Raw genomic sequence first — 144,179 nt, forward strand, 5'->3', positions numbered from 1 at the left:
TCTTCTTGTTATTATATCAGTGCCAAAATGAAATATGACGACAACTAGGGTCCTAGGGGAAACTATACATTTATGTATGAAATTTGAGAATTGTTCCTTTATTTCTTTCTTTCTAGCGGTAAACAAACTTCAAGTATCAAAATAGATAAAGACTAGAACAGCTGGCTGTGTTAAGTATATAAGTTCCCCTAGATGTATACGTCAGTTTTGGAACAATCATACAAAAAGGTAGCCAACAGGCAGCCGTTTTGGATTTTTTAGTTGATGTTTGAGTTAAAGGGATCTCTCTAAAATTGATGTGTAGAATCTTCTTGGTCCCTAAATTCTGCCAATTGCATTTTGTGATAGGAAAGATAAGCCACCATCTACCATTATTCTGATTTTCTCATCTTCCTCGTGTTAAACTTTTAGAACTTGGTCACAAATTCTGCATATATCCATTTTGGAAGAAATCCGAGCACAGCATCGCAGACAGTGGCCATATTGAATTAGACAAGTGATGTGTGTTACTGCTCAGCAGACTTAATTTGAAATTTCTCAAAAAATTTCAAAGGAATAGAGAAAGCGGGGAGAAGATCCTTCAAATTGATAGACATCCATCATCCATGGTGGGCGCCAAGGTCCATGTGGGATATCAGGACAGTAAAACCTGATTTATCATACCAACTAATTAAAATTTGTAAAATACCAAATTTGCGTATTTTGAAGGCAATTCAATTTCACAAAAATTTATAACTGCAAAACTACATGTACAATACGCGTTGGTTTACAATTGGTGGTCCAATGTTTAGAATGTTGTTGGACCAATCTCTACTACAATTTACACATTAAAAATGTTTATATCAAATGATTAAAAGGTCTAACTGTAAATCGCTTTTCGCTATATTCCCAGTCATGTTTTACTGTTAATTTCAGCGAACTTTGATACCCACATACTAAATGGAAAGAAAAACCAGTATTTTTAAGATAACCTGTATATTTTATTACTGTTCGAAATTGAAATATGATGAGCAGTTCATCCTATGAATATTATCAAAATAATTGCAAAATATTCTCTCCAGCATCCTCAATACCCCAAGAGTCACTATCACTGTCATTATATCCATTCCTGGACTATGTCATAGCAAATATGTGTGACAATTGATGAACAGCTAATTTGGTTCTTTGATGTTCATCAAAAGAATGCTGTTATCTTCGAAGGAAGTCTCTTATTTTTCCCATCTGAGCTGCCTTTAATTTTACTATGAGATAGTCCAAGGGTGAATATATTTGTAGTAAAAGAAAAGAAAAAGAAAATACCAAATCTGTGATTAAGGAATTTTATTCCAGTATAAAATATTTACATCAAATTTGAAGACAAAGGGGATTAAAAAAATCTTCTCGTGTAAGACTTTAAAACCTTCATTGTCTGTGTATTTGTTATTTCAATCTTGCGTGTATTAAAGATGAACTCACAGATATCACATTTTAAATAATCACTATCTCATCTTATCTGTTGATTTTCTCGTCATGGCTTTCTCCGATTTAGTATGATCTGGAAGTAAACAATACAAACTGGTAAAGATGATGTTAATAAAATAATGTATATAACTTGCTCCTAACAAACTCAAAATATGTTTATATTATGAGCTTAATGCTATCACTAAGATGAGTGAATACATTTTGGTATTTTAACTAGGCTTTTATACAGTGTACACTGTATATAATTGTTAAAATTAGTTTGTTACAAGCAGGTTTCATTGTCAACAAACTAAAAGAAGATTTGCCATAAAGAACTATTTGTTGAAAAACATATATATACTTTTTAAAGGGTTCAATTTTGCTATTTTTATTATAGTGAAAACATCTTCCTTACAAATGCAGAAAACTTGCCAAAAAAAAACCCTAAATATTAAGTTTAAGTGGCTAAATGAAAAAAGATGGAGAAAATGAGCCCACCTTGATCTGGATCTAGACCTTTGTTTGCGACTGGACTTCTTACCGCTGCTTCTCCTAGCCTTATCATCATAATACTTTTCCCTACGAGCCTTCCTGCTACTGGAACGCGATTCTTGTGATCCACTTCTAGAGTATTTTCCCGAGGATTTCTTGTGTTTGCTGCTGTACTTAACATATCCATCACTGTCATCATCAGAATGCTTCCTTTTCTTTGATTTAGACTTGGATTTGCTGCTGTGATGTTCATCATACCTCTCCCGAGACCTACCACGTTCCCTTTCTCGTTTATCCCTACTGGAACTTCTCTCTTTCTGTCTGCGTTTCTCTCTATCCCTATCCCATGACCTTGACCTACTCCTGTATCGTCTATCGTCCCTATCGTATGAGCGTGACCTACTTTTGTGTCGTCGTTGGTCCCTACTATGTCTCCGGTCGGATTCCCTATCACGACTATCGTCCCTGTATTTGTCCCTACTGTCTTCCCTATCGTCCCTGTACCCCTCCCGGCTATGTGATCTCTCCTCCCGTCTATCCCTACCCTCATTCCCTCTAGAAACTTTCCTTGAGTCCTGTCTACTAGACTTATGTTTCCTTGCACTCTCCTCGTCTCTACTCCTCCTCCTCCTTTCCTTGTCCACACTACCTTCATCGTCTCTGCTTACCTTGCCTACACCAGATAATCTATTTTTTTTGGAGGTGGAATCCCTTTTCCGTGAAGTTTTCCTTTCAGACGAACTGGATGTTCCTGAATTAGCTGAGGACACAGAACTACTTGAACTTTCTGAATCTGAATCACTATCACTACCACTTGAAGAACTTGTACTAGAAAATTCCTTTGTTTTCTTGGACTTTCTCTGTTTGTCCTTTTTTGATCGGTCACCCTTCCCCTCCCCTGTTTCCCCAGCCTCCTCATGTTTCACATCCAAACCAGGAATTCCATTGTATTTGTTCTCAAATGGGTAACTTGCTTTCTTTTCAGATATTGCTTCTTTCAGAAATGCTGGTGTCTCTGGTTCTGCAAAAGGAAAACAAAACTTAAAAGTAGGTTTCGCCCAACCAAATAAATATTTTTTTGTAAAATCTGATAAAGGGAATAAAAGATGAAAAAATGTATTAAAAAATACCTCAATTTAATTTCTTTATGTGTATGAGATTGAACAAATGTGTCTTTACAGTGAATAGTCGGGCAAAGAAAACCAGTCTAAATGCGTTCATTGGCCTTCCAAAAGTTCTCACATATTAATACGACGGTCAAGTTCTGCTTAGTTTCCCAGTTCTGACCATTAAAGTAAAGAAAAGTTGAAAGCATCGAAAGCGAGGCTGTATGGAAATGTAACCACGGACATAGTGAGCCGGGATGACGTTTTAGAATTCCCATACTTTAAATTAATTTCTTCGTACGCAGACAGATTTTGATGAGAGATCGACTGTTCACTTTAATACAAAATTGAAGGAAATCCTTGATTTATTACGAATGTCAGCCAGACAGAATAGTATGCAAATGAAGCTGAGATAGATTGTGTTGTCAAAATTTTGCGCATGCGCATTGTTACGCACTAAAAGTAAACAAAATGGCTGAACGAAAGCATGCGAGAAAAAAAATGTATCTGAATCGGCAACAACGACGAGGAACTTACAATGGAATCAGTAGCACCCTATGATATCTCTAGGGAATGAAATTCAGAGATTGCATGTAGCAATAGAAGAAACAGAAGCCATGTCTCAAGCAGAACTTTCCCGGATTCTGTTGCATGTGGTGAGTTAAATTACAACACATATGCCAGCGCACATACGGAGACAGACTTACTAGATATAGGTTTGATGTACTAAGCTAGCGAGCATAATGTAAGTAACAAGAAGTGTTTTAGATGATATGCTATGTATAAACAGTCCATCGCAATTCGATTTGTTATTGTTATTTTTTGAAAGCCATGTCATATACCGTTATTTGATTCTTTTGATGTACATCAAAGGACAAACTACCTGCTTGTCAGTTATAACACACAGTACCTTCAGTTTTGCTATGATATATTCCAGGGGATGATTGTAACAGTAATAGTAATCCCTAGAGTATCATGGATGCAATTAAATATGGATATATCAATTTGTTAGCCAAACAGATTTTGTTATTATTAAAGGGAGGTGCAAAACATCATCGCCTATTTGAATACTCCTGTTATTTGAATATTTTCTTCTGGAAAATACCCTATTCAAATAAGCGGAATCCTCTGTAAAAAAAAAAAAAAAAATATCCAGTTTGTTCTGAATCCAAAGTAATACTTGATAAAATGAACCTAGTTTAAAGTTGCCAATTAAATGTTGGTCAAATACAAACCTTCAAAAACTTAATATGTATATCATTAACCATTGCAGGATGGACATCCCTTTCCTTCAATGTCAGCGTATAAAAGAGTATTTTTTCTCTCTCATCACATTATAGATAAGAACTTCTTAATTGCTGAAAATTAACATTTTTTCTTCTTGGGTTAGTCATTTGAGGATGCTTTTCGACTGACGTTACAATGCAAGAAACGTTATTTAATTATTGTGATGTCACAATAAGGCTATCCTATTCACTATATCTGGTATCTATATCCTGCACAAATTAATTGCTCCAGACAGGTCTATCTGACACAGGAAGATATATGAGAGAAAATTAGCTATGTTGTATTTTTCATGTACAAGTTTACCTATTTCATCCTCCTCATAGATGGGCTGGCTCTTGCGTCTCTCCTCAAAGTCCCTCTTTTTCCGGCGGATGGTCTCCTGCAGCTCAACATCGGAGTCGGCCTCCTCGTCCTGACTGTCCCCCTCCACAGCGTCCGAGTCACTGTCTGTCCCGTACCCACCAAGCCCTGTAACAAGGTTCAAACTGCTGACCAAATGTCTCTTTTAATTGTCAAAAACAGTGCGGACTACTGAGTGAGGCTCTTTTTTCTGGACAAAAATATCTCAGAACATGCTAGGCAGTAGCTATATATAGGAGCCCAGCTAAATACTGGTACACCACACACAGAACACCTGAGATATCCCTGTCCATAGAACAGTCACATCTCCCGTATTTCTTGTGTAAATAACTTGAAAAACTTTTTAATTGTTTCAAATATCATTCATCTACCAAAAATGAATGCTTCAGAAGGTCAGTTTACTTTAGCTTAACAAAAGCAAGTTCAAAGTTTTTTTCTGAGGTTTAATTTTTTTCATACTTAACCACAATAGTTAACCAGATCTTTTTCTAATGTAAGAGTGTATCAAATGTTCATCAACTGAAATGTAGCCAGTAAAATGATATATACTGTATGCCCTAATGCATCTGTCTTTTTCTCTTTAGAATCATTAATCAATTCCAAAGTTACAGATATATTGATAATGTATATGCACAACTTGAACAAGTTGTTGTCTTATACAAGATTATCTCAAATATATCCGTATGTTTATTTCAGTAAGTTAAGGATGAAAATTGAGCTTATACAAGCAATGAGGACCAATGACGATTTCTAAAATATGGCTATTACAGCGCCGTTACAACAAGTGTTCCTGTTAACACTCATTCACTCGATAGACACGTTGGCTGGTAGCTGATGTAGTAGGCTGGTAACTGATGCAGTAGATTATATTTTAGTTGGCATGTAACGAAGGCGCTGATTGGCTGAAGCATCAGAAGCCCGACTAATTGGTGTGGAAACCAAATCAGGTACGGCTGACAATAGGTTACGTCATGTCAAAATATATTCCGATCAAACACGGTTTTAACACATATCTGGGTGTTAGTAGGGGATGTAATTCTAGTTGTAGACGTCGAGTTTGAATGCATCTCCTTAATACTTCTAATTCAATTTGATTCATATTTGCGCGACCCTCACAGGTAATATTCTCGGAGGTTTGCGCATGGACGGTGGCAGTTTACAAAATGTCTGTTGAATTTAGCCGAGAAACACTAGATTCAAATGCATCTATCTGATTGTGACAAAGTTAAAAAAAATCTACGCCTACAGCTGGAATAGCATCCCCTACTAACATCAAGGTATGTGCAAAAGCTGGGTTTTATAGGAATATATTTTGACAAGACACGATGGCCAGTCGTACATTGTACCGGAGTCGGTTTCCCACACCATGCGGTAAAGTTATAATTAGTCAGAAGCAGGCGATATCTTTTCCGTACAACTTCTGTAAGCTTATACTGCCTACTGGTAGGCCTACTGTACACACGTTTCAGATCTTGGTAATTGCCGACAGACGTTTCTGACTGTTTAGCTCTGCAACTACGTTGAAGCGACAGCCAATGAGAGCCGCGCTTCCACAGCTTATTGAATGTTGTTGGAAAACTGACTAGCTACCATGCAAACTGACTAGCTACCAATCAACGGAACCACCCACTAGACTTGCCGTCACACGTACCCTTATTGTAACGGCGCTGTAAATGATGTTATCTTAACTATTTATTTACAAGAAATGGATGTCAGAAATAGTTCGCAAAATGACTGCAAAACTGGTCAGAACTGTGAATGAAATAAGGAGTAAATCTCTCAAATAGTCTACTATGAGATAGAGGTTTTACGATGAAGAATAAATTGATGTTATGGGGAAACATCAAAGTATTTTCTAGACTGTAGCAACAGAAATGGGTGCCAATGCCAGAGACTTTAATCTCTTTTACATTGGTGTAAAGAACAGAGGAATAGTGTGTACCTTCTGGATCAGATGGTTGAATTCAGAAAATATAACATGAACATGCCAAATGGTGTCAGAGGCTAGATGAAATAGACAAGATGGTGACACAAAAAATATCCTGTATCAAAATGGATTAAAATATTTATACGAAGTCATGTGGCCTTGAAAGAAAAAGTGGCATACTTACCGAGACCTGTCAAGGTTGCTAAAGCAGTGGACTTGGACAGCTGCTTTGCTGGAGCTTTTGTATAATTACATAGACATGATTAGTACAGATGTACTCAGCAAAATGAAAGTAAAAGTAGACACTCTCTTGCTTGTCTAGGGGAGACAACTCTCTTTTCCCCATCTGAGAACTCTGCTGTGAATACAATTTTGATTTTAAAGCATGTATGATTGCAACAAAATTCTGGGATGAGGGTTAACTCCTTTACTGTATTAGTTTCCAGAAAAATATTCTCTGATTTCTTCAAATGCTATTTATTTGCACATCATAGTCCAATCAATTTTATCAAGCATGACCATATGTTATTGGTTTTTATCATCTGATTAAATATATTAAGAACTCAAATAATGAATCGACCATGGTTAAGATTCCCTCATCCCAATTCATAGAAATCTAACAGATAACAGAGTGCACATAAAGTCTGGTCTGAATAACTTGATCAGCAGGAAACTGTCCAATAACCTTACAATGCTGCCAGAACAATTGGATTTTTTTGCTTCATCGAACTAAAATGACTGAACAGTACTGGATGAAGTAAAATTAATCTGGTGTGAGAAATTGATTTATTAAGAAATAAAATAACAAACTTAACAAGAATAAATCCACAAACTAAAACATATACCAATAGGGCATCAACTGAAACAACAAGAGTATTATAAAATACAATTATTAGCATCAAAATAATGTTAAAATTGATATGGCACAATGTGTTTCAAAACTCATTTACCTGGTATTTCACCGAAGACAATTTTTTACATCACAAGTCATAAATACAAGTGTTTCACAACAGTTTACCAAAGAATCTGTGTATTGACAGCATTTTGGTTCAAGGAAAAGATTATTGTAATGCTCTTTAACGTAGTCAGCATCTTTTGCACACTGAATATTGCAAAGTAGGTTAACTACATCAATAGATTATTCATCCACCATTACAAAGACTACAAGGCACTGTGACAGTGTGATGCTGTGGTCCAGCCTGAAAATAAAGCCAGCTTTTGAAATATGTGCTACCTTTAGCAGCTCTGTTCTTTTCCTTATAATACACTTCCTTAGCCACTGCCTCCATTTCTGATGTCGTCACCTCCAATAAAATTTCTGTCAACATCTTCCTGGTTTTCATTATCTGAAAAAGGAGCTCTGTGTAGGTGTTTGTAAAGCGAATCCTTGTTCATCTAGAGTCTGAGTAACGGAGTTATAAAAGCTCAAATACTATACAATTTTGTTTACGTATTTGCTTTACAACCTGTTAACAGCCAGTTATTTAATGAACAAGATCTTTGATTAATATAAGAATCAACTGTTGCTCAATAGTTTTTAAACTTACATCTCAGCGTTTTATTGGTATAAATCTATTACAGGATAGAAAGACAAAGTCAATTTATAAATAGTAATAATAATATACTTAAACAACAAAGAAATATGAAATGTTACATGAACTAACCATTTCCAGTTGTTTTTCCTCCTCTGTTTTGAATTCCTCTGGCGACGGACTCCTCTTCTTTGGTTTAATTTCTGGTTTTGGAGACTTAGACTTACTCCTACTACGCTCTGTCTCCTCTTCATTATCAGAATCCTGAAAAATAAATCAACATTACAAATAACAGTTGGTAAGACAATGTTGTTAAATTAAACAGAGAAATAGTATTTTGAGTAGCCATCTTCAAGTTAATTGGCTACATTATAATGCATATTTTCAATTATGTACAAAGAAAAGAATTTCCTACAACACATATAGAAGTGATTGAGTAAAGTTTGGAAGCGAGACCTATTTCTAATTGTTAACTTGAGACATACAAATCTGCTTTTCTTGGGCACACTAGGCTCCCCCTCAGATTCTCCTCCCCTCTCTTTCAGGATCTCTGCAGCTGCTTCCCTTTCTGCTTGCTCCCGAGCCTCTTTTGCTTCCTGAATTTCCTTTTCTCTCTTCTCTTTTTCCATTTTCTTTATTTTCTCCCTTTCCATCTTTTCCAATCCTTCTCGTATCCAAGCAGGCAAATTTTTCCTCTTAGCTGCATCTACAAGTGATGATTATGAAACATACAATTAGATAGCCTCATTCCTTAGGAATTACTCTTTAGTTACCAGTGAAAACAAACAATTTACTCAAATTTATATATATATATATGCTATATAATATACAACTATATGTACAAAAATCAATGTAAAATTTTCAACGTAACGTTAATTAATAAATGTATGTATACTTCTCTGTCTTAAATGATGATTGCTATTTTGATCTGATACCAATCAAATCAATGTAGTTTTCAAATACTTTAAGTAAATACAACTAAAATTATGAAAAATTTGTTTATTTCAGTAAAAAAAATGAAAATTGGCTCATCGATATGTTATAAATGGTAGCTTGCAACAAGGACTGAAATAAATACTTTTAGTATTGAATAGCAATACTTTATCAGAACCAAGCTTTCATCGAGATTATGAACAGTGTATTTGAGTACATACATGTACCTGTATTTGAATATACCTGTACTTGAGCACATATTTGAGTAACTCTTATGGAGTACATACCTGAGTACACACCTGTATACAAGTACACATCTGCAGTTGAGTACACACATGTATTTGAGTACATACCTGTATCTGAGTACATACTTGTATTTGAGTATACACCTGTATTTGAGTATATACCTGTATTTGAGTACATACCTATACCACTGTCATCCCCCTGAGGCAGAAATCTGTTGTGGTCGTGATGACTGTTGAAACCATGGTTACCATGGCTATTCTCTTGGTTATCTGATCCCCAGTATGGTTGGTAGTCACCTTGGTTACCATCCTACAGACAGCAAATAATGTTATTCCAATTGTTATATGATGATCAGAGAAAGTAACATATTAATTTATTCTGATAGTGTTCCAGATAGTGTGTGTACAAACATAATTACACCCAGATAGGTATAAAAACTCAATGTGTGTACAAACATAATTACACCCAGATAGGTATCAAAACTCAATGTGTGTACAAACATAATTACACCCAGATAGGTATAAAAAACTCATGTGTTACAAACATAATTACACCCAGATAGGTATCAAAACTCAATGTGTGTACAAACATAATTACGGCCAGATAGGTATCAAAACTCAATGTGTTACAAACATAATTACACCCAGATAGGTATAAAAACTCAATGTGTTACAAACATAATTACACCCAGATAGGTATCAAAACTCAATGTGTGTACAAACATAATTACACCCAGATAGGTATAAAAACTCAATGTGTTACAAACATAAATACACCCAGATAGGTATAAAAACTCAATGTGTTACAAACATAATTACACCCAGATAGGTATCAAAACTCAATGTGTTACAAACATAATTACACCCAGATAGGTATAAAAACTCAATGTGTTACAAACATAATTACACCCAGATAGGTATAAAAACTCAATGTGTGTACAAACATTATTACACCCAGATAGGTATAAAAAACTCAATGTGTTACAAACATAATTACACCCAGATAGGTATAAAAACTCAATGTGTGTACAAACATAATTACACCCAGATAGGTATAAAAACTCAATGTGTGTACAAACATAATTACACCCAGATAGGTATAAAAACTCAATGTGTTACAAACATAATTACACCCAGATAGGTATAAAAACTCAATGTGTGTACAAACATAATTACACCCAGATAGGTATCAAAACTCAATGTGTTACAAACATAATTACACCTAGTGTACACCTGGTAATCCTATGTATACTTGTATATAGACTCACATTTTGGTAATCATATGTATACTTGTATGTAGACTTACATTTTGGTAATCCTATGTATACTTGTATGTAGACTTACATTTTGGTAATCCTATGTATACTTGTATGTAGACTTACATTTTGGTAATCCTATGTATACTTGTATGTAGACTTACATTTTGGTAATCCTATGTATACTTGTATGTAGACTTACATTTTGGTAATCATAATTTTCCTCTCCGTGATTGTAATCATAAGACTGTTGAAACCCTCCACCGTGGCCATACTCAAATGTCTGGGATTCCTGAATGAAATAAATATAATGATTGCATAATTACTATTTTAATTTCACATATAAAGTCATTCAACCATATAAATATATTTGAACTCTTTGACTGGAACAGGGAATACTTAAAAAGGAAACAGTATGGTCAATGATCTATCACACAGATACAAAGCTGTTTAAGAATGAAAATATTACATTTCATCTGAATTTATGTCTTTACTAAACATATATACAAATACATACTGTTGTTATAGCTTTATAACAGATACATATCAGTCCTTTTAACTATGCATGTTTAGTAGACCGTAAAGGCATCTCAGTATCATAGTGAATATGGTTTTATGAAATAATTATCTTACTATTTTCTCATCCTCCACAGATGGCTGGGGCATGGTCCAGTTAGGTGGAGGCACGCTCCAGTTTTGTTGTAAACCCCATTCCCATCCTTGAGGCTGACTACCTTGAGCAACAAAATCTGAAAATGATCAATAATATACAACAGTTCTAAAACAACATTCATTGTATCTTTTGTTTTCAACAATATTGTAATGTATCACATGTAATTAACAATGACTGCAGGGAATAGGTAATATGTCTTTCAGCATCTTTTTAGAAGAAATTAATAATTGATAAATATGGAAAGACATTATAAAGAGAAACTTAGGACCAACTACTGGCTCACTTAAAGTCCTTCTAATCTTGGATGAGCCCTGGAATTGAACTTACTGTTGAAGTTATTAGCTTTGTTGGGTCCATTTTCATTATCCCCATCATCTAATTCCATGTCCTCTCCACCTCCTCCATTAGAGGGAGCCACAGGCGGTGGTGGTGGGGGTCCGGCATGCATTGCCATCATCATAGGCCCAGGCATTGGTGGTGGTCCACCTGGCTGTACAGGTGGTGGGGGTATAGACATATTGTCCGTGCCCACGGTCTCCTTCTGCTGAATCCATTGTTTAGCTAGTGCTGCCCAGTCAACTGAAAATCAATCACAAACACTATATACTTAGGTCATTGGATTTTTTCCAGGAGAAAATTACTCAAAATGTATGATGTGCTACATGTTTAAACAAAATGCACTTCTAGCTAGATATATATATATGACCGAAATAACAAACATTAAAACAAATCTGCAATCCAGCTTTCCCAGCTACTTCTGCTCTTCAGGGGATGTTTATTTATGATGAAGAGCAGTGGTAGCTGGGAAAGCGCTAGGGATTGCAGATTTGTTTTAATTTTGTCTTTTCGTGTTTTAATTCCATCACAAGAATATTCTTGATTTATTTATTCTATATATAGTCTGAGAAGAAATATGGTAAATTACTCACAATATTACAACAGGCTTTCTCCAAAAACAGTTCTTCTATTTCAATATAATTTGTGGATATGCAACAATGGATTTTCCCTTAAATTTAGTTTATTTTGAAAGTAAGGTTTGCTTATATTAGTTACAGGAGAATTTCCACAAAATATATACAGTCAAACCATGATGTAACAAGAGGCCCAGAGGGCCTGTATCGCTCACAGCTAAAAACAGTTCAAGGGACCGACAGAAAAACTTTGAAACATTAACATTGAGACTTTGAATTATTCATGGTTAGTATTACAGCGATGTTAACTGTGGTAGTTGTGTACATGTCATCGCGGTTGCGTAAACTTTATAATCATTGAATTTACAACAAACAAAATAAAATACAATTAATCACATGTATTGCTATCAATGGCAATATATATATTATAAACATGATTTATGCGTACTAGGCCTAACCCATATACATGTGTACATGTGGTGACTAATATGAATATGAAGCAATATTACGGATTGAACATAAAAATGAAAACATGCTGTAAAAACGAAACTAAAAAGGAAGAACCAAAAGTGCTACAACACCTACAAAAATATTTTGATTTAGAATCAATGATCTACTTGCTCCAGTATTTATGACAAAGTTTGGAATGTAACACTTTATATGAATTACTAATTATGTGACCCGCTATCTACCATTCCGTAAATTGTCTTTTTTATTCGAATAATCAAGTGTTAGTTACCTGTATGATTCTATAACAAATGGCCCATGAAAAAAAGTTTGATACATCAAGAACTTTGATTCATACATGTATTTGCTGGTAATGTTACATAGTGGAGAAATTCGGGACCAAGCAAAAAGTTTGATTCTGAAAGAAATTTGATTCATCGGAGTTTGAATCATCAAGGTTTAACTGTACAGTAACCTTTATATATAGCTCACCTTGTTCATGTGGAATGCCTTGAAATGACTGCTGCAGCATACCAGCTGGCCACGGATTGGCCCACATCTTGACGTTGTTGTGTAAAGTCCTCTGGTCTGTTTTTGCTATAAACCTATTTTTCAGTCTTCTATTGGCAAAGCCCACCTGAAATAGAAATCATACATCAATGTACAACATTGATATTATCTGTGTTATAATTCATTATATACCTCCAAGGTTGATGCTAGTGATGGTCTTGTACAAGTTGGGGATCCCCTGGACACTCCCGTAAATGCAGGTTAGTCCTGTATTTGAGTAACAATCCTGTATTTGAGGGATAAGTTTGTCACACATATGCAGGATTCTTTCCTATATTGTGCTGGTATAACAGTATATTGTATTGCTGCTTGAGCGTGTTTAACAAATGTCGAAATCCAGCGTTTCCAACAACGGAGTATGGTCGCATGTCAACTACGATAAAAACCTCGATTCCCTGTGTAGTTGTCTTGGATTTACAGGCAACTTTAATTAATGTTTTTAGAAAATATCTCAGATACTGTTGCTGGCCTTGTTGTGATTTTTTGGAAGTAGTTGAGAGTTGAGGTCGGAACTTACCCAACTTGGACTTGAGCATGTGTGAGTTTAATACACAGGTTGGGATGTTGTGTTTTCTAACTAAATGTGTGTTCATAGATCATGTTTGATGTACTGTCATGCTTATACGGAACAATGGTACAACAAATATGGCATGAAGCTGCTGTGGCTTCTTTCATTCTAAAACCAAAATGTTTCCATACTGCAGAACGGTACAATGTTGGAGGATCTCTCAATTGTACAAACAATGCCTCCTCCTGTCGAAACATTGATTCTATGTAAGGCTGTTTGTGATTAGGTCACAATGACTGTGCAACCGGCATACAGTGAAAAAGACGCCCAAAGAAAACCCCTCCACTCACAGTGCATGTACCGTACATTGTGTTAACAATACCAATTAACGAACCAGGCACGCAATACTGTGGTTCTACTGTGGTATAATGTTTCACCCCTAATCCACAGTGTGACTGTCAATGGTGTTTTTTTCTCCTATTCTTACAGACTGCATACAAATTCTGCACAATATACCTGATAACATGAGTGTTCGCTTACAATGTGTGTCTCTGTATGTAAATGTTGACAGTGATGAATACACACCAAAATAAATAAGTCTTTAGTGATAAGTGATAAGTTAACCCAATGAAAATATGTAGATTTTTTTGCATAATCAATAGATATGGAGGGGCCAGTATCTTATATTAGCTGTCTATCAACTGTTGTCTCCGAGTTTCAGACTGCGTCTCAGTCTTAAAAGTGTACTTGCTTCTTTTTTCAGCATGAAAAGTGAAGCGCCATGGCACAAATACTTTAAGAAGGATAACTAGAAATTATTATCTGGTGGTCCTGCTGGCAACCAATTAAAGTGAATTTGTATCAACCCTGTTGTTCCTGGTATATTTATAAAGATGTTGAGGAAAATTGCCTTCCTGTTTTATTGTACAAAACATATACAGTAAGCTTACAGAGGGTTCTTCAATAGTTGAAAATGTAATAGCCCAAGGCTGCTAATTAGGGCCACTGGGGTGTTGGTCAGGGGTTCAGGGAGTGGTCACACTTCTTTTGTTTACTTAATTAATGTATTTGTTTCAAGACAAACTAATTTAGCCTCAAAGCAAGGAACAACAAAAAATCAGGATTTTATGTACATATTCGGTCTTTGAATACTTAATGAATCAAATATGTGGTCTAGGCCCAAAACCAGGTTGAATGAAATCTTCAGTTCATAACATTACCCTTCATCTTACTGCAAAAAAAAGAGAGAGGAAAAGGGGCGCTAGCCTGCCTAACAGGTCCTGCCTAACAGGTCCTTTTCAAGTGTTTTAACCCGAAACGCACATATCATTTTATTTGGCCTAAATATTTTCTGTATGATTTTCATAGAAATACCGGGATATCTCTAAGTATTTTTTCTTCAGTAGACTATGTCAGTGGTCAAGAGATTTTTTCAGACCAAATTCCGTGCAAGCGTTGTACGGTTGTTAGCGTTTGGTATGCATGCGACATACACTCAATCACTATCAAACTATTTAAATAAAGTCGCTTTAGTATTACAAAATCACAATGAATGCATACTTCACTCGAGATATCAAAGCATTTTGAACTCTTTTCTGGAGCTATTTCTTTCGAAGAACAGACGAGGACATGCCTTTCTCAGTCGCCATCTTGTATTATTTCTTGCAGGGCAGGCGGAAATAGACGGAAATTGGCGGAAATAAATCAGCGGGTCTCCAAATTCATAAGATTAGAGTCGTGTGATGGTTTCCGGAAAGCGACCAAGGTCGTTTTCGATTCTGGTCGCACCTAGTTGTTCGTCTTTAAAGACGGACCTGGTGATTTTATATTGTTTTCAGACAAGCCTTGACAAAGCACTCACAGGCCTGTATCATACACTGCAGATCCGACAGGATTTGAAAATTTAACCGATGGCCCAAGTTGAGGTTAGTAGCCTACTTCCAACACCAAAAGCAACAAATGTCAGATTTCCTGCGTAATATCAGAAACATATGAGAAAACTTCGAACAACACGTAGAAATAAGCATTAACGCTTTCATGTTTTAGTGTTGTTGATGCACTCAATCCCGAGTTCTTGTTGTATACGTGTATAATTGGGAATAAAACCTTTTTACTTTTAGCGCAGCAAGTGAAAATTTTCCGTTAACACGCAATTTTGAACCCAAATATTTATACTCATTTACTTGTTCAATTTCTTTGCCATTGAAAAGAAAGGGTTTAACTTTAATCTATTTGTTTTTAGTGGTGCTGCCTTCTCGTTCGAAAAACCATCGTTTTCGTTTTTGTTGTATTTATTGACAGCTGCCACTTTGCACAATAACTTTCGAGCTCGGTTATTGATTTCTAATTGTAATCCCTTTGGACTCTCAGATAAAATCACTAAAGCAACTGCAAAAGATAAGCTACCTACTGCTACATCTCCTAGTTTTAGTGGGTCGTACTTCAGAATGCTTGATAAGTCGTTTATATACACATTAAAAAGTGTAGGACTTAAACTGTCTCCTTGTCCTACCCCTCTGATAATATCCGCAAAATTGTCCGTCGTAAACGTTTTGAATTTAATTGAGGATTGTGTTTTTTCATACATGACGCATATTATGTTGAAGATATTTTTACCGATACCTTGTTCGGCAAGTTTATATAGTAAACCTGTTCTCCAAACGCTATCAAAAACTTTGTTAAAGTCAACAAAACTAGCATACATTTAAGAAGAATCTCACAAAAAGGTATCAACGTCCTGATGAAAGAAACATTGGCTGTAAAAAAAATATACATGCAAATGGAACGTATTCTTGTTTTTCCTATGTTTCTAATATCATTTAAGGAGAATAAGATTTCTTATAACTTTGAAAATGCCAATCCTAGTAGGACGTTTAAACGTAATCTGAAACTAAGTCTATTATTCAAGAAATCGATACACGGTACATTCAAAACAATTTTTACAACTAAGATAAATAAGTCAGATAATAGCAGTAAAACTTTTTTGTATAGCAAATTTAAACAAAACTATAAGGAAGAAACATATCTTTCTATTGAGAATTTTGAATTAAGAAAATTGCTCCCAAAACTGCGAATTAGCAACCACAGTTTAGATATCGAGGCGGGTATGGTAAAAAGATTCCCCATTCTCTGCGATTATGCAAATTTTGTAAAGAATTTCAGTTTTTAAAGTTGTTACATTTTTAGCCCACCATCATCAGATGGTGGGCTATTCAAATCGCCCTGCGTCCGTGGTCCGTCGTCCGTCCGTAAACAATGCTTGTTATCACTATTTCTTAAAAACTGCTGCAGGGATTTTGTTCAAACTTCACATGGAGGTTACCCTTGGTCCCTAGTTGTGCCATACAGATTTTGAGGCTGATCGGAAAAACAAGATGGCCGCCAGGCAGCCATCTTTGATTTTGGCAGTTGAAGTTTGTTATCGATATTTCTTGAGAACTACTGAAGGGATTTTGTTCAAACTTCACATGGAGGTTACCCTTGGTCCCTAGTTGTGCCATACAGATTTTGAGGCTGATCGGAAAAACAAGATGGCCGCCAGGCAGCCATCTTTGATTTTGGCAGTTGAAGTTTGTTATCGATATTTCTTGAGAACTACTGAAGGGATTTTGTTCAAACTTCACATGGAGGTTACCCTTGGTCCCTATTTGTGCCATACAGATTTTGAGGCTGAAAGGAAAAACAAGATGGCCGCCAGGCGGCCATCTTGGATTTTGATAGTTAAGGTTTGATATCCCCATTTCTCATAAAGTGCTGAAGGGATCTTTCTCAAATTTAATATGTAGGTTCCCCTAGGGCCCTTGTTGTGCATATTGCATTTTTGGACCAAACGGTGAACAAGATTTTGATAGTTAAAGTTTGTTATGGCTATTTCTCAGATTGTACTGAAGGGATCTGTCTCAAATTTCATATGTAGGTTCCCCTAGGGACCTAGTTGTGTATATTGCATTTTGGGACCGATCGGTTAACAAGATGGCCGCCAGGCAGCCATCTTGGATTTTGTTATTCAAAGTTTGTTATCGCTATTTCTCAGAAAGTACTGAAGGGATCTGTCTCAAAATTCATATGTAGGTTCCCCTAGGGCCCTAGTTGTGCATATTGTGATTTGGGACCGATTGGTCAACAAAATTGCTGCCAGGCAGCCATCTTGGATTTTTATATTCAAAGTTTGTTATCGCTATTTCTCAGAAAGTATTGAATGGATCTTTCCCAAATTTCACATGTAGGTTCCCCTAGGGCCCTAGTTGTGCATATTGTGATTTGGGACCGATTGATCAACAAGATGGCCGCCAAGGAGTCATCTTGGATTTTGAAAGTTGAAGTTTGTTACCGCTATTTCTCAAAAGGTACTGAAGCGATCTGTCTCAAATTTTATATGTAGTATGTTTGAAAAAGTTTAAAAAGTAGAGAAAAGATCCATCTTTCCTTTGTCAGATATAGATCATTCTTTGGTGGGCGCCAAAATCCCTCTGGGATCTCTTGTTAAATGTAATTAACCACCATTTAAAAAAATTTGAAAACTGAGGAAAGCTGGCTTGATAAATGTTTAAGTTGTTGTTTTGATCTACTATGTGTTATGTACATGTATATTTTGCATTCATCCCGTCTGTATGGATGTAAGGAAGCAATAAAATTGAATTGAATTGTATACTGTATATATGTTTCTGCTGCAGACTAGGAATACTTCAGACTTTGTCCATATACTCGTTCTCATACACTGAATACAGTTTCACGTTTCTGGGCCCAGTTTCATGATCATTTCATGTACTTTTTGAGAGAAAAATGTCTCATTTTCCAAATCAAAACTTTTTCGTTAACGTTACCATTTTGCAGTTATGAACAAAGACGGCAATGACGTCATGCAGTTTAAGCGGCGCACAAAAATATTGATATTTTGAAAACATTGCAAAATCATGCAAATAAGAAAAAATATTTGTAAGAGTAGGGAAAAATAAGTAATGACGAAAAGTTTAAGGTTTCCTTTTCCGGATAATTTTTACCAATTGCTGAATTTTATAATCGCCACAGTGCCCGTTCGATGGTTTCGGGGCTTTAGCTTAAAATGTAGGTAAAGAGAAAACCGTCTGCACTTCCGGTAACAATATGGCGAGCAGTGTGCGAGGTTACAATATTTGCAGAGGCTGTTGTTCTATTTTGCGTAAAAGTCTGACACTAACTTCCAGTCAGAAGTAAGAAAAGATTTGTATAAATGGACTATTGTTTTATGCAGTCAACTGTGATATATGGCATGCCAAACGCTATCAGGCTATTCACTTACTCCCATAACATCAGCCAGTTAGCTATGTTACGGTTACGTACATTTATAAGTTAGATGTAGGCCTAGTGGAACTGTACTTTAAACTTTAAAACACCAATAAATGTATTGCTCTGTTCAGAAGTAAGATTAACTGACTCGAATAGTATTATTTTTCTGAAATAAATCGCATAAATGTTTTTGCTTTATGAAAGGTATGGCAAGGTTATTTAGGTAACTATTAGTAAATAATCATTTATAATGTTTGGGGGTACGTAATTTCGCACACTTTTGGCATTGATTTTAATGAATTTCAAATACTTTCATTCCGAACCAAAAAGGCTGAACTTACATCGGCAGATGTACAAGTGCTTCACAACACACGAGTATGTAACCGGATATGCGCAGACGTATCACTGCGCACGGGAGCTGTTATTAACTTGATGTTAACCTGTAGTTGAACGGGTTTGGGGGACGTAATTTCGCACACCCCTCAAACTTTCTTGTTTTTGGAGAAAATAATCATTATCAAACATTTCATGGACCAACAACATTATAAACAAAGATTAAGTACAGTTCCAATCTTGAAATGACATCAAAACACAATTATATTTCTAAATGAAAAAGTGACATTTCGCCGCCATTTTCGATATGAAAAATGACCGCTCCCTATAGTAAACAATGTAAACGAGGTCAAGAAAGTCATAGGGTGTCCGCAGAAAATATCTGTTTTCCGCTTATATTTGATGGATTTTCATACGGGTTTCGATGTATTCTAAAAAAAGGATAGTTTCTCTACATATTTGTACGTGAATCAGTTATTTATCACCCAGAATTATTTTATGTCAAGTGGTTTATTTTCTATAAATTTCTTTACTGAGATGGGCCGTATTGTTCCGATTTCGTTTTTTCAAAACAAACTTATCCTGAAAAAATTAACTAAATATGACAAAATCACAGTGAGAGGCCTCCTTTAGTCACAACATAAACAACAGAGCAAAACTTTCTGACATTTAAAGGAAGATCGCGAAAAATCGTCAGGTGTGCGAAATTACGTACTGTGCGAAATTACGTACCCTCACTCTAATGTTTGATATACAAGAACCGAATCTATTTTCACAAGTACCGAAATGATTTCTGCAAGTACCGAAACGACTTCTGCAAGTACCGAAACGACTTCCACAAGTACCGAAACTACACAGTACCAAAACTACTCAGTACCGAAAGACCTGAATTCATACAGTTTTCCCGTTCAGCTTTCAACTGAAAAAAACAAAAAATGAATAATCGCTGTGATCGGATCGCTGTAAGCTAGTTCTAGCTTGTGAAGATCCATCGTGGTTATTTAATTACTGGTTACAGTTTCAAGTAATTACTGGTTACAGTTTCAAAAATATAATGATGCATTGATATATAATTAAATTGTTATAATTAAATGATATAACGACAAAATAAAAAAAAATCCTCAACTATTATAATAAATATTATATCATTATAAACTCTCTTTTTATGTTCTTTTTAGCACCAAGCCTCTACTGTCCTGTTCACACTTACCCACAGTTTCTGTCACAAAGTTTCGGCATTGTCATAATAGCAGTGCAAAGGAACAGCCATGGAGACCTATAGCACAGACTACCATTGATGAGGAGGAACATGAAAAATTCCAGATGCTTTCTAACCTCTGGTGGAATGAACTGGGAGAATTTCAAGCTCTCCATACTATGAATGAGTTGAGAGTGCCAATGATTAGAGATGCTCTGGTTGGAGAAGTATTCCCATCTACGGCCTTGCCCCTGACTGGTATGCAGATACTGGATGTTGGATGTGGTGGAGGGATATTAACAGAGGTATATGTATTCTGTATATATGCTATATATATTTGTATGTTTCTATTTTCAGTTATGAGTTGCAGCTTAATTTTGAGCTATTTCATGAATAATGGTTTTGCTACCTCATGCAATATTAAAGTATGTAAAAAACATGCAGAAACATATTTGTTTTCCACCACAGCCACACACTCACATATACTTAATAATATTTGGCATATATAGGCATGATGCCTGTGTATCCAGATCGTGATTCAGATTTTTATTTCTGTATATATATATCTATGTATCAGTAGTTTTTTCTCTACAGTTAAGACATATTTAATTTAAAAATGAAGTTATTATAGTCTATATATATGTGTATTAGTAGTTTTTTTTGTACAGTACAAGACATGTTTAATTTAGAAATTAAGTTATTATAATATATATATATATATAAGAAATAAAAACAATAACGACTGACTAGTGAGCGCTTTCGCCCCATTCAAGGGAGCTCTTCAGTCCGAAGAGCTCCCTTGAATGGGGCGAAAGCGCTCACTAGTCAGTCGTTATCATCTTTTTGACTTAAGCCATACTTTGTATGGCTTGAGTCATAGGCACTACTTTCAGTAACCTTTCAACTCAGTAATTTAAATGCCGTTGACCTATGACACGCTAATTTAAATGCTGTTGACCTATGACACGCTAATTTAAATGCCGTTGACCTATACTGTGTACTACATCTCACCCCTCTCCTCTAATTTAAATGCTGTTGATATATACTGTGTACTACATCTCAATCCTCCCCTCCCCCCCTTCCTACTCCCCCTGTGCCTGCATGTGTATAATGGCACCTAATACACAGCTAGGCTAGTACCTTTCCTTCCAGCTGACTGCTGTCCACACACTCTAATCACAATGGTGACTCCCCCATCTAACTTAAACACATAATCTCTGTTATTGATCTTGCTATCTAAGTCTTATAGACCTAAAAGTTATAATTAAAAAAAGTAAATTAATCAAACTTTCTTTCCGTGTACTTTAAATAATGCTTTTGAAAACAGACCTGAGTTAAAAGACAATATAAGGCTGCCATTATGTGTGCATGGTTTTACTTGCATAGATAAGTGAGCAACACAAGAGTGTAGTACAAAGAACTTTTTTTAATGAATATAAGACTTTTGCTTTCTTTATTTTAAAATCCTATTTCTTTTATTTATAAAAATTTTGATAAAGAAAAATGTCAAATAAACATATATATGGTTTTTCTGTGATCAGTTGAATATTGTTGAAATAATGATGTCAAAGTCAGTCACAAGACATTTGACTGCTGATAGATACACAAAGCTTTGAATTAAGCTTAATTTTCATATAACACACAGTATCTGTTTTCTGGGGAATAGAAATCTGCCTAATAGCTTAATGTTTTTATGATGAATTAGTCATATATTTATCATTAGAAAATTATTATTTTTTTACTATAATGATAATTGTAAAAACAGAATGGTGTATCTTACACCTTTGTAATGTCATATAATCAACATAAATTAAAACTAAAAATCATTTTGAATTATATTAGCATTTGTGGCAGTATTGCAAAAAAAATATTACATTTATATCTATGGTTATAAGTGAAACAAGTACATACGTTCAGACCATGAAGTCAAATTATGGTCTACAATTTCATTTCTACTAACATTTATGTAAACTAATGTTCAAAATGAAAATTTGTTGTTAGCATCTCGCTAGCTTAACAAAGATGCAACTTTAGAGGTGTCACTAAAATCATGAAATCCATATATACTTGAGCGGCATGATCATTTCTATGATTAATGTAATGGCCTTGAAATCATCTTTTTTGCTTTTTCCTCAAATACATATGAAAATCATATATTAATAATAAAAAAACCCATAGAAACTGTATTTTCAGTACATCAGAATGAAATCACTGAGTTTAATGAGACACTGTTTCATGTTTGATACCTTATTATTATTCAAATTATGATTGCAGAATTTACTCTTTGTGTTTATTCCCCATAATGCATGCTTCTTAGATTAAAACCACAACCTATTTTCCATAAAACAGACTGAATTCCATCATTATGATAAAAACAGACACAAACAGTGTTGAATTAACATACTTATGTTGAAATAAAATACCTAAAAAAGCTTCTATTACCTAATGATGGCTTTAAAAGTATACATGAAAATTAAAATGTATTTTGATATTTTCAACATTTACAAAATAATTTGAAATATAGGTGGCTTATGATATTGTGTAAAATACAGATAACCGATATTGTGTAAAATACAGATAACCTTGAGTGAGTTCAGGTTGTAAATATTAATATAAGCATTGGCTTTCAGTTGGCATTCATAGTCAATATGAATACCAACTAGAGGGAGGCAAATTTCATGATGCGCTCTAGCTTCTTGGACATTGCTAATGATACAAAAAAGCCTTTCAATCAATATCGATATAATATGCGGGAATGAAAGAAATAATATGCATATGCACGAAGAAGTTATATATAGGATACTATTCAATTGATGTTGTCAGAGTAAACTGAAGATTGCCATAAAGGGATTTAAAGGATATGATAAATGCAAGGTACACATAATAACAAAATCTTGGAGTGACAAATGACATTTTTTGCCATTTTCTCAAAAGAAAGAGAGACGGAAATATTTATAATTAATCATTGACTCATGGTCGACCCTACTTTGTGATTTGCTATTTGTTTATCAATAATGAAATAAATTGTCATCTTATGATAGAGTGCTTGTATTTATAATACAACACTTTTACCTGGAATTTATAGTTGTCCAACTGGGAATTTACGTTATACATGATGTGTATGATATAATGTTCACCAATATCAAATTCATTTATCTAAGGAATTGCAATGATTTTGGATTATTGTATTGCATGCATGTTCTTTGTTTTGAGTAGAAGGAAATGGAAAAGTAACTCTAAAAAAATATTTAAATTTTTTCTTAACCATTGCTGTTTTAGTTTTTTAGTTTTTATTAGTTTAATGTCCTATTAACAGCCAGGGTCATTTAAGGACGTGCCAGGTTTGTTGGTAGAGGAAAGCCGGAGTTCGCGGAGAAAAACCACCGACTAGCGGTCAGTACCTGGCAACTGCCCCACATGGGATTCGAACATAGAGGTGGAGGGCATGTGGTAATATGTGGTACATCTTAACCACTCGGCCACCGCAGCCCCTAAACCATTGCAATTTGACAACAATTGATGGCCATACTGTTGTACATTGAGATTTATCATTTGTGTTATCAATGCAAATCAGAATTCTTGATTTGTAACGTTTTTTTAGGCTTAAGTCTCAGTACTTTCAGTACTTTGATTAACAATAGTTGGTGTTTAATAAAGTATATATATATGTATCATTTAAGCATTGATGTCACTATTTTTTAATTTTATCGGGGTATGAAAAAAAAATTGTTTGCAAACTGTGTGAATCCGCGTAGCGGATTCTCACAAAAGTTTGCAAACAATTTTTCTTTTCATAACCCGATAAATAAAAAATAGTGACATCAATACTTATAATTAATTTTATACTCTATTTGATAAAATGCAGTATGTTTAAATGTAACATTACAGTGGTTTTTCAAGGGACTCTTTTTTCCGAATCAATACGCAACGTCAATGTCTCTATTGTGACGTCACGTTAACGTCGGGGTTTCGCGCCATTCTCGGATTTTTTTTTTTCATAGTGGTATGCAAAAAAAATATTGGCCAATCAGAAAGCCAGATTTGGTATGAAAACAAAGAAAAATTAATTATATATATATATATAGCCATATCGAATGGCTGATATATATATCAGTAGTTTTTCTCTACAGTACAAAACATGTTTAATTTAAAAATCAAATAATTATAGTCTACCACAAGTTGACAGTTTCTGCCTTAATAGTGTACTTTTGATCATTTGAAAACTCATATTATCACAAGTTTTACCATGTTCCTGCAAACTTAGTTAATTAGGTTTTGACTGGAATTTATTGTGTACTTTATTATATTATATGACTCTTGTTTATATGTAGCCTTTGGCCAGACTTGGTGCCCAGATGATAGGAGTGGACATGGTACAGGATAATATAAAGACAGCTCAGGCCCACCTGGTCGATGACCCGTCCATCAGGGCACGTGTTAAGTACATACAGGCCACTGTTGAGGATCTAGTCGGGTCAGAGGAAAGAAAATTTGACGCTGTCGTAGCATCTGAGGTGGTAGAACATGTTGCAGACCTTGAGTCGTTTTTGTCTTCGTCTTGTTTATTACTTAAAGTGAGTTTGAAACCTGAAGTGTCAGGAGAAGCAAAATCCCAAAAATGAGATCCTTTTAAATATAAATTTAATTTCGTTTTGATGTGAGAGAAAATGTCTATACGTAATGCACTAGTGAATTGAAAATAATTCCGGATTCACTTCTTCATAGTGAAAGTTTTTATACATGTAGTGTCCTTAATATCTTTATTTGTTGAAACCTTTCAATTTTTTATGCTACAGCCTGGCGGATCCCTCTTTATAACAACAATCAATAAAACACAGATATCACGGGGTTTGGCTGTATTTGCTGCAGAAAAGCTGCTACGTTTGGTACCAGATGGAACACATGACTGGGAGAAGTTTGTACCACCGGACGATCTACAGTATCTGCTGGAAAACAGTAAGGGGTTACAACAATACAAACATCTAATTTTTAGGTTAACTAATACAGAGTCTCAAGTGACTTATTCCAATCACCTTTGCCTGTCATACGTTGATAAACAAATTACATTTTCTACTTCTTTTCCAAAACCACAGAACCAAAATTGTGAATTATATGGTCCCAAAATTTACAAAATCTTCTGAAATTCTAAAAATGGTAGAATCAAATGCTCCTCATAGATGGAAGATTCTTGAGGTCCTCTAGATAAATTGTGAATGATGCGCATTGTATGACACTGGGTCTCACGTTTCTCATTGGGGAAGGGATCAGATTTACTATAGTTTATATTAGGTAAAATACATTTTTGAGAATTATTTGATCATTTGTTAAAGGAAATCAGTCAAATGTCAGAATTATCATAACTGGTATGAGATGGCGTTTAACCTCATTGACAAAACTCCTGACTGACACACAGGGGTCTGAGGGGCCGGACCAAAAGGGGCCAAATAGGTTTTACATTGTGTAACCGTTTTAACTTCAAAAATCTTTTTAGATTCAACAAATAGCAAAATTAAAGTTTGTTTTCGTCAGTTGGTTGATTCATGTAGTGAAGAAACACTCAGAATGTAAATATATTGCACTAGTGACATCCTTGTGGGCCTGAGGGGTAGGGTCAAAAGAGGTTATTGACTATATTTATTTAGGTAACTTTCTGTAAATACAAGTATGCATGGTATTTATATTTGACTGGTAGCATGCCTATGGGGTTGAAATTTAAAATTGTTCAAATTGTTGGTACAAACCTGGGGGTAGACCAGTAGAGGGGCAGTGCCAAAGTATGCCAAACGTGGTCAGTTTCAGGTTAATTAAGTTCATGTCTCCAAAAATAAGCAATGGATATCACTGGTAGCATCCCCAGGCAATGGGATAAGGGATTCAAATTGTAAGCCTGAGTTTTTGTGATAGGGTACAATGTATTTACTAAATTAACCAGGTAAACGATACAGGCCCTCTGGACCTCATAGTAAGTTTATACATTTGTATGTCATCTGTTTGCTAGCTTTAATTAATTAACTTTCTAATTCCTAGATGGCCTGACTACACGACTAATTCATGGCCTCCTGTACAATCCACTGACCTGCAGATGGAGCTGGGTCAAGGACACCAGTATGAACTATGCCCTGCATGCAGTTAAGGGGAATAACTCCTTCGAGGACCAAGATTTTCAACACGAAGCAAAAGATGAGCCAAAATCTTAGTGAAGTAGAATTAAGTAATTTATAGTTTCCTTTCCTACAAATTGTGATTAGTCACACTTCGGAGGTGCACAATTAGGTGTTGTTAGACATTTAAAACCTTCGACATTCAAATACATGTAGGTCAAAAGTATCTTCTAGATACTTTAATTGTTTTATACCCATTTGCATGGAATAAATATTGAGAGAGAAAATGTTTTTTTGATGTATTATGAAGTTCCTAATGGAAATCTGTGTTTATAAACATCCACAGGAATGATTGTAACCAAATAAAGAATTACAAGCTTAATTAATTCTTATATTGTTTCAATTCATCAAACCATTATCATCAATTTACCTATCTTATATATACACTAACATTGTCGTTGCTGAACTACTGTGACTCCTTGAAGTTAGAGCAAGTTACTAAGAAAATCTACAAACTCAAATGAAATTGTACTGCAGTAGACAGAGACAAAGTTCAAGGATTTCTTGACTGCACAAAACTCAAGTTTGGTATGACTAACTAGACCATGGTTCTTAAGAATACCTTACAGTTAAAGTCAAAAGGCACTGCAATGTTAAAGGTCATAGGGGTTAGATAGGCTAAAACCTTTAAACAACTTCTTGTCAATAACTAAGAAGACTAGAGTTCTGATATTTGGCATATACGTAGCATGCTGGGTTGAAAAGCTACCAAGATAGATTGGTTAAATAAATGACTTTGACATTCTTTAAAGTAAGTTTGTTCAACTGAATGATCTGCTTGGCTTTCATTCAAGGTCACAGGGGTCAAAAGGTCTTACAAGTTAGCATGCTGGGATGCAGTGCAACCAAATTTGTCCAAATTAAAGGCCTTGAACAGGTAACAGATGTAATACAGTGTGACTTGTCTAAACCGTACCCTGTACAAACCAGAAACTTGTCTAAACCATACCCTGTACAAACCAGAAACTTGTCTTAACCGGACCCTGTACAAACCAGAAACTTGTCTAAACTGGACCCTGTACAAACCAGAAACTTGTCCATACCGATCAAATTGTGTGGTTCCGGATATTTATTAATAAATTATAGTATCTAAAACCTGTATAATCCGGAACCTGTCTACTCTGAAAACCATATTTATTTTAATAATGTTACTCTACTTTTCTGTAAGGGGTAATTAATGTAGTGCCAATTTATAGACCTATATTTATATGTACATATTCCTATACTATATTTTGTAAACCGACAATGATGTTTTAACAAGACGGAACAATCAAAACAAGCACTCTTCATTCACGCCTTTGATTCAATGCTATACTGTTCAATCATGAGACGCCTACGGGAGTTTTACCTGTACTAAAGACAGTGACAGCTTTTCACTTGTACATGTTTTTGCCTCCACTGCGTTCCCCGGCAAGGTCTGTCGATGTAGATTTCTGTCACAGTAAAATACTTTAGGTCATTCCTTATAGGTTAACTTGCGAGATTTTCTAATGAGAAGTATCATGGCGGCCAAGTGAGCTGTATCGGAGATGTGAGCCATTGAAATGTGCTTACAAAACAATATACATGGAGATGGGTAAATAATCAGATCATGTTAGAAATGTTGGATATTGCTGAATTAATAAACGCAAATTTACTTGACATCATTTTCACCGCTGGATGTTTAGCAACACTATGGTTGATGGGATGAAATCGTAACTCTTCCATATACCGTCTGTTGTTCAGAACTACGTCATCGAAACTTACCATGAAAAGGTTATATTCTCAACAAATTGGATACCTCTATAAACCGAACAAATGGACTGGTCCCTTTACGGTAACATCACAAGTCATACTGTATAGGCTAAAATCTTTAAAGGACTTGTGAATAACTGAAAAGACTAGAAACCTTCTATTGGGTCTGGGATATCAAGTTTGTTGAAAGGAATGACCTTTATATTCATTCAAGGTCACAGGGGTCAAATATACTAAAATCGTTAAACAACTTCAAAATATTGTCAGATGACTAGCTAGAGGCCTTTTGGGACCCTTGTTATATTTTAGTTGATGGATTCATGCAGGCCAGATAGGCATCTAGCGGAATAATAGGCATCATGATTTATTATCATTTTACACGACATACTTACACCCATATCTGCATATTGAGATTGCCAATAAAGTTTTATCAATATACAACAAAGTCAAAAATACTGGTCAATAAAATAATTTAATATCTCAACTCAGGTTAAAAAATAAAAATATGAATGATAAACGTGTATTGTAAAACAACTACAAAATTATCAAAATTCTATCAAATCATACTTAAACACATCATATTTTTGACTGCCATTTTAATATATCACATTTGATTGTACACATGGTAAAAGATAGGGTGTACCATGGAATCAAGCTACCAATTAACTAATATGCAAAAATATTAAATATGGTATATGAATTTCATTGAAAATTAGAAAGTGCTAGATACTGTATAAGTTAAAGCTATCTCATTATATTTTAAGACCATAATTAATTATGCAGTTATTTACCCTTGTTAGATGCCGTGATTATTTGTTACACCAACCCTCAATACTCCAGGGATTACTATCACTGACATTATATACCTGGACTATTTCATACTAAAACTGGAGGCAGCTCATGAGTAAAAAACCGTCAAAGCACAGGCCTGTAGAGACTTCCTTTGAAGACTACAGAGTGAGAGAGTGATGCCTGACATCAAAGCCACACTGTGTACCGTTATTCAATTCTTTTGATGTACATCAAAGGACCAAATTCAGCTGAAATTACCTGTGTCTTTAGTTTTACTATGACATAGTTTACGAGTGGATATAATGAAAGTGATAGCAACCCCTGGAGTGTTGAGGATGTTCTACAACATACACGTACATATTTGTTTCTGTGAGGAATTTTCAACATTTTCCCTTATATTAAAAGTGGTAAAATAATCAAAGAAAGCTCTCAAGAGTAGATAACTCCTAATTAGACAAAAAAATTGACAATCCTGCTTGCTGTTATTTATTTGGAATGGAATCATAAATGTATGATGTTTTTGTTGGACTTGTCGAGTAAACTCTTCAGAAATGAGACTGAAAGACGACGGAACCAATATATCAAAGACAAACTGTTGCTAGGATTTCATCTTCTCCTTATAACAGCTAGACATCTTATAGTAATTTCTTTATTTACAGTTAACGGTCCAAAAATCTTACTTTGCCCAAATCATCAGAGAATAATAAAATACGCGTATTTAACTGATATAATACCTAAAGGTCCTGTTTGAGTTGTTCTGATGGTCCTGATCAAACTTCTATTTTATAAAATACATGTATATTTGTATATTCAAGTTTACAAACTGGAATATTCTGAATATTTCAAATAAACCATGATTTCACTGATTTAGCTTTTGGGAGGTTGTCTGTACATAACTGGTTCAGGATCAGCAAAAACATGTACAGATGAAAATGAAATACATACCCAACATTGATATGATATATATAGGAATTAAAGCATCTATCATGGAAAGCACCAATTTAGAAAAGAACAGAAGTTCCACCATCTATTTGGACTTCCATTGTAGTATTTAATTATATGACATAAATATATATTTGTGATACTATGTATTGTTTGAATAACTTAACCAACAAGTTAGTGTATATTGATCTATACCTATACATGTATATGTAAACTATTTTTTCACAATATATCATAAAGCTTAACTATTACCAGTTATAAAATGACTATCAAATTACATGTGTATATCACTTAATCTGGTGTCTTTAATAATCTAAAAAAAATTAGCAATAATCTATTTCAAAAACAAAGGGTAAATAGCCACACCATCCACAGTATAAAAAATCTCTCCATCACACACAAATACAGGTGGTCTATTTGGTGAAACTTAATAAAAAATCACCATTAAAGTATATAAATCTAACAATTGAAATATGTAATAATGAAGATATAAAAACTACAAAAACACATTACACTTATTTCTGATTCTGCTTAATAGCAAACAAACTGGTTTTCTCTCTCTCTCTCAGTTTTTTTTTTTTTTTTTTTTTTTTATCATCACATCCCGAAGGAGCCAACAGCAGTATAACAATGGATAGCCTTAGTAAAATGGATTAAAAGTATCTAGTCTTTGCATACAACAGTTATCTGAATTTAGGACAGGGATGGATAGTTACGTCATATGATGTATACAAAAATAATGTTGTTTCCTGTGAAACAGTATTAAGATTTGCTCAAACACACATGACATCGCAATCAATACCCAACCAACAAGGGGAGATAACTATGTAATGTGTAAATTCTTTTTTTCTAACTACAGGACGAAATAGCATTGGCAATATAGCTTTAAAGTTGTAAGAAACAACTTCAATAATTTTCTGAAATTTGTTATATATTAAGAGATTTCATAATTCATCAAGATATGCAGACAATCTCCAGGGACATCATCACTTCCTTGAAGTAAAAACAAATATATCACATCTAAATTTCAACAACAACAGTTAAAATTATCTGGAATGTCAACAACAACAAATCATCTACAAAAATTGGTTCTACAAAATGATAAATTATTACTAATTAACAAAATCAGAAAAAATAGCACGTAAAAACTTCAATTAAAAAAAAATATCAATATGTAAAACTTGACAAAATAACACTCTTTTGGAATACCGGTGTCATACAAAATTTTGTCCCCCATTAAATATTCATCTGCATGAGCATATCATAGTGATCAAAATTGTATAGGACACTGGTACATACATCTTAAACTAACAATGCTGATTATATTTGGGGAAGATATAAAACCTAACTCAGAAAAAAATATGAATATGTATATAAAAAAATGACCCTTGACTTTAATGACAAGACATGTCCTTGACCTTTGGCTTTGTCATGGGTATCAAATTCTTCCCTGACTTTTGGCTTTATAAACAACCACAAGAAATTTCCCTGACCTTGGATCAAGTTTTGACCACCAGCATCTTGATTCTCTGACCATTTACATAATTGTCATTAACTAACAACAAGCCTTGCTTTTCTGTCTTACCATGGACCACAAGAAATTTCCTATATTTCTAATTTATGCCTCAGCTTATCTAATATTGAAAAAAAATGGTTATTTATATTTGACCTATTTATCTTTATAGTACATGTTCTGTAAGTAATTGTGTTCTATATGATGTGTTACATTCAGAAATAAACAGTAATGAATGAAAGTGACCTTGTTTGGCAAGAAATGAACCTTGTTTTTAACCTCATTTTTGAACAAAAGAAATTTTCCAGACCCTTGACCTTGAGGTATAAAAGAAACAAATGTTATACAGCCAATATGACAACAAGTACATGTACTTAAATATTATTCAGTTTCAAACGTGTTATCAATATTCTTTTCAGATAAAACAAATTATTATAGGTAGACACACATTATGTGTGGATTACAAAAGATTTTTAAATTTCAAAATCATGATACAAGTGGCTGTTGGTAATTGTCAGGGTTTCCAAATTAAAGAACCAGCTTCTCTCGGTTAAGCCACTCATAAAAATACAGATCGGAGGAGAGAGATATATAGAAATACCAGCACTAGAATGTGAAACATGCAGAAAAAATACATTTACCTGTCAAGTCAGACTTGTATAATACTTGACATTTCACTTCAATTGAAATTAAATATAACATGTTAGTTTTATAAAAATGTCATTGTATGTTACAGGAGTACTGAAATAAACTTCCATAGTCTGGTTATACATAGCACTTTGTTTATAGCTACTGTTAATATCCACATTTTAGCACGTTTTGTACTAACAGATCTCCTAAAATAGCACTGCTCTATACACCATATTACCACTTCTTACTGACAGCTATCAATCAATCATGACTTTGCAATTTGTATTGTGTATGCTCCGACGTTGGGTCCAATAATAAATGGGTACAAATGCATGTACGAGCGGGTGACTATAGATCAACTGGTCAGTGGTCCTTGGTCAGTTACTTCCTGGGGTACCTATACAAGTCACCATTTTGTTAAACCCGGAGAATTGTTCTAATTTCATTAAAAATGAGTCGCAGAAAAATAACATTGTTGTAGTGTTTGAACTGTATCCGTCCCTTAAATTTCATAATAGGTTGGTCCAGTCTTAGAGTCAGAATAGTTCAAATGTGTCTTCGGGGGGAATGACTATCATAAAAGATTAGTGTATAATATTCAGCAAGAAATACTTGTATTAAATTGTTCTGAACGATCTAAAATGATATTAGTACAAACTGAGGGTTAAAGTATGTATCAGGGTTAGATAATGTGAAGATAATAAATGTGGAATATCTTATAAATAATTTAATTTTTGATTCTTTTGATTTTACGTTAAAATAGAGATTCTTATAGTACATTTTGTATAGGAATATGTACATATAAATATAGGTCTATAAATTGGCACTACATCAAATACTCCTTGGTAATATAAACAAACAAAAATAAATAAATAAACAAACAAAAATGTCAGAACATCTACAATTATATGAAAAAAATAATGAGTTAATACAAACAAAACAAATGTTAATACAAGAAGACTTGATGATCATCATCTGTAAGTTGTTTGGCAATTAAGAATTACTTATTTATGTCTGGAATATTGTACTATCTTTCATGGGTTGAAGATTTTCAAATCAATAATCATTGGGTTAATTATTTCACGGTCAGTTTGGTTAGGAACTGAAAAGAGATTTTTTTCCATGAAAAGAAAAGAACACAAATATTTTGATAATTTTTTAGTTATTTACATACCAATTAGCTATTATTTGAAAAATTGACCCACAGCCACGGTAAGTAACTTGTTTGACTAGATCTGCTGATGATATATATCAAGTAATAAAAGGCAGAACTACAATTGTTAATTGGACTTAAGGGGGACATAACTCTCAAACTATTCATTCCTTGATTCTGATGTTTCTTTCGGTGTCTTCCCACTCAGCCAACATATCCAGCAAAAATAACATGTTGGCTGAGTGGGAATGAACCTTTCTTTTTTGCCTATTTATTGCAGGTGAATGTTTGTTAAAAAGTTAATTGAAGGTAATTACCAGTAATATGAAATTAGCATGCTGTTAATTTTCGATCACTTCTGTCACACATGCGTTTGAAGATGGATGAGCGCCAAGAAATTTTGCTTCCTCTATAAGAGGGAGGAACTAGACCTGCATCCTTTAAGGTAGATTTTATGAGATTTGGAGTTAATCCTGCGTCGTGTTTAGATTTGGTAAAAGCACTGCGAGTAGGAACCAATCCTGCATCCTGAAAAAATAATTTATTTTTTGAAGTAACAATTTACACCTACTTTTTTTCCCCAAAAATAAAGTTTAAAACCTGAAATTGATCATTAATATTTCTACTGTCTACTTAAAGTGAATCTAACAATCATTTCATCATGCATTTATCTGTCCTTGGTAGCTGGTACTGATTGTAACATTGTTCCTTTTTGGAGAAATCTGACATTTTTTCTCAAAATTCTGGTAAGTTTTTTTTTTTTTTTTACCAAACTCATGACGTTACTCTCAATATCCATTAATGTAACATTTAATGATCAGCTCACAATAACAGGTAACTCTGCAATCCACAAAAGATAGGAAAAAGTAAGACAAGCGGACAACACCACTAATATTATATTTGTTAATAAAAGACAACAGTAGGAATTGATAATTTATTAAATAGACCTACATGACTATGTCTACATTAACAGCTTTACCAGAAAAAAGAAAGAGGATAAAATCCAGCACCAAAACCAATTTGATCATGTTCTTTTTGCTGTATGAATTATGTACGGATTGTAAATTTGTAAATATACATTTGCAAAAATAAAAAACAGATACTGTTTTCTTTGTCTCAAATATACCTAAATGGGCAAATTTTAATTTTAAAAATAACAAAATGATAAAAAATATTAAAATTCAAAAGAAAAAAATGTAACAGACTTGAAACAACATTGTGTCAATATTTTGAATGAACAGAAATTCCAGCACATTGGCATTAACAACAAAATAAATCAAATTAAAACAATTATCAAATAAACCCATTTCAAAGTAGTGACATTCTAATGTGGTAATATATGATAAAAATCAATTTCAGATCTTTGGAGATTCTCAAGTCTTTGGCATTTTGAGGGATTTATATCCCTGACATTCTCATTAGTAAAACATTTTGGCACATCAAAATCTTATGATATTGCCAACAGCAAATCTACGAGAAATCACTGGCAATATACACATCGGATTGTGTTAATATACATCAGTCCATGCCATACACAGTCTGTATCGACATTGTACGGATATATCAAAGCATGCAGGACAACTGACTACTTGCAAATAATGCGGAGGGGCCAACAGCTTATCTTCTGGAAGAGAAACAAAAGTCAAGAATTTTATATAAAGAATGAAGCAGAATTGAACGAAGACTATACATTTGAAACTCAAAAAGTGAAAAAAGGTGCAAAGTGATTGAGTGAATTATTAGGATGTGATTCTTTTACTGACATGCAATTGTTCATTTAACTAAATAAAACTAGGCAGTTTACATTTGGGATATTGTTGTGATGAAATAAATCCATTCTTAATCTGTTTACATATGGTGATATGTCATATAACATAGTTAAACAAAGGGTGGTAACTCTGATCAATCAAAATTTACTACCTTTAATTTAGAACATTTATAGTGAGCAGGTATTCCACCTCTTACAGAATGTTTTACCACAGTTTTTGAATCAAAATCCCAAACATTTTATGCCATTTCTAGTAGACCTAAATGAATGAAGTTGAGTAAAGTTGGATATAAACTAAATGAAAATTCAATATTCCACATTCAAACCAAGCAAACAAATGAAAAGCAGCATCACCAAGAGTTACAAAGCAGGACTAGCTTGAGTTTTCTATATAAATTCACCCTATTAAAATGGTCCAAACTTGACTGGTTTTAAACTCCTGTATCACTGTTGTATGAACAGGCAGGTTTGACAGTTTACCTTATCTGAACTCGAACTGTATCCGCTGATGTAGTCCCAGTCCTGATGAAAGATATTTTAAAACAATGCAGAAATTGTTTGAATTCAAATAAAAAATATCCCCCATCATTTTGAAAATGTATAAAAAAAAAACAAATAAAAAAAATGCTTATTTTTTTATTATAAAATCATTTAGAAAATACTATACACTTTCTAAAGGAAACTGTTGCCATTAAGAATGGTGTCAAAGTGTTGGTTAGTATGATAGTCCTGTTGTTTTAAATATTTGTAGGTTTCTTTAAAAATGTCAATTAATACTATTTACATACTGGGTACATTAAGTTTGTCATCAGTTTTTCATCAGTCCAACATCATTGGAAAGCCAAAAAGGCTTGTAGCGATACATGGTAGTATTTACATTAATGGTAAGATTGAACAATTTACATTTTTTTATTGTTATCTATATGTATTTTAAACCTATAGTTTTTACACTAAATGAGCAAATTAATTGAAGTCTTGGACCTTATTACATTCGTATTATATTTTAGTGGCATTAAATAAAGTTAATATTCTATCTCATATATAGGTCAATTAGTCATTAGAGAATTCTTGAATAAAATTGGATTCAATCACAAAAGATTTTTTTTATTTATTATAAAGGGATGTTATATTAGGATTTGAAGTAGCAGATCAATAAAATTTCTAAAAAGCATTTGGGAAGATAGACATGGTTATAGAAATAAAGGGAGATAATTGCAGCTGAAAAGAGGAAGAAATTCCAGGAGAGCAGGGAGGTACTACAGCTTAGGAAGGGAGATAACTACAGTTGATGAAAATAAAAGCACTGGATGACTATGTAACGTAGGAGAGTTAGAGAGAGAATTCTTACCGGTTCTTTACCATCACAAGAACCAACAGCCCTTTTGTACTACAATTACATAACATGACTTGATTATGTACATCATACAAATATTACAGATACCATATCTGAAGTGCAGTCACAAGAAATGTTTTCAGGAATTATGAATTTCTTTCATCACATTGAAATCTAAGGTAAAGAAAATCTAGATATTACTTTATATCACTTCTAGAAAAATCACAATTTAAATACCAGTAGCATTAAATCTAAATATGCAATCAAAAGCAAACTTTGGTTGAATATGGCAAACATATAAAATGGCACTCGTATATATCGTCATTGACTTGCATCATATATCATTATCGCTTCAATTAAAAAGAATTCAAAGATAAGTATCACTTTATATTAACAAAAATATCACTTTGAACATTGAATCATAACTATTTCAACAAAAAATGATTTCCATATTAAATAAAATCACAGTTACTTGTTGTATGCATATATATTACAACTAAAGGCAAATAATTACCCGCACCGTTTTAGTTTTGATAAAGTGAAAGTGTCACTACAGAAAAAAGGAAACAAACCATGTAATATTGTCTATCAACAATTAAAAGAAAAATAAAAATTATTCAAAATGAAAACCTCTCACAAATGAAGCAAAATAAACCAGAGATATAATTAATATCTCTGTATAAACTGACTAGAATATCTTAAACATCATAGAGCCTTTGATATTTATCAGAATTTTGTTACCTAACTTGTTTACCTGAAACACAAGTTTAATCTCTCATGTTTCTAAGATAAGAATAATACATGATTGCATTACAGGGGTAAAAGAGACAACATCTTTATTCCTATTTTAAAAAAAAAGTTGAACATTTCATAGAAATTCAGTTTTTTTCAGCTAATTTCAAGTAAATACATATTTCTTCAATAATTTGACGGTAATTACTTAAAATATGCATCTAATTTTTACGGTTATAAACTTAAAATAAAAATGTTAATGCTTTTATCATTTATGTTATTTTAAGAAAAATTTAACTGATGAATCATTTTTCCGAACTCTTCTCAATGAAAACACTTAATAAAGTTTTACAGCAAAATATGTGTATGTATTTTCTGTAAAAAAAAGTTTGATCTAGCTAGGTATTTACTTGCTTTGCTATCACACGAGCACGCACACTGAGACGATTGGCTGAAGTCTGTGCTCTATGCAGATTAAATGGTGGAAAAGCTCTAGGAACCGAGGCACTTGGAGAATGTGGCATGAAAACCGACAATTGAGGAACATTTACATCTGAATTTGCCATGTCTTTAAAACATCGATTACTTGACTGTGGATAAATAAATTTTTCTGGGCCCCACTCAATAACAGATGGTCCATAGGTATGTTCATCATTAGTAATGTTATTGGTAGGAAATTCAGATGACGATAGCGCAGATGAGCCTTGCCTAGAGTGAATGTGAAGGTTTTGATTGGTTGATTTAGGATAAAAGCCAGACACACCAATATCAGTAAGATAAGAGAAACCAGAGGCATGCCATGGCATAGACACGGGAGGGAGCTTTACCTCGACACATTTTGTGCTTTTTGACATGGATTGCTGGGTTTCCTCCTCCTCCTCCCCATCTTCTACCACAATTGTAGTAGATTTATCTGTGCTGTAGGATGCTGGACTCCACTGATGGGCGAGCTTTGCCATGAGAAAATGCTTATCACTGGGCTCTGATTGAGACCTCTCTAGGTAGTTATTTAGTGCCCTTATGCTGTAGGCTCCAGAATTCTGTCCATTTGAAACATTTTCCATGGAAGGATTGCTAACAGAAATACTTCCATTATTGTTAGTTTCTGATGACCAACTTGTTGGCACAAAGGGTTTGCAATAACCCTCAGCTTTAACAGGACCTAAGACAGTTGCAGAATTGGAAGAACCAAGGTATGGAAGCTCAGGAAGGGCTCGAAGTTGGTGCGTTACAACTTGATTCAACTGGTTTTCAGTAGGTATATATGATGAGATAGGAATGAGGTCAGACTTAGATCTAGTTGTTGATATGGGCTGGAGGTTGGACCCTGGTGTTTGTGTGTTCTGGGACACTGGTGTCAATGTATTCTGGGACCCTGGTGTCTGTGTATTCTGTGATATGGGCTGGAGGTGGGACCCTTGTGTCGATATATTCTGTGATATGGGCTGGAGGTGGGACCCTGGTGTCGATGTATTCTGTGATATGGGCTGGAGGTGGGACCCAGGTGTCGATGTATTCTGGGGCACTGGTGTCGATGTATTATGTGATATGGGCTGGAGAAGGGACCCTAGTGTCTGTGTATTCTTGGACACTGGTGTCAATGTATTCTGTGATATGGGCTGGAGGTGGGACCCTGGTGTCGATGTATTTTGTGATATAGGCTGGAGATGGGACCCTGGTGTCAATGTATTCTGGGACACTGGTGTTGGTGTATTGTGATCAGATTTTGAAGGCTTTAAGTGGATATCTTTGTTTGGTGAGGATTTGATTTGTTGCATATTTGATGAAGAGTGCATAGAACTTTTCACGAGGAAGGGAGTGATGTGTGGCGTTTGTTTGAAGTTTGATTTTGTTGATTGTGATGATTCTACTGTGTAAGGTTTTGTCTCATTTGAAACTGTTGGAGAGGTGTCTGCACTTCTTTCCATGCCTGGAGTAACATTCCGTGAAGTTATTTGCTCTGTTTGACCTGAGCTTGAAGATAAATGTGATGGTATATCTGGCTCATGTAACTCAACATCCTGCCGATGAGCTCCTTTGTCATGTGATTCTGGTTTGAAACTACTTGACATTGACAACATGGAAACCAAAGATCCAGTTTTTGAACCTTCTAACACCTGAATGGGAGTGATAAAATCGGCACAATCATGTATACTGCAGCTATCATCAAAGAACTCCTCCAAGTGATCATCAGCTGATCTTTGAAAAGCTAGAGTATCAAGTGCCTCAGTTCCTGATGAGTGAAACCCTGTGTCACACACACTACCACTGTTGACCCGAGGGTCTGTACTATCCCTGAGTGCATTATTGGCAGCTGGACTTTTGCAGTGTACTGGTGTATTATCAATGTGATTACTACTTTCAATCTCATTCTCAGATGAATCCGATTCATTTGCTGAAGTCAAGAAACCACCTTGATTAAAGACCTTTAATGCCCTTTTGCCCATTTTCCTCACCTTTCCACTACTGCTGGCTGGTCCAATGCGTCTGCCTCTCTTTAGCCTTTGAATGTATGCCGCAGGTGGTGAACTTTTGGGGTGAACTTGATTTAAACCATTCAGATTAGCAATTGTTTGCAGCTGTTTTTTATATTTCTTTTCATTTTTCATGAATGCAGGGACACGAAGACAGTCAAGGCGAGCAACTCGTTTACATCTTGGAATTTCATCTGGACAGATTTTTCCACTCATCATTACACCAAAGTCGATGGAATCTATATTTCTTAGGATTTCAACAGCACCTAGATAATAACAAAAACGTCAGTAACAGATCAGACTTTCTACCAATAAATTCTATTGGACATTATTACCAGTGGACTAAAAAATATTATTTGGCATTGGTCTGTGTGGCAGGGAATTTGATTGCTCAAAACACTGAGTGAAGATTTTTTGTCTTTAACACCTATCTTGATGTAAGGTTATACATGTAATTCCACTGTTTTTGTGATACAAGTACAACAAATTATCTTGATACACCGTGTGGTATGCTTCACATAACCTTAATATAATTAAAGCATTGAGTTAACCTTCAAAGTAGCACTGGTCTTTTCCATATCCTCCAATATCATTTGGATCCACAAGGCCACGCTTCACCCTCATACAGTACTTCCATCGCTGTTCTTTACTTGATATGTATGTTCCTAGGTGGTCAAACAGCTGTTTAAATGACATCCCACTGGCTTTACAGGCTGTATCTGTATAAACATGAAGAAGTTAAGTAAGGACTATACAGGCTGTATCTGTATTAATATTAAGAAGTTAAGTAATGACTATACAGGCTGTATCTGTATTAATATTAAGAAGTTAAGTAATGACTATACAGGCTGTATCTGTATAAATATTAAGAAGTTAAGTAAGGACTATACAGGCTGTATCTGTATAAATATTAAGAAGTTAAGTAATGACTATACAGGCTGTATCTGTATAAATATTAAGAAGTTAAGTAATGACTATACAGGCTGTATCTGTATAAATATTAAGAAGTTAAGTAATGACTATACAGGCTGTATCTGTATAAATATTAAGAAGTTAAGTAATGACTATACAGGCTGTATCTGTATAAATATTAAGAAGTTAAGTAATGACTATACAGGCTGTATCTGTATAAATATTAAGAAGTTAAGTAATGACTATACAGGCTGTATCTGTATAAATATTAAGAAGTTAAGTAATGACTATACAGGCTGTATCTGTATAAATATTAAGAAGTTAAGTAATGACTATACAGGCTGTATCTGTATAAATATTAAGAAGTTAAGTAATGACTATACAGGCCGTATCTGTATAAATATTAAGAAGTTAAGTAATGACTTTACAGGCTGTATCTGTATAAATATGAAGAAGTTAAAGATGCTTCACCGCTGACAAATGGTATTTTTTCACTATTAAAAACAGGAGCAGACGATTTAGTATTTTTCTTCAGTTACAAAAGTTACTTACTTTACACTATTACCACCATTGAAAAGTTTGAGCTTCTAATTTTACTTCAATTTAAAAATATGAAAAATAATTAATTGCATCCCGAAAAAATTCAGAGGCACTATATTCTATATGGAATGAAGTACTGATTGCACATGCACAACAGGCGAAATAAATTATTTTATATTATTTTTTGTGTTAATTAGGCATATTTATACACGATTTAACACCAATTATTGCTCAAATGATGAATATCATTTACACTCTGTCGGCGGTGGAGCATCTTTAAGTAATGACTTTACAGGCTGTATCTGTATAAATATGAAGAAGTTAAATAATGACTTTACAGGCTGTATCTGTATAAATATGAAGAAGTTAAATAATGACTTTACAGGCTGTATCTGTATAAATATGAAGAAGTTAAGTAATGGCTTTACAGGCTGTATCGGTATATACATGTACATAAAGAAGTCAAGTTATGACTTTACAGGCTGTATCTGTATATACATGAAGAAGTTAAGTAATGACTTTACAGGCTGTATTATGAAATATGAAGAAGTTTTAAAAATATATCAAATATTTTAGCATTTGTATTCAATAATTTATATTTCTATTTTTATTCTTCAATTTTTAATTTGTGTTCTAAATATATGTGTCACATTTATATTGTAGAAGTTATTTGTTTTCATTGTAAAAAAGTAATTTGTATTCTATAACATCCATTCATAATGTAGATGGTGTGTCAAATTCATCCATAAAATCTTACAGAAATACATACTTCTTTCTGTCTGTTACATGTAGGTGTTGTTACAATGCTTAACTGTAATTGTAACGGATAGTCCTAGTAACTGTCACATCTAATATGTCACGTAACTTACAATACAACATGGCAGGTCCCCACAGAAAGCGTTCCTTGGCCTCCAGTATAGTATGTATGGCAGCTAGTCCTTCTTCTGCTCGCATATGCTCTAGACTACCCATACCTTTGATACCAAATCTCCGTCGGTCACTATACCAGGGTTGAAGGCCATCATTGAAGGCACGGAACTAATATCATTAAGGAAATAGATAAAAGTTTATTGAAAATTTCCACAATTAATTCTAACTAGTAGAATACTTACACAGAGCTCTCCAGTGAGGATGATTCCTATTCAGACTAGAACGAATACACGTACCCGGCCTACTATACCTTTCAGTCGGGTACGAATTGGTCCCTATGTGTAGTAGTGGAGCACTGCCTCCGAAAAATACTCGGGCACAGTTTTCTATACTTTTTTGTAGGTTTCCAATTATTTTATGCGTAGGTATACATGCATTTACATATTATTTTTGTCCAAAACAAACATAACTACCATTCTTAATATCAACCGTACCGCTCACAAGACGTCAAATTCACAATTTGTGGACTTGTCGTAAAAATTCCTCTCAGAAAGACCTTCATATGTATTACGTAAAAAAATAATGCCTCGATGAGAATTTGATATTTAATGTGGTTCAGTTTTATTGCCTAGTAGGTCAGCGATATCAAACAAGTACGATAAAATGCAAACAAACTTTTATAATGGTTTGAATAATTATTACTTTGCTCCATTAGCAGTAATAGGCACCAATTGCAGCTCTAAAGACGACACCATTTTCTGTCTCAAAGTCTTTTGAGCTACAATATTGCAGCTACATTCAGACATGTACCATATAATAGAAATATCATGTACACTGTAGTTATTTCCAAAATTTGTAGTTGCACTCTGAACACTCTTTTCAAATGTTGTTTTTCCAAAAACCTAAGACCTGATTCACATGTCAACAAAAGCTATGCATAACCATTGATATATTGTCAATAACAAACATTGACATGTAGTTGATAGACCCTTGATCAAATTGCAGTGAAACCCTTTTTCTGAGGCTATGTCATCATTTTTCTTTTGTCTATGAAAGAAAAATAATCAATCATGGATAATTTATCAGGTAGACAGCAATATCTCAACATTTATAGTAAAAGATTTTTGCAGATCAGCATCCTACAAACCTCATTCATATTTAACAAGCAAAGTCTTCCAGGCGGGTACAGAGATATCTACAATTTTACAATTGAACATGCATCTGATACATAATTATTTTCATCTTTATATATATATTTTCATTGTATATTTTATCTTTTAAGCACTTTTACAGTGATTTTTTCAATGTATAACTTTACAAAAATGGCGAGTAAAACTTAAGATTTTCACATGTGAATCACGACGTAATAATGCAAAAACATCGTCAGATTTTGGTTTTCGTCTACGGTGTATAAGTCGCACTCCAAATTTTCAAGGAAAAAATTTGTGACTTATTCTCTGGAAAATACAGTATTCATTTGACCGAACCATGCAAGATTATATCAGCAATTACTCTGGGTAGTGTCCAATGGCACCATGATTGGTTGATCGCCAGACAGTATGTAACCACACCTTGTGCTCTCACACGCACATTTGCACATTCAGATGTGTGTTTCCATTCATTACCGGAGCATAACATACACAATGCAAAGTCGCATGCAGTTTGATTGACAGCTGGCGATCAGACAAATGCACAAACACTTTAACTTCACCTAAAAGACTTAGACCAGGAAATTACTTCTTGAGAGAATGTGAATACCAAAGGCGAATATATAGTCCAAAGTTTTTTTTCAGCTTCTGTTGAAATAATAAAACTTGATTTAACTTCTTTGTAAAAGGATACAAAATGAGTGCCAATCTCGTGGTTGGCAAGACAACGAATCCCATGCTCTGTGATGTATACATTATCAGTGGAGTTTCTTATCCAAAAAGAAAAATTCCTCGCTTCAGGTTTATTGGACCTAACATTGGGACCAACCCACATCATTCGTGCACTGAAATAGAAATTCATGTCATTATTACTTCTATCAGATCAGGTAAAATAATTTGAAATGACTAAAGATAATCTTTTTAGGAAGTACAACAAATGATCCAATAAGCTCTTGTGACCAATCAAATTCTTCCCCACCTTTTTTTTGACTATCTGGTATTGGACTGGGTAGTCAGAATGGTATCAAAATATCTCAAAAAGCTGTCTTCTTATTACGCTATTGTAAGTGTCCTGTACACTATTAACTCATTCAATTTCACCCCTGACATTTCATAATAAACTGATCTAGTCTTTGATTTAGATGAGCCTAAATGTGTATTCAGGGGTGAGTTCATTATAGTTAGCATTTGTAACACCAAAGTGACCACTGTAATCCTTATACTCTGCAACATGTTAAAGTAATTAACAGGATTCATCATGCTATACAGATCACAGACCTAGACAGTTCATCAATCATCTTGTCAATGGTCATTTGAGAAGCTTATGCTTCAATCTTCATTTTTTCTCAATTGGACAAATCTATTTTAAAGTATTAATTAACAGTTGCCCTGTGTATAGAAAATGAGATGTGAGGTGAAAATTCTTAACCTGGCAGCCATATCATTGCACCAAATGATACTCATGGCCCCATCCAGATTGTGCTCTTTGATGTAATCCTGTAGAACTTCTGTGGCTTGTTCTTTAGAAATTCTTTCTCCATACTGCTTCGTAATGTATTTTTCTGCATCACCGTATTTTTCTTTCACTGACTTCAGAATAAACTCTGCTTCACCAAATAAATCAAATCGAATCTGGTTTTTGGCTTTATGGTATAACTGCTCAATTTCATCCTCTGATCCTTTGAGGACAAATTGAGGTAGTTTTCCATGCTTCAGGAAGCGTTCTCTTTGCTCCTCAAGGTTTATAGGACATATTGCACCAGTAAACTTCAAAGGCTGCTGCTCTAAAAATCTTATTTTTGTTTTCTGAGCTTTATCCTTTCGTTTATCTTTCCGGGTCATCCCTTCTGATGCATACAACTGGAGGTTCTTGTTCAGCTTTTCTCCTGTAAATAAAAATGTGAAGCTTTATGAATGTTACAATGAATAATGCCATAACATGCAACAGTAGTGAAATGCTCATTTATTGGCCTTTATGCATTATTCTGAAATGGTCAGGTCATGGCTGTGTTTTTCTTTATCAAATAAACTTGCAGTGAGAAATCCTTTTACCATATCAAATAATGTTATATAGTGTCATCTTATCCCAAAATTTTCTGTGTTTAAATGTTCTCTAGTTTGCAGTTAAACCGCTGCCTTAGCGATGAACTCTGTATAAAAACAACCTGATATATTTTGCTGATTTACCACAGATCAAGCATGTAACAGACAAATACCATATATACAATATTATACACAATCACCTACATGTACCTTATAAGGTCCTCTACTCCCAATAATATTTAATACAGTGTAGTATACACAATATAGGTAAATTAGGCCTAAACAAGCATTAATAAGTGAGAAGGATTTGTCACTCTGGGTTTTGGATGAATACATCGCTAGCGCTTCCGTGTTTGTGCACTGACCATGATATTGGAGATGACTGATTTTCCTTTGATATCTGCCAGCGCAACTTTTGATGTAGCTCAGAATACCAGTCTTAACTGCAGGGTTGGGGTAATTAAACATGTAATTGTAATAAATTGCAATTAATTACATTTTTTCAAGTAATTGAATGGTAATTTGTAATTAAGAAATATTTCAATTACATGTAAGTGTAATTGTAATTAATTACATTCTAAAAATGTGTAATTAACATTTCATTTCAATTACTTTTCAATTACAGATATATATTTACTAATGTCTAATACTAGGAAATGAATTTATGACATTTATTTGGCATATAGAAATTTAAACAGGTAACATATGTGAGGCAGTGATCATGGTATACATGTAACTACATTTGTACCTGTTTTACCTGCAGTTAACCCTTCAGGCAATATACAGGTGTGAGATGTGAACACAATTCAATTCAATTCAATTCTTTTATTACCTTGAGCCTTTCAGCTCATCGGTTTGAAACAAACATATACCGGTATACAAATACAATACACAAAACCACACTCACATCCATGCTCTCGCCATACTTACATACACACTGACACACAAACAACCCTCGTAAGTATACATAAGGCTAGTGTAGAGGGATTATGCTAATATTTAACTTATAAAATATTATTACTTAATTTAATATATTTTGCTAAATTTGACAATTCTTTTTTGTTCTCTGTTTCTAAAAGTTTAATTAATTTGTACATACTCGGTCTAAAGAAATAATATTTCTTAATAAAATGCTTTCTTAAAGCTAAATACCATGAATTCACATTTTAAAATAAAATGAAACTCATCTTCAATGTCCTCACTGTTACAGTATCTGCATGTTCTTTAATTTGTTTCTAAATTGTTATACCTTCCCGTTTCAATGTTTAATTTGTGAGATGATAATGGTTTTTTTGTTATTTCTTTTAAATTTATGACACCAATTTATATTGGTTTTGTTAAATTAGGTTGTAAGGACACAAAGCATGTGATTAGAACTCACAAATGTCTTGCTTATATAACACCTGTTGATCACCTAATAAGCATATCTAATGAAGGCAAAAATATAGATGATAGCTCAAATTAGTCTTCAACTGCCTCCCTGCCAAAAAAATTAAAACAGAGGACTTTTTCAGTTTTCTTCCCACTTTACCCTCACGAGAAAGAGACACAACTCAGGTTTTAAATTCAATGAAGTAGACATCTACAGGTAAATTGGTGAAGATTGCACAGAGAGATGTTGTGACCTATCTAAGTACTAGAACATAATTCATGCAGATTTTCAAAGGAGATGTTGCATATAGCCGCCCACGGTCGATTTTTAATTTTTTGGTGCAAATACATCAATCGGCACATAATACGTATCGGAGCAGTACTTATTCCATAAATAACTTACCTTCCGACTACAGCGCCACCTTTTATAAGTTTTACATCTGATTCCTACTTGTGCGCCTTTAATGTATCATATTAAGGCATACAAAAGCCAAAGATAAATTACTTTAGTGTAATAACATAGCATTTCGTTTTATCTTTTTAATGATATACAATACTTCATTATATCTGTTGGGGTATTCTTGCAATTTCAAGTTTTGCTCTTAATTTTTCATGAAAATTCATTTCATTAGTTTTTAATTAAAGATAACAATTACAAACCCAAGTGCCCTAAAATTTTAGCAATCAAAAATATCTTCATATATCATTTATTGACTCATGAAAATATTGTGTCAATGAATTACTGGATATGCCGACTTTTAGCATTTTTTTACATCTACCCCCTTTATTTCTTACTCAATATCAAAGTACTGAGAGTACTGAGACTTAAAAATGTTAAACGAAAACTGTCCTTATCTCGGCTCTATCATGAATCATACTTGAGAAAAAACGTATCCCATGTAAGCTGGTGTACCAAAGTTCGGTCGAACTGACATATATATTGACCTTTGATCTAATTTTGCATCTAATTTTGCATATATATCATATAGTACTTTTCACAAAATGTTAATTTTAGTGTCATATATTGAACTAGACAATATGTTGTGCCATCAAGCAACATGTACAATGCCAGGTCTCTAGTCCTCTTAGTTATTCACAAGAAGTCGTTTAAAGATTTTAGTCTATTTGACCCATGTAACCATGAATGTAGATCAAGGTCATTCATTTGAACAAACTTGGTAGTCCTTCATGCTAGCATTCTACAGTCCCAATATCAGATTCCAATGCCTCTTAGTTTTTCGCAATAAGTCGTTGAAAGTTTTTAGCCTATTTGACCCTTGTAACCTTAAATGAACTTGGTAGCCTTTCATGCCAGCATACTACAGTCCTTATTATCAGGTATCTAGGCATCTTAGTTATTCACAAGAAATCGTTTAAAGATTTAGCCTTTTAGACTTCTGTGACCTTGAACAAAAGTCAAGGTAATTCATTTCCACAAACTTGGTAGTCCATCATTCCAGCATTCTACATGCCTAATATCAGTTTTTTGGGCCTTTCGGATATTGAGAAGTCATTTGAATGACAAGTTTACGCAGTATGAAATGTGAACAACGCACGACAATGGACGAAGCATGGTGACTATAGGTCATACTGACCCTTCAGGTTAGATGACCTTATGGCATTAAAATGAACTAATGGGTGTTAGAATTGTACCCGCTGTCCTTATTGCATGATCGTAAAAGGCAACCAAATTTAGAATCGTATCTTAGCATCTCTTCTTCCTAACTTACTTTATACTTCCTAACGTCTCAGTTGACACCTCATCACGTTTTGTCTTCGATTGAGAGCTCATCCCTGTGAGGTAGGCTCTGGGCTCTGTCATCTGGCCGAGACACACCCTGCTTAGCGGTCAGCATTAAGCGAGTAGGACGACTGGTTCGCCTGTTGTCAGTATAATGGGACTGGGTGGGATGTGTTGCTTGGTGTCTTCGGCGGCATGTTTCAGTGATATAACACTATGAAAAGGGCAAGAGTTCCACTATAGAAGAAGACACAACATGAATATACTGTAGTCTCCCATATCACATACCAGGCACTTCATACACGCAGGACACTGCATACATAGAATGCCGTCCTTCCATGACCCTGGCTGTTAATAGGACATTGACTTAATCAAACAAACAATAAAAACAATTTTATAGAGTCACGAATGCAGGAATCGGTCTACCGCGAAAGCAAACTGGTTGATTCGCTGATTTTTACTGACGTACTACTACAGCTATAGTCATTTGAGGACGGCATCCCGTGTATGTCATTTTATATATTCTATGGTGTTGCCCCACCAAAGGACAGAACGAAGAGTTTTTTTCAAAGAATTAATTGAGTAACAATAGTATTTTTTTAAATAGTAATATTAACATCGACTGACAAATTATGATTTAAACTAATTGATATACGTATTTCGATCTCATTTTGTTCTAAGAAGTTAGACGAAAATATCTAGCAAAATGAAGCTGCTAGAAAGCAATGACCATTGAAGGATGCACTTTCATGAAGGGTGTTGGATGAGAAAAAGCTAATACTTATGTAATCAGTACCTGGTCAACTTTTTGTTGGTATTATTTCGCAATTCCTATAGGTTACTAAAGGTAAAATTAGACATAGTGTCTCGTCTGATGTCTGATTGACGCCAGCAAAAAAGGTAAAAAAAACGGATAAGTAGAATTTCCGAAAAATATTATAAACATGAGTTTATGATGATAATTTCAAGGTTTGGTCGAAATACGTACCTCATCATTACATTCTACTCTTACAGTAAAGTCAGTAATATTTGACAGTGTACTCTCAGTACTTTGATATTATGGAAAAAAAACCAGGGGTTAGGCAAAATTAATCTTAAAAAACGTGGTATATCCAGTGATTCATCAACTTGAGCGGTTTATGGTGAAACGATGATAATCTGAATATAATTTTAAACATCAAAATTTTAGGGTACTCGAGTAGTACTGCCTTACTTTTCTGTCGCTCAAACAAAAAATGAAAAAAACTTCAAAGGGTCATATTTTCTGTCATATTTGATATTTACGATTGATTTGTGATAAAATGATATTGGATACAGCCAAGTGTGATATGTCGTTAAAAAGGCATATTTATGTGGTATTTTCAATCACAACAAAAACGTGATTTAAGTGTTTTTACTATACTATGACTTATGCCAGGTAAAAGGTCCAAATTGGCTTTAAATTTACCAGTGTTAATGTAGGTACAAATACTTAGCTATACCAGCCACTTCAGCTCCAACAGAGAGATTGTTTAGTGTTGCTGCCAAAGTATTCCAACCAGACAGAAACAGACTGCCTGATGATAATTTTCAGACTCTGATGATGAAAAAATCAAATTAAAAAATATGAATGCCTGGTACTGTACCAGGTATTCATATTTTTGAATTACATTTTATCATCATCAGGGTCTGAAAAGTTTTAAATGTACATGTATTCTTATTAGACCTACATGTAAAACTAATACACCCTACAAGTATTTAATTGTAACTTGCGGTTTATGTGAAGCATGTGTTCTATCAGAATTTACTGAGAGTAACTTATACATGTATAAATGTTTCATTGTATGACTACACAAATATGTATATGTTATCAAAAATAAACATATTAAGAAAATGTAATGTGTATTTGTAATAAATTACTTTTTGAATGTAATTATAATTAATTACTTTTTGAATGTAATTGTAATAAATTACATTTACAAAACTGAGTAATTGTAATTGTAATTTAGTTTTGACCAAGTAATTGTAATTGTAATTAATTACATCGCAATGTAATTGACCCCAACCCTGCTTAACTGTCTTACTTTCTGAAGCGCTTCTTCATTTCATGAGCTGTCGTATTTTTTTAATGTAAATTTAAGACATTTCTTCTATATCTTCTGTCCTTAAACAAGGACTAGACATCGTGGAATTGAGCTTTACATTGACTCGATAAGAGAAGTGTTTGTTTATTCCCTGTACATCGGCATCTCGCGTTGTGTTTAGTAGTGTTAAGAGACAGTGACAAATCCTTCTCACTAAAAAACCACTGGCATAAATAAGCTCATTGACCTTACCGAAGTACTGAATGCATAATCTGGGTTACAAGGTTAATCTATAGTGACCCATATAAAGGCTTTTTATGTACATGTTATACAGTAACAAACATCAATATCAACTTTAGTTTGTTGTGATTGCTAACATTAATTTTGGCTTCGTCCAACACGCATTATCAAAAAGTGCAACCATATTTTGCTTATACCAATCCATTTAAAGAGCTCGATCACCTGGCATGTCATGATGTGTGTCGAGCTCTGAACGACACAGATGTTGTATCTAGTCATTAAACCTTTTATAGATGGAACTTACTTTGACGTTCAACTTGAGTGCTTCCTCCCTGCGGCAGATGCCCGTGTGTCGTCTGATGTCCTGCCGTCTTGATCGCGTCAAAGGCAAGCAATTTGTGACTGACTACACAGGCATCGCCCAGTGTCCGCCATGTCTAAATACACAGGTATCTAAGAAGCTTTTTGTTACGTCACAAGATACGGAAACTATTGTCTTCGGAAATTTAGCATATGACTGTATGGTAAGATTAGAGATGTTCCGAAATATTCTATATCCGGTCAGATCCTAAGGATCGAGTGTTCGCTCCTCGGCTGGGACGAGTGATTGGGGTTTTTTTTTTCAAATTATTTTAGAATTCTTTATACATGATTTTTTTTATTTTCAACAAAATTCTTCGGATCTTTCTATTCACAAATATGAATAAATAAATGATACGAAAAACATACAATATAGCTGGAGATAATAATAAATCTGAGAGGGGGACCTCGATACTCCGCCAGCAGGGTATCCGATCACTTACGAGAGTTCAGAAGCATTTGGTGCCGGAGGTTGGGGATGGGGAAGGGATGGATGGAGGTCACACAATACACAAGCTCTTGAATATATCTGCAAAATCCTGCATTCTGAAGCTTCGGCTCTCATGTTTTTCCAGAAAACAATCAAAAACTTTTCAAGACATAAATTAATTCGCCATGTGATATTCCAGTATGTCATTATTGTTCAGTTTTGCTACTTAGAAAAGAGCTGAGATTTAAACAGTATTAATTAAATCTCTGAAAACAGCAATTGGCCCCTAGAAGCTCTTGAAATAAATTGTGTCCGTGGTCTATGGAAAACCCAGAATTCTGGTCTTGTAAAGCACTGTTCAAAAAAATAATAATTGTGTTATATTGAACAAAGATTAAAGAAGACAACTGTCCGTGGTCTATGGAAGAACATAGGCTGTAGAATCATGGTACCCTCCAGTTTTCTGAGACTAATATCAGAAACATATATACATAGAGATTGGAAACTCCTTCTTTGTCTTTGTCGACAGGCAGCGGGACCTCCGGTTTATAGGCATTTTCCCTTGGCTAACTACTTTTTAGTGTATTTTTTAAAACATGATATTTTTGCATCAACACAAAGTTTAAACATTATATCATGGTTTGGCGTGACCAGTTTTCCCGATTGATATAATTTGATATGATTTTTGAAAGCATGAAAATCAGCAATTTTACCTGGTTTTTCGAAAATCAGACATTCAAAACAGGAAGTGCATTTTGTTTCATTATAATATATAAGTTATAATATTATTTTTCTTTCCAAAATCATACTCAAACCATCTGAAAATTACAAAACTTTTATAACATATCAAAGTTATTCTGTTGTATTGTTTATCTTAGTATAAAATCCCTAGGGACATACAGAGATACATCTGCCAATCGTAAAAGTAGCAGAGTTGCCAATCTCTATGTATATATGTTTCTGGTATAAGCAATATCAAATTTGCTATTGATAGTACATTTGTATTTCATTTTACCGACAAGTATCATTTAAGCTTGCCTAGGTCTAAATCTACGTTTTTTATTATATTTTGTACCCAGTCACTTGTACCTTAATTACATTGATAAGCATTTAATTACAAATTATGGACAAATTTGCTTAGGTTACATATGTAGTGTCCAAAGCATTATTTTAAATACAAGAAGAACGAAGGCCACAGGACAATGTTTGGGTAATGACGTTACAGAAGGAATATAATTCGATTGTTTTAAAAATGGAAACACCGAGTTGATATCCTATATATCGAACCCCATTGAAGGAAAACAGAGTATATAATATTGGACAATATAATACAAAGTGCATGCATATACATTTTGTGTACCTATATACATATATATGTGTGGTATACTGCAATAATAAACGGGTGAGACCACTTTGTTTTACAGCTTACAATGGATGACATTTTGGAAGAGTTGGGATTGGCTCTTCTCAGCGATTTGAATTGAATTCGGTATGTTAACTTATTTTACCAAATGTTACATGTATAAATTAAGTCCAGTATGGATATTGTATAGTTTCATTCTTCATTGATCGGGTATGCATTTTTCGCCTTTCGAAAAATGGGACGTAATCTGTTATGTCGTTGTTAGTCCGTACGGCGCATTACAAAGTTTGCGCCGAGATCTTCTTCAGTTTTCTATGGCAAGCCGTTTGGGTTTTTACCTATTGAAATGAAGATATCTCTATTTAATTATAGATATCTCTATTTAAAATGAACATATCTCTATTTAATTAAAGATATCTCTATTTAAAATGAAAATATCTCTATTTAATTAAAGATATCTGTAATTTAAATAAAAATATCTCTATTTGAATAAAGATTGAATTAAAGATATCCCAATTTAATTAAAAATATCTTTGATTTTGTTTATATCGAGATGTCTTCATTTTAAATACAGATATCTCTATTTCAAATACAGATATCTATTTCAAATTTAATACTACAATATATACCTATATGCAGTATATATATTGAACATGATATTTTGACGCGAGGAGACTGATGATAAAATTAACATTGTATTGTAAGATACTCAGCATGTATTATGTTTCGCCCCGAAAGACAAAAATTAAAGTCTTTTCGCCCAGACGAAAATTAAGGTTTGTTAATTTTCGGTTTTTTTTTCGGGGCGAAAAGACGAGAATTAAGATATTTAATTTTCGTCTTTTCGGAGCGAAAAGACGAAAAACACGAAATGGCATAAATCAGCCACTGTACAACACTTATGATCCAATATTATATGTCAGTTTTATGTGACAACACCGATACCAACACCAATGGAATTTCATTTTGAATATCACAGTTTGGTGTTAGAGGTTGCTGCATCGCAGGATTTCTTTTCTCCTATATTGTAGGCAGCCCTGCTTTTCAATCTTCCTTCTGATGTCTCTTGACATAGTTCTTTGTTAATCAACTAAAAGTTACTTGAAGATTTTCGCATAGTTTATAATTGATTCTTGTGGCCTTGAATGATTCAGATCATGGTTTACACATGTTTCATTTGAATCTAACTTGCATCATTTATAAGGTAACTGGGATTAATGATTATCTAATATACATTTATTAGTTATTTTTAAAACATCACTACTGTTTTCTGATGAGCAAGGTGTTTGGGACTTTGGTTTATTTACTTTGTGGATCCAATCCTACAGTTTATAATGGAAGATTCTCTTTAGCTTTAACACTGGAGATTTGTGTCTAGAACATTCTCTTACTGCCATTTAGTAGTGTGCTTACCTTTTCAGGGTATGATTTGTCTGAAAATTAACTTCCTCTAAAAAAGGGGCTTCCACATGTCTATTTGATGCTTTTGTATACTTGAGTATAATACAATCTAGCTATAGCATACACATGTATTAATGTACATGTTTGATTGTTCAGCTATTCGTGTACATGATAATGTAAATTAAACCGCCTATAATGTTGTGGAAATTGTTAGTATTGTTTGTTTAGTTTTACATAAGGGATGTAGATCAATAGTCTTCTGTAAATTTTGCTATGTGAGTGTGTGGTAGAATTAACTTATATATATTCTGAGACAATAATGAATGAAACTGTATACAGTTGAATGGGTCCAACATAACCTGCAAAGAAATGAGCACAGGTGATGGTAGTTTTAGAATATCATTCCAATTCTGCTGTTTAGTATCAAAATAACACTGATGCCTCAAATTTGTCAGAGTATTTAATGGTATAATGTAATGTAAAACATATACAGTGGTAAAAAGCACTTATTATAAAATTCTAGTTCATAATGTCAATCATATAAAAGTATATATATGTTAATTTAAACATTCAATAAAATATTGGCTCAAAATAAACATCTTAACAAGGCTCTGGTGGTTAAAAACCATCCAGAAATTGAAGAGTTTGACATGAGCAATGCACTTAATCATCTTACCAAATATTCACAAAGCATCACTTTTAAACTATAAATGCAAATATTGTATGATACATCACAGTTATTTTGCCATTTTACCATTCTACAACCAAATCTTTCCTGAACAGATGCTGCAGACTAAATCCATTCATTCTCAAGACTGCCCAAGACCATATCACAGAAGGATTTAAAACAAACAAATTGCAAATTTTCTTCTATTGGCGCCCATCCCCACTAGTGATTCTTTGAGGTATAGAACTACTGTTTCTCCCATCACTATCAGGTCACATGACCTCAAGATTACTTGAAACTTTTGTCTCAGGTGATCTTACATAATGTAAACATAGCTATGTTGATCTAATTTTCTCATTTTCACTTAAAATTGCAAAAAATTTGGTTTAAGGCAACTCTTAAATCATGTAAATTATATAAGGCAAGCAAAATATAGCTTGGATATAATATTTCTGCATGTCTACCAAAACAATTGTGCCACATCCCATAATGATTTGGACATCATACTGTATTCGACCCCATAAGTGCACTTCCACCATTTTTTAATGCTGACTGAAACTATGGAAACCATTTCAGTTTCTTTATTTGATTTCTGTTGCAAATTTGTGGTTTATGGTTCACTATGTGCAATAATGTTATGAAAGGATAATCTAAATTTGGTTTATTAAGCGCCCCATTTTGTTTTCAATCTTAAGCACCCTGGGTGTTTATTGGATCAAATAAAATAATAACCTGTGATGTTACTATGACGTCCCAGTACAGCCAAACAGTCCAGTTATATACAGCAATCTAGACAATTAACATGTATTTGCAGCAGCCAGGTAGACTGACTATCAGTTACATGGAAAGAGAGACAGACAAAAATCTGTCCATCCATTCTTAAATATTGAGTGATGACTCTTATTTTTGACTTTCACAGGGTATAGGACTACCAGGTATGACCTTAAATTCCGATTAAGTCTAATACAGCACAACACACAGGGACCTGGGAATTTGATACATGTATTTGAACCTGTTTCAATTTATGTATAAAATTATCAGGTGATACAAGAGTCAAAAATTCAAACCTCTTTGTCTTTAGATACTGTACAAGTAAAAATTTTTGAAATTTGGCTACAAGGACAGAGGTTTAGTTCTTTTCTGAATTTTAAAGCAAACTCTCAAAAACAAATGTCTATAAAAATGATAAAACATTATTTACATAAACAGTGACATATTGCCAGGTCCCTGTGCTGTAACAAAGGAAGAACTTTGGTTGATGTAATCAATTTGTGAAATGTACTGTTGTCATCACCATTCAGTGTTACAATATTGTACAATAATTTTAGAGCAATGAAAATGTCATAATGTATAAATTGGATGTGTAGACTTTTTATTCACAAATCTGATAGAACTCCATTGAATTTGAAGCAATGGAATGTGCATGGCAGTACATTTTATGCATAACCACTTCTTTCACATATAAGTTTATCAGACGTAATTATTAATAATGAATTAAGGTTTAAAACACTGAACAGAATTATGTTAATTTTTTAACTCAAACCTAATGTAACCTTTCAGATCAAAAAAGACTTTCACCAGCAATATACAAGATTTAAAATTTCTCTGGTGTTTAAATAGCTATGATGATCAAGCTCTCAACGACGACCGATGGTCATCATGGGGAGTGGAGGCAGGATATAATTATTCATTCTAATGTTTAAAATGTGGCGATTTCAGTTAAAATATAAATATAGCATAAAACCTGAAAAATATAATATTATCATTATAAGTACAATACAGTAACTCTGATAGGGGTTCAGTACCAACAACACAAGTATAAATAGCAAGTTTTGTACTTAAATGGTAATCTTAACAAAGCAAAAATTGTACAACCTTTTTATGTATCTGTATTACCATAATTGTCTGCATATTACCTGCACCAGGGCATAGCCTGTGAGAAGCCAAATCAGTCATTTTCTTTCATTTTGTAAAATATATTCCAGATAACCCGCACTGGCAGATTGGTTACCGGTTTTACTTCCAAGTACCGGGTATGTACTAATAATAGCACATAAGTCCATATAGTAACGTGATTTTATTCGGAAAAGGATATATATAGGTAAAGTCAGATACATACATTGCTATCAATATCATATTTGAAATAGCTTACGATGTATAACCCGTGTATTTTCATGTATGGTTTCCAAATAGCTCGCATCTGTAGATTGCTCGTAATAGGCATATTCTGATGTAAAATATCGTAAAGCCCACTTGCAATACCCAGGTAATCACGGTGATGGAAAACAAATATATTAAACAAAATTAATTCTGTACCTCTGTGCATTCTACATAATTCAAATATTGTATAGAAATACAATCTTAAGGATAACACTGTAGTACATCGACTGAACACATTGGTAATGTTTTACATGTATCTTTATCAAGTTTACAAGCAAGATCCAATGTTTTTAACTAAATTTATATCTCATACCTGAGTGTAATACTGGTATATCCCATGCAATACACTCATGTTGGCTGAGGCTATATTACATGGCTACCCATGCAAAACAACCTAGTGATTTCACTGCATCAAAAAATTACTTTTTACTCAGAAAAAGTTTAACTTATTACTGTAAAAATGGATATTTTCGCAGGTACTTACATTCGTGGTTTGCATGCATAAAACATTTGCAGTGTTGTTATTTTGCGATTACATACACTTTCAGACTTTTAATAATAAAGGTCATATACATGTATATACAAAATATTTTACATGGGAGGAATTTTCGAGATTAAGCAACCTTCACCTAATTAGAATAAATTTCCCTCTCGTGTAAATGTCCATGTTAACAGTATCAGAAACCGGACTGGTTTTAGTATAAAGATCACAAACAGTAAGATTTGTGTTAAAGATATCACGCAATTTTCATATATGGAGAATTGAATAGTAGTGGAGGTTTTCTTTAAAAAAAAAAGAAGACTTTTATCAAAATGGCCGGATATCATAATTGTAAAATTGTAATAAAAATGTCAAGGTATGAGAGAAAACACTGTCTCATATGTGGACATGAAGGATAAGGATATTCTACCTTCGCGATCATAAAATATTGTAAAACCTTGGGTAAAAATATCCCTATCCTTCATATCCACATTTTTTTCAGTCTTATATGATATCATAAAACTATGAGAAGGCAAAGTAATATGTAACTTATCTTTAAAAGGCATTACCTTCTTGCTTATACAATAAACAATGCCTACAATATATTCTATTTACAACCTATACCCAATTTTTCTCAGCTTCCCCATCCTGACCTTTAGACATGACAGTGTCATATGATGGAGGAAGGTCACTCCCTGGCTGATGACCTTGCTGACCTTTCTGGGGGATGTTCATCAATGGAGTAGTTGCTTGAACACCAGGATCATAATACATGGCATGACCCTGTGGATAAGGCACAGGTTGACCTTGACCTTGTTGAAAAGGCACAGGTTGACCTTGACCTTGTGGATAAGGTATATGTTGTCCTTGAGCTCCCATTGGATAGCCTGTTGGGTAACCCTGGTTCATCGGCTGTGGTCCAAAATTTTGTGGATGACTTGTTACCTGTATGAGAGTATTGATTGTCTGCTGTAGGACTGTCACCTGTGACTGTAAGTTCATCAGAGCAAGAGGCACACCAACATTTCGCCGCTGAGGGATAGACGCCGCCTCCGTCAACTTTGTCTGTATTTCAGAGATGTATTGCTGCAGTTGCTGCAACTCCTCAATGCCACATGGATTCCTATCTGGGTACTGTGACTGAAGATTAAATATGTGTTGTATAGCTCCAACATCCCACTCGATCTTCTGCAACATCTGCTGCTGATTTATTACACCAAAGGAAGTTTTGTACATGCAATAAACAACAATGGAAGCAATACACATCACTGACAATCCAATTCCAAACAGAAAAATGAAGACTGCAGTGGTCCTGATTTCAGATCGGTAAGAAACACATTGTCTGAAGTCCGTTCTAAACCACGAGTCAGGGTCCGGGGGTGGGCCAGGGTCCTCTCCACAAGTACTATAAGTCATACCGGCAAAAGCTGAGGAAATCACACACTGACTTAATGCAACAAAGCTCAGGATAAAATTACCTACAACCTGAAAGAAAAATGCAATACTCTTAATTGTTTATTTTGAAGCTAGAATATCAAAAGAAGAAGAGTTTAATGTCTTCAGAGGTCATTGATATTCAATTACAAGGAAGTTTGATTATGAAGTCAGCGATTTCAGAATTACAATAGAAAACAACTCTCAGTTCAATAATATTAGACTTAAGAGTCAATTCAGAGGTATAAGGCAGAACTACAGAAAAGGTAAATTCATGGAAATAAGCAATTATTATCTATATACATACAATCATAATTTTTGAAAACAAAAAAAAGATGCCCAGAAGGCCTATATAGCTCACTTGGTTTGTTTTGCCAAGATATGTACTGAATACAGGTGTAGCATTTATTTCCTCAAGGATTTTAAACATTTACCTCTAATTTCCCTATTGGCCCCACCTTGTCTGTTTCAGGGCAGTCAGAACCAAGATTTACACAAATTTTGCCAATGAATATTTCTGGCCAAATTTGGTTAAAATCCAGAACTTACATTGCATTGTAGAACTCTATGACTAGTAGCGATTTCATTCCTGAATTTCAAATTAGTTTCCTCAAATATGTGATAAACAAAAAGACATTTCTGGTTTTTTCCAAACAGTTACTATGTACCGTATTCGACCCAATAAGCATCATGGGTGCTTAAAAATTAAAAACAAATAAGGGGTAGCTTAATGTAACCAAAGAACTAGCCTTTTATAAAAGTATTGTATAAAGTTTACAAAACAGAAATTAAATAAAGAAAATTAAGGTTTTCATATTTTCAGTCTGCATTTAAATTGAAGTCAGTGAAATTGAGAGCTCAATAAGGAGCGAGTATGCTCACAGGGATTAAGGTACTTATTGGGTTAAATACAGTATGCTGCCAAAGCAGTACTGTATTGAGTCCAAACATTGTTGTCATACTTACAAGACCTTTAGAACAACCTGTTGCCTCGGATTCCACCATATTTCTTGAAGCACAAAATTCACACAATCCACCAACTAGACCCTTATGAAAGAAAAACAGATTTGACTAGGAATTAAACTGGATGATGGGGAGTGAGGGGGAGGGGGGTATAAAAACATATGTATTTAGTAAATACATTAATACAAGTATTCATATAGGCAGAGAAGGAATCCCATTTTTTATAATTGTTACAGTCTCACAGGACAGGTAATTATACTGTAATCATAGCTGGCTGAGGATAACCCTATGTAACTATAAGTGGTTGAGGATCCTCCTGCCATTATAGGTGGCTGAGGATAACCCTGTCATTATAGGTGGCTGAGGATAACCCTGTCATTATAAGTGGCTGAGGATAACTCTGTCATTATAGGTGGCTGAGGTTAACCCTGTAAATATAGGTGGCTGAGGATCCTCCTGTTATCATAGGGGGCTGAGGATAACCCTGTAAATATAAGGGGCTGAGGATAACCCTGTAAATATAGGTGGCTGAGGATAACCCTGTAAATATAGGTGGCTGAGGATAACCCTGTAAATATAGGTGGCTGAAGATCCTCCTGTTATTATAGGGGGCTGAGGATAACCCTGTAATTATAGGTGGCTGAGGATAACCCTGTAATTATAGGTGGCTGAGGATAACCCTGTAAATATAGGTGGCTGAGGATCCTCCTGTTATCATAGGGGGCTGAGGATAACCCTGTAAATATAAGGGGCTGAGGATAACCCTGTAAATATAGGTGGCTGAGGATAACCCTGTAAATATAGGTGGCTGAGGATAACCCTGTAAATATAGGTGGCTGAGGATCCTCCTGTTATCATAGGGGGCTGAGGATAACCCTGTAAATATAGGGGGCTGAGGATAACCCTGTAAATATAGGTGGCTGAGGATAACCCTGTAAATATAGGTGGCTGAGGATAACCCTGTAATTATAGGTGGCTGAGGATAACCCTGTAATTATAGGTGGCTGAGGATAACCCTGTAAATATAGGTGGCTGAGGATAACCCTGTAATTATAGGTGGCTGAGGATAACCCTGTAATTATAGGTGGCCGAGTATAACCCGGTATTTATAGGTGGCTGAGGATAACCCTGTCATTATAGGTGGCTGAGGATAACCCTGTCATTATAGGTGGCTGAGGATAACCCTGTAAATATAGGTGGCTGAGTATAACCCTGTAATTATAGGTGGCTGAGGATAACCCTGTAATTATAGGTGGCTGAGGATAACCCTGTAATTATAGGTGGCTGAGGATAACCCTGTAATTATAGGTGGCTGAGGATAACCCTGTAATTATAGGTGGCTGAGGATAACCCTGTAATCATAGGTGGCTGAGGATAACCCTGTAAATACAGGTGGCTGAGGATAACCCTGTAAATATAGGTGGCTGATGGTAACCCTGTAAATATAGGTGGCTGAGGAACGTCAACCTGTAGATTTCACATGTATACTAACCAGGAGATATTCTTCCCACTCTTGAGATGTTTTCTCTCTTAATTAAAAACTTTAATACAATTATATTTAGAATTTAAAACTTTTAAGTAATGGAATTTTGAATGAGATGAAAAGATCAAAAAGCTGTGTCAGTATAATGACAATCAACGCAACATTGATGTTTGTCTTAGCAGCCAAATTTGAAAATCAAAATAGATATTATACCACTTTTCAACTCTCCAACTTGTGATATTAGTGCACTCAGCATGATAAAATACCTTTATAGTGTACCACTCGGCACCAGACATCATTTAAAACTAGATTAAATGGATTTTCAATATTTGGTAAATTAGAAACCAAACTAGGAACCATGATGTTGGTTAGATGTTCTAAAATCAACCCATTATTGAATTTAGCCAATCAAAGTGCTCATATACTGCGACTGGTCATTTAGAACCCAAAATACTAATTATCAATGATTTTTCATGGCGGCCATTTTTTTTATCAGTGACTAAAAAACTCTCATATACTGTCCAAATGCCCTCCCAATCAGTCATTTAGAACCTCACATATCGATTTTTCATGGCTCCTTATTGGAATTCAGTTTTGCTGTGACATATTCCTGGGGTAGATATTGCAACATACCTGGTAGTAACAACTTCAACTATCAAAATCTAAGATGGCGGCCTGTCGGCCATCTTATTCACTGATCGGTCTGAAAATGAAATATGACCAACTAGATCCCTAGGGGAACCTGCACATGAAATTTGAGACAGATCCCTTCAGTACTTTCTGAGAAATAGCAGTAACAAACTTCAATCGTCAAAATCCAAGATGGCCGTCTGTCGGCCATCTTGTTGACCGATCGGTCCAAAAATGCAATATGCACAAACAGGACCCTAGGGGAACCTACATGTGAAATTTGAGAAGGATTCCTTCTGTACTTTCTGAGAAATAGCGGTAACAATTTTCAACTATCAAAATCCTAGATGGCTGCCTGCTGCTTGTTGACCGATTAGTCCCAAAATGCAATATGCACAACAAAGGCCCTAGGGGAATCTACATATGAAATTTGAGAAAGATCCCCAAGCCCTTTCTGAGAAATAGTGGTAATAAGAAATGTTAATGGACGGAAGGACGGCCGGACAGACCACGGACGAAAAGTGATTTGAATAACCAACCATCTGATGATGGCGGGCCAAAATACATTACCGGTATACTTCTCAGTGGATCAATATTGATCTAGTAATGACCAGCGTTCAAAATTAACGCCTGTCCGTCTGCCCGTGACCGGAAATTTTATAGTAGGGCAGACAAATTTTGCCATGTAGTTGGTCCTTTGACCGGCAATTTTTTTGGTCAAGATAGAGTACTAAATATATACAAAACCAAAATAGCAATAATATTGTAGAACAGTTGAAGATCAAATTGTACAAAACAAAATTTTGTAATTATGGTTTTCAGTCAACTTTGTTGAGAGCGCATGATACTGTTATGTATGACACTAAATACATGTAGTTATGAGATAAGGGAGATAACTCCTATAGCTTTTTTTTATCAATACATCCTATGAAGGTCATATCATTGATTTAGGTTATAGAACTTTCTAGAATTTAATCATGTATAAACAAATATGTTTGTAAACATGTTGATTTTAAGTAGAGATCTAGAATGATCTATTTCCAGAAAGTTATGTGTGTTTACTTGTTTACTGTTTTTAGTTAGATATTTCTAGAAGTAGAAGGTTCTCCAATATTCTTGAATTACGGTTTAGCTATATATACTCCAGCTGTCCAAGGCTAATCAGAACTGTAATGAGACCTGTAATAAGACATATCAAGAATTGTACAGCGCCATATAAGATTCTATTGGGAGAGCTATTGTGACTTTATCTGTGGATTATTACAACACTTTGTGTGGATTTTTTCATATTGCCTGGAACTTTACAAATCATCGGTGGACATTCAATTTCCTTGTGGATTTGTGATTATTGTTAATTTGAAACCTGGAAGGATCAAGGATTATACCAGGACATTCGCATACAGATAAGTAACACTTTAAATCATCGTACTAGTCTTGTACCACCACCAATTACTTTAGATATTGTAAACCATCTCTGTATAATATTGTATATATAATTAAATTGTGTTTTGAATTTAGCTGCTGGTTTCTCCTTTCTGTTATTCGTTCATGTAACAGAATTGGGGGCTCGTCCGGGATCGATATTCAATTTGTGAAATCTAACTTTGAAAAATTAATTAAGAAATTTTCAAAATTTGTGTACAAACTTTGAGTTTACATTTGAAACCAACAGCTAGATAAATATGACTACTATGCAGGTAGAACAGTTTGTTAAAGCGCCATCCCTGGATGTTCTTTTGCAAATTAGTAAGAAGGATTTACTGTTATTGGGTAAACATTTAGGCCTTTACTATCAAAACTAATTTGAGGAAAGCTGAAATTAGGAATGTAATTATAAGATATTTTGTTGACAATGACAAATTTGACTCTAGTGCATTAGATAGTATAGAGGAAACAGTCAGCTCAGAAATTCAAATTAGACAAATGGAACTTGAACATGAAATGAAACTAAGACAAATGGAAATAGAAAAAGAGTTAAGAGAAAAAGAAATTGAAAGAGAATTAAAAGAAAAAGAGATTGAGAGAGATCAGATGTTAGAGCTAGAGAAGCAGAAAATTCAAGCTGAAACAGAACTTAGAATGAAAGAATTAGAGCTAGCTTCTCAAGACAGTTCAAGTAATCTAACTTTTAGGGGTTTACAAGGAAACAGAGGTTTTGATGTCAGTAGAAACATTAGGTTAGTTCCTCCTTTTCAAGAGAAAGAAGTTGACAAGTATTTTCTGCATTTTGAGAAAATAGCTGATAGTATGAAATGGCCTGAAGATAAGCTTACAATGCTTCTTCAAAGTGTCTTGATTGGTAAAGCTAGAGACATTTATTCTTCTTTATCTGTAGATGAGATTTCAAATTACCAAGTAGTCAAGAAAGCTATTTTGAAAGCTTATGAGTTAGTTCCTGAGGCTTACCGCCAGAAATTTCGAAACTCGAGAAAGAGAGATGAACAAACTCATGTAGAATTTGCCAGAGAAAAAGAACAATTATTTAATAGGTGGTGTGATTCTAAAGAAATTGATGAGGATTTCGGTAAATTGAGGCAATTATTGTTGATAGAGGAGTTTAAACGTTGTGTCCACACAAACATAAAAACTCATTTAGATGAGAGAAAAGTTGAAACACTTAGTGAAGCAGCTACAATGGCTGATGATTACGCTCTCACCCACAAAGGCTCATTTGTTAAAAACAGTTCTCAAGACAAAAACAGTACTACAGGTACTAGTAAATTTGGTCAGCCTAGGAACCCAACCTTTAGTGGCCCTTCTAACGACAAACCTAAATTAGGTGATAAAACTAAGTCTGCTTCTAAAACAGATGATAGGGTAGGTGTGGGGTCTCCTTCTGGTCCTGTTTGTAATTACTGCAAGAAAGTAGGGCATACTATGTCTGAATGTTATTCTCTCCAGCGTAAGGAGCAAAGGCGTAAACAGTCAGTTCCTTCTGTGTTAGCTATGTCAAAGCCTAGTCAGAAACTTAGTGATATTGTGGAAGATTCTAAAGTGTCTGTTGAGATTAAGAGCTCAGAGTCTGATAGTGTCTTGGAGAAGTACTCTCCCTTCATTTCTGAAGGTTTTGTTTCACTTACTAGTGATATTACCAACTTGAAACCTGTGAAGATTTTGCGAGATACTGGGGCTTCTCATTCTTTGATATTAGATGGCGTAGTGCCTTTGTCTGAGGAGACCTCGTGTGGTAGTAGTGTTTTGCTTCAAGGTGTAGAGTTAGGTTTTGTTAATGTGCCTCTCCATTGTGTTTATTTAAAGTCAGACTTGGTTACTGGGCCTGTCACCATTGGTGTTAGACCGGAACTTCCCATAGAGGGCGTGTCGCTCATTTTAGGCAATGACTTGGCTGGAGAGAAAGTTAGGGTAGATCCCTTAGTGTCCAGTATTCCAGATAAAACAGATGATGCTGAGACTATTCAACAGGAATTTCCTGGTATTTTCCCTTCTTGTGCTGTAACTCGTTCAATGAGTAAGAAGGTTTCTGATGTTGCAGTAGTTGAGGATCATTATAGTCCAGGGTTAGGTGACACTTTCTTGGCTCATGATATAGAGGATGTCGGGAGCAAGTGTGATCTTTTGAGCAATCCTGTAGACTTTGATAGTAATAGAGTTGTTCCTAACAAGGGTACTTCTTTGTCTGACATGATGAGTAAATCATCTTTGTCTAGAGAGGAGCTTATAGTAGAACAGGAGAAAGATCCTGAAATCTCCTTATTGTGTAATCGGGCTTTGAGTGAGGAAGAGGCTGAGAAAGTCCCGGTTTGTTACTTCCGTCAGTCAGGTGTGTTGATGCGCAAGTGGCGCCCCCCTGATGTGTCTCCCGAGGAAGACTGGAAGGTTGTCAATCAAATAGTTGTCCCACCGAGGTATAGGCAAGATATTCTGAGTTTGTCTCATGATGTACCTATGGCAGGGCATCTAGGTGTGACCAAGACTTATAACAGGATCTTAGATCACTTCTTTTGGGCCAAGTTGAAACGGGATGTGGCTGATTTTTGTAGGTCTTGTCATACTTGTCAGGTGGTAGGGAAACCTAATCAGAAAATCCCTGTTGCACCTTTGCACCCCATTCCAGCATTTGAGGAACCATTTAATAGAGTCATTATAGACTGTGTAGGTCCTCTACCCAAAACTAAGTCTGGGAATGAGTATCTTTTAACTATTATGTGTGCTTCTACACGCTTTCCTGAAGCCATTCCACTCAGGAATATTAAAGCCCCTAACATAGTCAAGGCTTTGGTTAAATTCTTTACATTGGTTGGTCTTCCAAAAGCTGTCCAATCGGACCAAGGTTCGAATTTCATGTCTGGTATTTTTCAACAAGTCATGTACCAGCTCCAGATCAAGCAGTATAAGTCTAGTGCTTATCATCCAGAGTCTCAGGGTGCTTTAGAACGTTTTCATCAGACATTGAAGAATATGATGAGATCTTATTGTTTTGAAAACAAAAGAGATTGGGACGAAGGTATACACATGTTGTTGTTTGGCGTTAGAGAATCTGTACAAGAATCTCTTGGCTTCAGTCCCTTTGAACTTTTGTTTGGACATACTGTACGTGGTCCTTTGAAAATTTTGAAAGACAAAATTTTGGACGAAGATTCTAAAGTTAATCTCTTAGATTATGTGTGTAACTTTAAGCAAAGGTTGACAAGGGCATGTGAATTGGCAAAAGAAAATTTGGCCCTTACTCAAACCAAAATGAAAACATGGTATGATAAAGATGCCCGTGCAAGAAGTTTTGATCCAGGTGACAAAATTTTGGCTCTATTACCAATACCGGGTCAGCCTTTGCAAGCTAGATATTTTGGACCTTATGTTGTTGAGAAAAAGGTCGATGATGTTAACTACATTGTACAAACTCCAGGGAGGCGCAAGAAAACTCAATTATGTCATGTTAATATGCTTAAGAAATATGTAGATAGAGAAGAGAGCAAGACCTCTCAACCTATTGCTACTTTGGCCTCTGTACCATCACAAAGTGAAAGTACAGCTGATATTTGTAAATTAGATTTAGATGGTGGTGTACAAGATGTAGGTTTAGACTGTGGTGTTAAGTTACGGAATTCAGATGTGCTTGCGAACTTGGACAAGAAACTGTGTCATCTATCAGAAAAGGAACGCAATGAACTGAAAGATTTGATACTTGAGTATAAACATTTGTTTCCGGATACACCAGGCAAAACAGATGCTATCTATCACGACATGGATGTAGGCGATGCGCCACCTGTCAAGCAACATCCTTACCGTGTCAATCCTTTGAAAGAAGAACACTTAAAGAAAGAAATTCAATACATGTTGGACAATGATATTATTGAACCAAGCAAAAGTGAATGGAGCTCTCCATGTGTTCTGGTGCCAAAGCCAGACAAGACGTACCGGTTCTGTACTGACTTCAGAAAAGTAAACTCTGTCAGTAAAACAGACTCTTATCCAATTCCAAGGATTGACTCATGTATTGACAAAGTTGGCAAAGCCAAGTACGTAAGCAAGTTTGACCTGTTGAAAGGATATTGGCAGGTGCCATTAACAGAAAGAGCTAAAGAAGTGTCGGCATTTGTAACCTCGCAAGGTTTGTACCAGTACAAAGTTATGCCATTTGGTATGAAGAATGCCCCGGCAACATTTCAACGTCTTCTTAACAGCGTGATATCAGACCTGGAAGGCTGTGATGGATACATTGATGACGTCATCAACTACCACGACACGTGGGAAGACCATCTACGCGGGATTCGTGAATTCTTCGAAAGACTCACTACCATGAAATTGACTGTAAACTTATTGAAATGTGAATTTTGTCATGCAACTGTTGAATTTTTAGGCCATGTTGTAGGACAGGGGCAGGTTTAAACCTGTTCAGGCCAAAGTAGAATCAATTATAGATTTTCCAGCTCCTGGAGGCAAAAGAGAGCTGATGAGGTTTCTTGGTATGGCTGGATACTACAGAAAATTTTGTCAAAATTTCTCTGTTATAGCAGCTCCACTTACTGCTTTGTTAAAGAAAAATGTCAAATTTGTCTGGTCAGACGAATGTAAGTCTGCCTTTGAGAAATTGAAAGCCATACTATCAAACTCACCAGTTCTGACTGCTCCAGATTTTAATAAACAGTTTAAACTGTTTGTTGACGCCAGCGATGTAGGTGTTGGTGCTGTTTTGATGCAAGAAGGTACTGAACAAATTGACCATCCAATTTGTTATATTTCTCGAAAAAGTTTTACAAACACCAGAGAAATTATTCCACCATTGAGAAAGAATGTTTAGCATTGATTTTGGCCTTAAACCAATTTGATGTGTATCTATGCACTACAGTTGTGCCTGTGTTGGTCTTCACCGACCACAACCCTTTGACATTCATTGGGAAAATGAAAAACAAAAATCAAAGAATTCTCAGGTGGAGATTGACTTTGCAAGAGTACAATCTTGACATCAAACACATCAAAGGGAAAGACAATATTCTAGCTGATGCTTTATCAAGGATTTAAATATTACTTGATATGTCAAGAAAGTTTCCTTTTCAAGAAAACTTTCTTTTCTTTAAGGAGGGGTGTGTTATGTATGACACTAAATACATGTAGTTATGAGATAAGGGAGATAACTCCTATAGCTTTTTTTTATCAATACATCCTATGAAGGTCATATCATTGATTTAGGTTATAGAACTTTCTAGAATTTAATCATGTATAAACAAATATGTTTGTAAACATGTTGATTTTAAGTAGAGATCTAGAATGATCTATTTCCAGAAAGTTATGTGTGTTTACTTGTTTACTGTTTTTAGTTAGATATTTCTAGAAGTAGAAGGTTCTCCAATATTCTTGAATTACGGTTTAGCTATATATACTCCAGCTGTCCAAGGCTAATCAGAACTGTAATGAGACCTGTAATAAGACATATCAAGAATTGTACAGCGCCATATAAGATTCTATTGGGAGAGCTATTGTGACTTTATCTGTGGATTATTACAACACTTTGTGTGGATTTTTTCATATTGCCTGGAACTTTACAAATCATCGGTGGACATTCAATTTCCTTGTGGATTTGTGATTATTGTTAATTTGAAACCTGGAAGGATCAAGGATTATACCAGGACATTCGCATACAGATAAGTAACACTTTAAATCATCGTACTAGTCTTGTACCACCACCAATTACTTTAGATATTGTAAACCATCTCTGTATAATATTGTATATATAATTAAATTGTGTTTTGAATTTAGCTGCTGGTTTCTCCTTTCTGTTATTCGTTCATGTAACAATACTAAAACAGACATGCAGATATTTAAACTACAAGGATGTATTGTAACTTTGTAAGGACCAGTAACTTTCAGTCAGGACCAGTATCAACTTTTAGGGTCAACCGGTCATTAGGACCAGCTGGAAAAAAACCTGAAGGGAGAACACTGGTAATGACAGCTAAATAACTTCACTTACTAATGAGGCAGCAAACAGTCCTATGGGGATAGATCCTAGGATCATATTTTCACTTTTATTCACCAAGTCCATGAACACAGCACTGGTAGTCAGTAGTCCAAGGGAGGCAAGCATCATGATTAGACCAACATAGCGAAGAAACTTCGATCCTTTTTTCCTGGTCTCTCGCAGTTTTTCTAACAATGAATACAAAACACATAAGACGTTCCTTCATTTTTCATTTTAAACTGTCCTGGATGCTGAAATACAGTAAGTCATATATGAAATAACAAGGTTCACTCATTCAAAATTGTTGAATCAAGGATTTTTAAGTGAGAAGGATTTCAAGTCACAGTCTCTTTACACCACACGAGATGCCTTTGATTATCGAGTCAAACAAAACACCAATGTAAAGTTATTTAATTTTCACAACGTTTAGTACTTGCTTGGAAGATTTAGAAGAAATGTCTTAAATTTTCGTTAAAAAAAAAAAACAGCTCATGAAATGACAGCACACTTCAGACAGTAAGTCGGTAACCCTCGCACCCGCAAGCTATATCAAAGGCTGCGCTGGCGGATATCAAAGGAAAATCAGTTGTCATCCAACGTCACAGTCAGTGCACAAACACAAAAGCTCCTGCGTCGTACTACAGGTGTTCGTTTCTAACATAAGCATAAGCATAATACCGGGTGAGTATCATACTTATACTTATATTAGAAAAGAACACCTGTGGTCGTACTTGCCAAAAAACCCAGTGTGATTATCCTTTTCATATATATACGTCCTTTGTTTAATAATATATTTATATCGCTTCAGAGACATAGATATAATAATTTGTACGTCGCTGATCGCTTGTAGAGACTGATGTATCATCAATGATGCTGTCCAGATTTTAACATTTAACACCGACAGATATGATTTTGGATATTGTAGTAGAAAATATAGTATTCTAGTCTAAAAATAATTGATATCTTGTCTCTTGTGTTTCACTTGCAATCGCTTACCATCCTTTAACGATCTCTGCTGTTTGAGAGTCTGAAATGCCTCTTTAGCAGTCGACATCTTGTTGTTGATTGATCACTGTGTGGATTACGCGTCTCCGGTTATTTCGTACCTCAGTTTCTACTCATCGGTAACAAATCATAACTATTGAAAAACAAGAAAACAAAATCAAAATATTGATAATAACAATGTAAATGGAATCAAATTGTATCACAGTGTATTCATACAGTAATTAGTGACGTCACGATGGCTAGTTAAGCTCCGCCCACTAGTGGTCTAACTTTGGTGGTTTGGCTTTGTATTACTATAGTGAAAATTTTCAATTAATGATTTCTTCCTTATTTTCCGACTGATTCTTAAATGTCATACACCAAAATCGAGATTGGATTATTCCTCTTCAAATGTTGTCTTCCAATTTTCGCTGACATTTCTGTGTCGATAGTTATCAACTTACCTGTATTTTTCTCACTATGTCTCTACTACACCCAACTAATCTATTGTCCTGACCAGTGTGACGTCAGCCTGGATGGCCCTTATAGGCTATCCTAATTAGGATTTATATAGGCCTAAGTACATGTGAATTATACAGTAGGCCGAGCTACATACAGTAGATCTAGAGCTCTACAAACTAACTGGGTTAAACTACTTAGCAGTCTGTACTGATCTGATGCATAAAATGTCGTAACGTTAAGGCTCAATCACCAATGATACAACCTTAAATTACACATGTCACATCAATCAATGTTATGTGTTAAGTAAATTATATACTCTATCCATTGTCATAGGCTAATAATTTTAGAAAACAACGTTTTACCTGTGTTCTGACATTCCTCCATTTTGGACATATATTGTGTGGCGCACTTGATTTAGCCACGCCGTTTACACTGTACATGTATATATGTCCATGGATGACTGCTGAACGAGCTACATGTAACTAAGCTTATAGCTAGCCGACCGTTCTGTAAATCGATGTGCGCAAATATACTACAGGTATTACCTGGCCCACAGGGACCTGGCACGATTTTTTTAACTAACAGTATACATATATATATACCCTTGATACTATAATATATATATGTATACTATTGGTTAAAAATTTTCGTGCCAGGTCCCTGTGACATGGCCCGTTTTCGATCCTAGTTGTTCGTTTATTAATTGATTTGTGTACCGGTTGTGACGAATAAACGAAAACAGCCCAGTGCGCCGCGCCAAAATTCAATCGGCCTACCATATGCCATCTAACCAAAAGGGTCAGGATGACCTATATTTTCATCATGCATCGCCGTCGACGTGCACCGTCCGCCGTGCGCTTTGCGTAAACTTTTCATTCAAACGACTTCTCGATGTCCGAAAGGCCCAGGGTACTGATATTTGGCAACATTCTGTGATGAAGGACTACCAAGTTTGTTCAAATGAGTGTCTTAGATCTTCTTTCAATGTCACAGGGTTCAAATAGGCTAAAACTTTTAAACGACCTCTTTTGAATAACTCATGAGGCATACAGACCTTACATCAGGCACGTGGCATGCTGGGATGAAGGGCTACCAAGTTTGTTCAAATGAATGACCTTGATCTCCATTCAAGGTCACAGGGGTCAAATAGGCTAAACCTTTAAATGACTTCTTGTGAATAAGTAATAGGCCTTGAGACATGATATTAGGCCTGTGACATGCTGGGATGAAGGGCTACCGAGTTTGTTCAAGGTTATGGGTCAAAAAGGTTAAAGGCCCATTACCTTTCCGGAGCAAAATATAAAGGTTTCTTAAAAAGCATTAATAACATCAGAAAATGCATACCGATGACCTAAAATAAGGTTACGACACCAAACATATGCAAGATTTCCTGCGTAATATATGAAAACAGTGGCGAGTCAATTCGCTGTTTTGCCGACTGGCGCAGTGATAGTCAATACCGCGCGGTATTTAGGACGACGGCGGGAAACATAATATGATTATTTTAATCAAATCGTTCAGAAGGTGATGATAAATGTAGTATTAACGGTAAGTTAATAATTTTTAAGACTCTACAAAAATATCGATATTGTTTTACATTCCCATTTTAAAAATTAAAAGCCGTTTCGGAACGGTAGTGGGTCTTTAAAATCTTTAAACGACTTCTTCTCAAGAACAAAAAGGCCCAGGGTACTCATATTTGGGCATGCGACATCCTGGGATGAAGGGTTACCATGTTTGTTTAAATGAATGACCTTGACTTTCGTTCATTCTGTGCCAATATAGGTCATCCTGACACTTCGGGTAAGATAACCTGAAATAACACGCAAATGTCCTCCATCGGATCGTGGAAATTCACGGTGATACTTTCTCATGCATTAAAGGCCCCTTTACTTTCCGGAGCAAAATAAAAAGGTTTCTTAAAAACATTAATTACATCAGCAAATGCATACCGATGACCTAAAATAAGGTTAGAACACCAAACACATGCAAGATTTCCTGCGTAATATATGAAAACAGTGGAGAGTCAATTCGCTGTTTTGCCGTCTGGCGCAGTGATATTCAACTACCGCGCGGTATTTAGGACGAAGGCGGGAAACATAATACGACCCGCGTTATGAAAATAAACATTTTATTTATTTTAATCAAATCGTTCAGAAGGTGATGATAAATGTAGTATCAACGGTAAGTTAATAATTCTTAAGACTCTATAAAATTATCGATCTTGTTTCACATTCCCGTTTTAAAAATTAAGAGCCGTTTCGGAAAGGTAGTGGGCCTTTAAGCATGAGCGAGACCTCCGCCGCAGGCTGACTGAAATGAAATGTTGTTATGCTCCTTTCAGGACACCCCATAATGCACGAGAAAGTGCCACAATAGCCACGGGCAAATTATGAATAGTATTAATCCTTTTTCGAGCGATTCCCTGGTAGTCAGAGAGCGAAGTTACTTTCGCATTTAAAATGTTATCTGTATAAAGTTGGATCATTACAATTCAATTCAATTCAATTCAATTCAATTGTTTTATTAAAGTGTCCAACATCTTACAACCTACATGTAAAAACATTTCATAAAAGTCATATTACATCAAATGTAAGACATGTCCAGCCAATGATGGCTTACTTAGACACTGTATATAGACATGTAATTACATAAAACGGAATAGTCTAAAATGTTACATACTAAAAGATAACAAGGTAAGGCTGTCCCATGCTATTAAAAATGGTTAGTATATAGCCACGTTATGTTACAGGATTTAAAATTTACAAAAAGTTACTTCTCCTCCTCCACATTGCATAAAGTTGATTTGATAGTAGATTAGGAGGAGAATTATCAATAAGGTATTTAAATTGGTTAAGATTATCCATAATATCAAAATCAACATATTTCTGAGCATCAGCTAAAAGAGGCCATCGTAAATCATTATAAAACTCACATTGTGTTAAAAAGTGGATTTCGTCCTCAACCTCGTTTGATAAACAAAGTTTACAAAGCCTATATATCGTTTACTGGCACTATCGGCCTGGTATGCCGACCCTTTCCGATTTCCAAAGAAAGTGATCCACATCTTAAATTACATAATAGGCCCTCCTTTCTCTATATTTAACACATTTTACATAGTCACTTGTTGTTGGCTCACATTAAAATGTTCTATAAAGTCGTAGTTTATTACCATTAACATTTTTTTGTCGTTCCATAATTGATTTTGCCAACTATCGGCATCCGTGTTATATAATCTTTCTTTAATTTCTCCCATCTTCCATGTAACCGAGTTCTGAGTTGTAAATACATCCATTAAAGGCCCATTACCTTTCCGGAGCAAAATATAAAGGTTTCTTAAAAAACATTAATAACACCAGAAAATGCATACCGATGATCTAAAATAAGGTTACGACACCAAACATATGCAAGATTGCTTGCGTAATATATGACAATGACAATGACAATGACAAAGATTTTATTCTCGTAAACATACAAACAGTAGTGTAGAGAATATATAAACAGGACATATACATGTAAACAGCATTAACAATGAAATAGTGCAGTACATATTACACATCTACTAGAATATACATACATGTATATAATATACTGGTTATATTAATGAACTGAATTAAGTCTGTCTTGTATAATAATTATAAATTTTGTAAGTGAAATAAGTTCATTGTTAACTACATAATTAAATAGAGTTTCAAATTTAAAAGTATTTGGTCTTTCATAATAGTATCTAGACATAAATTTCTTTCTATTGGATACTAAGTGATCATCAGTACAGTTAAATAAATAATGGAACTCATCTCCAATTTCGTTTAAGTTACACATGTTACAAAATCGTTGTTGTCTTGGTATATTAATCCATCTGCCACATTCAACCGCTAGTTTTACATTACATGTTCTAAATTTACAATAAGCCTTCGCCAGACGTGGAGGAAGAACAATCAAATAGTTTTCAAAAATCAGATCATGCTTATAAATTATATAATTGGTACCTTTCGGAGAGTTGAAAACATCATTTTTCCAACTATATATAAAATTACTTTTGAGGGCATGGAAAATAACTTTTTTCAAACAATGTGAACTAGTGAATTCCCTTCTCTCGAAAACATTAACAAGATTACATTCTTCAAAAATACTTTTAATACATTTTAACCACTGTGTATTATACTTATTAGTAATCTGGAACAGTTTAAAATTAAGCTTGATATGTGATGATTCTATCATCCTTGCCCAATAGCCAATCATGCGAACTTTAATACTGATAGATAATGGGAATCTACCAAGTTCCCCGTATACCATGAAGTTGGGTGTTGATGTTTTCAACTTAAGAATATGTTTACAAAATTTAAGGTGGAGACGTTCACAAAATCCCCAAACCTCACAACCGTATAATATAACAGGTTTTATAGCTTTATCAAAAATATCTAAATTACAATCAATAGATAGATTATGACTCCTACATTTAGCACAGTAGTAGATGTATAATAGGGGTTACCAAAATCGTCCTGATCCTTAATCCTAAGGATTAAAGGATCAATCAGTAGGATCACTCCTGACATGATCAAATGTATAATAGGGGTTACCTAAATCGTCCTGATCCTTAATCCTAAGGATTAAAGGATCAATCAGTAGGATCACTCCTGACATGATCCTTAAGGAGCAGGATCAGGATCGATTAAGGAACAGAATCGAGGAACATGACGTCAAAGATGAAAATACCTATTACACGTGAATGAATCGAATTTTAGGGTATCCAGTTACGTTCACTAGTCATTGTCTAGATTTACGGCTGAGTGAAATTGAATGGTTTCTTTCGAAATTTCAGTTACAGCTAACTTGTTAAGACAACGATCAGGACCAAGGTGTCCACTTACACCTCGTAGCTTAAATAGCCATGGTTACCACTAAACATGAATATTTTACACACTGTCGATAGAAAGCGTGCACACTTTCCCGAATACTTTGTAAATTTATTTAAAATCAAGAATACCACGGCATTGTTGAGAGAATACCTTTGGGTGCATGAATGCGAAATCTGCACGGAGGAAAAATGGGATACATTTTTTATAAACTGCCATAAATGCATCCACTGCCTCTGTGAGACCTGTTTTAATAGGCTGGAAAGGAAAACGTGCCCATTTTGTAGGACACCCCTACTGTCTCAAAATGTTGACCAACGTAGGGAATATGAATTTATACGTATCACCAGTGGACCAATAGTTGCTCGGGAGGTAATTGTTCAACCGGCAATACCTCACACTTTACCAGAGTCTCAAAACCACTGGCCTTATGTTGCGGGTAGAAGTACGGGTGTGACTGCTCAAACATTATTTTTTCTGACTGCAATCTGATTGACTATTGATCGCTTTTTCCAGTAGTGGACTTAAATAATAATAATAATAATAATAATAATTCATGTACTAGTGTGACGCATTGAAATAAAAAAAAAAATGAATCTGAATTTGCCGAATAACAGCAAACAAACGTTTTTCTTTAGAAAACAAATAAGTTCTCGAGATGGGATTTATAGCAAAGTGACCTGGTTTTAATCTTGAAGCGGAGGATTGTTTTATGTTTTTTCTTAAGCTTTGAATACTGTAAATTTTTTATAATCTAAAAATGACACAAAGAAAAATAGGATAAAAGTGAAACAGTTAAAAAAAGACTGGTTTTTATGTTTAAAGTGGAAGAATTTGATCATTATCTTTGGATACATAAACAGTTTATGTCTCTCGAGCTGGATTATTTTTTCCGGTGTATATGGAGGTATGTAAAGTGATGAAGAAACATCATCGATTCTTTCGAAAATTTTATTTTTTTGTCAATTGTATATTTTTCCAGTTGATCAAAACTCTCGCTCTCGCATGCATTCCGTTTTATTTCATTGTATACACATTTTTATACTTATAATTATATCTTTCATTCCGATCGAGAAGTCAATCGTTTTATTACAATATATATGCGTAATACTCTAATTATTTCATAGTTTACCTTGTTTGTGATTAATGATTATAGTTTGAAAAAATTATATATTATAATAAATGCTGATAATTCTATAACATGCTAGAATATAAAAATTAAAGATAATCTATACAGAAAACATTTTGATAATTTTTATCTTTCATTCATTTTTTCTTGTTAAGTCAGAACCATGCCACATGAAAAATGCTGAATGAATAAATCATACAAATCACATCCCTATTGTTTGGATTTTTGTAATGACCGAATGCGAGCGTATCACAACCGTTTGGAAGCACGTATCGCTTGTCGTCGAAGGCACAGAGTCCAATTTTGTTAATATTGTACACGTGAAGTTGATGTCTATTGCTTCTGATCGAGCTCATTTGACACATTCTGTTCTCGTTTCGAGATAGACAATCTATATACATTTCGTGTCGTAAGTCTTTCTTTCTTGCTGCTTTTTTTATGCCTTTGGCGACTTGTTTCTCGTGAAACGTGTTCCAAACGATTGTGAAATCTTCCATTTCTACTTGTTGTTTAGAAGCATATTGGTAACTGTACATTTTAGCTCGAAGTCCTACGAATTCTGTTATGACTTGACCACCTGTCTCGTCCTTGAAATAGCCTGGGACCTTTTTGTTTAAGTCATCATGATAGCAGTGGTCAGACGGGTAATTAGATAGATCAAACAAACTTCTATCTCTGTACATGTCGGCGTATACATCGTCACAGGTCACGTGATAAAGCAAGGAGTCTGTATCAGTCATCAAAAGTTTCAAGTTTTCGCCATAGGTCGATTTCAAGTAACCGTAATAGAATTCATACATGACCGTTTTGGATAGATCTAAGATGGCTTGACCGACGTAAACAGGCTTGTTTAATTTCAGTTTGACTTTTGTATTTTCGAGAGCCGATAAATGCTCATCAAAGATGGTAAATCTCTTGAAGGAAGGTCGGGCCACGTATTTTTTGAATTTCGCGTCCGTATGTGCTAGCCTTATATCGACTCGATTGCGTACGTTTTCCATTGTCTTCCCGAAGACAGCATTATTCATGAGCTTGAAAAAATCTTTTTCAAACTCGTTATGTGCGAATTTTCTTTTTTCGCTGTTGAAACGAATGTACTCCTCAAGCCAGGGTGTCTGCTTGAATTGTAATATTCTGTGAATCTTTGTGAGTTTCATCCCCAATTTCAAATATTGTTGAAGATTCCGATAGTGACAGACATACTTTGTTTTATTTTCGAGAGTCGGTATTAGCTTTTCTGTAGGAGTGCGATGAAGTAACTTTTCTCTACCCCGAGGATCCGGATGTAGTTCCCTCCAGAGTCGTTTACTAGTTGGCGATAATTCGTCATCAGACACCTTTTTCTTATCGGGGGCGAGTGGATAATCGGTGTGTGAGTCATGTAACGAATTAGGATATTCTAAATCGACCTCCAGTAAGTACCCTCGCTGAGCTTTCTCACTTATCTGGGTGACATCGAATTGTGTGACGTCATCTATCCACTCGAATTCTCCTACAGGTAGTGGCTCGGACATGGCTTTACCGTACAAATTATTACAATCGGTGTATACGATATATGATGTCGGTTTTTCTGGATCGTACGTTTCCGGTATATGTAGGTTATTAGCCTGAGCATACTTATTCGATATCATGGAGACACCACCGCGAATGCCCGATTCGAAAAATAAGTACATATCTGTGTCCTTGATCAATTCGAGATGAATGCCGGTCATGCGTAGAGCCGAACTCCACGCCAGTCCAGGCGCCGTATAAAAGTGCGCCGCATCTAGACCATAATAGTCTAGACACATGGTTCTGAAATTTTCGAATACATCTGCTAGGAGCAAGACGTCTGTTTTCAAGTAGAGATCGTGATATTCACCTATACTTTTAATATTCATATCTTGCCAGACCCTTTGCGCATACTCGTAATCTTCTTCCGTGATGTGGGATTTGCTAAGATTGCTGTAAAAGCGTTCTCGAGATGGAAGTTCTGTCTCTACGAACTTGGCTTCGCAATCGATGTATTCGTAAGGATAAACACCTTTACGAAGTAACAGTTTTTTCTCTGCCATTGAAAACTCTTTGGAAAACTGTCTGAAATTTGTTTCTGCTAGATTACCGGACAACGTTTCTAGACTGTTAGGCATGAACTGAAACGAATCGATGAATCTTAAATTTCCCAAACTGAAGGAGATGTAATTTTCTGCATTGTTCGGTATACAGTTAATATCTTGATCTTTAAACAATCCGATACTTTGACATATCAAATGACTATCGTATCCGCGGAGATTGTGGACAACGACCGGCACGTATTGCGGGTACTTGTACTTTAAATTACAATAGTCGTGCGCAGCACCTCGAAATTTCCCGGTGAGATGGCAGTGATCACGCACCCGTTTAGATTTTTCGGTGAAATATTTCCCGCAGATGTGACACTGATTGGTTTTTTTCGAATGTGTTCTGCTCTACAGGTGTCAGAATCATCGGTTCTACTTGATTTAAAATACTTTTGATTCTGCTTTCTTCTTCCAAAAGTCGTTGTAGGAACGTTTTTGTGACATCACTGCCTCTATAAATCACGGGAGAATTCGTGTATTTATCTTCCATACATACGACTTGGTATCCGAATCCGCACGGCTCAAATCTAGCAGTCTTCGTCGTACTCGAGGAGTTCAGGTCGCGCTCGCAAGTATCTATCGGTTGCACGAACGCCTCGAAATCAGCATAAATGACGAAAGGAGCTTTCATCTGTTTCCTAAAGTCTTCAAATTTCAACTGACAATTTTCATCGTCTGGCATTTCTACGTGTTGCGGGTCATGGCGCGAACAATTCTTTATATGTTCCTCCAACAGGTCACGTCGTGTGAATCCTTGAAGGCAAAAGTGGCAGAAATGTGACTTGTTCTTTGTTTTCTTTGTTCTCGACAAAAAAGTGTTAAGATCACGAATGAGACAGTAATGCGACTTTTCGCCTTCTCGCAGAAACAGAAGATTTACGTGAGATCGCGTTTCGCGCATTTTTGTGACGTACATTGGGAATATGTCTTTTTCTTCACACCCGAATACATTCACGCTGATCTTATTTTGCTTCTCGAATTTAGAAATTTGAGAAACTGGGGTAGGGTATGCTATACCGGTCATGTCTAGATCATTTTCGTACTTTGTATAGTTTGATACCCTTTCAGGCAGAAGGGGCGATGGATGGAGGTAGGCTAACACAGACCAGAGGAAACATCTGTCGTCGTCATTGGTTATGTTTATAATGGCTTTGTGTCTAGCAAAGGTGGTTGGAGTTGGAATGAATGACGAACCCCCTACTGGCGAATAATTTGCTACGTGGATTTCTAATTTGATAACCCTTTTTAAGACCCAACCTGACCCTTTCCGAATGAATTCTTCGAAAGAACCGAACATTTTTTTGAAATGCATCGTTTAGGTTATGTTCTAAATCGATATCGTCTGGTAGCTGTATGTATGATCTACTCAAAAAATGAGGCATGGTCTGATTTACATTACCTTCTCTGTCTTCCTTTTCTAGAATCACTCGCACATTCATATACCATTTAATTCCATTTAATTTCACACACGTATCACTTAAATGTTTCAAGATCTGATCTTTCGTGTTAGCAAAAAATGTTAAAATATCCAAGTTGTCCTCGATATTTGGATAAATATCTCTAATTCTCGCATTTCCGTTTTCGCTGCTTTGATCGGAAAACTTATGGTTCACTTTGTTAACTGCACTTCCAATATCCTTTCTAACTGAAAGAAACGAATCACCGAAAGCTCCAGTAGCCGGAGATGCGTCACCGGAAGTTTCGATGCTCTGAGAAGAGTCACCAGAAGGTTCCTCAGAAAAGCTACCGGAAGTCCCCGCGTTCGAAGACGCGCCACCGGAAGTTTCCATGTTCGGAGAAGAATCACCGGAATGCTCCACAGAAGAGTCACTGGAAGTCCCGATGGTCGGAGACGCGTCACCGGAAATTTCCACGCCCGGGGAAGAGTCACCGGAAGACTCCACAGAAGAGTCACCGGAAGTCCCCGCGTTCGAAGACGCGTCACCGGAAGTTTCCATTTTCGGAGAAGAATCACCGGAATGCTCCACAGAAGAGTCACTGGAAGTCCCCATGGTCGGAGACGCGTCACCGGAAGTTTCCACGCCCGGGGAAGAGTCATCGGAAGGCTCCGCAGAAGAGTCACCGGAAGTCCCCGCGTTCGGAGAAGTATCGTCGGAAGTTTCGACGCCCGGTGAAGAGCCGCCGGATTGGTCAGCTGACGAAAAAGGATTCACTATCGTGTCATTATCAGAATTTCTAACCTTCTGCTTACAGATTTTTATGTGTCCTTTTAGATTGTCCTTTCTTCCGAATGTTTTCAAACAAAGGGTGCAAGTGTAAGGATTTCGTTTCTCATGCACACTTTTCACATGTCTTTTCAAATTACTCCCATTGCTAAATGTTGCATTGCACACACTGCAACGATGGTCTCTCTTTTGATGAACATCTTTTACATGTCTTAATAAATTTGTATGATGATTAAATTCTTTCTTGCAGATATCACAGATTTTTTTTACATGATGTGATCGCTCGTGTCGGCTGAGTTGATTCCTCGTCTTAAATTTCTTTTCACAGGATTCACATTGGTGTACCGCTTCTTCATTATCTCTCGATTTCTTAGTTGGAGATAACTCAATGCCTTCCAATAAACGCTTGAAACATTTTAAACTTTTTTTTTGCGCATTCGTCTCCTTCAACATATCTGGCTAGTAGAGAGGATAAAGATCCGTCCGCCATGGCGGACGTCGATAACTATTCTGAGAAAATCTGCCTCGCCTTCGAACGTTTTAAAATCTAGATTTTGAATGTGAACCATTTACGCTTTGTCTCTAGGTTACGCATGAAGTGCTCGGGTGTGGATTTAAAAAACATTTTTCCTCCGCTTTGTGACTTCCTTCGCTGACGCTTGCTGCGTCTGATTGGTGTATCAGTTTTAGAAATGACCTCACGGTTCAATCCATTGTCCGTTTCTGGTCTATTGTCCTTTTTCGATCTATTTTTAGGAATGTCGTCACTCTCCTTAGGTTTCAAATTTTCTTTATGAGTAATCTCGCTATCGACGTTTTTTACATTTTCTAAGGGCTTAACACTTTCCTTGTCGGCTATTGTCAAATCTTCAATCTTCTGATTTTTACTCATCGATAATAGATCCGTATATTTCACCCTAGGTATTAACACTAATTCTCGAGCCATTTCAGATAGTTCTCCAGGAATATTGGTAGAATTTTTTTAACTGCAAGAATTCTTCGACGACGCTCACGATGACTTATCCCTTTGCTTAAGACTTTTGATATGGCGAGTCTCTGATTAGACAGTCTCTTTTTACTATCTTCTGATATCGTAATATTATTCATGACTGTGTTATATATGATGTCAGTTATAAATTGTAACTGCTCTTTCGTCAATGTTAATAACAAGCCTTTCCTCTGTTCGTTGGAGGCCGCAAGCCAAAATTCTATGAAAGGTTTCATGTCGGAAAGTAGAAAACTGTGTCCTCTCCTACGAGAATCTTTGTCCGTAATGGAGGAAGACTTATGTTTACTCCTTCTATATTAGCTGTGGGTCGAACTGGGGATACGTCGGCCACCAGATAGCCGTACTGCTCCGAAGTTGCCGATTTGAATGAACTTCTAAAATAACTTAATTGGTTGGGAAACATCTGTCTTCCCAACGTCTCTATTTGTAATTGATCTCTATAGTTTTTGAAGAGAACAAAATAGGACGTGTTCAAGCTAAGGGTTCGCATGACCTTACCCTTTTGGTAAATATTTTGTACTAGAAATATAACGGTGAAATTCATGTGATGAGATTTCACGCAAAACATTTTTTCTAGGTCTGAACTATTGGATCCTTCACTCATACAGTCATCGATGATTAGAATCTTGTGTCCTTCGGTAGTACCCCAATCATCAAATCGCTCCTGATCCGGTAAACCCGTATGAAATGTGATATCTAATTTCCTTTGCAGTTCCTCAAACATGGGTTGCCACGTATCATAACACACGATTATTTTTTTGACCGCCTCGCTGAACATACCGTCGACATTTTCCAGAATCTTTTTAGTCAAATAGGTCTTTCCGCTTCCCGATGGTCCTGCTATCATGATTCTACACGGCGATTGAAACTTAACGAGGGTTTCACGTGTATACCACGCCATGGTCTTCACGAGAATGAATTGAATAAAAACGAACACTTTCATATATATCGTATCCTTTTTATTAAAGTTCAGCACAACACGATTGATTACGATTATGTTTGTTTAAACAATATGGATATATTCGCATTATATAACTATTCACATATACATCGTTTTCGTGGAAATTACGGCTAAAATGTTTAAAGATAGATGACATGGATAATCCCCTACATCTATGCAAAAGATAATACAGGCAGAACTGACCGCATGTAATTGAGCTAGAACTCTGTAGACGTTTCTCGTTATGGACTCGAGCATGGAATCCGAAATACGCTGGAGAATGTCCGTAGCTATCGAAGAATTCCGATTTTTCTTTGGACTCGTAATAAAAAGCGACCCAATGTCTTCCTGGTAGATGACTTGCGTCGGTGTTGACGATGAAACCGCACGGGAAGGTTCTCAATACGGGTATTTGAAACTCCAAGTATGCTGTGTCTCATTTTAGGATCACATTCGATGACGCATTGTAACTCCCGAGTATTCATGTTAGAATGACGTCTCTGGCCTCTGTGACTTCGAAATAACCTGGGTACTCGGCGTAAATGATGCAGGATACCGTTTCTGTTAACGCAGTACCGAAGGTAACATCCAATCTGACGTTTCCTTGTTTAAGCAGTGTTAAATATTGTCCTCCTCTGAATTTAGGTTCGAGATCGAACGTGTATAGGGCATACCCTAGACCAATGTCATCTCTTTCGATGTTAGAGCCGGAGTCATCCAACCACTTACCAGTCGACTGTAGCATACTTCTTAAGATGGATATAGTCTGAGGATCCGTGCCGTATTTCGGTTTTAATGAATTACCACCGACCGGTATACCATCGATATAAAGTCCTATGTTCGTGACGTCGTAACCTTGAAAGTACCACGGATTTTCTGCATAATCACCGGTAGCACCTGTTGATTTAACGAATCCCACAACGACCTGGTTAGGTCTCATTCCTTGAAACATGTTATCATAAGTAAAGTTGGTGGCTCCCACTGGTATAGTCATCTGTTTGATCATCGTTTGAGTAAATGGATACTTGGCATTAGTCGATTCTAATGCTTTACTCTGGGCATAGATCACGGCTGGGTTGATCTTAACTTTGCATACGCGTAACCGTATATCGTCGAAAGCGATCCGATAATCGGGTGCGACATCTCCCGATAAAAGGGAGAATGCCGGTTTCGATCGATACAACTTTATACCGACATTAACCTGATTGATTAGATATCTATCCATTCTAAACAGATCGTGACATACCGGACCGACCATGTCCACGACTCTAGACCCCTGAAAGCATTGCGCTCTCTTGAGGAGAGCTCCATTGGTTCCGTTTCGAGGGCTACTTTCATCCATATCTCCCTCATCATCACGCTCCCATATCTGCGTCCCTAATTGAGTGTTTTTAGCCTCTCTCCCATACCTTAAGAGACTCTGGATGTATGCCTTGTAAGGGGAATAATTAGTAGTAGAAACGACCGTTTTTCCATTGAGAGAGACGTCTACTCGCTGGAACAATGATGGTAAAAATAGGTTGATGGGTCCGACGTCTTCCGTTAATGAGATGTTGGTTCCGTCAGCTTTGACGATCTTCACTTTTGCATAGAGAAGAGTATTCTGAAGGTCTAATAATTCCATTCCATTTTGACCACTGAGCACGAATTCCACCGATGATTCATTCGTTATTTGTGATATAGGTAACACATCTTGATAGTATATGTTTTCTACAGCCGTCTGAGTTGGAGGTAAATCAAATAAAGCCAGTTCTGAAGGCTGTGCTTCTCTAAAGAAATCTTTGTTTATCGCAGCCATTGAGAAACTATATCGTCTCGTTTCACTTTCTTTGATGGTCTTCTTCTCTTCTTCAGGTCTACTTTCTTCTGCAGGATTTTTTTCTTTTTAATGATTTTTTTCTTTCCTTGTACCCGTTTTCTTTTCTTCCCGATGTTCTTTCTACGTTTAGAGATGTGCACTCTGCGACGTTTCTGAGTTGAATGACGAGTTCGAGAGGCTCCCTCTCTCTTAAGTTCCGACTTAGCTCGATCGATGATCTGTTTCACTGGGGACACTAGATCCACATCTAACGTTTGAGGAGGCAGACCTTTTCTTTCTCTTCCTCTTTCGATAGGGATAATGAATTCGTTAGAAGTACGAGATAGACCACTCCCACGTTGTTTAACATTCCTGCTAGCTTCATACGGGCTCTCTTTTCTTTCTACAACATCTTGATAATATTTCATCCATTTTCCAACATTAGGTACGTACATGTTTGAAATATTCATGCTAAAAACGGATATTGTTTGAAGTGAAGTGTGATCGTTACAGGGTCTTTCAAGAATGAAGCCGGATCTCCCTTTTCCGTCTTTATGTTTATGTCGATGTCTCTGATTTCCGATTTCTTGACGGGAACGTAAAAAGGCGCTGTAAAGGACTGGGACCAGTTTCCAGTCTTTTGCGCTCGCACCATTCGTATCAGATCGTCCTTTTCCCCATCCACGAAACTATCATCGACGATACTGCTGTGTATATATAAATTTTGTTTGGTTTTTGTAGCCGTCGTCTGTAAGTAGACATCCACCAACGCTACTAGCCACTTCTCGGATAAATTCAAAGGTGTCTCGAAATATGTTCTAAAATTACTCGTCTTGTTCTCTGGAAAGTATTTTTGTACTCCCATCACTGTGTATCACCACGTAGTGTGACATCTTTGATCACGTTTGCACCTCTGATATGTCTTTCTGAGCAATCCACTGGTTATACTTTGAGGGCCAACCATCGAATTTCACTAACCACTCTACCTGACCTTGTCGCTTACGTTTTCGTAATTTTTGCTCGATAAACCATAATGTGTTTTGGTCTTTATCTACTCTCTGCAATTCCGCTTGATAAAAGTTGCCGTCGATCTTCTCATTTTGAAAGTCCTCTAATTGATATTGGGGGATGTTCTGTATTAAGAATCTCCTTCTAATTTTAAATATTTCAGAAGTCCACTTTTGTTGATATATGCGCGATCAAACGGTTTCCTAATGTGCGAGATTCTTACTAGACTGCCTATCTTGAATGCGTAAGGTGTTTTAGATCTTTTTGTCGAAGATTTTAATGCCTGTTTTGGTCGACGAAGATACATATAGGCAAACAGATCAGCTTTGTTACGATCATTTACGTCTTTAGGAGCGACATTATGTAATGATCGGTGAGGAGTCGCGTTGTAACTGCTAACGAAGTCCTGTAGATCGTCTATGTACCTATAGGATCTCTGTTTTGTGAAAAACCTATACAACATGGTCTTTAGGGTGCGGATAACGCGCTCAGAATAGTTAGCTTTAACGACGTTTTTGGTCGTGAAATAATGAACGTCGTGTTCTTTGCACCATTTTTTTAACCACTGGTTATTAAACTCGCTTCCTCCATCACTTCGCAGACGCTTAGGTATGACTCCTCTTTTAACGATTCTATCGAAGGCTTTTAATACCTCCTTTCCAGTTTTCAATCGCAAAGGTTCCACCCAAAGAAATCGACTGAATACATCGATGACTATTAACAGGAAACGAATACCATCGTTTTCACTGGATAGGTTGCTTACATCTGCTAAGTCAGCGTCATATTGTTCGAAAGGTCCTGATACCTCCACTCTCGCTCGTCTGAACCTATGTCTCGACGGTTTCTGAAGACTGTAACTATCTAAACTTTGAATATATCGTCTTATCTTATGAAGACCTAATTGACTGTAACCTGCTGCCTTTAGTACTTGGTAAACCTTTCCGGGGCTCAGATAAGCACCTCCGTTCTCGGTATTAAAATATACGTCATCTATAGCTCTTTTATCTTTAACGCTCAACACCATTCTGCAAATGAAAAAAAAAAACCCAAGCCATTTTTTGTATGAAACTTTAATATATATATATCAATATATGCGTGTGCGTGTATGATATACAGGAATTACAGTTATCAAGATTCATAATAATCTGTTCTTTAAAATTATCATACGTTTCGCCATTTCACATATTTTATTCTTCCATCCCTCAGTCTTCAGTTCAGTGTTTCTCCATTCGGCACGGCACAATTGACCCAGGTAAGCGTTCCTCACAGAGCGTGAAATATCACAGTTGAGTAGTTCTTTTATAAAATCACGAATCACTACTACATCATCGATATATCTTAACGATTCAGTGATATTATATTGTTTAGAAGTAACAATTTCACACACATGATTAGCATACACAAGATTCAATAGATTATCTAGATCAATCATTGTTACGTTTTTATAGAAAATCTAACTTATATCTTTCGATCCTTTTAACCCACTTGCGAATTCTTTTAGAAAAGTGTTGTTTTACGTATTCCTTGTCTTGGAAGTATTCCTCATTTATCAATGTCTGTAGAAGGATAGAAGGTACACAAGATGTTATTAAAAACTCACGCCAAAGTTTCTCTACGTCCAAAAGATTAGATGTGGCGAGAGCTTGCTCAAAGTATATATTTACTCTTTCTTCATATGTAAGTAAAATACATGTATGTCCTTCCTGATTGGCTAGCTCTTCGATGCATCCACTACAAACAAATAAATCGTTGATGATAGGTTGTACGATGAAGGCATAGGCAGCACAAAATAAGTCTCTAACGATTCTAGTATGTGACTTTCGTTGAATCAGTTCTATCGTTAGATCTTTGAGTCTCTTAGAAATCAAGTCTGTTTCCATCCAACTATTATAAAACGACGCAATCTCTTACTATGAGAAAACAAGCCGTAAATAGGCGCAATCTTTGGAATATTTTCTATGCTCCTCCAAGATGTTGTCGCTTCGCTCCCAACACTTCAATGTCACTCCACACATGAAACAAACGACTCTGTCTCCTCTGCCTTGGTAGAAGAATCCGTTACAAGCGAGTTCGTACGGTTGTTGTGTTATTTGATTAGGCCAATCTGTAAAACTGTTCATACGATCTAAGCAATTTTTCATTTGGTGATGGGTTGGGTATATGTAGACATGTCGAGCGGAGTCCGTTTGTAATAACATTCTAACCTTCCACTACTGCACAGATACACATTAAACTTTCAGAGAGAAAACATCATTCTTTTGAAAAAGTCGACAGATATGCTTACACTTTTCCCGTGTTCTCGGAAATGAATCCTAACCTGGTCCTTATTTTTCGACACTGAAATGCCGTGGTGCAATCCTAGACGACAAACAATTCTGTTTTTGCCGACATGTGGAATTATGATGTCCTCGGTATTAACACAGTCCAACTGTGCTTGAGCCATACATGCAAGTAGATGCCGACTAAAGGTTGCGGTCTGTTATATATCATAGCTACCCCAACTGACGTCATCAATATTGTTCAAGTCACATGAATTAATTCATCCATGTCACGGCTGATAAAATGTTTTCACCCTGACAGTTGTCGACGTCATATATGCAACGTGTGGTAGTATACCTGAATTTGTCGAATATTATCAGTTTCACTCAGCCGTAAATCTAGACAATGACTAGTGAACGTAACTAAATACCATAAAATTCGATTCATTCACGTGTAATAGGTATTTTCATCTTTGACGTCATGTTCCTCGGTTGTCTTAACAAGTTAGCTGTAACTGAAATTTCGAAAGAAACCATTCAATTTCACTCAGCCGTAAATCTAGACAATGACTAGTGAACGTAACTGGATACCCTAAAATTCGATTCATTCACGTGTAATAGGTATTTTCATCTTTGACGTCATGTTCCTCGATTCTGTTCCTTAATCGATCCTGATCCTGCTCCTTAAGGATCATGTCAGGAGTGATCCTACTGATTGATCCTTTAATCCTTAGGATTAAGGATCAGGACGATTTAGGTAACCCCTATTATACATTTGATCATGTCAGGAGTGATCCTACTGATTGATCCTTTAATCCTTAGGATTAAGGATCAGGACGATTTTGGTAACCCCTATTATACATTTGATCATGTCAGGAGTGATCCTACTGATTGATCCTTTAATCCTTAGGATTAAGGATCAGGACGATTTTGGTAACCCCTATTATGCATCTACTCACAGTTTTTTTATGAGAACAGTGGAGAGTCAATTCGCTGTTTTGCCGTCTGGCGCGGTATTTAGGACGACGGCGGGAAACATAATACGACCCGCGTTATGAAAATAAACATTTTATTCATTTTAATCAAATCGTTCAGAAGGTGATGATAAATGTAGTATTAACGGTAAGTTAATAATTTTCAGGACTCTACAAAATTATCGATCTTGTTTTACATCCCCATTTAAAAAAATTAAAAGCAGTTTCGGAAAGGTACCGGGCCTTTAAGTTATTCTTCACTATTAAATCATGTACACGTGAATCCCAAGAATTACGAATACATCTGGACCATTTATGGATTTTACTGATCGTTCTATCACTATCCATATTTGTAATTTTCAAATAAAGTCTTAAAGTTGTGATGCTCCAAGGAAATATCGACAAGCTTTGTTTTGGAGTACAGTTACTTCTCTGTATGAATTGATGCCCCATAGTCCACTCGCGAAGTAAGTTATTGGTTCCACTATAGAGTTGAAAAGTTTTTAATAAATCGAGTGTGTCATACCTCCCGCGTGACTAAACTTTGCATAAAGTACACAGTTCGCGTACCGCGTAATGTAGATCTCTAGATGTTCCTGGACCGCATCTGAATTTGATTTGTGTTACTGGCGTAGAGGGGTTACGGAAATGAACTATGTTGGTTTTGTCGATGTATAATTTCCATTTTCTACACCATTCCGACAGTTTGTCGAGCATCTTTTGCATTAAAGTTTCATTCGGAGCTATAATGGCTATGTCGTCTGCATACAGAAGCATTGAAACTATCGTGTCGTCTATATGAACACAACAACCAAGCGAATTACAATTCCATTTCTTGGCCATTTGAATTTACACACATAACATATGGTTATCATACATTAGGCTTACGTGTGTATACATGTATTAAAATCCATAAATAATCCATACTTTCGAAATGTTTCAATACGGAATACGAAATGTTGTAAAACAAAAACGTTGATTATGATTGGCGTAGTTATTGCAATACACTACAGTTGAATTTACAACGATATATGATGTCATAATAACTCTTACGTACAGTGTGATATATCATGACATTCTATTGTTGTATATCACACTGTAATTTCAAAATTGGTAAATATGCGTTCATATCATAGATGGTCTCGATAACAATAAATATTGTGCCCGATTGATGGCAGTCTCGTGTTAGGATCTCGTGATATTGTCTATACCCGGTCTGATGATAAACACTGATATAACACTCTATCATGTGATGTGGATAATGACTTGTAAGACACAGTCTTAGCCCCCTGTACATACACCCAGTGTGGACGTTTACAAGATGAAGTCACTGTACGTCCAGCTCCTACTGGCGGGCCTTCTACACACCTGTCTCTGTCATCTATGTCTCATCTCTCCTCATCAGCGGGGCGAAATGGACATCTCTTCGGTGAGAACTTTAGTCTCTTATAATGAAAACATTAAGTCTTTGTAATGTTTCAGCACAGGGACAATATGCATTAGATAAGTCGATGTGTATTTACAACTGATTCAGCATTTTAAAACATGCTTATGTAAATTCGGCCCAGTATTCAAGCGATCGCTGGTTATCTATGTCAAACACATAATTAGGTTTAATTCCCGAAAAAAATGGTTAAATTTTACCGAAAAATAGTTAAATTTTTTAAAAAAAATACGTCGTGATGTCACGAGACTGTACTACATGTATAGTTTATACGAAACGAAGATATGTAGGGCTGGATTAACTATCAAAGATTCAAACAGCAGAATTTGCGCTGAAAACATCACGCGGTTTTATGTATGAAGGACTAACAGTGGTGGGTTTTTCGAACTCAGGATTTTAAAATGGCTGCATATCATAGTAGTAAAATTGCAATAAAACGTCGAAGTATGAGAGAAAAATACTCTTTTGTATGTGGATATGAAGGTTGTTGAAGAATAGGGATATTCTACCCCCTGGATCACAAAATGTTGTAAAACCCTTTTATTGGATTTCCAAATCCCGATTGAGGACATTTTTTGTGTCATTTTCAGGTTGAAACGGGGCTGCTATTGTCTTAGCGACAACACTCTGTATAGTTGTGTAGGATGACTTGAAAAGGAATTATCGCTAAAGCTAGGTTGGGTAGTTTTACGTCTCTGAGAGCTTTCCGCCCTCCGCCATTTTAGTGTATAGTACTATGTAGAATATATTATTTTATCTACTTTTGATCTAGACCTCTTAATTAAACGTCTAAAATGTCTATGGACATGCTGGTGGGTCTAAATTGATATCAGCTGTAACTGATTCTCTTAATTATTACCTTATGGAGCACAGGGACCTGGCACGAAAATTTTTAACCAACAGTATACATATATACTATAATATAAGAAATAAAAACAATAACGACTGACTAGTTCCATAGTCCAGTCGCTCGATCCGTAGGTAATAAATATGATAAATTTAAAGAAAAATCCTTACGGACGAAATCTATAAGAAATAAAAACAATAACGACTGACTAGATTTCGTCCGTAAGGATTTTTCTTTAAATTTATCATACTATAATATATATATATATGTATACTGTTGATTAAAAAATACTGTTGGCTAAAAATGTTCGTGTTATGGAGGTATCTAGATTAGTATGCTGGGAGAGGGCTTTTATAAGTTGCAATAACTTGTACCCAGTCCTGTTCCAATAAAACACGTTTAAACTCAAATGGGCGCATATCAAAAAGCGAAAACAGGTGAAATAATAGTGCTCAAGCAGGTTCTACAACATCAGGGGGACATGGAAATCTGTTATAATCTATGGATCTATCCTGGTGTTCATTGATTACGGGATCTAAATCTGATGATAGCCCCGAATACATAAACTGCAATTAATGTATAAACTGTAACTAATAAAATAATCCTAGATCTAAAACTAATCACTAAGCACACTTGATATTTTAGTCTGGAAGTCACACCTGTTCCCGACATGAGGCACCTTGCGGTGGGATACCACCAGATACCGGCACTCTACCTACACTGGTGGCAGGACAACAGATGTTTATAAAATGGCAGCAAAACTTTAACCATTACGAAGTCGGGTTTCCAGGTAAATATTAGTTTATTACTCACGTTGAAAACCATATTCACCATGAATTGCCTTTATAAAAACATAAACAGCAATATATATCGCGTATAACTATATAAGTCATTGTACGCCGTTTTCTTTTAGGGCCTACCACTTTTATTTTTGGCGGGATGCTTTTCGTAGCTATAGTTACGTATTCGGTAGCGAAATAACGCGACACAGGTTTACAAATTCAATATCTTTTACAATAAGATAGTAGATTTTTTTCGTTAAATCTAAATTCTAATTTTGTCGTTTTAAAAATAGCATACATGAATTTCGTTAGGCGTAAAAATACCGGTTATTAAAATGCGGTTCGTGGGCAAGTCATTATTGGCTTCTTTAATAAAAGACCCACCACTTTGCGAAACAAAAAATAAAAGTTTCTGTTAAAAAACAATTATATATCAATTTCGCCACACATTTGACGTCACACGTGGCACGCTTTCCAGTCATCGCTCATATTTGAGCGTTCTGCCGAACAGCAAGGATACATTTTTGTAGATACGGCCTTCGGCTACCGCTGCCGAAGGGTAAATTGCGCTCCATTGTGCTATATAGTTTAATATTTGTCTACTTTGTCCCGAATTACTGTTTGTATCCTATTATGAATCTTGTTCGTTTTGTTTGTCTTGGTAAAGAGGCAGATCGCCTCGAAAATTTGACAATTTTGTTTTGTCCACACGGTTGGAATTACTTCCTTGTCCCTTGTGCATACGCCGTAATTAGGACGACGGCGGGAAACATTAAACGACCCGTGTTATAAAAATAAGCTTTTAATTTACTTGAATTAAATTATTAAGAATGTGAAAGTAAGTGTAGTATTAACATAAGTTAATAACCTTTGTGACTATAAAATTATCAATTTCATTTTACATTTCAATTTTAAAAATTAAAAGCCGTTTCGGTAAGGTAGTGACCCTTTAAATTGCCCAGATAAGTAGGTTATTAAATATGATACAGTATTACGAGAAAGCAAACATTATTTGAACAACATAATCGCTTGGACCAAATTATTAATACAGATATTAAAATTGATATATTTTCATTCTGCTTTTTCTATCTTTGACGCTATTTAACATAACCCACGTTAGGGCTTGTTTTTCACAGGATATATGGATGTCGGCATAGCGACAGGGGAGACAGACAACTATACACTTATGGCTTTTGTTCCTGACAAATACGTGTTCGCACAAGACCACCAACAAAACTACACAGCTGTCATCGTAAGTCTTCATCAGTGATATACTATTATGATCAAGTTCGATGATGTCTGATAAGATACAAACTTAAAAGTTTACTAAATAATTATGTACAAGGAAAAATACAGTTGCTATTCTTTTTTATATCCACCCATTAAACTCAATTTGAACATTCGTACAAAATGGTTTAACAACTCCCAGTTGTAATGAGTGACTGTCACATAGGCTTCCAAAAGCCCCCACTGTCTTATTATGGAATTCGGCATCCCTCAAAACCCATATACAAAAGTATATATAAAAAAAATAGCAAGTGCCATAAATTTTTACTTGCTGAAATATATTTTTTACTTATAATTGATATCCGTATTCAAATTACAGTTATGTTATATATAAAATCCTTTATTTTGCATGATGATGTGAGGTGTATAAGTACATAATAAATATCAACAACATTATTGTAAGAACTGGGCCCCCATATTTTCCATTACAACAATTTTTCACAATCATTTTTACAGTTGTCCCTGATAAAAACCACTTGCTAAAATAAGCAAGTGCATATTTTTTCACTTGCTATTCTGGTATATCTACTTGCAAAAAGCAAGTAAAACAGCCTGAAGTTCGAGCCTTTGACCGTTGTGTTCGGCATTCCGCAAACTCGAAATAAGACAATATCTAATTTTGACCAAGTAGAAGCACCATGCAGGGAATGGCAGCCATATTGATTGGCGATCGGAAATTAAGGGTCGAGTGCATCCTTATGGGTCATGATGAATATTTGTGAAAAGTTTCATTAAAGGCACACTACTTTTCCGGAGCAAACCTTAAATGTATCTTAAAGACATTAATAACATCAGAAAATATATATAGATGGCCTAAGATGAGGTTAAAACCCCGAACATGTACACGATTTTCTTCGTATTATATGAAAAAAGTGGACTTCTAGTCATTTCGTTGTTTTGCCGTCTGGCGCAGTGATAGTCAAATAGCGCACGGTATTTAGGACGACGGCGGGAAAAATAAGACGACCTGCGTTATGAAAATTAACATTTTATTTATTTTAATCAAATTGTTCAGAAGTAAAGGTGATGATATGTGTAGTATTAACGGTAAGTTAATAACTTTTGCGACTCTACAAAATTATCGATCTCGTCTTACATTCCTTACACGAGAACGAAACATTTCTTGAAACTGAAGCAAATGAACATATAACCCTAGGGCATCGTGTATTACCTTCGAGTTTGAATACGTGACTAGTGATGCTTTTTCAGACTGTACCAGATATGGAATGTGACCATTGTGTTATACGAGCCCGCTATCAAGCTCACAAACCCGGGGAGACCACTTTCTACCAATGTGCTGATGTGAGGGTTGTCAAACAAGCTGGGCCCATCCACAGAGTATCACTATCAGTGCCGTTTGATCCAAACTACAAAACACTCAGAATGGCAACAGATCTCCAAACAAAATATCCATTACGTCAACACAGTGCCCCCTCCTTCAATTTACAAGGACTGGCCTATAACGACTTCGAACCAGGTCGTTTGCACTTCGTTAATGTTTCATTGGGTTCGGGGAACATTCAGCCGCTGAACGAGTTTAACCTTGGAGTTAATTTGAAGACGCGCTCTTCAAGACGAGATGCACTTCAACAGGCAGAATTTCTCATGGATGGCATCGTGGCCTTGAATCCAGCAGAATCAGAAATGCTTACGATTTACCATCATGGTGGCACAATGGAAGACGTAGCGAGTGAAGTTATGGTGCTGTTCACCAACAACGGGAAGCTTGAACTTACCACAGCACTCCACGGCTTTGACGGGGTTCCACTCAGTGCTCTGGAGTATGTGAAGCCGCGGACGTACGTCTCCTTCGGCATAAAAGAGGATAAAGAGAAACCGGGTATGTAAACTTTCGATTCTATTATATGATTTAGTAAAACTGTTTTGTTTCTTTCTTAAACCACTGGTCTTCTTTATTAAGTGTGGTGCGACAAAAGTTAAGATTGCAAATATTCTCACAAATAACAGTATTATTTATAATTAAAGACATGTGATAAATAACACCAAAATTCCAATGATTCTTTGTTAGGGACATTCCACTTTGTCCTCGGTCAGGTAACATACGTGCCCGGAACAGGTTTAGTATATAAACTGCTTTACGGGAGTCCGGACACAGAAAACTTGTACGTGAACTTCCAGTGGGCAAGTCTGGACCGCACCACCGGACTTCTATATGTTCTTATGGGTAACGAAAATTCGCCGGACGCTCTAGCCGCCAGGATATACATCTACAACGTCTTCAACGGGTAAGAGTAATGCTCATTATGTATCAGGTTTTAATTGCACATGGCGATACGATTGCCTTCTAGCTTCGCGTTGGGGGTAATTTCCTTTAGCTCAGTCGTTAGAGCGACGGACCAGTAAGTCCGGGTTCGTGGGTTCAAGCCCGGCTCGCAGCACACATATGTCACCTTGTTCCATGATTTATCTTTCGTAGTTCTTCTTCTCACTACTAAATACTGCGCTGTTGAATACGTGCATTTGCAGAGTTCAACTTAGCAGTAAGGGGTTTTAAAAAGAACAAAGTCTACGGAAAATATCCCAGTCTTTGGCATTGGATGAAAATGGTACTGGGTATTCCAATTTGCTTTTGATTTGTCAATTACATTTGATTATAGAAATACAATCAATATATCAGGCTCTGTCTGTTTTAGGATCTGAAAGTATTCTTGAAAAGATGTAGCAAATGTATTTTCTCTGATGAGGAGAACGTATTAATTGTTATAAACTCTGAAAAGATCTTTATTTCCCAAAGATAATACACATGCATTACTTCTTCAGGTCTTTTGTCAAAATGGTGCCAATTCAAACTTCAGCTTTCACATTCATGTCGATGCACGTCCACAGACCAGATCCTCAGACAGGTGAGTATCAGACTGTCACACAGGTGAGTAACAGACTCTCACACAGGTGAGTAACAGACTCTCACACAGGTGAGTAACAGACTCTCACACAGGTGAGTAACAGACTCTCACACAGGTGAGTAACAGACTCTCACATAGGTGAGTAACAGACTCTCACACAGGTGAGTACCAGACTCTCACACAGGTGAGTAACAGACTCTCACACAGGTGAGTATGAGTACATATTGTGTATGGAGCATCCTCTCTCACGCTGGTCCCGACTCCAGATGTGTTTATGTCGCCAGATCTAACACTCTAATCACTAAGGCCATTCTTTAAAAAGAAATGGTTCTGGCAAAAAGATCCTACATAATTTGTCACCATTAAAGTCTAATGTCTACTTTTGCTGTTGATCTTTAGCTATGCTATACACCGTTGCTCCTGAAGGTGCCTACTCCGAGAAAAGACCAGCATGGAGCCTGATTAGTATCGACCCCCTGTCGGGAACAGTAAGGCCTGTCTTCCAGATAGCCCCTCCAGGTAGTTGCAAGTTTTTACTGTCACAAACCCTTACAGGAGTTCACCATTTATATACGTATACAAACCATTCTTGTCATACTGTAAATATAGACTTTTTAGGGGTTGTCTGTTTACTATTAGAGATATATTTCCCCCTTTTTACTTTGTCGGCACATTGTAAAGCAATCAGAGTATACGGAAATCGGTGTCCAAAATGGCTTGCATTTAGATCCGAATGCTCTAACAGGACCTTATTTCATGAATATTCCATATTTGAAGGACATTCATATGAGAATATTACAGTTGTAAATCATGGAACGTTCCTGAAGATTTTCTTTAACTTCTGTTATACTATGGATAACTTCATAGTTAGCCTAAGGAATGTCAATGAAACTGTACCCAGAAATTTCTCATCTAGTAATACTTTCTTGGACCTGCCAGTTCATCAGTACATGTATATGTTTGTGATCAAAATTTGACTTTGAAAATGTGGTATAACACCAGTTGTGTTCTATTTAACACAGGTTTGTTCGAGCGATACTATGGAGGGTCATTATTCAATGGATTTGACCAAGCCAATGGAGTCTTGTATCATGTGCTCAGAGTGGCCGATACTGTCGCTGACGTCATTGTTAGTGTTGACGTCAGAGGAAAGTCTGCTAGCTTCTCGAGACTTACAAACCTCAGACATATACATAATCTCTCACTATCCCCCAAGTAACACCAACAACTTACCAGAAAATACAGTTTTTGTAATAATAAACAATTAAAACCAAAATTTATGTTTTAGCTCATTATTTCCAAACCATTGGAATAAAATTTTCCTAAACTTCTGGGGTTTTTCTTGGGAGAGGAAACGTTTTATATGGGGAAGTCATTCAGCCACGACATGCGTGTAATACCTTATAACATCATCCTCGATACTCCAGAGGTTACTATCACTGCCGAATTCACTCCTGGACTATCTCATAGTAAATGAACAAACACAGACTTTTAAAGATTTCACTTGATGTAGATCAAAAGAATCGAATAACGGTACATGCACTGTTGCAGACAGTGTTCACAGAAATTCTCTGCAGTCCTGTGCCCAGAAATACTCGTTCACTTAACCACGCGGATATATTTGGAGATGAGTTACATGTTTTGGAGAAGTAGAAGCTTTATTTAAAACGACTTTCTGTTGTTAACGCTAAAACGTTTGAAACATTTGTATAGCTAGTACTGCTGTAGAAGAAAACATGTCACTTATGACAGCCTTTAGTCATGAAGAAGTGTAATATATTTTCCCTTATATAACATACAGCTAACATTTACAAGTTCACGTTCATAGCTGTCAATTTTCGCTCGGATTGAATTTTTACGATTTTACGGGATATCGATGTAATTGCAAATTGTATAAATCACATATCCTAATAAAACCAAATCGCGAAATAATACTCATCCCAATTTTCTCGTTTGATTTCAAAATTGCAAAATGTTTGACTACATATATGTACTGTATAGTCCAAGCTCAAATAGATATGTAACCCGATAACATGCACTATTTCAGAAAACATCGACATTTCCATTTGTCTTATTAACCATGCATGTATATATTCGTATACGCTACAAGTGTGGTCATGCACGGTCATCTCATGAGTTATCGTTTTACAAACAATTGCATTGATAGTCGTTATCATGGTGATAAGTACTTCTCTCGTGTCCTACCATGATAAATAGCACAGTGACGAGGCCATTGCTCTAGATATCGTGACCGAGTCTCGTGTGGGTATGCTAAACACCACAGGGACCTGGCATAATAATTTTGTCTGAGTCTCCAGTCCACTCATCACGATACAGAGACCTGTAGAATCTACTAGGGCCAATACATCGTCGATCCCGCGTACAAATCGCACTATCACTTATCTATCCATGGGGAACATAGGCCACGTTTGCCATGGTATCATGAATGATTTATTACCCAAATCGTCCTCATATGATTGGTTCCGCCTTGGGTTGATGTGGTACTACTGACTTCATGTCATCCTCGGTATTCCAGGGGTTACTATAACTGACTTTATGTAGATATAACTTCAGTGATAGGCCTAGTAACCCCTGGAGTATCGAGGATGACTTTTTTACGCGGCAGTCTGCAGTAAAGACCGTCTATATTTTACTGATATAACGAAGAATACTTCCTTTGTTGTTTATTTTCAAAAATGACTTTTAAAAGTCTTATTTTTGCATTAGCTACTTGCCCTATACGAATGTTTGTTCTATATCACCATTTCCTCAAACTGCATCACAGATGTAAATGACATGTTGGAACTTTTTAGTACTGGACTTACAAACTCCATTTAAACACATATCCCCTACCAACCTATGAAATCAAAGCAAAGCTATCCCTGGGTATTACCACTCATAAAAACTGTTAAGGAAAAGAGACCGACTCTCTAAGAAACTTAAAAAGTCTAGTAATATTGATCTTAAATCCAGGTATAAGAAAATGAACATACTGAAACGAACTGCTTCCTCGTCTCTACTTGAGGGTTTCTCACTCAAGTCTAAAATACTGGGTTGTGATCACAGATCATCTGATTAGCCAATTATTGGAAAGAATAACTCAACGCCTCAAAACAAGTTCATACATATAATTCTGGTTCTGCAGATACAGAGTCACAATATGTATTTACACTCTCTATCACTCTAATTACTGTACAACTAGAGATTATGCCAGAATATAGAAGTTATAAATGGTAGCGAGTACAAATGTACAATTATCTAAGTTGATAGTTAAACTCCCTGTTATAATACATGACTTGTCTTTTTATAAAGAAACAACAAAGTGATAACTAAGATGCAATAGCAACAATCGCGACAACAGAATAAAGATAATAGTAACTCTGTATATTTAGTTAGTAGTTTATAGAAATTGATCAATATGCATCAATTTCTCTATTACAAGAATTCAACCCAAATATCTTGTAATAGATATACAAGAGAACCCTAGTCTCTTGTATTAACACATGTAATTATCTACAATTATTTATGGAAATTGATCAATGCATCAATTTCCCTACTACAAGATTCACAATTCCAAATATCTTGTAATAGAAATACTCAAGGCTTTTAAACCACTGTGTTTGTAATAAATACAACTATTTATAGAAATTGATCAAGTAACAATCAATTTCCCTATTACAAGATTAACAATATCTTGTAATAGAAATACAAGAGTACACTAGACTCTTGTATTATCCTATACAAATATTATAGAATTTAGGAATAGTTTATAGAAATTGATCAAGTAATAATCAATTTCACTATTACAAGATTAACTATATCTTGCAATAGAAATACAAGAGTACACTAGACTCTTGTATTATCCTAAGTACAAACTATCTATGGGAATTGATCAAGTCATCAATTCCTCTATTACAAGATTAGGCTCTAAATATCTTGTAATAATTCCCTATTGAACAATAGACGATTTCTATTATAAGTTATGCCAACTTTCCTATAATCTATATAAGGGAGATAACTCCTGTAGGCCTATCTACTAATGTGTCATGATGAGAACCAAAATGGCGCAAGAATACGTATCCGATGCCGGGAGGAGACGTTAAAAATCACAGTAATCGCTCCGCCTTATATACCCCTCGGGCGTCAACATTTCCTTATATGGAAAAAGTGGAGGCAATGTGGAGGCAAAGTGGAGGCCCTCCAGACTGTTTACAACAATAGCAGTCGTACATTGCCGACGTCACAATATAGTGCCAAAAATGAAAGCACAAAGAAAATGTTATACATAGCGTAAACCAACTGTTTATTGACTGAAAAATGTTCTGTGAATACACAAAATATAGTTACAAATATCTGATTCCGTTTCCGAGCCGTATTTAAATATGTACACAAAAACCAGCCGGAACGTCAGCGTCAACAGTTTCACCGTGAAAGCAGTACAACTGCTTGGACCGAATATGTCTTGAAATCGACCGTTGTACGCCACAAGTACGTATTAAACACATACATTTTGATGAATAGTATTGTTATTGTCTTAACGATCACTGAATTAAATCATAAGATTGATCATGGAGCTTACATGAACAAAATACCTAATTCAAATTCTGACCGCCTGCTTAGTCACGATCCAATATGGCGGTTATCGTAGCCAGTGACACACTACTTGCCAACAAACTATTTCGCATACAATCTATTATCACATACATTTACCATCTGATAGCATAGTCAGTTAGATAAAAACATTGCCATTTGCCATGTACTGCTAATAATATACAATTCAACCGTTATTACACGTTTATTCCATGTAAACACACCAGGGGTACAATTCAGTAACATAAACACACAACAGCTGATCGTGAGTCAGCTGATCTCAAATGAACATTCGTTACAATACAATCTAAAAATCACTTCGCCATGCGTACGCCTCCAAAGTCTGACTCGCACTACAGTGCCATGAAGAGATTCTGGTCATATATCAAACACGAGAGAACTGATTTTGATGGTATAGTTTCCTTAAACATAATGGGAAACTCATACATGACACATTCCTATAAGCCCAGGCTTTAAATAGCCAATTCCAGTCAGTATTTTCCAACTCCGAGAAACTCAGCCCAGCAGAGTTTGAAAAAAAAGATGTAAAATTTCCTCTTAATCTCAGTATCCTGTTAGGCCCGATTTAACTGTAACAGAAGAAGGCATATTCAAACCCCATAAAAAAACCTCAACTCTACTAAAGCAGCTGGCTTAAAGAATTGGTAGAAGATATAGCACCTATCCTAACCATTATCTACCAGCAGTCTCTTGTCCAAGGCAAAGTAATATCTGACTGGAAAACAGACCATGTCACGCCCGTATATAAGAAAGGTCCCAAGTATACACCTGAAAATTAACGCCCTATTTCATTAACATGTATATGTAGCAAAGATCATGGAGCATATCATTGTCAGTCAGATCATGACATGTGCAGATACAAATAACATCTTTATTCTCTCCAGCATGGCATCCGCATACTAAGATCATGCGAAAGCTAGCTGATTGAGTTCAATGGTGACATCTCGAACAACATGGATGAGGGCACTTAGGCAGACATTCTCATTATGGACTTCTCCAAGGCATTTGATAAAGTTATTCATTCCCTCCTTATTGACAAGTTGCGGCGCTATGGTATTAATGACTCTGTCACGACCTGGATTGAAGACTTTTTATCAGAAAGAACACGGGCTGTTCTTGTGGAAGGGAAGAAGTCCGCCTATATGAATGTATTGTCTTTGGTCCGCCAGGGCTCGGTCATCGGCTCCACCATGTTCTTATTCTACAAGAATGACATACCAATAGGCTTAGATGCCACAGTTCGGGTTTGCAGATGATACTATCGCCTTTCTGGCAGTAACATCTCATAGTGACACTGTTAAGCTACAGAAAGATTTTGATTGTTTAGCTGAGTGGGAATCAGACTGGAAAATGTCCTTTCATTCCAATAGGTGTAATAAAAATAAATCTTCCATTAAGTACATCTATTAAGTACATGGTCAGCCACTCCAACATGTAGATTAGGCTAAAAATTTGGGCCTGAATATTCAAGCAAATAAAAAATGAGACACTCACATTCGAGAAATTTGTAATAAAGCCAATTCCACTCTCGGCTTCCTTTAGAAGAAATTTCAAAACAGGCTCAATATCCTAAAAGAAAATGCCTACAAGGCACTAGCATGATGCCTGTAGTGCCTGGAATCCCTACAGAAGGACTGACATATACATCGGATAGAGATCAGCCCGGTTTTTCACAAACAGACACATGGAACATGTCCAGTGTCTGCTCAATGCTGATCAGTCTGGGTCACAGGGATCTGAGAATTAGTTCCAGATTATATAATCATGGACCTACCAAAGTGCCCTAAGACCATTTTTAGACTTTTGAGATTTCTAGATAAAAAAAACCCGATAAAATCATACTCTACATGATATGGTACTATGTACGAGAAGGGTGGAAACTCATGATCACAGACTCAAAATTTCTAACCCGCCTACCTTTAGCGGTTATAAAACACATTTCTAGTACATCGTCATAAAAACGGTTACTACCGTGGGATAGAGCGATAATTTTCCTTTCAAAATCATCCTAAACATCCATACAAAGTGCCATCATTAAGACGATATAAGCCCCATTATGACAAACATCTAAAATCATTGAAAATCATCTAATTAAAATTCATACTGTCTGTGTGCCCGATATAATATGCATGAGCGAGGTTTCGGCTGCGATCTCAATTGTCCGGCTATAAAAAGTCCACATATGTATATGTTTGAATAGTAACGGCGAAATCCATATATAGATGTTGCATATTTTTTTAACCTGTTAATACTTTTAAATTCGTTTATACTCAATCCTTGGTATTTAGCACACCACCATATGACATAATCATCATCCTGTTGAAGGTGGTCATTACAAAGTAGAAGCAGAAGCGTTGTTATTTTTAAGTCATTTACGCCAAGTTTAGAAGATACATTTCTGATGCCTAGGTCATCTAGTTTATTTTGTTTCCAGTTTCCTGTCTTATTCAGTAAAACAAAACAAACAAAAATGAATAAAATGTTGTAAGTAATCTTTCTTTTCCCGTCACCCAATCTTTGACTCTGTATAATCTACTTTTACTTCTTTACTATCGTCTATATAGCTAGTGCATACACACTGTACGTATTTTAGTGACGAACGGCTAAGCGGTGGACTTTGTTAAGGCGGGAGTCGGGAGGGGGTGGAGGGGGAGCAATAAATGCGTAGTGTTACCAATTTTCAGACAAAGGGGAACTTTCACGAGGTACTGTAGCGGAGTTTTACTATACAAAAAATGGAAATATTCATTACTTAGTGTTTTTCCAAGATGGTGCTGGCGTCAGGTAGAAAGTGGTTTACATACAATTTTACATTTTGGTAATTTTGGCGATGAGTTGCATATACCAAAATGAGAAAAGTATTTCATTGTATTTTTCAAAGTGACAATAGGCTAAAAGGCTTTCGTAGTTTTTCATGTAAAGTTTCAGAAAATGTTTAAAAGTGACCAATATGAATAACAATTTAGGCAAAAAAAGTTAAAAAAAAAGTCTAATAATATAGACAGGTTTAGCGGACTACTTCAACACTTGACATTTTTATAACAGTGAACGAAGCATGATTCATAGAAAAATGAACTTTGGCTATAGCTAAAAATACAGTCACACAGTCGATTTTTAAAAGAGAAAAAAAAATGAAGTAAACAAGTAAAATTTCACCTTTCTATAAGAAGCGCACTTTTTCGAAATGGTCGCCAAATTAATAAAAATTTACAGAAATAAATATACTACAATGAATAAGAATATATTTTTGCCGCATGAAATACAGGGATCGGAATGCATGCTGAGAGTGATTTAACCAGTAGGTGCTAATCCGGATCCCAGTTCCGAACTCAATTTTATCTTGTCTTCAAAACTTCCGGATTTTAACAACATGTGTGACCACATTAGAAGAGTTGTTCCGTGGAAAAACAGGTAGGTTTATAAGTGCCGAAGGTAACTTGCACAATACAAATAGGACCTACCTTCAAATTGAACCTGTTACGAATGCCAATAGTTTAATCACATTACCTATGAATGCTTATTATTATGTAATGAATTGTCGTGTATGTGCACGTGGCTACTGGAAGGGCCACAATCTATACAAATTCTACTTTCACTTTCAGATACATCCTTTAATTGTTTTTCTTGTTTGTCTAAATAACTTACTGTCATTGGGTCGGGAAACTATAAAGAAACGTGTCCCCTTTTATTTCGGCAGTCTGTAGAAGCTTTCCTACCTGAGCAGACTCATTCTCCTTTCTCTCTTTCTCTCTGTTCTTGTCTCTATGTGTAGAGTAATGTGTGTTGTCGAGAGCACTATGTATTAGCTGACCTACGAGTGGTGTATTGTGCACGTGCAACGTTGTAGTTAGCCATACGCGGAATGAGTGGGGCTTTTGTCATGCATATATATTATGCATCTTTATTCATGTTTGTAATTGTCTGTATATAATAAATAATATTGGTGATGGTGATGAAAGAATGAGACGAATGATGTATAATACATATTTCAAAATGATTGTGATACGTTGTAAATGTTTCTAAAAATCAAAAAGATACAAAAAAAAAAAAAAAAAAAATTCGAATGTTTTTCAGTTGTTCATTGTAATTGCTTCACAGAACCCCTAACAAAACCTGGGTATCGGAGGCGTAGGTTCAGTCCTCGTACATTTTTACTTGGCGATATATTTCATGTACATATTATTTAAACTTTTTTCTTTGAATTTTCCTGATCCCATCTATAGATGTATTTCAACCTTATTTGGTAAACTTAAACAGAATTGTTTTCACTTTCAGCTTTTTTTCTTAGAAAAATATGAGGTGTCCAAGTACTTTTGTCCAGGTACACCCATAACATGAGCTAGAGTCGACTGGTCCAGTCACACATACCAAGTATTTATAAGTAAGAAGGATTTGTCACTACCTCTTTACACTACTTAACACCACGCAAGATGCCTATGAAATGGGAAAAAAATCATTTTTCTCGACAAAAAATTGCCTTATCGAGTCAAATCGTGATGTATTCGTCCAAAACCAAGAGTGACAAATCCTTCTCACTTATAAATCCTGGCACATACATTACAAATGTAATAACGAGAATAAGTGACAACAAAAGACAGCACATTGAATATGCAGAAAAGTTACTGTCAACACAGGATATGTTGTTCAGTGCATCAAAATAAATGTTTCTACCTAGTATTACTAACATCAAAAAATGGCATTTTGTATCAAACATTTTTTGTTGTACTATACTTCTAACATTGTATGAGTACCAGTCACTGTGTGTACAACAATATATATGCGGTGACTTATATAAATTACTCAACAATGACAATGAGACACTTTTGAAACATTACATTATGTTAACAGGCAGCAAAATAACATTTGTTAATTATAAACAATGTGCTGACCAGTCAACTCTCATGTTATAGTAAAGATAGAAAGATAGTCAAGATATACTTCTACTGGAGACAATATTCCTCCTCCTTTCTCAGCATGCGCTTGGGACCGACTATGGCAGAGTTATGGCCATGGGAGTAGTGTCTTGTTATGTTAGACCTCTAACATTGTTGCAGCACTTTAACATGATTGTTGATGTTTATTGTAGGAACGAGTTTGAGTGTGTGTACAATGAAATATTTGGAGACGATGTGCAGCTACAGACACATGCTGTGGGGAGAATTGACGTCTGGAGAAGCAGGTGATCATAAATTATATTGGACTTCCTTTAAAAAGTAGACAAATGGTGTCTTTTGTTAATTTAATGTTCATTTGTTCTGCTTGTCAAATACCGTTAAAAAACTTTGCCAGATAGACATTGGTAAGTTTCATACAAGTAGTAATCTACGTAATAGATTAATAGATTGACGTTTTTAATATTTAAAACAAATCTCACCATCATCAGATGGTGGGCTATTCAAATAGCCCTCGTCCGTGGTCCTTCCGTCCTTTAACAATTCTTGTTACTGCTATTTCTCAGAAAGTACTGAATGGAGAACAGATTTGTATCAAATGTCACATGCAGGTTCCCCTAAGGCCCTAGTTGTACATATTGCATTTTGGGACTGATCGGTCAACAAGATGGCCGACAAGCCACCATCTTGGATTTTGACAATTGAAGTTTGTTACTGTTATTTCTCAGAAAGTACTGAAGGGGTTTGTCTCAAATTTCATGTGCAGATTCTTCTTGGGGTCTAGTTGTGCATATTGGATTTTGGGACTGACCAACCAACAATATGGCCATCAGGTCGCCACCTTGGATTTTGATATTTGAAGTTTGTTACTGCTATTTCTCAGAAAGTACTGAAGGGATATGTCTCAAATTTCATGTGCATGTTACCCTAGGGGTCTTGTTGTGCATATTCCATTTTGGGACTGATCGGTCAACAAGATGGCTGACAGGCCACCATCTAATAGTAAAGTACTAAAAGGATCTTTCTGAAATTTCATATGTAGCATGTAGTAAAAGTTTGAAAAGCAGAGAAAAGATCCCTCTTTCTGTTGTCAGTTGTAGATCATTCTTTGTTGTCAGTTGTAGATCATTCTTTGGTGGGCGCCAAGATCCCTCTGGGATCTATTGTTTTTAATATCTATAGCTTGAAAATCCAAAGTCAGAAAGTCACATTGATGCCATATGCAAACATACAATATTCTAAAAAGGCCAATGAAAATTAATATATATGATTTTTTCATCTTTTTAGGGCTTTGCACAAAATTCCAGTCGCAATTGACAGCACAGCAGCCATTGTTCATGCGAAGCTTTTTCACCAGATGGCAGTTAAGGCAAAACAAGGTCGACAACAAGATAATGAAATACGCTCTTCATATAGTCTGGCACTTATCAGGTAATCACAGAAAACAGGACAAGAAATACACTCTTCATATTGTCTGGCACTTATCAGGTAATCACAGAAAACAGGACAAAAAATACGCTCTTCATATAGTCTGGCACTTATCAGGTAATCACAGAAAACAGGACAAGAAATACGCTCTTCATATTGTCTGGCACTTATCAGGTAATCACAGAAAACAGGACAAGAAATACACTCTTCATATTGTCTGGCACTTATCAGGTAATCACAGAAAACAGGACAAGAAACACGCTCTTCATATAGTCTGGCACTTATCAGGTAATCACAGAAAACAGGACAAGAAATACGCTCTTCATATAGTCTGGCACTTAATTATCAGGTAATCACAGAAAACAGGACAAGAAATATGCTCTTCATATAGTCTGGCACTTATCAGGTAATCACAGAAAACAGGACAAGAAATATGCTCTTCATATAGTCTGGCACTTATCAGGTAATCACAGATAACAGGACAAGAATTACGCTCTTCATATAGTCTGGCACTTATCAGGTAATCTTAGAAAACAAGACATGAAATACGCTCTTCATATAGTCTGGCACTTATCAGGTAATCACAGATAACAGGACAAGAAATACGCTCTTCATATAGTCTGGCACTTATCAGGTAATCACAGATAACAGGACATGAAATACGCTCTTCATATAGTCTGGCACTTATCAGGTAATCACAGAAAACAGGACAAGAAATACGCTCTTCATATAGTCTGGCACTTATCAGGTAATCACAGAAAACAGGACAAGAAATACGCTCTTCATATAGTCTGGCACTTATCAGGTAATCACAGATAACAGGACAAGAAATACGCTCTTCATATAGTCTGGCACTTATCAGGTAATCACAGAAAACAGGACATGAAATACGCTCTTCTTCATATAGTCTGGCACTTATCAGGTAATCACAGAAAACAGGACAAGAAATACGCTCTTCATATAGTCTGGCACTTATCAGGTAATCACAGAAAACAGGACAAGAAATACGCTCTTCATATAGTCTGGCACTTATCAGGTAATCACAGAAAACAGGACAAGAAATACGCTCTTCATATAGTCTGGCACTTATCAGGTAATCACAGAAAACAGGACAAGAAATACGCTCTTCATATAGTCTGGCACTTATCAGGTAATCACAGATAACAGGACAAGAAATACGCTCTTCATATAGTCTGGCACTTATCAGGTAATCACAGAAAACAGGACAAGAAATACGCTCTTCATATAGTCTGGCACTTATCAGGTAATCACAGAAAACAGGACAAGAAATACGCTCTTCATATAGTCTGGCACTTATCAGGTAATCACAGAAAACAGGACAAGAAATACGCTCTTCATATAGTCTGGCACTTATCAGGTAATCACAGAAAACAGGACAAGAAATACGCTCTTCATATAGTCTGGCACTTATCAGGTAATCACAGAAACAAGACAAGAAAAGTCTCATATAGATCGTAATCAAAACAGACAAAATACGCTCTTCATATAGTCTGGCACTTATCAGGTAATCACAGAAAACAGGACAAGAAATACGCTCTTCATATAGTCTGGCACTTATCAGGTAATCACAGAAAACAGGACAAGAAATACGCTCTTCATATAGTCTGGCACTTATCAGGTAATCACAGATAACAGGACAAGAAATACGCTCTTCATATAGTCTGGCACTTATCAGGTAATCACAGAAAACAGGACAAGAAATACGCTCTTCATATAGTCTGGCACTTATCAGGTAATCACAGAAAACAGGACAAGAAATACGCTCTTCATATAGTCTGGCACTTATCAGGTAATCACAGATATCAGGACAAGAAATACGCTCTTCATATAGTCTGGCACTTATCAGGTAATCACAGAAAACAGGACAAGAAATACGCTCTTCATATAGTCTGGCACTTATCAGGTAATCACAGATAACAGGACAAGAAATACGCTCTTCATATAGTCTGGCACTTATCAGGTAATCACAGATAACAGGACAAGAAATACGCTCTTCATATAGTCTGGCACTTATCAGGTAATCACAGATAACAGGACAAGAAATACGCTCTTCATATAGTCTGGCACTTATCAGGTAATCACAGATAACAGGACAAGAAATACGCTCTTCATATAGTCTGGCACTTATCAGGTAATCACAGATAACAGGACATGAAATACGCTCTTCATATAGTCTGGCACTTATCAGGTAATCACAGAAAACAGGACAAGAAATACGCTCTTCATATAGTATGGCACTTATCAGGTAATCACAGAAAACAGGACAAGAAATACGCTCTTCATATAGTCTGGCACTTATCAGGTAATCACAGAAAACAGGACAAGAAATATGCTCTTCATATAGTCTGGCACTTATCAGGTAATCACAGAAAACAGGACAAGAAATACGCTCTTCATATAGTCTGGCACTTATCAGGTAATCACAGAAAACAGGACAAGAAATATGCTCTTCATATAGTCTGGCACTTATCAGGTAATCACAGATAACAGGACAAGAAATACGCTCTTCATATAGTATGGCACTTATCAGGTAATCACAGAAAACAGGACAATAAATATGCTCTTCATATAGTCTGGCACTTATCAGGTAATCATAGAAAACAGGACAAGAAATACGCTCTTCATATAGTCTGGCACTTATCAGGTAATCACAGATAACAGGACAAGAAATACGCTCTTCATATAGTCTGGCACTTATCAGGTAATCACAGAAAACAGGACAAGAAATATGCTCTTCATATAGTCTGGCACTTATCAGGTACTGTGAAATCATTAATTTTCGTGGAGGTTTAATTTTTGTGGATTTCGTTTTTTGACTAAAATCAACGAATTTACATCCCCACGAAAATATATATACCTATACCAATGTCATGTAAGTTTATGCGTTCATACATTGTAGGATGATTATTACCTCACTACATAAGGTCTATTTCGTGGAAACGCATTACAAGTTCAAATTTGGAAAATATTGTTCAAACAAAGATAGTTTTCAGAATTTCATAGATTCATCTACATGTACCAACAAATAATTGATTGAGTATATCATGACTCTATCAATGTGACACAATAATTGTTTGTTGGACACATCTATAAAAACACTGGCTGAGTACCGACTCTAGATTGTGATTGTAACTGTGTTGTGTGGTAGAGCTTAGTTCCGCTTGAGAGATCAAACAATACAGGTGACAGTGTCGGTAATGGTAAGGTCTTCTCCACGAATTTAAGTGCCAACGAAATTGTAAAATTTCAGAATCCACGAAAATTGAGCCCAACGAAAATAAATGATTTCACAGTAATCACAGAAAATAGGACAAGAAATGGATGCTAATGTGTTTGATGGTAAAATACACTATAATGAAACTAGCTGGACAGGAAGTGTAAGGACATGTTCAATGGATTTCACTCAGAAAGACAGGAATTATTCTCAGATAGGACATAAATAGATATGGAGCTAACTAATCCAACATATATATATATATATCCCAATTTAAACATTTCCCCAATTACTCAGGTGTAATATGTACATTCTCTTGAATACTTATACCTGACTTTCTATCATCTAGATCTAATATTCTGCTACATCGAATCCCTTTTCATTCTACTTACCTGCATTGTTTCTCATTTTTATGCCACCAGTTAAAGTGCTGGAAAGGGACAATATACATAGAGTTTCTAATTTGTTAAAAAAAAACTTGTTCAATTTAAAATACTGCTAGATGTAGTATTAATCACTCATATTGACTTTTTTCATCCAAAGTCAAAGGTGGGGGAAAAGGAAGAATTGTTTATTGGATATTATGGATTTCTTAAAAAATTGTTTCATGTTAAGTACACTATAATGTGTACATAGGGAAACAAGTTTATTTGTATAATAACATTTCAGATATCCCACAAATATCACTTCCTTCTGTATTCTGTTTGGAGGGAGGAGAAATAAATTTTGATTTCTTTGTAGATTTGTCAATCATATAACGGAGAAGGGTCAGATAGGAGAGTTTGCACAGCCTGTCCACGTGCTTGCCAACAAGGTAAGGATTCCGTCATTGTTGTCGATGAGATAATAATTCATACAACTTATTCATAGGTGCTTTCTGCCAAAATCATAGTCAAACTGCACATTTGTAAGTGGGTCATTATGCCGAATCTCCCTTAATGAGTGAAAAAAATATTTTCAAACATGATTTAAGATGGGCATTCTATATTTTCTTCTTGATTTGTTTTAAGGTTGGAGTACCAGAGTGGATCGTGGATCTGCGACATGATGCCACCCATCGGCATTTACCTCCCCTTCCCATGCTTGTTTCAGCATGTAACTGGGCACTTTCTTGGCTCAAGGTAATTCATAATATATAACTGGTCACCTCCTGGCTCAATGTAACTTGGCACTCACGGTTATACATGATTATATACATGAAATTAACTGTACAGTAAATATTTAGTAATGAGGATGAAGTACTGTAGATATTTGATAATGGAGACATAAGTACAGTAAATATTAAGTAATGGATAAATATTAAGTAATGGAGATATAAATACAGTTTATATTTAGTAATGGAGATATAAATACAGTTTATATTTAGTAATGGAGATATAAATACAGTTTATATTTAATTTAGTAATGGAGATATAAGTACAGTCAAATATTTATTAATGGAGATACAGTAAATATATATAGTAATGGAGATATAAGTACAGTAAATATTTAGTAATGGAGATAAAAGTACAGTAAATATATAGTAATGGAGATATAAGTACTGTAGATATTTGATAATGGAGACATAAGTACAGTAAATATTAAGTAATGGAGATATAAATACAGTTTATATTTAGTAATGGAGATATAAGTACAGTCAAATATTTAGTAATGGATATATAAGTACAGTAAATATATAGTAATGGAGATATAAGTACAGTAATATTTATTAATGGAGATACAGTAAAATATATATAGTAATGGAGATATAAGTACAGTCAGTATTTAGTAATGGATATAAGTACAGTAAATATTTAGTAATGGAGATATACGATATAAGTACAGTAAATATATATAGTAATGGAGATATAAGTACAGTCAGTATTTAGTAATGGAGATATAAGTACAGTAAATATATATAGTAATGGAGATATAAGTACAGTCAGTATTTAGTAATGGAGATATAAGTACTGTAGATATTTGATAATGGAGACATAAGTACAGTAAATATTAAGTAATGGAGATATAAATACAGTTTATATTTAGTAATGGAGATATAAGTACAGTAAATATTTAGTAATGGAGATATAAATACAGTTTATATTTAGTAATGGAGATATAAGTACAGTAAATATTTAGTAATGGAGATATAAGTACTGTAGATATTTGATAATGGAGACATAAGTACAGTAAATATTAAGTAATCGAGATATAAATACAGTTTATATTTAGTAATGGAGATATAAGTACAGTAATATTTAGTAATGGAGATATAAGTACAGTAAATACATATAGTAATGGAGATAGAAGTACAGTTAATATTTAGTAATGGAGATACAGTAAATATATATAGTAATGGAGATACAAGTACATTGAATATTAAGTAATGGAGATATAAATACAGTTTATATATAGTAATGGAGATATAAGTACAGTTAATGTTTAGTAATGGAGATATTAGTACAGTAAATATGTAGTAATGGAGATATAAATACAGTTTATATATAGTAATGGAGATATAAGTACAGTTAATGTTTAGTAATGGAGATATTAGTACAGTAAATATATAGTAATGGAGATATAAATACAGTTACTACTTTTAATGGAGATATAAGTACAGTTAATATTTAGTAATGGAGATATAAGTACAGTAAATATTTAGTAATTGAGATGTAATTAAAGTCAATGTTTAGTAATGGAGATATAAGTACAGTAAATATATAGTAATGGAGATATAAGTACAGTTACTACTTTTAATGGAGATATAAGTACAGTTAATATTTAGTAATGGAGATATAAGTACAGTAAATATTTAGTAATTGAGATGTAATTAAAGTCAATGTTTTGTAACGGAGATATAAGTACAGTTAATATATAGTAATGGAGACATAAGTACAGTTAATATTTAGTAATGGAGATATAAGTACAGTAAATATTTAGTAATGGATATATAAGTACAGTTATTATTTAGTAATGAAGATATAGGTACAGTTAATATTTAGTAATTTAGTAATGGAGAGAAACTTTCAGGAGTTTGCTTTGATTTTGAAATTTGTGGAAGTAAATAAAATGCGAAGTGAAGTTTACAATTTGATGTAAAATAGATATTGTTTTAACGATATTAAATATCATCTTACAGAACGAATTTTGGCAAAAGCAGCTGACTTCCACGGCAAGGAAACTTGATCAGGAGAACACAGATACACCAGCTAACAAAATGAATGTTAGAGGCCTCTTGGTAAAATATCAAGAGCAAAGGTTTGAGGTAAATCAGAAGTGTACAAATTGTTTATAAAGCTACTAGTGTTGTTATATGAATAAAGGTGCTACAAATGTGCTGTTATAAATTTTCCTATTCCAGTCTTAGACTTTCAGACAGCTCTAATGCCATACAAGAATTATTGTTTTAAATAAGTCTCTAATACCTGAAAGTTTATATAGTTGAATTGTCCCTAGAAATATGTTTTTAAAATGCATTAAGTGATCAAATGTATTTTTAGATCATTTGACCCAAAGGTCATCTGACAGCCACCATCTTGAAATCACATTTTGAACTTCTTCTCAAGTACTGCAGTGAGATTTAGCTGAAACTTGCTGAAATGATTCTGACATGGTACAAACAAAGTGTTGTTATTTAATATGGCCACACCAACCACCATCATGAAAACACACATTTTAAAGTTCTTCAGCTTTAGTGCTGAAATGTTTTATTCTAGACTTATAAAAACACATGACACTGTCTTTCAAAATTCCATGATGTATGTCAAAGTCACCATCTTTGAACAAATTTCAATCTTCCTATTTAAATGATGCCAAGTTTCCATAGTCAAATGACTGTTGAGCCTCTTGTTAGAAAATGTGTAGACTACCACAGCGGCTTGTATACATACCTAAAGTGTTTCACGAGATCTTCTCATTATGTACTGTATTCACTGTGTACATGCAATTGCGCCCCTCCTCGTATAAGAGCCCCTCCCCTCTTTTATATGGACTTAACAATGGCATTTTAGAGGGTATTCATCCACAACTTACATCTTGGTTCCCTGATGAGCATGGATGACATTTGCTACAATTTTTTGAGTGGACCAGGGGCTAGTTATGGTGAGTACGCTATGTATGTGAAAAAAGGAAGCTTTGTGTTTTTCAGAAAATGAACAAAGACAATTCCTGGAAAGTTGTACAAGATATGGAAAACCTCCCTCGTGAATATAGGTAGGTTTGTAGTAAATTTTAACAGAGATATAGCTACACCGGTACTATCTAAATTACTGGTTTTAGTAAGTAAGGAAACAAGAAAGAAATTATTAGGTCAAATGGAGAATGTGGCTTTGTATAAAATTGTCATAAATCAGAGAATGCTTTCTCTTTATATAAAGATCTTTGTAATTCTATTATCAATGAAATTTTTAGAATTGTACTTTGTCCTATTGTTTGACTGATATTGAGTTTTGATAGCAGTAATTAACGATCCTTTTACACCAATGCAAAACAAGTAAAGTAACTTATACAAATCACCTCCGATGGTCTGGATCCATGTTAGCATGTGAGTGGTCTGAGAGTGACATGGGAGAAAATTTCATATTGGACACAGGCGACTCCAGGCCTTTTCACATTTGTGCCAGTGATAAAACATTGACTGTCTAAATTGAAAGGCTATTTTTTAAACAAATCTGATTATACTGGTTAAAGGACGGTAACACATGCTATGATTATGTAGACAGGAGTTGGTGAAGTGCTTGGTAGATGGAGGGTTCATTATCCCTACACAGGAACTGCTACAAGCTTTAAGGATTCAGCCTGCCCGTAAGTACTGATACTTAGCTTACTAAGATCATACCAACCTTGTAACTAAGCTGACTGTGACCATGTAAACCTTGTTACTAAGCTTACTATGGTCATGTCAACCTTGTAACTTAGCTTATTATGGTCATGTCAACCTTGTAACTTAGCTTATTATGGTCATGTCAACCTTGTAACTTAGCTTATTATGGTCATGTCAACCTTGTAACTTAGCTTATTATGGTCATGTCAACCTTGTAACTTAGCTTATTATGGTCATGTCAACCTTGTAACTTAGCTTATTATGGTCATGTCAACCTTGTAACTTAGCTTATTATGGTCATGTCAACCTTGTAACTTAGCTTATTATGGTCATGTCAACCTTGTAACTTAGCTTATTATGGTCATGTCAACCTTGTAACTTAGCTTATTATGGTCATGTCAACCTTGTAACTTAGCTTATTATGGTCATGTCAACCTTGTTACTTAGCTTACTATGGTCATGTCAACCTTGTAACTTAGCTTACTATGATCATGTCAACCTTGTAACTTAGCTTACTATGATCATGTCAACCTTGTAACTTAGCTTACTATGCTCATGTCAACCTTGTAACTTAGCTTACTATGATCATGTCAACCTTGTAACTTAGCTTACTATGATCATGTCAACCTTGTAACTTGGCTTACTATGATCATGTCTACCTTGTCACTTAGCTTACTATGATCATGTCAACCTTGTCACTTAGCTTACTAAGATCATGTCAACCCTGTAACTTAGCTTACTATGATCATGTCAACCTTGTAACTTAGCTTACTATGATCATGTCAACCTTGTAACTTAGCTTACTATGATCATGTCAACCTTGTAACTTAGCTTACTAAGATCATGTCAACCTTGTAACTTAGCTTACTAATATCATGTCAACCTTGTAACTTAGCTTAGTATGGTCATGTCAACCTTGTAACTTAGCTTACTATGATCATGTCAACCTTGTAACTTAGCTTACTATGATCATGTCAACCCTGTAACTAAGCTTACTATGGTCATGTCAACCTTGTAACTTAGCTTATTATGGTCATGTCAACCTTGTAACTTAGCTTATTATGGTCATGTCAACCTTGTAACTTAGCTTATTATGATCATGTCAACCTTGTAACTTAGCTTACTATGATCATGTCAACCTTGTAACTTAGCTTACTAAGATCATGTCAACCCTGTAACTTAGCTTACTATGATCATGTCAACCTTGTAACTTAGCTTACTATGATCATGTCAATCTTGTAACTTGGCTTACTATGATCATGTCAATCTTGTCCCTTAGCTTACTATGATCATGTCAACCTTGTAACTTAGCTTACTATGATCATGTCAACCTTGTACCTTAGCTTATTATGGTCATGTCAACCTTGTAACTTAGCTTATTATGGTCATGTCAACCTTGTAACTTAGCTTATTATGGTCATGTCAACCTTGTAACTTAGCTTATTATGGTCATGTCAACCTTGTAACTTAGCTTATTATGGTCATGTCAACCTTGTAACTTAGCTTATTATGGTCATGTCAACCTTGTAACTTAGCTTATTATGGTCATGTCAACCTTGTAACTTAGCTTATTATGGTCATGTCAACCTTGTAACTTAGCTTATTATGGTCATGTCAACCTTGTTACTAAGCTTATTATGGTCATGTCAACCTTGTAACTTAGCTTATTATGGTCATGTCAACCTTGTAACTTAGCTTATTATGGTCATGTCAACCTTGTAACTTAGCTTATTATGGTCATGTCAACCTTGTAACTTAGCTTACTAAGATCATGTCAACCCTGTAACTTAGCTTACTATGATCATGTCAACCTTGTAACTTAGCTTACTATGATCATGTCAATCTTGTAACTTGGCTTACTATGATCATGTCAATCTTGTCCCTTAGCTTACTATGATCATGTCAACCTTGTAACTTAGCTTACTATGATCATGTCAACCTTGTACCTTAGCTTACTATTATCATGTCAACCTTGTAACTTAGCTTACTATGATCATGTCAACCTTGTAACTTAGCTGACTGTGATCATGTCAACCCTGTAACTTAGCTTACTATGATCATGTCAACCTTGTAACTTAGCTTACTATTGTCATGTCAACCTTGTTACTAAGCTTACTATGATCATGTCAACCTTGTAACTTAGCTTATTATGGTCATGTCAACCTTGTAACTTAGCTTATTATGGTCATGTCAACCTTGTAACTTAGCTTATTATGGTCATGTCAACCTTGTAACTTAGCTTATTATGATCATGTCAACCTTATAACTTAGCTTACTATGGTCATGTCAACCTTGTTACTAAGCTTACTATGATCATGTCAACCTTGTTACTAAGCTTACTATGATCATGTCAACCTTGTAACTTAGCTTATTATGGTCATGTCAACCTTGTAACTTAGCTTATTATGGTCATGTCAACCTTGTAACTTAGCTTACTATGGTCATGTCAACCTTGTTACTAAGCTTACTATGATCATTTCAACCTTGTAACTTAGCTTATTATGGGTATGACAGACTGTGCGCGCTAACCTTTTGAACCTGAAGACAATTACATGACGTCATGACTTCATGCTGTGTGACCGTGGTGTGCATTTTCGACAATGTCATCAATATTGACATGCAGACGATAGATCCATGTTCATGTCTTGGTGAAAATGATCACTTTTAGGCTATTATCTCTTCTTTTTCTTTTGTATATGGGAAAAAAAGAATCATTCTCTTCCTATGAGGATGTGACAACAAAATCACATACTCTGGGAGAATTCCTGAATTTCCAACCCTTGGCAAGCCTCGTGTTGGACTTTCATAAATAACACCTCGGGTTTTGATTTTGTTGTCACACCCTCTAGGTAGGGAAAGATTCTATTAGTCATAAGCATAGTTCATTATACATAGACATCTTACGGGAACATTGATGGGGGTTGGAAAGTACTATGTTATAATCCTGAAATCATTGTGTGTTCATTATTAATCTGTTCTACTGTAATCACTCCCAGAGATAAACTTTCACAATTTTACATGCATCGTGGAGTAAGTCATAGGCAAAAGAAAGTTGGACAACTTTGTACAAGGTTTTACAAAAAAGGTTCCTTAATATTGCTGCAATCCTTAATATTGCTGCAATATTTTATATAAAAATAGATTTGGTATGTTTTAGTCATAATAGAAATGACCAGAGCATTTGAACTCTACAGACAAAATTATATACATATTGATATGAATGGTTTCTTTAGGTAGCAAACCAGAGAAGAACAGCCTGGCCACGGTCTATATTTTTATTAAGTGGGGAGCCCCTGTTTTGAGCAATGCATAAACAATTAAAAATCAAATATATTCTGAAATTGGTACATCCAATATGGAGGGTTTGATATAAGTTTCATTTTTTTCAAAAATAAACATAACAAAAATGGGTTAGAGATTACAATTCTGGGCTCCTCCGGAAGTGCGTCTTGACCGGAAATGCTAGCTTTACTTGAAGGAAAATCCATGGCGCGGGTTTAGGCAAAAATATTGAAAAATCCACCTAATCGACCTATGAAATAAATTAGCTTATTTTGCCATTGTGATAGAAGTGCTCAATTTAAGGTAGGTCTTAAGAAAAAAATTGAGTACAATTTTCTGCAATTTTGGGCTAAAAATCATGATATTTTGCAATTTTTCAGGTATTTTTTTGTTGTTACCATGGTATTCACATGCATGAATAAGCGCAGAATATGGCCAAATCTGTATCAAAATATCAAATTGTAATTGCAAAAGTTGTACTGATTAATTATATATATACTTTTGTACAGGTATTTTTTACAGTTAAATGACTATATCTATATTTCTAAGGCATGCGCCTTAATTTCACAGATTGTCAAAAACTACTGTTTTCTGCTACCTTATACTGCATGGGAAAAGAGATTTTCGAAGGAAGTGCATTGTCAGTTGTAAATAAGCAGCGCCTCTGTTCATTATAGCTGGGAACCTCAAGAAAACAGGTCATAGACAGGGAGAAATCATGATTTTCACATGGGATGGGTAAGGGGAGGTAATTGGCTTATTTGCTCATTTTCATGGCATGTATACATGCTTATTGTTAAATAATTTGGCTAAAATTCATTTTGCTTTCATTTGTTTGAAAACTAACTAATTATAACTTATTGGATGTTATACAACCCATATTGCATGAATTCTGATTATTTTAACTTGATTTATTGCCCGGTATCCATGGAAACTTAGAGCAATAGTGTAATTTTGTGATTTTCTCTCTGTAAAAACACTATTTAACTTGTCTTGATCTCAAAAATGCATGTATTTGTCAGAAATTGAGTGTGCGGCAAGGCCGGTATTGTCTATTATTACCAATTTCTTAATTATATGAGGAAAAACAGTCTATTTTTGATAAAATAGGGGTGGCGGAGACTTTTACAGATTATTCATGAAAATGGTTATTTCCAGGGTAAGAATACAGAACCATAATGTCATATACATGAAATTTCCAAATCCTTGATGTCATGTCATTATTTAGATATCAGAATCAGTTTATCTGTTGCAGAGCAACAATATAAGTAGGGTCTCTGACCTTATTTGTGACGTCATTGAGTATTTATGATGTCATAGATACACACTGATAATGTCATGGTTACTGATGACGTCATAGTAATTATGACGTCATACAGCAGGGTCAATATTGATGAAATCCATGTTTTTTCCACTGCATGTCATAGAGAGAATCTCAAAATAACACATTCAATATTCAAATCCATTTTATTTCAGTAAATGACAGAGTTATAGGACTTTTAATTTTTAAAATTACCCTCCCCTTGTTGCTTGTTTGAGAGGAAAATCAATCAAAATGTACCATTCAGGGAAATTGGCAGTACTCGGTGACTATTAAAGATACGCGTTAACCGGATATGTCATTTTGTTCGTCGCATCATGTTCAAGACAATATTTGGGTTTTCGAGAATCTTAGAAAATTATAACTTGGTGTATAAGGTAGCAAACCAGAGAAGAACAGCCTGGCCACGGTCTATATTTTTATTAAGTGGGGAGCCCCTGTTTTGAGCAATGCATAAACAATTAAAAATCAAATATATTCTGAAATTGGTACATCCAATATGGAGGGTTTGATATAAGTTTCATTTTTTTCAAAAAATAAACATAACAAAAATGGGTTAGAGATTACAATTCTGGGCTCCTCCGGAAGTGCGTCTTGACCGGAAATGCTAGCTTTACTTGAAGGAAAATCCATGGCGCGGGTTTAGGCAAAAATATTGAAAAATCCACCTAATCGACCTATGAAATAAATTAGCTTATTTTGCCATTGTGATAGAATATAAGGTCTTAAGATTTTCTGCAATTTTGGGCTAAAAATCATGATATTTTGCAATTTTTCAGGTATTTTTTTGTTGTTACCATGGTATTCACATGCATGAATAAGCGCAGAATATGGCCAAATCTGTATCAAAATATCAAATTGTAATTGCAAAAGTTGTACTGATTAATTATATATATACTTTTGTACAGGTATTTTTTACAGTTATGACTATATCTATATTATGCGCCTTAATTTCACAGACAAAAACTACTGTTTTCTGCTACCTTACCTCTGTTATGATATATAATGACATTTATTAACTTAATCTGCCTTGTGTTTATAGAGTTTGAGAAGCCAGGAAATACAATTCCACACCTGATCGTCACATTCTGGAAACCTGTCCTTCAATTCATACATCAGAGTAACCTCACCGACAGACTGTTAATGAAGATGGCATCAGATATCACTACGAAAGCCTGTGTACAGAACTATACCCTCTGTCGGTGGATCAATACTATAATCACAGCCAATGAACAAGCAGGTATGTATGGGCATAATTTATTATTCTGTTATACCAATGTTGTATTCTAAGGATTCTCATGATAAGTTATTGTAGACGTCAGGTAGATAATAACAAATGAAAAGACTATCTAGACTCATCTCCTAAAACGTCTGTTAATGAAATTTATATTGTAGGTCAAGGTTTTATCTATCTAAGTTTATTTGTGTTATGAACCAAAATAACTCTTTGACCTAATATTTGACCTTTTTATATCTATACATGATACATTGTAGAACCCGTTTCCGGTTTTAACACAACGGTAGAGAGAGGATCTTACAGGGCATGTTTAAAAGCCTCCAATGTTGGGGCACATACTACCTTTTCCTCTAAGTGGTTCCAGTCAATGACTGTACGCACCTTTGACCTACATCAGAGAAAAAGATATGCAATGGTACCTCCAAAATCTTGTCACCAAAACTTCACATTTAGGCCAGGGTTTAATTTAAGCATTTATGGACTGAAAAAGGGCACTCTGTACTATTGACCTTTGACCAACATTAAAAAGGAAGAGCCCAGGGTTATTAGTGGCGAAGGAAGATGAAACGTAATGGGGGGGGGGGGGGATGACATGTTTCCCCCCCCCCTCCCCCCTGTCCTGGGGAATGGGGGGGGGGGAGGGGGGTTGCAATTGACCCCCAGCTCCCCGCTTCCTGCTTCCTACTCCCATGGTTATTATAGGAGTCCTATATTGTAAATGTCACTTGTAACATTTTAATATGTATTATTATGTATGTTGAATATTGAGCATTTCAGATGAGTATGTCCTGTTTTCGTCTCAATAGGTGATAAGAATACAAGTCGTTCCACTACAAAGCTGTATAAGCAGTATGCACCCTTGGCTGTTCGTCCTTTACTACGATCTCTACTTTATAACCAATGCGGTCACACCATCCCACTCATTAGACGGTAAGGCTGTAAGGTATTAGTATCCAAGTGACATACAACATTTGTGTAATATTCTGTTACATGGTAATTTACTGTTATATTTAATATATGCTTTCTTATCAAATCATAAATAATGAGTGTTACTGTATTTCAATATTGCAGTTAGTTTCATACGATACAAGCTTTATTTTGGTGAACCTTTATTAGCTCACCTGATGAGAAGGACAGTTGAGCTTGTGCCATCAGTCTGTCTGTCTGTCTGTCAGTCGGTCATCATCATCATCTCCTTTAAATCACTACCTAAACGATATGTAAGTTTGTTGAAACACTCTGATGTGAAATGTCTGCGCTATTTTATCAGAGTATAGGAGAACTTCCAGTTGGTGGTCAAACCTGGATTATTCTATACACATTTCTTAGTCAGTGGCTTCCAGTAGGTGGTCAAACCTGGATTGCTTTATACACATTTCTTTGTAGGTGGCTTCCAGTGGGTGCTCAAACCTGGATTACTCTATACACATTTCTTTTTAGGTGGCTTCCAGTAGGTGGTCACAACTGGATTGCTCTATACACTTTTCTTCGTCGGTGGCTTCCAGTGGTAGGTCACACCTGGATTGCTCTATACACTTTTGTTTGTCGGTGGCTTCCAGTGGTTGGTCACACCTGGATTGCTTTATACACATTTCTTTGTCGGTGGCTTCCAGTGGTTGGTCACACCTGGATTGCTCTATACACATTTCTTTGTCAGTGGCTTCCAGTGGTTGGTCACACCTGGATTGCTCTATACACATTTCTTTGTCTGTGGCTTCCAGTAGGTGGTCACACCTGGATTGCTTTATACACATTTCTTTGTAGGTGGCTTCCAGTGGTTGGTCACACCTGGATTGCTTTATACACATTTCTTTGTCAGTGGCTTCCAGTAGGTGGTCACAACTGGATTGCTCTATACACTTTTCTTTGTCAGTGACTTCCAGTGGTTGATCACACCTGGATTGCTCTATACACTTTTGTTTGTCTGTGGCTTTCAGTGGTTGGTCACACATGGATTGCTTTATACACATTTCTTTGTCAGTGGCTTCCAGTGGTTGGTCACACCTGGATTGCTCTATACACATTTCTTCGTCTGTGGCTTCCAGTGGTTGGTCACACCTGGATTGCTTTATACACTTTTCTTTGTCAGTAACTTCCAGTGGTTGGTCACACCTGGATTGCTTTATACACATTTCTTCGTCGGTGGCTTCCAGTGGTTGGTCACACCTGGATTGCTTTATACACATTTCTTCGTCAGTGGCTTCCAGTGGTTGGTCACACCTGGATTGCTTTATACACTTTTCTTTGTCAGTGGCTTCCAGTGGTTGGTCACACCTGGATTGCTCTATACACATTTCTTTGTCAGTGGCTTCCAGTGGTTGGTCACACCTGGATTGCTATACACTTTTTGTCGTGCTTCAGGGTTGTCACACCTGGATTGCTTTATACACATTTCTTTGTCAGTGGCTTCTTCACACTGGGTGGCTTCCACACCTGGATTGCTTATACACATTTCTTTGTCAGTGGCTTCCAGTGGTTGGTCACACCTGGATTGCTTTATACACATTTCTTTCGTCTGTGGCTTCCAGTGGTTGGTCACACCTGGATTGCTTTATACACTTTTCTTTGTCAGTGGCTTCCAGTGGTTGGTCACACTGGATTGCTTTATACACATTTCTTGTCGGTGGCTTCCAGTGGTTTGTCACACCTGGATTCTCTATACACATTTCTTTGTCGTGGCTTCCAGTGGTTGGTCACACCTGGATTGCTTTATACACATTTCTTTGTCAGTGGCTTCCAGTGGTTGGTCACACCTGGATTCTCTATACACATTTCTTTGTCAGTGGCTTCCAGTGGTTGGTCACACCTGGATTGCTTTATACACATTTCTTTGTCAGTGGCTTCCAGTGGTTGGTCACACCTGGATTGCTTTATACACATTTCTTTGTCGGTGGCTTCCAGTGGTTGGTCACACCTGGATTGCTCTATACACATTTCTTTGTGGTGGCTTCCAGTGGTTGGTCACACCTGGATTGCTTATACACATTTCTTTGTCAGTGGCTTCCAGTGGGTGGTCACACCTGGATTGCTCTATACACATTTCTTTGTCAGTGGCTTCCAGTGTTGGTCACACCTGGATTGCTCTATACACATTTCTTTGTCGGTGGCTTCCAGTGTTGGTCAGGTACACTGGATTGCCTTATACACATTTCTTTTCAGGTGGCTTCCAGTGGTTGGTCACACCTGGATTGCTTTATACACATTTCTTTGTCGGTGGCTTCCAGTGGTTGGTCACACCTGGATTGCTCTATACACATTTCTTTGTCGGTGGCTTCCAGTGGTTGGTCACACCTGGATTGCTTTATACATATTTCTTTGTCGGTGGCTTCCAGTGGGTGTTTACACCTGGATTCTTTGTCAGTGGCTTCCAGTAGTTGGTAACACCTGGATTGCCTTATACACATTTCTTTGTCGGTGGCTTCCAGTGGGTGGTCACACCTGGATTGCTTTATACACATTTCTTTGTCAGTGGCTTCCAGTGGTTGGTCACACCTGGATTCTTATACACATTTCTTTGTCGTGCTTCCAGTGGTGGTCACACTGATGCTTATACACATTTTTTGTCGTGGCTTCCAGTGTTGGTCACACCTGGACTTATACACATTTCTTTGTCGGTGGCTTCCAGTGGTTGGTCACACCTGGATTCTTATACACATTTCTTTTCTGGGCTTCCATGTTGTCTCCTGTTGCTCTATACACATTTCTTTGTCGTGGCTTCCAGTGGTTGGTCACACCTGGATTGCTTTATACACATTTCTTTGTCAGTGGCTTCCAGTGGTTGGTCACACCTGGATTGCTTTATACACATTTCTTCGTCGGTGGCTTCCAGTGGTTGGTCACACCTGGATTCTCTATACACATTTCTTTGTCAGTGGCTTCCAGTGGTTGGTCACACCTGGATTACTTTATACACATTTCTTTGTCGGTGGCTTCTAGTGGGTGGTCACACCTGGATTGCCTTATACACATTTCTTTGTCGGTGGCTTCCAGTGGTTGGTCACACCTGGATTACCTATACACATTTCTTTGTAGGTGGCTTCCAGTAGGTGGTCACAACTGGATTGCTTTATACACATTTCTTTGTCAGTGGCTTCCAATGGGTGGTCACACCTAGATTGCTCTATACACATTTCTTTGTGGGTGGCTTCCAATGGGTGGCTTCCAATGGGTGGTCACACCTGAATTGCTCTGTATACATTTCTTTGTCGGTGGCTTCCAGTGGATGGTCACACCTGGATTGCTTTATACATATTTCTTTGTCGGTGGCTTCCAGTGGGTGTTTACACCTGGATTCTTTGTCAGTGGCTTCCAGTAGTTGGTAACACCTGGATTGCCTTATACACATTTCTTTGTCGGTGGCTTCCAGTGGGTGTTAACACCTGGATTCTTTGTCGGTGGCTTCCAGTGGTTGGTCACACCTGGATTCCCTATACACATTTCTTTGTAGGTGGCTTCCAGTAGGTGGTCACAACTGGATTGCTTTATACACATTTCTTTGTCAGTGGCTTCCAATGGGTGGTCACACCTGGATTGCTCTATACACATTTCTTTGTCGGTGGCTTCCAATGGGTGGTCATACCTGAATTGCTCTATACACGTTTCTTTTTCGGTGGCTTCCAGTGGGTGTTTACACCTTGATTCTTTGTCAGTGGCTTCCAGTAGTTGGTCACACCTGGATTGCTCTATACAAATTTCTTTGTCAGTGGCTTCCAGTGGATGGTCACACCTGGATTGCTCTATACACTTTTGTTTGTCGTTGGCTTCCAGTGGTTGGTTATACCTGGATTCTTTATACACATTTCTTTGTCGGTGGCTTCCAGTGGATGGTCACGCCTGACTGCTCTACACACATTTCTTTGTCAGTGGCTTCCAGTAGTTAGGAACACCTGGATTGCCTTATACACATTTCTTTGTCGGTGGCTTCCAGTGGGTGTTTACACTTGGATTCTTTGTCAGTGGCTTCCAGTAGTTGGTAACATCTGGATTGCTCTATACACATTTCTTTGTCGGTGGCTTCCAATGGGTGGTCATACCTGAATTGCTCTATACACATTTCTTTGTCGGTGGCTTCCAGTGGTTGGTCACACCTGGATTGCTCTATACACTTTTGTTTGTCGGTGGCTTCCAGTGGTTGGTCTCACCTGGATTCTCTATACACATTTCTTTGTCGATGGCTTCCAGTGGGTGTTTACACCTGGATTCTTTGTCAGTGGCTTCCAGTAGTTGGTCACACCTGGATTGCTCTATACACATTTCTTCGTCAGTGGCTTCCAGTGGATGGTCACACCTGAATTGCTCTATACACTTTTGTTTGTCGGTGGCTTCCAGTGGTTGGTCACACCTGGATTGCTTTATACACTTTTGTTTGTCAGTAACTTCCTGTGGTTTGTCGCACCTGGATTGCTTTATACACATTTCTTCGTCGGTGGCTTCCAGTGGTTTGTCACACCTGGATTCTCTATACACATTTCTTTGTCTGTGGCTTTCAGTGGTTGGTCACACATGGATTGCTTTATACACATTTCTTTGTCAGTGGCTTCCAGTGGTTGGTCACACCTGGATTGCTTTATACACATTTCTTTGTCAGTGGCTTCCAGTGGTTGGTCACACCTGGATTGCTTTATACACATTTCTTTGTCGGTGGCTTCCAGTGGTTGGTCACACCTGGATTGCTTTATACACATTTCTTTGTTGGTGGCTTCCAGTGGTTGGTCACACCTGGATACTCTATACACATTTCTTTGTCAGTGGCTTCCAGTGGTTGGTCACACCTGGATTACTTTATACACTTTTCTTCGTCGGTGGCTTCCAGTGGTTGGTCACACCTGGATTCTCTATACACATTTCTTTGTCTGTGGCTTTCAGTGGTTGGTCACAGCTTCCAGTGGGTGTTTACACCTTGATTCTTTGTCAGTGGCTTCCAGTAGTTGGTCACACCTGGATTGCTCTATACACATTTCTTTGTCAGTGGCTTCCAGTGGATGGTCACACCTGGATTGCTCTATACACTTTTGTTTGTCGGTGGCTTCCAGTGGTTGGTTATACCTGGATTCTCTATACACATTTCTTTGTCGGTGGCTTCCAGTGGATGGTCACGCCTGACTGCTCTACACACATTTCTTTGTCAGTGGCTTCCAGTAGTTAGGAACACCTGGATTGCCTTATACACATTTCTTTGTCGGTGGCTTCCAGTGGGTGTTTACACTTGGATTCTTTGTCAGTGGCTTCCAGTAGTTGGTAACATCTGGATTGCTCTATACACATTTCTTTGTCGGTGGCTTCCAATGGTGGTCATACCTGAATTGCTCTATACACATTTCTTTGTCGGTGGCTTCCAGTGGTTGGTCACACCTGGATTGCTCTATACACTTTTGTTTGTCGGTGGCTTCCAGTGGTTGGTCTCACCTGGATTCTCTATACACATTTCTTTGTCGATGGCTTCCAGTGGGTGTTTACACCTGGATTCTTTGTCAGTGGCTTCCAGTAGTTGGTCACACCTGGATTGCTCTATACACATTTCTTCGTCGGTGGCTTCCAGTGGATGGTCACACCTGAATTGCTCTATACACTTTTGTTTGTCGGTGGCTTCCAGTGGTTGGTCACACCTGGATTGCTCTATACACTTTTGTTTGTCGGTGGCTTCCAGTGGTTGGTCACACCTGGATTCTCTATACACATTTCTTTGTCAGTGGCTTCCAGTGGTTGGTCACACCTGGATTGCTCTATACACTTTTGTTTGTCGGTGGCTTCCAGTGGTTGGTCACACCTGGATTCTATATACACATTTCTTTGTCGGTGGCTTCCAGTGGATGGTCACGCCTGACTGCTCTACACACATTTCTTTGTCGGTGGCTTCCTGTGGGTGGTCACACCTGGATTCTTTTTCAGTGGCTTCCAGTGGTTGGTCACACCAGGATTGCTTTATACACATTTCTTTGTCCGTGGCTTCCAATGGGTGGTCACACCTGAATTGCTTTACCTTGTTTAAATCTCTCTATCTGGAAATTAACCTGAGTATATTATAAGATGGTGCAGAAAGCCCATTAACATCATTTAACTCACTGTTTAAATCTGCCTGTTTAACGTTGTCTAACTCACAATGTAAATCTGCCAGTTAATCACAAATTAAATTGTGTTTTTCTTTTTTTTAAATTTTGATTTCTAGATTACTAGACACAGGGAAGAGAGCAGGGGAGTTCACACAGACTCAAGTCAACTTGTTCAATAAGCTGATAAAGAAATCTTCACCTAAAGAGGAATCAATTTCTACCACCGATGGAGAATACAAGCAGCAGGATGAAACTCTGGATGGAGGAAATAGAGATTTGGATCAGACTCTATCTACAGATGGACAAGCTGGCGAGGTAGACCTAACTTTACATTTGGTGCAAGATTCACCGGAGCATACAACATCCCCTGTGCAACAGAGGGAAACCGCGGGATGTAAATCTATATATAAACTAGAAGGTTTGTACGGCTGTAATTTTTGAAACGTAACTCTTAATGATATTTACATTTATCAAAGTAGTTTTGTTGATTTCAAATTTTCACGAAATGATTACCACTTATTGACTGTTAGCCACATCCATGTTATCCTTTTGTTTCCATTCCTGTCCAACTTAAGTACAGCTTGTAAATAGGGACATTTATGTGTTAATGAAAAAGACATTTTAGTCTCAAGAATTATTTCATGAAACAGAATTTTGGAGAATTGGTATAATTTTGGCAAATATTGAAGTAGACAAAATATTTCTTTTATTTTGCATGTATAGTACACAGTTTTTTTTATACATTTTCAAGTTCATGGTCTGACAGTGACATACTGGCATAAACTTCTGTAAACATGGTATAGAGGATCATAGAGAGAAAGCCTGATATGATTACTTTATCAGGGGAATTATGTTGTATTTGCATATTATGGAGTTATAAGCCCTTGTGGGTAGATATTGATGGTGTTCGCAAATGTAACACATATTTTTCAGAGAAAATAATGTGATATTTTATATAAATGGATACCTACCACAAGGGAGGTAACTCTGCAATATGCAAAGACAGAATATGTCACTGGCAGACATTAGAGAATTTCATTAGAAGCCTCATTAAGTATTGAACATGATGATTTCTCCTTCCAGGTTTGATCAATCTTATTTGTATCATTCTTCAATTATTTTTAGACTTGAAATCAAGGAAAAGGAAATTAGAAACTTCAGAAGTTAACATTCCTGCCAAATGTTCAAGTTTTTCATTTGGCCAACCGGACTGGCATTTATGTGAAGGTATGTAAAGATCCAAACTTGTCAAGAAGCTTGTTCACATCATTATAGTATTACATGTACAAAGATAATTTTGATAATTGAAGAATATTTGACATGAGTATTTTGAGTCTATATAATACTGGTTCACTTAGTTTAGCTATAAAGATTTAACAAAAACAAACATGCTCATTCACCTGAAGAAGACAAATTAAATTCTTAGAATCCTAGAATCTTAGAATTGTAGAGGTCATTATGAGACTTCAGTGGTGAACAAGTGTTAAATTAAAAAAAATCAAAAGTTAAATGATTTTCAACATTAAATTTCAGAGAACCTATACTCCAAGCAAATATTTGGTACCATGTACCTTCCAAATGCATTCTTCCCATGAGTTTTTATTTGTAGTCCACGTGGACGTGACGTACAGTACATGTATTCAGATTTATTTGTCTATGATTCATGTATACATTGTAATTACTCTTTTACAGATGGTGTTGATTGGTCACAAATCCCAATAGGGATTCTTCCTCAACAGAGTTTGGATTTCATGGCCCTAGACTTATCATCGATTACAGAAGAAAGTTTCTCTACTCTATCAAACTCCATTGAGGAAGATGATGATGACTTTGATAAAACTTGTGAGGAAGAAACTACAGAAGAGAAAATGATATGGTCAGTGTTTCCTTGTTTTCATTCAAACCAAATGTTTGTGTATTTCTAGTTAGCATTTAATCACTGTATGGAATCTGCGCCGATATCTGTATGTTTGGATTGTCTTCCGGTTTCATTTCGAAGCGAGAAGGAGAATGGGGTATGATCAGTTTAGTGTGATTTTTAATGGATTTGAATAATTTTTAAGATTATTAGAAGGACGAGTTCGTGCCATAATGATTGTAGAGCAAAGTAAAATTACTAGCTGTCGTACAAACATGTTCATTTTCAAAATATTGAAGCACAAACACAAATTCATGAGCCATATAATCAAATGAGTGGTACTTTTTGATGTTCAATACGTATCCTGAGTGACATTCTGACTCTTCAAATGATGGTTGTGAAACTATAGACTAGCAACATCCTTTTCCGACCATTGTGTTGTGTCAATGATGTGCTAGATAAGTAATATTACTTGTTGTTTTTTACATGATGCTCCGGTTTTGATATGTGTATAGATCCAGTTTGGATAAAAAGTTGCTCAACGTATGCACCTGTTTGGATACCGATTTAGATTCAAAACAGACTATTTTTTCTACTTCAGGTGCACTAAAGTGATTGGTCATTGTCACAAATTGTAGAAAATCACCAACAGTGACACAGAAACTATTTACTTATGCAAAAACTTTGAAACACAATGCGTTACTGACAGTAAGTGAAAGACTTCCAATCGAATTCATCATTTCAATGTAATCCTTTGACTGTTTAGAGAATAAGATCAGAAATTATTGTCTACTGGCGGAGAACTAAAATATTCAATGATTTGCATATGAAACCAGGCTCCAGGTTCATTAAAAACAATCTTAGAACGAAGTAAGAGTAAGCCTATTATTTTTCATTATTATACGGTATATGTCTAAGTACATGGACTCGTTTCTGGTGATGACATATATAAGATGGATCACGACTATTCAAATATTGTGTGTATGTAAATTGACGTTACCAATTTTACATCTATAAATCTCTCACCACTAGGAAAGAGTCCAGAGAGACTGTTTTAGACTTAAAACTGTATTGTGATCTTTGGGTCGGGTGTCTGTTTTACTAAACTTGATAAGATTCAATTATAGCCTTAACTTTTAAACTAATCAGATGTGATATTCCCTTTTCTCAAATCTTTGTATCTGGCAACATAAGCCAAACAAATGTATGTTTAAAGAAAAATCAACTAGGTTCTACACATATTTCTATCACCAAATAACCATGCCTTTCTGTTTACACAGCATGCAGGTATCACAATCGTCCAGGGAAAACTATGATACCTTAAATAAGTACAAACGATACATGTAGTTGCCATTCTGTGGTTCGATCCTTGGACACCTCAATAATTACTGGATGCTCTACAAGTTGCTGATGAATTATATAGTCCAGTCCTGCTGCTGACACAAAAAACATACTCCTGAAAGAACTCAAGTTGTCTATGAAAGGCCATTCAATAACCCAATAAAAAGTAGACTAAAGAGCAAACTGGTACAGTATCATGAAATATGAAGACATTTGGGTGGTACTGCTGCTGCTACCCAACAGTATTATCTCGGCAATCAAATAGAAATCTGCTAAAAGGTCGAATGGCTCTCAAAACATTTAAAATATCGATAGAATAAGTCCAATAAATTACAAGAATATCCATCCAAACCAGAATTTTAAAAAAATCATAACCATAGCTCTCCATTTCAAAGTATGGATCCAAACACGTAACATTTCTACGGTGACCGCCTTTTATCCCTACGACCCAATAGTCCGAAGGCCCGTTAGTCCGAAGGCCCGTTAGTCTGAAAGTAGACCAATATCATATATTGTTTGTATTCTATCATATATAATTGAATAAAGGTTCTGACACAGTGTTCATTTCTTTTGAGTATATATAAAACTTAATTTCCATGATGTAACTTCAAAGGTCGCGATAGTTGAATATATAATATATAATGTAGTTGTTATACCATTTAGACATACAACCACCAGCTTCCTAACTTGGCAAAAGAGTTTTCGAAACCTATGCAGGACAGTTGCTAAATACTAATCGTATTTGCCCCATGTAGGTTTCTGGTTATATTTGGAAGAGGTAGGGTCTGTTGGTCGATCGCGTAGGTTGATGTTTAACCACGTACTCCAACTTTATCACCCCTTCAAATCAAGATATGTCCTTAAATGAAAACAACTCAAACCCCCTACAAGAGGATAGTGGCAAATTATACAAGCGGGTGAATTGTCTATTTTCATTGTCAATAACATGACATCATAAAAACCTTGCACTCAGTCAACCACCGATAATGTTGCGTTGCGGCTTTGTTGCATTGTAGAATATTAATATATGGCTCAAAAATCCAAATATATTTTTTTTTATTTGAAAGTATGATCAAATATAGCATAAAGCAATAACAATGGACCAAGATAACAATCAACTGCATTTTAAATAAGATTGGAAATTCTTGCAATGTGGACAGGTGGTACGGTCGCTGGCAAGGATATGGAAAATACAATTTTATTGCGTTGAATGCAATAATATTGGGTGGGATCGCACAAGTATTGGATGTGAAAGCAATGATATGTCATTAAGTAAATGACAATTAAACTATCAGTTTTAAAAAAATAACGATAGACTGTACATTACTCAATGGTATATTATTGCGTCGTTCACACACAATACCTTTTAATTTTTCATGTCCTTTCCCAGCCACCGTGCATTTGTCTTAATAAAATGAAAGTTCGCATTTTAATATTTTTCATGTGTTTTACTCTAACAGTTCGTTACAAATACAAGCAATGTTGTAATGCATGTTATGTATGAGGGGATTGGTGAAGCAACAACAATCAAGTGCAATTGCCATGGCAGCTCCTACTTGCTGCTACTATACTTGAAGTCTTTCACGACATGCGGAATGGCTCCCCAGTATTGGCCTAATGTCCCTCTACCTACTCGGTATTGGCACCTTAATCGTGTGATTCTCCTTTCTAGTCGTCGCCACTTACGTCTGGGCGTCAGCTCATTCTGGCCTTCTCGAGCTCGTGTGGCGTTCATCCGTAGAAGTTGTCGTCTTTCCTCATCTTTCAGCTTCCGAATAAAGATGAGTGCTTTACACCTACGGAAGTATTCCATCGACTGTTGAGACTAAAAAATGAAAAATTAACAGTAAGGCAAGTAAACAATATATATTTTTATGGTTTTTATGAGGTGGTCGCTTTTTGTGTGTATATGAGCGTGCATGTTCATAGAAGGATCAAGGGTTTAGGCTTAGCTGATGGTTATTTTATTCTTCGCGTATTCTGGTGGTTTTTAATTTTAATAATTTAAATTGTCATATATTTTACCCTAAACATTGAAACTCAATACGAATACCTTTAACAATGTTGCTGGTTCTGCAATCAGCTTTCCGTGCATAAACATTCCACAGTTGAACAGGAAATGTTCCTGCAATATATGTATTTGCCATATACTGAAGGAAATCGAGCAGAGCAGGGCATCTGTTGATAAGACGCCTTGAAGGGGGAGCTCTGGATAGGGAGAAGGAAGGTTTGGCGCACCAAAGCGACGGGCAAATGTCTAAGTGACATAATTTTTCTTAATAGAATTCTCACTCTGCGTCTTCTTTCTACACGCCTGCAAGTCCCAGGCTCTGGATCTGTCTCCACAAACTTTGGCTAAAGAGAAGGTATCATTCTTTGTGACATGAGCCGGGTAATTCCGTTTAAAAAAAGTATAATGGCCTGTTTCATATCTCTGGTAATGTCCCATGGTTTTGCCGGTAGGAAGTGCCATGACAAGAGTGAAAACTTGCCCTTGGTGCATGCCATGGATCGTTACACTGCGTATAAGGAGCAGGACAGGTTTTGAAAGTTCCATCAATGTATATGCTGTCGCATCCTCCTAGAATATGAATTTTTCCCTCGTGGTGAAAACAGCTATTCCCCAGTCGTTATTAAGCTGAGAAAACGTCTACTGTTCCATGTTCTAGGCCATTCACTTTCAATTTGAACTTCCTCTATATCATGAGGAATTGGAAGTAAAACCGCTGCTCGCGCTCACTGTAGTCTTGTCCGTTATTGAAGGAAGTCTGGGAGTTTTGTCAGCGTCATCGTTGCCATCAATGACTTCCGCCACTACTCTGTCGTTCGTCCTCTTTATTGGCAACGTAGGGTCGTCTGGTATGGCAGCAGTCATGCGGTTGAATGCCACCCCAGTCTGAATGATGGCCTTATATACTGGTTGTTCATGTTCCGTTGTCTGAAAAGGTTAATTCGTTGTCTGAAAAGGTTAATTATTCCACTATTGTGATGTCGATGTAATAATGACATCGCAATCAAAATATGACGTCGCACAATGTACGTTTGCCTCAGTCAAATCCTGATTGGCCTTCCCGTATTTAAAGTTTAGCCTACGTACATGTATATTTTCATAAATACCCGGTACCAATTATGTGATAAATAGAATCTTACACTCGTGGGTATGAAATATGAAATTTAAAAAAAATCGTTTAATAAATTGATATACCACTCGTCTAAAAGCTCGTGGATATCAGATTATTAAACTCGGTTATTAAATGTTGCATTTTGCACGCAAATTCTTTATCGTAGAAGTTTCCTTTAGGATGCTGTGTATCAAAACCATAAAATGCTTGGTCAAACCAATTTCAGTTTCAAATAAACATAAAAAGAATAGTTTCCAATCATAGTATTTGAAATGGTAAAACAATTACGTAATTTCAGATTATAACGAGTCTTCGGACTATTGGGCCTTCGGACTAACGGGCCTTTTGACTATTAGTCCGTAGGGATATAAGGGTGTCACCATTTCTACAACAATGTCTCATAATTTTGGACAAGAATTAACATGTAACGTCGCCTCTATGGATGTGTACATGGCACACTGAAAGCGGTATATTTATAATTAAAAACTGTCGCTTCAGATTTTCTTTTAAAGGTAGTTTTGAAATGTAATTTCAACAAATCTGACGACACCCCATGTTTATCGGCTTGGAATGAGTATTCATTAACTGATTTCGCCACAATAATGCCATAATAAACAGAAAGGACGTTGTATTTATATCATAATGATATCTTGAGATGCATGCATGCACATTGTTTAAACTATTATCATCTGTAATTTATGGAAATCTATGAAATACAGTTACCTTGATGTCTTAATATAAAACCGGGAGACGATCCAAACATACGGATACCGGCGCGGATTCCATACAGTGTCAATATTATTTTCATAAAAAAAGACTGAAGTTTAAATAAAGAAAAACGAGTACTTCTTAGTTTTCACGTGCATTGTATACATTATACAAACCATGTTATATCCATCCATCATCCATATGTGGGACCACTTTCTGAAGTCTGCTTAATTTGCTCTGGAGAGTGCTTACAAGGCATTTTCAAGACAAGAACTCAGTTACTCAGAGCAGTAGTAGACATTTCGTTTTCCATGTTTTTTATATCACCTTTGAAATAAAGGAAGTCGTATAATAACCCTGATGTGAGCAATGAAGCTTTTAAGGTTTTGATGGAAGGCTTGAATTGTTGTTATCATTTACAACTGAAAACCATGTAAGTTGATGTTGTCTAAGTGATGTTTGGGTGAGGAAAGTTATTATTTAAAGTTTGGTAAAATTATTTAACGAAAAAGTAAATCTTGAATCATGTTAAATCACTGTAAATGTTGTCTGTAATTGGGTGGTGTGAAACAATTTGTTTATACTGTATTTGTAACATTATTCTTGTAATTTTACAGTTATGAAGAAACATGCCATCAAGATGAACTTCTTTTTCCAAGTTCTTTCTGGACCTCACTTCAGATGACAAAGATAAAGCAAGGAGTGCAACTTTTGTGTTAAAAATTAAAATTAATTGTTTTAATATTATCAAACAAAGTGATGTTTCTGTTATCCATTGCATACTTCAGTCCATTTTAGTACTTAAAATTTACATTAAAGATGCTCCACCGCCAACAGAGCATAAACGACTCTCATCAGTTGACAATTATTGGTGTATACTCTAGAAAATATTTGTCTAATTACACAAAAAATGATATACAATCATTGACTTTGCTTTTGGTAGATGCACAATCATTACTTCATTCCATATAGGCCATAGTGCTATGGACTTTTTTGGTCAATGGTCGACTGAAAATGATATAAAATCACCAGATCTGTCATTAATTTGATAACCAACAACTAGCATGGTCCAAAGGAAAACGCCCTTGTAAATACGTTATATTAGGATTAAACCATGGTGTATTGAGTTCGATGTGTCGTAGAACGAATATAAGTACCCGGCCTACAAAGTGTACTTTTCGGCCGGACGATGACACCATTTTCGGTCTAAAAGTCGTTGAGATACAATACTGCAGCTAGAGGTGTCCGTCTATCAACAATTCTTTTTTTTCGAAACTGCTTATTTGAATTTAACGAATTTGACTGGAAGCATCCATATGAAATGGGTTCAAAATTATACATAGCCTGGCCAAAAGGGGTCAATTTGGCTATATTGCTTTTAATTGATATCAATTTAATAAAAAAAAGTGAGAATCCGAATCATGCAGTTTGCAAATAAAAGTTTTGTCATACCCCAATGAAATTAAAAGAAATATTGACATCAATGTTTATAATTAATTTTTCAGACTACAGTGTACTTGATATAATAAAATGGATTAAACGTACGATCCCATTGATTTTTTTTCAAGGAATTTTTTCCCAAATCTGTACGCGACGTCGATGTCTCTATTGTGGTGCGACGATATTAAATTAACGCCCTGAGAATGCATGTACAATGAACATCAATAATGATAATAATACTTAAAATGGCGACTAACTTTAACCGTTTTTACCCCCACCTACAACAGGCACCAGAAAACGACCTCAAACTGTGAGAATGTGGGGCAGCAAGAATTCTGAAATCCCTGGAACGACGCATATATTGATAATGGGGTTAATATACTGGCGATCGTGTCTGGGAAATGCAGTATAGTCATGCTATGCTATATTTAAATTATATCCCCTGGTTTTTCATTTCTGTCAACAAATGGCTGCTAATTGGACGTTCATCAATATATTTATAGATGGTCATGCATGTTTCATTGTAACCTGAATCTCTTGTCGTGACTTCTAAGCATGGAACCAATGTCGAACATGCTACCAGATTATATCGACTGTTTATTTCCCGTTTTTAACTTGATCCTGAATGTATTTATTGTGCAGTACAATTTTGATTATGTGCATCAATGAGATTTTGTTTTAATGGATTAGCAAACGACTTAAACAAAAGCGATAAAAATAGGTTCGATGTGTGAATATATCAAGGAGGTAAGAATTTGCTTTCATTATTTCTAGCTTACTATTTTAACAAACGAGATAATTTCTTTGCCACGGGTAATGCCCCGTTGAAACAAAGTCTTTCACACGGAATGGTTGGTAGTTGATTAAAGTGAGGGAGTTCTAATGTTTGCTACCTACCTCACGGTGTCGTGGTGATTACATGCAGATTTTCATCAATGTCGTGACACCAAAGCACGATCATATAGTTCAGTCATATACTGTCACGATCTAATTGTCTGAACAGCACTTAAATCCCGCGGTAAGCATCTGTATCCATGGAGAATTAACCCAAACAACCGACCGATATGGCTGTGTTTACTAAGTTATGCAAGTCATCTATTTCTACAGGCTATTGTCCCGAGCTTTGTACTTTGTTTAAGCCACGAATTAACACAGGTATTTAATGCCAACTTTGCATCCTGTTAATGATTATTATTCCATCCTTGAAACTCTAATATCGGTATGTTAGAAGCATTTGAATTTAAATTGTTTTTGTGTAGTCGTTTTCCGGTTATGTAACGTTGGAATATGTTTGTAAATAATAATGAACAATCCGAATCGTACTGTGTAGCAATTAATTTCGCAGATGGGTTGTTTTCACTGAAATCCACGAATTCTACACATTAGCTTCATATTAGGTAATTTACTGACGTCCCTAAGAACAATAATTCAATAGTTCAAAGAACTATTGTCTTGTTAACTTTAACCTTAACAAATATGCTTCGTATACAGAAACTTAAAAGTATTTGACATCGCAAATTTAAAACGCTGCGCAGTAGTTCGACAGAATCGCGTGATACTCTACAGTTGGTCGAAGATTGGTGGAGTAAACCGCAGAAGGAACTAATCACAATTCTCTTTTGTTCTTTACATTATGCAGCTGGCTTTGATTTTCAAACTTGAGTCAAATTTGATTAAAATTACTAATAGTACTTGAGGATGCTGTGTAGTTAGTAATTTTCAGTTTCAAATTTTCTAAGCTCCCCTCTTCTACGTGTCCCCACTTATTCAATTCACTTTATATTTTTGCCAAAAAACATTCCTTGGAGGAAAAGGGAAACATATTTCATAAGAATAGCCTAAACCCCTATGGGTGGGAGAGTCCAATAGAGTGTAGTGCGACCAATTTTGGCCTGAAACTTCCTTGTGTGAAGAAAAATAGTTTAAACTATTGTGCCCAACTCCAGTTAGGCAGAGTGACTGGATTCAACAGGTTACGTAGAGGTACCTCCTACTGGTCTTAGATTTTAACCTTATTTTGTTTAAATGAGAATATAAACACTGCTGATTTAATGAGCCTATATAGCGAAACAGGACACCTGGGCCTCTTATTTTCATATGTCAATAACAGAAATCACATAAATACTGACAGAACGTGGATTAGATCTTCTACGAGATTGTCTGATCATCGTGTAATTTTATATAGATATCAAGTTAATATTGTGTTGTGTACTCCTTTGTCAAGTGCTTTAAGGAAATGGCCTCACGACGTCACCAAGTCCACAGCATTTCCACGAACGGCACATTGTCAAGTACACTATATCGACCAATCATTGACCCTATACACGGTTCGTAGTACATCATCGTACAGTCTAATTACTGTGTTTCTGGCTCCATTTACCGATCACACACACAAATCAACAGAAATTCTTATGAAAATTACATTTCATTGTCAGGATAGCGGGACTGACTTGGAAAGTTACAAATGTTGACGCACAATGTAGTTGTGATAATTCTGATGTGGATTTTACTGTGTCCAGAGAAGCTAAAATCCCCGCTCCTACGATACTTCATGGGAAACGGACGTTCCTGACCACTTAGAAGAGATGGCCCCATGTACTGTACGTGCTAGTATAGTGTACTTACTTATCCGATACAATGTGACCGCATATATAAACTTTATTCAACAACGACAAGAACTTGTCATGTGTTATTCACCATCAAAAGTTACCAACATTTTGAAGAGTAAAAATACTTGCGATGCATTAATTTTTTATTTTACACAGACAGAAAAGAGCTCAAAATGAATTTTGCTGTACTGCCAAAAGTCATTGTATTTTCATCTAGATTGCAGTTAAATGAGTACAATGGTCAAACGGTGAAGCCTACAATTCTAAGATTTTACGGTGTTATTAGTAATTGTAAAGTGACATCTGCCGATATATTTGACGTGGACATTCATCAAACATAAAAACAAGAACTTTTACAATGCAAAAATTTTGTTTTGAAATTTCATCAAATCTTATGATTTTCAAATAGATTACTGCTGAAAAAATAACATGTCAAAAATTTTACTCAAATGACATATATAAAATTGATAATTGATAAGTTATAATCATTTTAGGTATTATATCATTACTGGCACGTATTCTAAAGACAGTAGGTGTAATTAGTAGGATGTTTAGCTGATCAATATCTCACTACAAATGGTATTATTGTGTGGTCCTGATAGAAAGGAAATGTAACAAGGCTCCAACTGAACCTTCCAACTAGAACAACATAATCTTTCTTTCGAGAAGAACATTTTTGTCAAAACATCCATAATGAACAAAAACATTTAAGCATTGAGTTGACTTCAGTCAACAACGACGTCACAATACATGTTAAACATATCACTACACCTATGGGAGTTATAGGAGAATTATGCTCTTATAAATTTCCATTTTGGTTGATAAGGTTATAGAGTGTCAGTCTCGAGCAAATGGAAATATACAAGCTTTTCGTCATAAGACTTCCTTAGAGACTCTAGGAAAGAATTTAAGATAGTAGTACATATATGTATTAACGAATTTTAAGTGGATACACAGCACTTCTACAATATTCCGCAGTGACTATATATAATATATAATATTAACATATTCCAGCATGGATTAAACGGGGAAATCTCAGCTCTGGTGTAACGGGAAGGACTATGCCCCGTTCCATGTTCCATGCCCTGTTCTATGTTCCATGTCCCATGTCATGTTCCATGCCCTGTTCTTTGTTCTATGTTCCATGTCCCATGTCATGTTCCATGCCCTGTTCTATGTTCTTTGTCTCATGTTCTATGTTCCATGTTCAAGATCCATATTCTATGTTCCATGTCCCATGTCATGTTCCATGCCCTGTTCTATGTCCTATGTTCCATGTTCTATGTTCCATATTCTATGTTCTATGTTCCATGTTCTGTGTTCCATGCCCTGTATCCATGTTCCATGTCCCATGTTCTATGTTCATGTTCTATGTTCTGTTTCATGTTCTATGTTCCATATTGCATGTTCTATGTTCCATGTTCTATGTTCTGTTCCATGTTCTATGTTCCATTTTATATGTCCCCTGTCATGTTCCATGCTCCATGCTTTGCTCCTTATACTGTACCGCCAGAGGATCTCCTAATGCTGTTAATTTTCTTTTGTGTAAATACCATCTTTTGTTCTCTTAATGCATACGTAGAAATTCCTTGTGGCACCTTGAAATATAAAAATCTTGATGCAAGTGTTTTACTGTGGATTTCAGAAATAAATGAATAGTGTTCAATGAACGGTTTGATTGTATAATGATAAGATAATAAAAACTATAAAGGCAGGCAGCTCGAACGTGGACTCTGGTATGCCCTACTCTTAAAGTTCCTTACTTATGGAGAGACGAGTATATGATTTATCCGTAGAGAAGAGGCGTTTACAGGCTTGACGTGTTTTCCAGTTTTGAATCAAAGGAAAAATAAATCATACTTTGGTTGAACTTGGCCAATTCAGTCTCAATGAAACGGGAAACAATTTTGTTATCTCGATGGTGTAATACCCCTACCCACATACGAGACGGTATTTTTCCCTTTTATCTCTATACTTTTACAAATAATATATCCTGCCATTTTAGAAAAGCTCGATGTAAACAGAGACTGTAAGTGAATTCTCCGTACATTTTAACGTAAATCCTTTGAATATTGTGAATTTAATTTGGCCTTTTATTTTGGATTATTAATATACTAGCTCTATTCCGTTTTTACCACATTGAAAATCCTGCTGTCTACTTCCGTTACATTTCTGGAAATGACTTCATATTTTACCGAGATAACAGCAGTTTTATGAAGGCAATGACGTCACAAGGTTGTACTTCATGGGTGGTGTTTGCTCGCCCGTCTTCTTTATAATCTAGCCCGACATCGTGCTGGCGGAGTCGCCCTGAACCTGTATGCGAGGTCTAGAGCCAAATCCACCACGAATTACAGGACGTACGCCTTGTCGTTAAGTTACAATGTGTTTGTGGGAGATGTATAAAACAATACCAATCACTACTTTACATCTGAATAATTTAACAAACCATGTGAAGTCTCGTGACCATTATAAAAAACCCAGAAAATAACGAGAGATGTCAGTTGTCAATCCTTTAATATTTCGCTGTAAGCAGAATATTTGAGTACAACAGTAAAACAATACCATAAGTTATATGTTCTTAAACTGGCATCTCTCGATCACAACAATTAATGTTGCTAGGAAGAAATGGGTCAATAGTGGTAGTATTGGTGGACTACCAAAATGAACAGTTACAATCATGTTATTGTGGAATATTTGAATGAACGAAAATTAACCAAACTTAGAAAATAAATCCGCATTACAAAAAGAATCCATTTATAATATTTCGTGTGTGTGAAAGATATATGAAACTTGCAACATGTGAATTATAGATATTAGATACAATACACCTAAAACAATTAATTGTTATATGATATCAATAAAATATAATGCCTCAAAAAGAGGTACCGATTATTGTTCACCTAACTGGTGACATGATTTGACACTGTATTTGTATCAAGCTTTTGACGACGTATCAAAACATTTTGATGACGTTAAATTTAAATCCTCATTAAAATTCTTCAGACTCTCCCCGACGCCTTATACTAAACTTCACAAGTTTTATTTCCAGGCGATGGGAAGAATCGGATGAATGTCCGTACCATTCGGTACTACATTAGTTAATATATCACCTCAACTTACTGTTGAAGTAATGCTTAAACAACCACGATAGAAAACATAACTACGATCACTTTGAGTGCTGTGAACACGACTTTTCCCGTAATCATCTCTGTGCATGTTCGTTCTCTCATCACTTTCTCCTTCACATTGTTTCCCCACACGCGCTTCTAATAATAACAATAGTCACTAATTGCATATGGATCACGGGCATCCTAACCCAGTGATCCACTCTATCTTTGGCACAACCTTCCGTCGCACTTATTACTTCAAACACAAAAGAGCTTAAAGTGCAATTACAATTCAATACAGCAAGTATGCTCTCCCCAGTCATTGCCGTCCAAAACATCACACAGGGTTCCAAAGACCCAGACTCTAGCAGGGAATCTAGTTTGTCTTTTTAACGTCCTATCCGCGGGTAAAATAAGAACGTGTCTATAACTAGGGGGAGAGGAACGCAAGAGAAAATCAACAACTGTCAGTATCTACCAAGAGATGGCAGCTAGTGGTAGAATGTAAGAAGATGTTAACCACTCGGTCACTACAAGCTGTCTAGTTAAGGCCCTACCCACCGTTTGACGTGCTTTGTAGAAGAGCGAAGTTTTTGTTAAGAGTAAAAACTATTGATTCAATAATTTAACATTATACACTTCCGAGTAGAGAACATTTGATGCAAGCAATTAATTAGCAGTAAATCCTTAACATGCTAAACAAAATCACAAATGTATTAAATTCATACAATACGTTTGGAACACGATTGAGAAAAAAATGTAATGTTGGTTTTTTAACAATGGTTTCTGAAATAACCAAGATATAGTTTAAAATAACACGGAATACAGAATAACAACCAATAATGATTAAAAGTAAATCTATTTGTGCTACCACGTGCTGTCCAGCGACTGTCGGGGTATCGCCTCTAACAATACTACTCCCAACATCTGCTAGCTATGGAATAATTGTCGAATGTAATTGGATGTATATTTAACCATTAGCACGTGGTATAACAATTTTTTCTTAAACATGATATTCAGGTCACAAACCTCTTCCAACTACATACAACTCGAGCTGAGTTTCTGTCTATATGCACAGTTATATAGGTGTAGTGGAGTTTATATATAACTATAACGTTTTGCTTTATCCTTATGGTACAGTTTTAATCATCTATTTGGAAGTGAATAAAATTATCCCAACCATATTGGAACTAAAAGTATTTTATAGCTAACCTGTAAGTATCGTATATTGTTACTAATACTTAAACACCAATAAACATTTGACAATTACATCACGAACATCAGCGCATTTCAAAGTATATTCGATGAATCGCATTCTTATCCCCATTTGATACACAAAGAATGATGTAATGACTTCAGTTACAGTACAATCTGGTTTTGTCTGGTTATAATAAAGGAAAGGTCGCTGTAGTGTAACAGCATCAAGTACAGTACAGTCCTCACGGCTTCTGATTATTCAATGACAAAAAAAGAGTAAAAAGTCCTTAATTTCTAATACGTATATGAAAGAAAGAATTTTTATACTGATAATTAATTCCATCGATACCTTTAACTTCATTTTTTACACACGTGCAGTGTATGTTAATTAAAATATTTTTGAAATATATCTGTGGTTTGCTCAGCACTTTTAAAGTCTCTTTTGACTAATCACTTGCAAACCCCGTAGTGTTTTAACGAAGTCTCACCATTCGTTTGATGTAAGCACACTGATCATCTCTCATTTAGCTCCGATTATATAAGCACACAGTTCCTGTGGATCAGTCTGGTCTGGGTGTT

The 144,179-nt window shown here is 35.8% G+C and overlaps 8 protein-coding genes across 17 annotated transcripts in view; 3 read left to right on the forward strand and 5 right to left on the reverse strand.

Moving 5' to 3' along the window:
- Nucleotides 1-1,303: 1,303 nt before the first annotated feature.
- Nucleotides 1,304-15,360, reverse strand: LOC138323558 (arginine/serine-rich protein PNISR-like). 2 transcript variants are annotated; one of them, XM_069268253.1, is made up of 13 exons: nucleotides 15,248-15,360; nucleotides 13,102-13,246; nucleotides 11,579-11,830; nucleotides 11,212-11,312; nucleotides 10,781-10,870; nucleotides 9,503-9,632; nucleotides 8,630-8,850; nucleotides 8,277-8,408; nucleotides 7,847-7,958; nucleotides 6,797-6,850; nucleotides 4,629-4,793; nucleotides 1,939-2,953; nucleotides 1,304-1,534 (listed from the first exon to the last, which is right to left on the reverse strand). In XM_069268253.1, exons 2-13 carry the CDS (start codon nucleotides 13,166-13,168, stop codon nucleotides 1,525-1,527), a joined length of 2,349 nt encoding a protein of 782 aa, XP_069124354.1. In that variant the 5' UTR covers nucleotides 13,169-13,246; nucleotides 15,248-15,360; the 3' UTR covers nucleotides 1,304-1,524. The 2 variants fall into 2 exon arrangements, with proteins under 2 accessions (XP_069124354.1, XP_069124345.1); XM_069268244.1 differs by having other exon boundaries at nucleotides 11,212-11,327.
- Nucleotides 15,361-18,741: 3,381 nt separating this feature from the next.
- On the forward strand, nucleotides 18,742-26,966 carry LOC138323601 (ubiquinone biosynthesis O-methyltransferase, mitochondrial-like). The gene is made up of 5 exons (XM_069268321.1): nucleotides 18,742-18,876; nucleotides 20,464-20,788; nucleotides 24,815-25,057; nucleotides 25,280-25,439; nucleotides 26,511-26,966. The coding sequence occupies exons 1-5, from the start codon at nucleotides 18,791-18,793 to the stop codon at nucleotides 26,678-26,680; spliced, it is 984 nt and encodes a 327-aa protein (XP_069124422.1). The 5' UTR covers nucleotides 18,742-18,790; the 3' UTR covers nucleotides 26,681-26,966.
- A 1,867-nt stretch (nucleotides 26,967-28,833) lies between these two features.
- Nucleotides 28,834-51,116, reverse strand: LOC138323569 (microtubule-associated tyrosine carboxypeptidase 1-like). Of its 6 annotated transcripts, XM_069268284.1 has the most exons (9): nucleotides 50,948-51,115; nucleotides 44,615-45,071; nucleotides 43,880-44,030; nucleotides 42,037-42,205; nucleotides 40,267-40,434; nucleotides 39,698-39,981; nucleotides 36,525-36,563; nucleotides 35,657-35,698; nucleotides 34,329-35,032 (listed from the first exon to the last, which is right to left on the reverse strand). In XM_069268284.1, exons 2-9 carry the CDS (start codon nucleotides 45,025-45,027, stop codon nucleotides 34,994-34,996), a joined length of 1,305 nt encoding a protein of 434 aa, XP_069124385.1. In that variant the 5' UTR covers nucleotides 45,028-45,071; nucleotides 50,948-51,115; the 3' UTR covers nucleotides 34,329-34,993. The 6 variants fall into 6 exon arrangements, with proteins under 6 accessions (XP_069124367.1, XP_069124376.1, XP_069124385.1 ...); XM_069268266.1 differs by lacking the exons at nucleotides 34,329-35,032; nucleotides 35,657-35,698 and adding an exon at nucleotides 28,834-33,936 and having other exon boundaries at nucleotides 50,948-51,116; XM_069268300.1 differs by lacking the exon at nucleotides 35,657-35,698.
- A 3,526-nt stretch (nucleotides 51,117-54,642) lies between these two features.
- On the reverse strand, nucleotides 54,643-71,393 carry LOC138323610 (uncharacterized). Of its 2 annotated transcripts, XM_069268333.1 has the most exons (5): nucleotides 71,241-71,393; nucleotides 70,429-70,570; nucleotides 69,445-69,620; nucleotides 59,906-59,986; nucleotides 54,643-58,990 (listed from the first exon to the last, which is right to left on the reverse strand). In XM_069268333.1, the coding sequence occupies exons 2-5, from the start codon at nucleotides 70,484-70,486 to the stop codon at nucleotides 58,124-58,126; spliced, it is 1,182 nt and encodes a 393-aa protein (XP_069124434.1). In that variant the 5' UTR covers nucleotides 70,487-70,570; nucleotides 71,241-71,393; the 3' UTR covers nucleotides 54,643-58,123. The 2 variants fall into 2 exon arrangements, with proteins under 2 accessions (XP_069124434.1, XP_069124443.1); XM_069268342.1 differs by lacking the exon at nucleotides 71,241-71,393 and having other exon boundaries at nucleotides 69,445-69,683; nucleotides 70,429-70,566.
- A 12,185-nt stretch (nucleotides 71,394-83,578) lies between these two features.
- Nucleotides 83,579-84,721, reverse strand: LOC138321725 (uncharacterized protein F54H12.2-like). The gene has a single exon (XM_069265673.1). The coding sequence runs from the start codon at nucleotides 84,719-84,721 to the stop codon at nucleotides 83,579-83,581; it is 1,143 nt and encodes a 380-aa protein (XP_069121774.1).
- Nucleotides 84,722-90,395: 5,674 nt separating this feature from the next.
- Nucleotides 90,396-97,635, forward strand: LOC138323621 (uncharacterized). Its single transcript, XM_069268355.1, has 8 exons — nucleotides 90,396-90,564; nucleotides 92,072-92,216; nucleotides 93,345-93,460; nucleotides 94,705-95,335; nucleotides 95,525-95,741; nucleotides 96,277-96,359; nucleotides 96,759-96,878; nucleotides 97,382-97,635. The coding sequence occupies exons 1-8, from the start codon at nucleotides 90,457-90,459 to the stop codon at nucleotides 97,576-97,578; spliced, it is 1,617 nt and encodes a 538-aa protein (XP_069124456.1). The 5' UTR covers nucleotides 90,396-90,456; the 3' UTR covers nucleotides 97,579-97,635.
- A 6,644-nt stretch (nucleotides 97,636-104,279) lies between these two features.
- LOC138323627 (ribosomal biogenesis protein LAS1L-like) lies at nucleotides 104,280-136,098 on the forward strand. Its single transcript, XM_069268371.1, has 14 exons — nucleotides 104,280-104,381; nucleotides 106,057-106,149; nucleotides 107,150-107,293; nucleotides 111,267-111,339; nucleotides 111,536-111,646; nucleotides 113,644-113,769; nucleotides 114,652-114,716; nucleotides 115,222-115,307; nucleotides 120,972-121,169; nucleotides 121,973-122,096; nucleotides 128,332-128,633; nucleotides 129,341-129,442; nucleotides 129,908-130,091; nucleotides 135,862-136,098. The coding sequence occupies exons 1-14, from the start codon at nucleotides 104,341-104,343 to the stop codon at nucleotides 135,962-135,964; spliced, it is 1,752 nt and encodes a 583-aa protein (XP_069124472.1). The 5' UTR covers nucleotides 104,280-104,340; the 3' UTR covers nucleotides 135,965-136,098.
- Nucleotides 136,099-141,791: 5,693 nt separating this feature from the next.
- Nucleotides 141,792-144,179, reverse strand: part of LOC138323634 (uncharacterized) — a 22,212-nt gene continuing 19,824 nt past the window's right edge. For all 3 annotated transcript variants that reach the window (XM_069268400.1, XM_069268392.1, XM_069268383.1), the window contains exon 6: nucleotides 141,792-144,179. This exon is cut by the window's right edge and continues 1,842 nt beyond it. In XM_069268400.1, the coding sequence (XP_069124501.1) occupies nucleotides 144,121-144,179 (59 nt within the window). In that variant the 3' untranslated portion in view covers nucleotides 141,792-144,120.

Source organism: Argopecten irradians, chromosome 1 (genome assembly GCF_041381155.1).
Source record: "Argopecten irradians isolate NY chromosome 1, Ai_NY, whole genome shotgun sequence".
In the NCBI taxonomy this organism is placed as follows: Eukaryota; Metazoa; Mollusca; class Bivalvia; order Pectinida; family Pectinidae; genus Argopecten; species Argopecten irradians.

Bases quoted from the DNA above. Each gene is read 5' to 3' on its own strand.
- LOC138323621 (XM_069268355.1), top strand. From the start codon at position 90,457: ATGAAGTCACTGTACGTCCAGCTCCTACTGGCGGGCCTTCTACACACC. The intron at 95,336-95,524 runs GTATGTAAACTT...ATTCTTTGTTAG, and splicing joins AGAGGATAAAGAGAAACCGG to GGACATTCCACTTTGTCCTC. The intron at 95,742-96,276 runs GTAAGAGTAATG...TTACTTCTTCAG, and splicing joins ATCTACAACGTCTTCAACGG to GTCTTTTGTCAAAATGGTGC.
- LOC138323569 (XM_069268266.1), bottom strand. From the start codon at position 45,027: ATGACCCGGAAAGATAAACGAAAGGATAAAGCTCAGAAAACAAAAATA. The intron at 44,031-44,614 runs GTTAAGAATTTT...TTTCTATTTCAG, and splicing joins TGCAATGATATGGCTGCCAG to TGCACGAATGATGTGGGTTG. The intron at 36,564-39,697 runs GTGAGGAAAATG...ATGTAATTGTAG, and splicing joins CAGCCAGCAGTAGTGGAAAG to TACAAAAGGGCTGTTGGTTC.
- LOC138323601 (XM_069268321.1), top strand. From the start codon at position 18,791: ATGGCGAGCAGTGTGCGAGGTTACAATATTTGCAGAGGCTGTTGTTCT. The intron at 18,877-20,463 runs GTAAGAAAAGAT...TGTTCTTTTTAG, and splicing joins ACACTAACTTCCAGTCAGAA to CACCAAGCCTCTACTGTCCT. The intron at 25,440-26,510 runs GTAAGGGGTTAC...TCTAATTCCTAG, and splicing joins ACAGTATCTGCTGGAAAACA to ATGGCCTGACTACACGACTA.
- LOC138323558 (XM_069268244.1), bottom strand. From the start codon at position 13,168: ATGTGGGCCAATCCGTGGCCAGCTGGTATGCTGCAGCAGTCATTTCAA. The intron at 11,328-11,578 runs GTAAGTTCAATT...GATCATTTTCAG, and splicing joins CAAAGCTAATAACTTCAACA to ATTTTGTTGCTCAAGGTAGT. The intron at 8,851-9,502 runs GTATGTACTCAA...CATCACTTGTAG, and splicing joins GGGGGATGACAGTGGTATAG to ATGCAGCTAAGAGGAAAAAT.
- LOC138321725 (XM_069265673.1), bottom strand. From the start codon at position 84,721: ATGGAATTATTAGACCTTCAGAATACTCTTCTCTATGCAAAAGTGAAG.
- LOC138323610 (XM_069268333.1), bottom strand. From the start codon at position 70,486: ATGTCGACTGCTAAAGAGGCATTTCAGACTCTCAAACAGCAGAGATCG. The intron at 69,621-70,428 runs GTAAGCGATTGC...ATTCATTGTTAG, and splicing joins GCAGAGATCGTTAAAGGATG to AAAAACTGCGAGAGACCAGG. The intron at 59,987-69,444 runs GTAAGTGAAGTT...TTCTTTCATAAG, and splicing joins GACTGTTTGCTGCCTCATTA to GGTCTAGTTGGTGGATTGTG.
- LOC138323627 (XM_069268371.1), top strand. From the start codon at position 104,341: ATGTGTGACCACATTAGAAGAGTTGTTCCGTGGAAAAACAG. The intron at 104,382-106,056 runs GTAGGTTTATAA...TGTTTATTGTAG, and splicing joins GTTGTTCCGTGGAAAAACAG to GAACGAGTTTGAGTGTGTGT. The intron at 111,647-113,643 runs GTAATTCATAAT...ATCATCTTACAG, and splicing joins GGGCACTTTCTTGGCTCAAG to AACGAATTTTGGCAAAAGCA.